We start from the raw sequence: 123,001 nt of genomic DNA, 5'->3' as shown, positions 1-123,001 counted from the left end.
AACTTATTTGTACTCCACAGTTATGGCATACTATTGCAATTGACTCTTCCAAAGGCCTTTACTTTTTACTTTTATTCCCTTTATCCCTATTCTTATTTCACCTACACTGCAACTTTTCCAGTGTATTTAATGTCTGTGCATTTTAAATGTATTCCTGTAAAAAATATTGTTTTATATGTATTTTTGATTTACATAAATGATATTATTACAGATCTCATTGTGTTTCTTACATTTTTTTACTGAACGGTTTTTAAGTACTGTTCATCTTGCCAGTCTGTTTCTTCTGATTGCTACATAGTACTCCTTGTTGTACATCCAGCACTTTTTACCTATCTACTCCTCTGGATAATGGACTCTGTGAATGTTTTATACCTAAGCCTCTAGACAAGGCCAGCACTGGATCTTTTCCTAACAGCAGTTCTCAATCCTAACAGACTCAACAATTCCCTTCATTATTCTGAAGTGAAATGCACAGATAGTGTAATTTACTCTGGTAGGTAACCTCTTAGACCAGAGGTTCTCAACCTTCCTAATGCCGTGACCCTTTAATACAGTTCCTCATGTTGTGGCCACCCCCAACCATAAAATTATTTTTGTTGCTACTTCATAACTGTAATTTTGCTACTGTTATGAATCGTGATGTAAATATCTGATATGCAGGATGTATTTAGGCAACCCCTGTGAAAGGGTCGTTCAACCCCCAAAGGTGTCGCAACCCAGATTGAGAACCGCTATTCAGACTCTGATGATCTCCTTGTCATAATATTCTCATCCTTATGTAATCCCCTCTCTTTCAGTGTGGGATGCCCTTACTGACTCACTTACAGTGAAAAGAATAGGGCAGAAATGATAGGATGTCATTTTCCAAATTAGGCTACAGAAAAACTGTGACTTCTGTCTTTTGGATTTTCTCATTTGTCTGCTCTGGAGGAAGGCAACTGCTATGTTGTGGGATGCCCTATGGAGAAGAAAAGGATGATGTGGCAAGGAACTGAGAGAGCCATCTGCACCACAGTAAGAACTGAGAGGCTTAGTCCAACATACTGAATCCTGCTAACACTGCATGAATGATGATTCTGGGAATGATTCTGGAAATGGATCCTCCACCATCATCACTTCAGATGTGACTGCAGCTCCTGCCAACATCCTGACTAGAACACAAGGGACCTTGAGCCAGAGGTACCCAACTAAACCATACCCAGATAGCCAACACACAGAAACTGTGTGATAAATGTTTGTTTGGAATCATTAAGTTCAGGGATAATATGTTACATAGCAATAAATATGTAACATACCTGTCTACTCACATAATTTTAAAATATATAATGCTCTAACTGTAACATAAAGGTAAAAGAAGACAATAACCTATATTTTAATATGTACATACTCAAGCATGATTACACAAGGGGTATAGTTCGGATGCTTGTACCTACATGTAGACTCACCTTGAATGCAGGAGCTATGGATGCAGACTTATTGGGGTTGAGTACTGAGTGATGATGTTGCCCTTGGTGACATCATTTCCTGAAATGGTCCAAAAGCTCTTAGAGTCCCAAACAAAGTACAATATACCAACCACTTTGGGGGTAATAATGTTCCTAGAAAATTCAGCATACGTTAAAAGCCCGGGAACATGCTTTGTGTTTGTGTGTTAATAAAGACAGGTTCAAGCGTCAGGTAATTAACCTTTTCACTCAGTTTTCAGCAAGACATTGAGAAATCGGCTGAGCGCAGTGGCTCACGCCTGTAATCCTAGCACTCTGGGAGGTCGAGAGGGATGGGTTGCTGGAGGTCAGGAGTCTAAGCAAAAATCATACTCTGTCTCTAAAAACTATCCTGCATTGTGGTAGGCGCCTGTAGTCCCAGCTACTTCGGAAGACTGACTCAAGAGGCTCACTTGAGCCTTGGAGTTGTTTGCTGTGAGCTATGACGCCATGCGCCCTACCAAAGGCAATAAAGTGAAACTGTTTCAAAAAAAAAAAAAAAATCAGTATGCACGATATGGGATTTTCACTGTGTGGCATAATCTGTTACAGTACAGGACATTTTATATCCTTAGCTCTAGCCTTCTAATGCTCATGGTTTTCCCAGTCATTGCTCTGGCAACAACCTTACCCACAAATATTAAATCTCAGTGTAGGGACACCAGCCCCTTGGAAACTCGTAGTGAAGCACAGTATCCCCCAATAATTAACACGGCGCCTGTAAAAAAGCAGTGTAACCGTAATTCTTTGAAATCATGTAACACCTTCAGTCAGAACGTAGACCACGGGCCAGACCTCCTATGACCCATAGCTTCGCAGTCCCGAATGTGATGAAAGCCAAGATTCAACATCCAAAGCAAATTTAGGGTGACAAGATACACGCCGCTAGACCAAGACTTCCTTTTCTTTGCTAGCTTTAAATCTCTCCTTCGACGATACAGAGCCAAGTTCAACCCTCCCTCCCTCCCTAGGGACAGTGTGGGTGCCGCCCCCTGGGCAGCTGCGCATGCGCGTCTCTGGAAGGCGTGGCTCCACTAGGCCCCGCCCTGGGACGGCAGGTCACCGGAAGTGAGGCAGCGGAAGTAGTGGAGCCCACGGGGAGGGAGCCTGCGGGCGTGTGTAGGCTGGAGGGCTGGTGGGATGGCGGATGAGGAGGAAGACCCCGCTGTGAGTGACTGTATATTTTCTAACCCTTTCTTTTCACTCCCTCCGGCTCAGTGGCGGAGGCCAAGCGCAGAAGGAAATCACTTTTCCTTAGTGAAATCAGCCAGGAGAGTTCGGGGACGTCCGCTGTGCTTGCTTCCCCCCCTCATCCCCCCCCGGATTCATCATTTTTAGTACGTGGAAGCTGTGAAGCCTGGTCTCTTTCCCTTCAGCGTGGTCTCTTATTTGCCACACCCCCTTTGAAATACGTAAAGAGATATCAGGTCAAACCTAATGTTTGTCAGTACTGAGTATGAACCAACAATTCAACTGCTAACAAAACTGTATACTTACTGTGAATGTAGTGTTCGAAAATAATGAGTCAGAAGTCATTGAGCCTGGATTTCAAAATCTCCATTTTCTATGAGCAACTTACTTTGAGCATTGGTTTTCTTGTTATAAAGTAGAGTTAAGGCTTAAAGTGTTCAGCAGTGTATAAGCAGGTGCTTGGTAAATGTTGGTTTTGCTTACTACAGGGACGTAGACCTTCATTCAGTACCAACTCTTTGTGTGTGGGGGGCAGAGTCTCGGTTTGTCTCCCTGGTTAGAGTGTTGTGGCTTACTAGCTCACAGCAACCTCATGCTCTTGGGTTCAAGAGATTCTCTTGCCTAAGCCTCTGGAGTAGCTGGGACTACAGGCACCCGCCCCAAATCCTGGCTTTTTTTTTTTTTTTTTTTTTTTGCATTTTGGCCGGGGCTGGGTTTGAACCTGCTACCCCTGACATATGGGGCCAGCGCCCTACTCCTTGAGCCACAAGCGCTGCACCTTTTTTTTTTTGAGACAAAGTCTCATTATGTCGCCCTCGGTAAAGTGCCATGGCATCACAGCTCACAGTGATCTCAAACTCTCGGTCTCAAGTGATTCTCTTGCCTCAGCCTCCCGAGTAGCTGGGCCCCAAGGCCCAGCTATTTTTGTTGTTGTCATTGTTGTTTAGCAGGCCGGGCCGGGTTCAACCCACCAGCCCCAGTGCGTGTGGCCCTAACCACTAAGCTACGGGCACAGAGCCTTGTTGTTTTTTTTGTTTTGTTCTGTTTTGTTTTTGTGACAGTCTAATTCTGTCACCCTGGGTAGAGTGCTATGGCGTCATAGCTCACAGCAACCTCAAACTCTTGGGCTTAAGTGATCCTTTTGCCTCAGCTTTCCAAGTAGCTGGTACTAAGCACCCGCCACAGCACCGGCTGTTTTTTTTTTTTTGAGACAGAGCCTCAAGCTTTCGCCCTGGGTAGAGTGCTGTGGCATCACAGCTCACACCAACCTCCAACTCCTGGGCTCAAGCCATTCTCCTGCCTCTCCCTCCCAAGTAACTGGGATTACAGGCGTCCGCCACAACGCCCAGCTAATTTTTTTTTGGTTGCAGCCGTCATTGTTGCTTGGCGGGCCTGGGCTGAATTCGAACCCGCCAGCTCCCGTGTATGTGACTGGCGCCTTAGCTGCTTGAGCCACAGGCGCCAAGCCCCCCCCCACACACACACTTTTTTTTTTTTTAATAGACAGTGAGTCTCGTTCTTGCTCAGACTGGTCTCGAACTTGTGAGAGCAATCTCGAGCAGTTCACCCACCTTGGCCTCCCAGAGTGCTAGGGTTACAGGCATGAGCCACCACAACCCGCCTGAATGCCAATTCTTTAGCAGTAATCCTTTCTATCTAGCAATAGACCAACTTAGTTGGTTTAAAAGAAAAAAATATATGATTCATTAGAACTCTTAAATGTAGAGGCAGTAGAATTATTTGTTAGGGACACATAGAAGCCATTTCTGCATGAGTTGGAAATTGGACTAGATAATTATTTAAGGCCCCTTTAATGCTAAGGTTTTATGGTTTTTTGCTGCTTGCTTTAGGCTTTCTGGCTGAATATCATTGTTGCACATGAAAAACAATGGTATTAAATATCACATGCAGTGCGATCAGTTAACATTTCTAAATATACATTTTAACTTCTAGTTTGAGGAAGAAAATGAAGAAATTGGAGGAGGTGCAGAAGGTGGACAGGGTAAAAGAAAGAGACTTTTTTCTAAAGAATGTAAGTTGCATTTGACAATGATTTTATTACAGATAATGAAAACTTGTGGATATGTTCTTTTAAAGTGGACTTATTGTTCTGAATGTTTTCCTGAATGGACAATATTCAAACTTGTCTGCCTAATCCTTTAAAAACAAACAAAACAAAAAAAACCTTACCTATAAAATTCTTGGAGCGGTGCCTGTAGCTCAGTGAGTAGGGAGCTGGCCCCATATACCGAGGGTGATGGGTTCAGATCCGCCCTGGCAGAACTGCAACAAAAAATAGCCAGGTGTTGTGGTGGGCGCCTGTAGTCCCAGCTGCTTGGCAGGCTGAGTCAAGAGAGTCGCCTAAGCCCAAGAGCTGGAGGTTGCTGTGAGCTGTGATGCAACAGCACTCTACCAAGGGCAATAAAGTGATATTCTGTCTTTAAAAAAAAAAAAAAAATTGTTTAACTTTTGAATCAGATAATAATCCTAACCCCCATTTCATATGTATGTAAAAAATTATTATTTTATATATGTATGTATCCATATATATTGTATATATTTTAGTGAGAAAATGTGGTAAGTGTTTTAATTCTGGGCAGAAGAACATACCTCCATTAGTTTTCCTGTCCTTTACCTTTCAGCAGTAGAAGCAGGGACTCATTTGATTCTAAGCAACAGATAACGACAGTTCAGGAACAGGTGCTAAGAGTGGGAACTAAGTTGGGGGTTTGGATTAAGGCAGTGAACAAACCAAGAAGTTGGTGAATAGTGTGAGGCATTAAAATGGTGTGGAGGGGCGGCGCCTGTGGCTCAGTCGGTAAGGCGCCGGCCCCATATACCGAGGGTGGTGGGTTCAAGCCTGGCCCCGGCTGAACTGCAACCAAAAAATAGCCGGGCGTTGTGGCGGGTGCCTGTGGTTCCAGCTACTCGGGAGGCTGAGGCAGGAGAATCGCTGAAGCCCAGGAGTTGGAGGTTGCTGTGAGCTGTGTGATGCCACGGCACTCTACCGAGGGCTATAAAGTGAGCCTCTGTCTCTACAAAAAAAAAAAAAGTAAAATGGTGTGGAGTTTATAATGTATTGGTCCTCTGTCCTTCCCCCTCAGTAGACCGGTTTGACCCTTTTTGGGCAGTGGCAAGAGGAAGTGAGAAGTGCTGCTGCTACTGGTGGGGTTCCAGGCCAACTCCTGAAAGGCACCATGAGAATGTGTTCCATCTCCCAGTCCTATGTCCGTTATATAAAGTTATGGCGGACTATTGAGAGACTAGAAAACACAGATTTATGAATACCTCTGGGTCATCTGTGAGCAGTTCCCAAATGTCCTTGAAACTACATGGTCATTATGGTTTTTTTTTTAACCATCTAAATCTCTTTCCATATCTCAATTCTTCACCTTAAACTACTTATTCCACTTGTCTGATGTCATTTACTCTACTGGTGTATGATCAGCATGAAAAGGGGATCACTATACCAGAGCATCCCCACATGATGCTCATTCAGTTGGTTGACAATAACGACCTTTGTTCCATTTGGAATATTTGTTTCTGTGGTGACAGAAGTTTGGAATCTTCACAATCTTATCTTATCTGAATTTTCATATGTCTTACTGCCCAGAGATCTCCTAAACCTTCTTTTAAAAAATATATATGTTTTTGTTACTGTACCAGAATTTCAAAACATTCACTGGCTTTTGCTTATGCTTTTATAAACTCTTTAAATAGAGATTACATACGTTCATTATAATTTTCCCCTTTGCCAGTGAAATATGTTTTTCTACTGGTTGATTCTACCCATGAAAATGTAGTGACAGGGTTGGTGCCTGTAGCACAGTGGTTACGGTGCCAGCCACAAGCACCGAGGCTGGCGGGTTTGAACCCAACCTGGGCCAGCTAAATAACAATGACAACTGCAACAAAAAAATAGCCTGGTGTTGTGGTGGGCGCCTGTAGTCCCAGCTACTTGGGAGGCTGAGGCAAGAGAATTGCTTAAGCCTAAGAGTTGGCGGTTGCTGTGAGCTGTGACGCCATGTTATTCTACTGAAGGCAACATAATGAGACTCTGTCTCAAAAAAAAAAAGGAAAGAAAATGTTAGTGACAGAATAACTTCCTCAGAATATTTAATAGGAATCTTACAGTGGATAATTCTGGCAGACACTACAGTAACCAATGATCAGTTAGTATCACCAGTAATATACAGTAGTATATTGACATTATGTATCCCCAATGCGATGCATTAAGAGGACAGATTTGGGCGGCGCCTGTGGCTCAGTGAGTAGGGCGCCAGCCCCATATGCCGAGGGTGGCGGGTTCAAACCCAGCCCCAGCCAAACTGCAAACAAAAAATAGCCGGGCGTTGTGGCGGGCGCCTGTAATCTCAGCTGCTTGGGAGGCTGAGGCAAGAGAATCGCGTAAGCCCAAGAGTTAAGAGGTTGCTGTGAGCCGTGTGACGCCACGGCACTCTACCTGAGGGGGGTACAGTGAGACTCTGTCTCTACAAAAAAAAAAAAAAAAGAGGACAGATTTTTTTTTTTCTTTTTGAGACAGAATCTCACTTTGTTACCCTTGGTAGAGTGCTGTGGCATCACAGCTCACGGCAACCTCAAGCTCTTGCGCTTAAGCAATTCTCTTGCCTCAACCTCCAAAGTACCTGAGACTATAGGTGCCCTCCACAACGTCCAGCTATTTTTAGAGATGGCTCAGGCTGGTCTTGAACTTGTGAGCTTAGGCAATCCACCTGCATTGGCCTCCCAGAGTGCTAAGATTACAGATGTGAGCCAGCATGCCTAGCCACATCATCTTATCCTTTCTTCTATAACCAGTCTAGTCATGAGAAAACATCAAACAGACCCAAATTGAGGGACAGTCTCCAAGATAATTGGCTGGTATTCAAAAACATCAAGGTCTTGAAACACTGGGGAAAGCTGCATAACTTTCAGAGACAGGAGGAAACTAAGGAGGTATGCCAACTAATTAGTGTGGGATCCTGAATCAGAAAAATGTCATTGGTGGAAAAACTGGTAAAATTTGAATATGATCTGTGCTTATACCAATGTTAATTTCTTAGTTTTGATAAATGCCTACGGTTATATAAAGATGTTGACATAAGGGAAAGCTAGATATAGGGTATATGGGAGACTGTACTATTTTTGCAACTCATTTGTAAGTCTAAAATTAAAAAGGAAAAAAGGCAAAAACATAATTTTAATATCTAAAAAAGAAGGATAGAAAACACTGGTTCCTGGGCAGCACCTGTGGTTCAGTGGGTAGGATGCCAGCCCCATATACCGAGGGTGATGGGTTCAAACTCAGCCCTGGCCAAACTGCAACAAAAAAATAGCCAGGTGTTGTGGTTGGTGCCTGTAGTCCCAGCTACTCGGGAGGCTGAGGCAAGATAATCGCCTAAGCCCAGGAGTTGGAGGTTGCTGTGAGCTGTGTGATGCCATGGCACTCTACCAAGGGCGATAAAATGAGATCTGTCTCTACAAAAAAAGGAAGGAAAGAAAATACTGGTTCCTGTGTTTGTTTTCTATCTTCTGTTCTGGAACTAAAGGCTCTTCTTGCCTGTGTAAATCCTAGGGATACTTCTATCCCAGACTGGTTTCCAATTCAGCCTTTTTTTTTTTTGGAGACAGAGTCTCTTGGGGTTGAGTGCTATAGCATCATAGCTCACAGCACCTTTAAACTCTTGGGCTCAAGTGATTCTCTTGCCTCAGCCTCCTGAGTAGCTGGTACTACAGGCACCTGACACAGTGCTCGGCTATTTTTTAGAGATGGGGTCTTGCTCTTGCTCAGGCTGGTCTTGAACTCCTGAGCTCAAACAGTCCACCTGCCTCAGCCTCCCAGAGTGCTAGGATTAAAGACATGAGCCACTGTCCTGGCCCCAAGTCACCCTTTTCTTCTGTAAGCTTGGTCTACTTTCTTTTTTCACTTCTACTGGTTTTACCTACCCTAAATAGGAAAAATTTTTTTTTTTTTGGCCGGCGCTGGATTTGAACTCACCACCTCTGGCATATGGGGCCAGCGCCCTACTTACTCCTTCGAGCCACAGGCGCTGCCCTAAGAATTACTCTTAATGTACTCATTCCTTTTAGAGGTGTTCTAAGAATTTCTTTTTTAAAAAATATAAAACAATAAATTATACAAGTCTCTTATTTTTTTATTTCTTTTTCTTAGAGTTTCACTTTGTCGCCCTCAGTAGAGTGCTGTGGCGTCACACGGCTCACAGCAACCTCCAGCTCTTGGGCTTAGGTGGTTCTCTTGCCTCAGCCTCCTGAGTAGCTGGAACTACAGGCGCCCACCACAACACCCGGCTATTTTTTTGTTGCAGTTTGGCCGGGGCCAGGTTTGAACCCACCACCCTCCATATATGGGGCTGGTGCTCTACTCACTGAACCACAGGCGCCACCCAATTATACAAGTCTTAAGTGAACAGCTTGCTGAATTTTATATACTGTAAGCAGTTGGCCCTCATTATCCATGGGTTCTACATATGTGGATTTAATCAAACTCAGAAAGAAAGTATTCGGGAAGAAAATTGCATCTGTACTGAAGCATTTATATTAGATGAGTAATGTAGAGATTATTTAAAATAGGAGGTGCATATAATCTATCCAAATACTATGCCATTATGTATCAGGGACTTGAGCATCTATCTGCAGGTTTTGCCATCTACAGGAGGCCCTAGGAACAAACTGTCATGGTTATCAAGGTACATGTGTATATGCATATCTACACACACACTTGTAACCCCACAAAGATGAAGATAAAACATTTCCAGCATTTGACAGCATTTCTTGACATTTGCATACACTTTTGAGAATCTGATAAAAATTATAACTCTTCTTCCCAGAAAAATAAACACCTACAGATAAAGTATAAAATTTTTCTGTGTAATTTCAGGAGAGACTCCAGGACTTCTCTAAGCTTGTCTGTGGACAAAATAGGAATTTATAGACTATAGAATAAGAATCCATAAGGATCCTCTCTGGCCTAGCCTACCATGTGAAATATGGTTGTGGGTAGGAGTAAAGATGCTAGAACCAAATCAGCTGGGTTCACATTCAGGTTCTATCATTTAACTCAGTGCCACAATTTTCTCATCTATAGAATGGGGATAATAATAGTGTCTACCTCAAAGGATTATTGTGAGGATTAAATGAGTTATATACATAAAGGACTTAAAATAGTAACTGGTATATAAGGGCTATATAAGTTTTTTTTTTTTTTTTGTAGAGACAGAGTCTCACTTTATGGCCCTTGGGTAGAGTGCCGTGGCCTCACACAGCTCACAGCAACCTCCAACTCCTGGGCTTAGGCGATTCTCCTGCCTCAGCCTCCCGAGTAGCTGGGACTACAGGCACCCACCACAACGCCCGGCTATTTTTTGGTTGCAGTTTGGCCGGGGCCGGGTTTGAACCCGCCACCCTCGGCATATGGGGCCGGCGCCTTACTGACTGAGCCACAGGCGCCGCCCAGGGCTATATAAGTTTTAGCTATTACTTTAGTTATAGCTATTACTCTGTATTAGACTTTTCTTCCTTTTTGCATTTTCTGTGGTTCCTTCAGATGACACCTGAAAGAGCTTTGATGACTGTTGCATTGATCTATGAAATCAAATGTCAGAATTCTTTGTGGTAGGGCGGCGCCTGTGGCTCAGTGAGTAGGGCGCCGGCCCCATATGCCGAGGGTGGCGTGTTCAAACCCAGCCCCGGCCAAACTGCAACAACAAAAAAAAATAGCCGGGCGTTGTGGCGGGCGCCTGTAGTCCCAGCTACTCGGGAGGCTGAGGCAGGAGAATCGCCTAAGCCCAGGAGTTGGAGGTTGCTGTGAGCTGTGTGACGCCACGGCATTCTACCCGAGGGCGGTACAGTGAGACTCTGTCTCTATAAAAAAAAAAAAAAAAAAAAGAATTCTTTGTGGTAACTCTTTTGCTTTTTCCTTTTAATTACCCTGATTTTTCTATAAGAAGGTAATTGGAACACTTTTTCTCTTGTCCCTTTCCCTATGATAATATCAAAAACGATTCTGCCTTCTCATTTCCACTACCCCTCTGCCATGCCCACATGCAAAAAGCACTTCCCATAAAAGGCTAGGCCACTACTACCCATCTTGTCCCTGCTACAGATAGTCTTTTACTTAAGTGTATTCTGGATTTACTGGTGAGTAGGTAACAGAGCATTAGGAAAAAAGTGTTGACGTTAGGGTTCATTAGCTGGAAAAGGGAAGTTTTGTTGGACTAGGTCATCATAAAACTGTAGTAAACCTTGTATGCCAAAATTCATACTTGGAGACAACAAATGCAATGTAAATATGGGGCCTGGGTGCTGCGGCTCACACCTGTAATCCTAGCACTCTGGAAGGTCAAGGCAAATGGATTGCTTGAACTCAGGCGTTCAAGACCAGCCTGAGCAAGAGTGAGACCCTGTCTCTAAAAGTAGCAGGGCATTGTGATGGGTGCATATAGTCCCAGCTACTCAGGAGGCTGAGACAAGAGGATCACTTGAGCCCCATAGTTTGAGGTTTCTGTGAGCTCTGAAGCCAAGGCATTCTACAGAGGGCAACAAAGTTAGACTATGTCTCAAAAACAAAACAAAACAAAACAAAAACAATGTAAATACAGGTTTTTTTTGTTTGTTTTTGTTTTTTTTTTCTGTTTGTTTAGAGACAGTCTCCATGCCTTAGGTAGAGTGCCATGGTGTCCATGTAGCTTATAGTAACCTCAAACTCTTGAGTTTGAGCAGACCGCTTGCCTCAGCCTCACAAGTAGCTGGAACTACAGGTGCCTGCCAAGACACTTCGCTATTTTTTCTTACTAGAGACAAGGTCTCACCAAGACACTTCGCTATTTTTTCTTAGTTTTTCTTAGTAGAGACGAGGTCTCAGTCTGCTCAGGCTGATCTCCCAATGTCTGAGCTCAAGCAATCTACCTGTCTTGGCCTCCCAGAGCCCTAGGATTACAGGTATGTGCCACCACCATGCCTGGCCACACATTTATTGGTATAAATATATTTTTATACCAATATAATAACTTGGTTCATTTCTAGTTTATTTTTTTAAAGTATTAGTCAAATTGTTAAATCTGTTCAAGTGAACTTTTTTTTTTACAGTGAGATGTATGATGTATGGTTTTGGAGATGACCAGAATCCTTATACTGAGTCAGTAGATATTCTTGAAGACCTTGTCATAGAATTCATTACTGAAATGGTAAGATTCTTTTATAATTGTTTGTAGTTAATTGAAGAATAGAATTTAAATTCTAGGCTTCAGATAAGACTAAAACTTAAGACATCTTTTTTTTTTTTTTTTGGTAGAGACGGAGTCTCACTTTATGGCCCTCCGTAGAGTGCCGTGGCCTCACACAGCTCACAGCAACCTCCAACTCCTGGGCTTAAGTGATTCTCTTGCCTCAGCCTCCAGAGTAGCTGGGACTACAGGCGCCTGCCACAACGCCCGGCTATTTTTTGGTTGCAGTTTGGCCGGGGCCGGGTTTGAACCCGTCACCCTCAGTATATGGGGCCTGCGCCCTACTGACTGAGCCACAGGCGCCGCCCAAGACATCTTTTTGAGGATACATTTGAGTGCTTGTTTGTGGAAGTTACTGGTTACTATTTATGAGTAGGGATGGATGTGCGTATATATATTCTATGCCCTCCCCCTAGATTTCATTTATGAAGACATAAAATCTTTGAATAAAATAAAAATATAACCCATAATGCCATTATCTGATGTAGTTTTTCCCCTCCTTTTCCAGTATTTACTTAAAGATATATAATGTTTTCATAGAAGTAATCACAGTAACATTCTTTGTACTCAAAGTTTTATAATAGAAATATCTTGTGTTCTCACCGTAATTATTTTAGTAGCTACCTAAAATTCACTGAAGTTGTTTTCTAATTTACTTCACTATTTTCTTATTAAGTTATTTACAGGTTGTTTTATTTTTATCAGAATAGTTAATGCTGAATAACCATATTCATGAAATTTCCCCTCTATTGGATATATTCTCAAGGACAGGATTACAGAGTTTGGTTATGTTTAGTTCTTACAATTTTTATCCTGTGTTTTGGATTATTTATTTCCTTACTACAGAATAGAAGTGAAATTACCAGATCAGAGAATATGATGTGTTTTTATGTATGTATTTATTATTATTTTTGTGAGACAGAGCTAACTGTGTCACCCTTGGTAGAGTACTGTGGCATCACAGCTCACAGCAACCTCCAACTCTTGGGTTTAAGTGATTCTTGCCTCAGCCTTCCAAGTAGCTGGGACTACAGGCACCTGCCATAACACCCAGCTATTTTTTGTTGCAGTTGTCATTGTTGTTTAGCTGGCCTGGGCCAGGTTCAAACCCGCCAGCCTTGGTGTTATGTGGCTAGCGCCGTAACCACTGTGCTACAGGCACCAGGCCAATATGATGTATTCAAAAAATTTTTTTCTATTTATAAAAGTATTTGAAATTAATTAATATAATCTAGAAAGTAGAAGAAACTATAGCAAGGAAAGTAAAAATCTGTGATCCTTTCAATTAGAGATAACTAACATTTTGGTGAATATCATTTTGGTTTTTTGAACATTTTAAACTCTTTTTTTTTGGTTTTTGGCCAGGGCTGGGTTTGAACTTGCCACCTCTGGCATATGGGACCGGTGCCCTACTCCTTGAGCCACAGGTGCCGCCCACATTTTAAACTCTTTATAAAATTGAAATCAGGTGGCGCCTGTGGCTCAGTGAGTAGGGCGCCGGCCCCATATACCGAGGGTGGCGGGTTCAAACCCAGCTCCGGCTGAACTGCAACCAAAAAATAGCCAGGCATTGTGGCGGGTGCCTGTAGTCCCAGCTGCTTGGGAGGCTGAGGCAGGAGAATTGCTGAAGCCCAAGAGCTAGAGGTTGCTGTGAGTCCTGTGACATCATGGCACTCTACTGAAGGTGGTAAAGTGAGACTCTGTCTCTACAAAATAAACAAATAAATAAAAATAAAATAAAATTGAAATCAAATAGTCTTAGAACCTGCTTTTTCCCTTAGGAAAGTATAGAACAGTGGTTCTCAACCTTCCTAAAGCCTCAGCCCTTTAATACAGTTCCTGAGGGTCACAACCCACAGGTTGAGAACCCCTGGTCTAGAACATTTCTTCCATGTCATTGTGTAATATTCTATAATATTTTTAATGGGTTATAATATTGATTGAATAGGTTTACTCAAAGCCTTATTATTAAATATTCAGTTTCCATTTTTTGACATTAGAAATAATGCTATGGTAAATCTTGGCTTTTGCATGGAATAAGTATCTATAATGAATGAGGATTATTATTTGATTTTAAGAAAATTTGCTAATTTTTTATTGGCTATTTAGATGGAGGAGGACTCAAAGAATAAATGAAATAGGCGGCTACAAAGAAATTTTTAAATTCTTTTATACAAAGGAAGACAAAAACTATATATATCAAAACCAAAAAAGGAACATCAGTATATTTGATGGTTTTACTGGCCTTAATTTTTTTTTTTTTTTTTGAGATGAGTCTCACTTTGTCACCCTCTGTAGAGTACTGTTGTGTCATAGCTCACAGCAGCCTCAAACTCTGGGACTTAAGTGATTCTTTTGCCTCAGCCTCCCAAGTAGCTGGGACACCTGCCACAATGCCTGGCTATTTTTTTTTAGAGATGAGGTCTTGCTCTGGCTCAGGCTGGTCTCGAACCTGTGAGCTTAGGCAGTCCACTGCCTCGGCTTCCCAGAGTGCTAGGATTACAGATGTGAGCCATTGCACTTGGCCATTAGTATTTTTTTAAGTGCTTATGAAGCATAAAGAGTAGCATTGCTAATAACCAGTAAAAAATGGTCAAAGGCCATGAATAGAAAGTTCACAAATAGCTATAATAATTAGAGAGAAATTCATCCTTATCTAGCAATTATTAAATGCAGATTAAAACAGTAAAATCTTTTGTTTTTTAAAGTTGAATTTAATATGTTTCTTTGTAATAGACTCACAAGGCAATGTCAATTGGAAGACAAGGTCGAGTACAAGTTGAAGATATCGTCTTCTTGATTCGAAAGGACCCCAGGAAGTTTGCTAGGGTTAAAGACTTGCTTACTATGAATGAAGAATTGAAACGGGCTAGAAAAGCATTTGATGAAGCCAACTATGGATCTTGACATCTTTTGTAGTTCCTGAAACTCCATTATATTCTAGTGAAACCATATGTAATAATTGTTATATTTTCTGCAGTGAGGTTCTGATATTTACCTAGGTGAATGAAAGATAGAGAAACAGTTTTTTTGTCTTTATTTTCATGCCTTTGGTTTTATAGTGATGTTGGATTAATTGCCTGCCTTTATATGACCATGCTTGAATTACTTACTGAGTTTTAATGACCACACATAAGTTAAAGTATCTTTCCAACCAGGCAATTCTTTCTATTAACAAAGGTTGAAATATTAATAGTTGGGTTAGATGTATTTGTGCTATTTAAGCTATATTGTAGCTGTTTAATATGTGAAATCTAAATGGCATCTTTGACTATGATAGGTGAAATGTGCTTTATGTATTCTGAAGTTTTTATATAAAACTAGTCTGAGATTATTGTAGTGAACTTTTTTATCTTTTGTTTATATTTGTATCTTTATGTTTATTTTTATTTTTTTGAGACAGAGCTTCACTTTGTTGCCCTGGCATCGTAGCTCTCAGAACCTTAGACTCCAGGGCTCAAGTGATTTTCTTGCCTCAGCCTCCACAGTAGCTGTGACTACAGGCACCTGCCACAAGGCCCTGCTATTTTTAGAGGCGGGGTCTTGCTCTGGCTCAGGCTGGTCTCGAACCTGTGAGTTCTGTGGGATTATAAGCATGAACCACTGCACCTGGCCTATCTTTATTTTAAAGAGATGATATAGAAAAATACTGGGTTTTTGTTAAAGATGTTTATCTGTTTTAAAAGCTAATTTCTTTTAACATTATTTTCTTCAGATAACAAGATTTTTTTTTTTTTTTTTTTTTTGGAGAAACAAAGTTTCATGTGAATGCTCCTATGTTGGAAGGCTTTTTTGATTTAAAACCTTTTGGGGATTATAATATACCATTTGTTAAGTTTGCAAGAACTCATTTTCTCAGATCAGATTAAAGCTTCTAAAAATAAATGTTTTCAGTAGCAAGAATGGCGTTGCTTAAAAATTGAAGGGCATCGGGCGGCGCCTGTAGCTCAGTGAGTAGGGCGCCGGTCCCACATGCCGGAGGTGGCAGGTTCAAAGCCAGCCCCGGCCAAAAACCACAAAAAAAAAAAAAAATTGAAGGGCATCGATGGTAAGATAAGCATTTAGGGTAGTTTTTTATTCACATATTTGTAAGTACTTGTTCATTGTGGAAACAAAACCTTGTATGTCTATGGAAATCACCTTTTTTTTTTAGTTGCACAAAGTTTATTTTTATGTCTATATTATAGTTGCATTCAATATAAATCAAAATGAAACAAAACGTAGGTTTAATTGGCTCAGAAAATGACAATGAAAAGAAAAACACTGGCTAAAATTTTACCAATAGAGAATTACCATTTAGAGGGTCGGATTTGAGTTACAGTACCATGGAAAGTGCTTTTGTATTTCAGGATATATGGGTTTTGTGTGTATATACCTTATCAAGTTATTATTACATTTAGCTTAAAGTGACGATTACAATTGCATTTAAATCACTGAGTGTTAATTCTTTGCAAAACTGAACTTTTGTGCCACTTATAAATGTTACCTATAAATCAGTATTTGGGAAATTTTACTTTCTTAACCTATTAATACAAGGAATAAAGTACGAAATATTAAACAGGTTACTGCTTGAACTTAACAGTGATTTATAACCTTTTTTATCCCAGAATGTTATGCCCAGTAGTGGTAATATGATAATTCTAGCTGCTTAATCTCACCATAAGCTTTTTTCTTACTCTTTTTTTTTTTTTTTTTTTGAGACAGAATCTCACTATTTTGCTCTCAGTAGGTACTGTGGCGTAACAGCTCACAGCAACCTCCAACTCTTGGGCTTAAGCGATTCTCTTGTCTCAGCCTCCCAGGTAGCTAGGACTACAGGCACCTGCCACAACACCTGGCTATTTTTTGTTGCAGTTGTCATTGTTGTTTAGCAGGCCTGGGCCGGGTTTGAATCCACCAGCATTGGTGCCATACTACTGTGCTATGGGCACTGAGCTTTCTTTCTTTCTTTTTTTTTTTTTTGAGACAGAGTCTCACTTTGTTGCCCTGGGTAGAGTGCTATGGCATCATCATAGCTCACAGCAACCTCAAACTCTTGGGCTCAAGTGATCCTCCTGTGTCAGCTGGGACTATAGGCGATGGCCACAAAGCATCGCTATTTTTGAAGATGGGGGTCTCACTCTTGCTCAGACTCTTGCCTAGTCTCAAACTTCTGAGCTCAAGCAATCTACCTGCCTCAGCCTCCCAGAGTGCTAGGATTACAGGCTGAGCCACCACCTGCTCTTCTTTCTTATTCTTGTAAAGCATCTGAATTGATAATGAGATTCAGTGCATAATCTATGTTAATCTCTTTGTTATTTAAAGAAGCAACTGCCAATTGAAAATCCACCCCAGTCTAAAAATCAAGAAATAGGCTCAGCACCTGTAGCTTAGCGGCTAGGGTACCAGCCACATACACACTGGCCACTTACACCAGAGCTGGTGGTTTCCAATCCAGCCTGGGCCTGCCAAACAATAGTGACAACTACAATCAAAAAATAGCCAGGCCCCAGCTGCTTGGGAGGCTGAGGCAAGAGAATTGCCTAAGCCCAAGAACTGGAGGTTGTTGTGAGCTGTGATGTCATAGTACTCTACAGAGGGCAACATAGTGAGACTCTGTCTCCAAAAAAAATCAAGAATAAGAGTAGAATAATAGACTGGATATAGCAGTATTTTTGCTTATTGGGGCCTGCTTCATTCTAAAAAAGGAAGTAGTAGAACTGGCAGTAGGGGAGTTACACTGGGTGCCATCCATCTGTATTTACCCCGTGTAGAGGGGTGCTGTAAATACACGGACTAACTTGAGTCATGTCTCAGTCACTTTGAGTGTCTTAGTATTCTACAGATGACCCTTGAATGTAAAAAAGTTTTTTACAGAATTTTGTATGAAGACGTACTGGGGGCCGGGCATGGTGGCTCACTCCTGTAATCCTAGCACTCTGGGAGGCTGAGGCAGGTGGATTGCCTGAGATCAGGAGTTCGAGACCAGCCTGAGATAGAGTGAGACCCCCATCTCTAAAAGTAGCTTGGTGGGGTGGCAGGCCCCTGTAGTCCCAGCTACTTGGGAGGCTGAGGCAAGAAAATGGCTTCAGCTGAAGAGTTTGAGGTTGCTGTAAGCTATGATGCCACAGCACTCTACCTAGGGCACCAAAGTGAGACTCTTAAAAAAAAAAAAAAACGACTAGGTTGCAAGTGATAGAACTTGCCTGAAAACTAGCATAAGCAAAAGAATTTGTTGGCTTATCCAACTGGAACATGGGAAAGAAGGGATGGAGCTGAGCTGGATCTCAGTACTTGAGAAAAATCAAGATTCTTTGTCACGCCATCTTTTATCCTAATTTTGGTTTTTCTTTCTCAGTATGGCAAAGGAGCATGATGGCCAGTTCTAGGAGTCCATCCTTACAATTCCAGACAGAAGAAGCTGCTTTACTAACTGATACAGAAAATTTCAAATGGAGGTTATCATTTTCCTGGCTCTGGTCATTTTCTTCTTGGACCCATCACTGTGTCCAGGAGGAACTTGTACAGTGGCCTGGATCTCATGCCCTACCGCAGTAGTAAAGAAGAGCTTGGGTGCAGCGCCCATGGCTCAAAGGAGTAGGGTGCTGGCCCCATATGCTAGAGGTGGCAGGTTCAAACCTAGCCCCAGCCATAAACTGCAAAAAAAAAGAACTTGGAGTGGGGTTGAGAGAAGAAAGCTGGATACTGCTACATAGCAAAAAGGAGAAAGGGAGACTGGGAAGACCGATTTGATTCATGAACTTAACTAACTGAAATCTGATAGAAAGGCAGCATGGCTATCTTCTGATACCTAGAGCTACACTATGTCATATGGTAGCCAATAGTCACATGTGGCTATTTAAGCTATTTAAGTTTTTTTTTGTTTTTTTTAGAGACACAGTCTCACTTTATTGCCCTTGATGTGGTGTCACAATTTACAGCAACCTCCAACTCCCGGGCTTAGGCGATTGCTTTGCCTCAGCCTATCGAGTAGCTGGGACTACAGGAGACCGCCACAACGCCTAGCTATTTTTTGATTGCACTTCGGCCGGAGCTGGGTTTGAACCCGCCACCCTTGGTATATGGGGCCAGCACGTTACCAGCTAAGCCACAGGCCCCGCCCCTTAAGTTTAATTAAAATTAAATTAAAAATTCAGGCTGGGCTCAGTGGCTCATGATTGTAATCCCAGGCTAAGGTGGGAGGATCGCTTGAGGTCAGAGTTTGAAGACCAACCTGAGCCAGATCAAGACCCTAACTCTACTAAAAATAGAAAAATTGTTGGGATTTGTGGTGGGCACCTGTAGTCTCAGCTACTTGAGAGGCTGGAGCAGAGGATGGCTTCATCCCAGGAATAGTTGGAGATTGCTGTGAGCTAAGCTGATACTCCAGTACTCTAGCCTAGGGCAACAAAGTGGACTCTTGTCTCAAAAAAAAAAAAATTAAAAATTCAATTCCTAAGTTGTACTTGCTGTGTGTGTGTGTATGTATGTATATATGTGTACACATGTATTCATTAGTTGTGACTTCTTGGACTCCAGTGATCCTCTAGCCTCAGCCTTCTGAGTAGTTAGGGCTATAGACCACTATGCCCAACAAATTTTTCTTACCTTTGTAGAGATGAGGTCTTGCTGTGTTGCCTAGGCTGGTTCTAAGCTCCTGGCCTCAAGTGATCCTCCTGCCTCGGCCTCTCAAACACTTGCTATATTTTAAGTGCTCAGTATCCCTATGGCTGGTGGCTACAGCATTGGACAGTGTTGACAGAGAACATTTCAATATCACAGAAAATTCTTTGGGACAGTGCTGATCTGGAGTGTATAGGTACTCTCTCCTAAGTTAATTCATTTTTTCTAACTTTTTTTTTTCTTTTTTGGGGGACAGATTCTCACTTTGTTGCCCTGGGTAGAGTGCTGTGGCATCACAGCACACAGCAACCTAAAACTCTTGGGCTTAAACGATTCTCTTGCCTCAGCCTCCCAAGTAGCTGGGACTACAGGCACCCGCCACAACGCCCAGTTATTTTTTTTTTGTTCTTGTTTTGGCAGGCCCAGGCTTGGTTCACACACGCCAGCTCAGGTTATGTGGTGAGCTACAGGTGCTGAGCCTATTTTTTTTTTTTTTAACTTTTCTCTTGAAAATCTCAAGCATAAATAAAAAATAGAATAGTGTGGTGAATGAGCGCTCAGCTTTAACAAAACCAACTTTTGCCTATTTGTCTTAATGATGTCCCTATTTTTTTGTAGGGGGAAGCAATATTATTATTATTTTTTGAGAGAGAGTCTCACTATTTGAGATAGAGTCTATAAATATGTAAGTATGTTTTTTTTGTTTTTTTTTGAGACAGAGTCTCACTGTCGCCCTTGGTAGAGTGCTCTGGCATCACAGCTCACAGCAACCTCAAACTCCTCAAACCTCAAGCAATTCTCTTGCCTCAGCCTCCCAAGTAGCTGGGATTATAGGCGCCTGCCACAACACCCAACTATTGCTGTTATCATTTAGCTGGCCCAGGTTGGGTTCGAACTCACAAGTCTGGGTGTATATGGCCAGCGACCTACCTGCTGAGCTATGGGCACCACTAATAAGTATGTATTTTTTTTTTTTTTTTTTGAGATAGGGTCTCACTATGTCGCCCTTGGTAGAGTGCTGTGGTGTCACAGCTCACAGCAATCTCCAACTCCTGGGCTTAAGCAATTCTCTTGGTTCTGCTTCCCAAGTAGCTGGGACTACAGGTGCCCACCACAACACCCAGCTATTTTTTGGTTGGAGTTGTCATTGTTGGCAGGCCTGGGCCGGTTTCAAACCCGCTAGCTTTGGTGTATGTGGCTGGCGCTGTAACCACTGTGCTACAAACACCGAGCCATAAGTATGTATTTTTAAAAACAAAATATTTTTAAATGGTAATCCAGATACCATTATATCCTATCAAAAATTAGTACTAATTCCTCAATATTCCATCTAACACTTAATTCCTGTTTAAATCTTGGTTTCTCAACATACCTATTTTGAGTTTGTGTTATTAGTTTTCTCTTGCTGTGTAACAAATTACTGCTCATTTGATGACAACTCAAACTTATTATCTAACCAGTTCTGTAGGTAAGAAGTCTGACCCTAGCTTCACTGGGCTAAACCCAAGGTGCTGACACGTTCCTTCTTGAATGTTCCAGAAGAGAACTTGTATACTTGTCTTTTCCAGCTCTAGAGGCTACATTTCTTGGCTCATGGTCCCTTTCTTCAAAGCTAGCAATGTTGCATCTTCCTAACTTTTCTGTAGTCTCATATACCTTTGACCCCAACTGGGAATTTTCTACGGTTATATTGTACCCACCAGGAGAACCCAGGATACTCTTTGCCTGTCAAGGTTTTTTAACTTAATCACACTTGGAAAGACTTTTTTTTTTTTTTTGCAGTTTTTGGCCGGGGCTGGGTTTGAACCCGCCACCTCCAGCATATGAGGCTGGCACCCTACTCCGTTGAGCCACAGGCACTGCCCTGGAAAGTCTCTTACTGCATCAAGTAACATTCACAGATTCTGGGGATTAGGGAATGGTTATCTTTTTTTTAATTATTATTATTATTATTATTATTATTGTAGAGACAGAGTGTCACTTTATGGCCCTCGGTAGAGTGCCGTGGCCTCACACAGCTCACAGCAACCTCCAATTCCTGGGCCTAAGCGATTCTCTTGCCTCAGCCTCCCGAGCAGCTGGGACTACAGGTGCCCGCCACAATGCCCGGCTATTTTTTGGTTGCAGTTTGGCCGGGGCCGGGTTTGAACCTGCCACCCTTGGCACATGGGGCCGGCGCCCTACCAACTGAGCCACAGGCGCCTCCCCGGAATGGTTATCTTTAAGGGGCTATTATTCTGCCTCCCATAGTTTGTTTGAAGTAGGATCTTGGTGACTCTTACCTGTAATCCTAGGGCTCTGGGAGGCTGAGGAGGGAGGATAACTTGAAGTCAGGAATTTGAAACCAGCCTGAACAAGAGCAAAACCTAGTCTCTATGAGGAAGATAGTAAGCTGGGTGTGGTGACTTGTACCTGTAAAGGAGCTACCCTGGAGGCTGAGGTAGAAGGATTGCTTGAGCCCAGAAGTTTGAAGCTACAGTGAGCTATGATGACATCACTGCACTCCAGCCTGAGCCATGGAGTAAGATTCTGTCTCAAAAAATAAAAAAAAGAAAATAAGAAAGAAAGAAAGAAAAGAAAAAAGAAAGGATGGCTAGACTAGGTGACTCACCCCTATAATCCTAGCACTTTGGGAGGCGGAGGCAGGTGGATTACTTGAGCTCAGGAGTTTGAGTCCAGCCTGAGCAAGAGCAAGACCCCATTTCTACTAAAAATAGAAAAAAAAATGGCCAGGTGTTGTGGCAAGTGCTTGTAATCTCAGCTACTCTTGTGAAGCAAGAGGATTGCTTGAGCCCAAGACTTTGAGGTTGCAGTGAGCTATGACACCATGGCACTCTACTGAGGGCAACAGAGTGAGACTGTCTCAATAAAAAGGAAAAAAAAATGTGGCCACCATGTTTGTTAGATGCTTAGGTGGAGTATACAATAAAAATCTGTGTTGCAGTTGGAATTATTGGTTTTACTGTATTTAAATTGGTGTTCTTGAGTAAAAACTGTAATATTTTTGTAAGTGTAGAAATTTTTAAATAGAAGAAATAGCTTACTTGGCCTGTCATCAGTGGAGAGGGGTGATGCCTGCCCAGTTATTGGGTATTTTCTAAGAGGCCTCAGGAGGTTGCCATTACTTGGGTGAATCTGCTACGTCCAGACTTTGATTTGCAGCATTGCAGGCTGAGAAACTAACTTCATCAGCAAATGGAGAGCATATCCATCTCTCAGGTGGACCTACAGAAACCAAGCTCCTAAGACTGGTGTATAAACATGGATACAGACATGGCGTCTGTAGCTCAGCAGCTAGGGCGCCAGCCACATACACCGGAGCTGGCGGGTTCAAATCCAGCCTGGGCCTGCCAAATAACAATGATAACTATAACCAAAAAGTAAATGAGTGTTGTGGTGGGCACCTGTAGCCCCAGCTACTCGGGAGGCTGAGGCAAGAGATTTGCTTAAACCCAAAAGTTTGAGTTTGCTGTGAGCTGTGATACCAGGACACTGTACTGAGGGTGACCTAATGAGACTCTGTCAAAAAAAGATAAAAAATAGGGCAGTGCCTGTGCCTCAAAGGAGTAGGGCGCTGGCTCCATATGCCAGAGATGGTGGGTTCAAACCCAGCCCAGCCAAAAACTGCAAAAATAAGTAAATAAAAATAAAAAATAAAAATGGATATACATGTAAGTAAAAATTGCACCTGTATGACCACCACATTCTTCCTTTTCTAGGTAGACCATATGTAGGAAACAGAATTGTGAGGGTGAATCATAGTGAGGGCAGTTACATAAGTGCATTTTCTAGATAAAATCCTTGTCAGTCAGGTAAAATAGGACGGAAATCTTACAAAATTAGAAAAATGGCTCATCAGGACTGAAGGAATGCAGAGGGTTCAGGATTGTTTCGTTACTGACACTGGATATTTAGCTTGAGTGTTCACTTTCATTGACAATACCCATCCAAGCATTGTCTGTGGTTTTCACTTTAAGGTGACTTTGCATATTTCTAATTCATTTAGATGTTGATCTTGGATGCAATTCAAAAAGGGTAATTTTTCTTCCCTTTTTTTGACAGAATCTCACTGGATAGAGTACAGTGACATCGTAGCTTACAGCGACTTCAAACTCTTAGACTTAAGCAGTCCTGTTGCCTCAGCCTCCCGAGTAGCTGTGACTACAAGTGCCTGCCATAAGAGTCTCACTTTGTCACCCTCAGTAGAGTGCTATAGTGTCACAGCTCATAGAAACCTCCAGCTCTTGGGCTTAGGCAATTCTCTTGCCAAATAGCTGGGACTACAGGCGCCTGCCACAACACTCGGCTATTTTGTTGTTGTTGTTGCAGTTTGGCCCCAGGCGGGTTCGAACCTGCCACCCTCGGTATATGGCGGGTTTGAACCCGCCACCCTTGGTATATGGGGCTGGCGCCCTACTCACTGAGCCACACGCACCGCCCGATTTTCTGTTTTTTTAGTAGAGATGGGGGTCTCACTCTTGCTCAGGCTGGTCTTGAACTACTGAGCTCAGGCAATCCATCTGCCTTGGTTTCCCAGAGTGCTAGGATTACATAGGATCGCAGGCGGGAGCCACCATCACCATCTCCTCCAGCACCACCTCCCTGCCCCCGCCTTTTTAAAAATTAAAGACAGGGTCTTGCTCTGTATCCCTCAAGGTGGCGTGATCATAGCTCTCTTCAGCCTTGAACTGGGTGCCAGAGATGCTGACTCCCACGTAGCTAGGGCTACAGATTTGTACCACCATACCCCTAATTTTTAATTTTTTTTTTGTAAAGACAGGGTCTCATTATGTTGCCCAGCCTGGTTTTGAACTCCTGGCCTCAAGTAATTGTCAGCTTCGCAAAGTGCTGAGATTGTAGGCATGAGCCACTGTGCACAAATTCTTCAGGGAAGCCTTATAGTTGCTCATAAGAGTTGACAATACTGAGTATTATGTCTTCTTAAATGTCTGCCTGCATTCCAGAACATTCCCAATTCTCTAGGTCTGATTGTCTTAGGGTCCCCATGTTTTCTTTCTTGCCACAAATAGAGATTGGAGATGTAGATGATCAGTGAAGAAGGTGTTACACGTGTTGTTGAAGGCTGTTGCTTTTCCAGGGTCTAAGTAAGTGACTACCTGAGCTATTCACATTATTAAATTCTTGCACAGGATCAAGGAAAAAATTTTGATACATCAGACAAGTATTTATTAAATACCTGTTGTATTCGAGCCATAGCACAAATAGGCCATAGCACAGATACCATTTTCTATGTGATACCTGGATGAATAGAATTCTAACATTATAAAGTAAGAAGCAAATGATATGTTATCTATAGATTGATGTAAGTTCCCATATGTTCTGTGTAGTACTAAGATTTCTATTGTACATACTTTATCTTTTATACTTACGTTGTAGGAAGACAAGGTCCAATAGGGAGAAAGAGCACCCAAACACCATGTTTATAAGAGGAAGGGGTTTATTTCAGCCTGTGGAGCTAATAGCATAGACGAATTCAAAATGGCTGTGCTCCTCAACTAGCTTCGTCTTTTCCTTTTTATCTCCAGTCAAAAAATTCCAACCCACAGGTACCTTTCTGATTGGTCAGTTTGAATCAAATAGGAGAAGCTGTTCCAGCCCCCACAGAACTACAGGATTTCACAGAAGTGGAAATTTCCAGGTCCCAGTCAGTTAAGTCTACAAATTCCTAAGAGCTGAGTCGCCATGGAGAGGACCCTGCAGGTGTATCCTCAGGATCTCCTTGAGAAGACCTCTGTTCTCCTAGACCTCTCCCTTACCGAGTATCCTCTCTCACACAGAAAGCTTGGTAAACTGCCTTGAAGTCCTTGAGTGTATAGGATAGGAAGAACGATTGCTAAAACAAAAATCATTTTGTCATTTGTCTTTGCGCGGCGATTTTAGGTAAATAGCTGAAATTTTGGCTGGGCGCCCATAGCTCAGTGGCTAGGGCACTGGCCACATACACTGGTGCTGGCAGGTTTGAACCTGGCCCGGACCTGCTAAAACAACAATGACAACTACAACCAAAAAATAGACATTGTGGGGGGTGCCTGTAGTCCCCACTACCTGGGAGGCTAAGGCAAGAGAATAGCTTAAGCCCAAGAGTTTGACAGCACTCTACCAAGGGCGACATACTGAAATTCTGTCTCAAAATAAATAAATAAAAACTTTTTTTTTTTTTTTTTGGCCGGGGCTGGGTTTGAACCCACCACCTCCGGCATATGGGACCGGCGCCCTACTCCTTGAGCCACAGGCACCGCCCAATAAATAAAAACTCTTTAAAAATTTAAATAAATAAATAAATATCTGAAATTGTATTGGGAAAGGGCCTATTTAGTTACTGCCCCAACTCTAAAAGATATACTATTACTATACTTGATTTTTCTGATATAGGATAGATTTTAGGAGGCAGTTACAATGAGACACCTATCCAGACTGGTTTTTGTGATTCTCTGTTACATTTCTTCTATCTTTATAGCAAATTCTACTAAATGGTCTCAAGCTTATTATTGGAATCTTTCAAAGCTTATCTCAAAACACCTATCATATTATGATGCTTAATGTATTTTATGTACTGGTAACATTTTCTAACATGTACTTTCCCTTCTTAAAAAATTTGACATGTATCAATGACTCAATCAAAATGGGTATTTATTTTTCCAGAATAAAACATTTTATTTATTTTTGTTTTCAATAACATCAGTTTTTTTTTTTTTTTTTTTTAAATACACAGTCTCACTTTCTCGCCCTTGCTAGAGTGCCGTGGCGTCACACAGCTCACAGCAACCTCCAGCTCCTGGGCTTAGGCGATTCTCTTGCCTCAGTCTTCCTAGTAGCTGGAACTACAGGCACCCGCCACAATGCCTATTTTTTTGTTGCAGTTTTGAGATGGGTGCCAGCAGCCTCATGGGTGCCAGTTGCTTCATCACCCCCATAAGATGGATGCTGGCAGCCTCATGACGGCCTCACACCACCACCACCCCACCCCTGTATAGGAGGAAAGGGAAAAAGAGGTAAATGAAATGATGCCAGGCACCATTACTCTTAGATGGGTCCAGATAGGGCCAGAACAGAACAAGATAAGAACTAATGAGCCAAGTACTGTCATGATGAGTGTTAACAAGTGAAGTGCTGTGACCGATTGTTTTACTTATTCACTAATTGCCAGATCTGCTTTATGTGACCTTTATGGGTATTTATTTTACCTATCTGCTAATCCGCTAAGTTGCTAGGTTCGTACTCGCTTTTTGCTTCTTTTGCCAACTTTCTTTTTGCTTCTAATTGCTAACTTTCAGCCCACCTGTTTGGCCCTTTGCCAACTTTCAGACTAGAAAAACCCCAACTTCAGATCCCTCAATGCTCTCTAACTTAGTCTCCTTTAGACTTTGCTGAGACAGCCCCACGGTTAATAAAAGACTCCTTTTTGAAATTCTAATTTGAGTTGGTGGTCCTTATCTTGCCCCATAATGTTTGGCCAGGGCCTGGGTTTGAACCTGCCACCCTCCATATATGGGGCTGGCGCCCTACCTACTGAGCCACAGGTGCCGTCCAATGCATCAGATATTTAATGTAAACACTTCTTTCTTTCTTCCTTTCTTTCCTTTTCCTTCCTTTTCCTTTTAAATACACAGTCTCACTTTCTCGCCCTTGCTAGAGTGCCGTGGCGTCACACAGCTCACAGCAACCTCCAGCTCCTGGGCTTAGGCGATTCTCTTGCCTCAGTCTTGTCAGAATATGGTCCATTTATTTTATTTTCCTTCCTTCCTTCCTTCCTTCCTTCCTTCCTCCTTTCCTTTCCTTTTTCCTTTCCTCTTTCCTTTCCTTTCCTTTTTCTTTTTCTTTTGCCAGGGATGCTGTGCAGTGGTGTCTTAGCTCACTATGACCTAAAGCTCACTGGAACTTCAAACTTCCAGGCCCTCAGGATCTTCCCTCCTTATCCTCCCAAAGTGTTGACATTATAGGTGTGATGTCTCTTTCCTTTAAGCTTTGTTTAGGGGTCTAGTAGGCTCCTGATAGACCCAAGCTATTCTACCTCCGTAATTCTTTTTTTTTTTTTCTTCCAGACAGCACTTCACTTTGTTGCCCCAGGCTAGAGTGCCGTGGTGTCAGCCTAGCTCACAGCAACCTCAAAGTCCTGGGTTCAAGTGATCTTCCTGTCTAAGTCTCCAGAGAAGCTTGGGACTATAGGCACCAACACAGGGGAATTTTTTTCTATTTTTAGTAGAGATGGAGGTCTTGATCTTGCTTAGGCTGGTCTCAAACTCTGGAGCTCATGAGATCTTCCTGCCTAAGCCTTCCAGAGTGCTGAGATTGCATGTGTGAGCCTTGGTCCTACCTCCACAGGTCTTGATCTATTTGAAGGAAGCAGTGGTGGTGCTTTTTTCTCTCCAAGCCTCACTTAGGTAATAGATTCCTTTTTTTTTTTTCTTTTTTTCTTTTATTTTATTTTGGTAGTAGATTCCTTATCTTGAGTATTGTGCTGCTGACTCTGAAGGACAAAGCTATTTGATTTGTGTATGTATGTGTATTCTAGTAATGAGAGTGGAGCTTCTAAAACAAGTTTCCTTATCCCTACTCAGCTTCCCCCAAACTCCTTGAGGCAAGACATCATAGTTTGAGCCTGTGCTCAGATTCCTCTTTTCTTTCTTTTTTTTATTGAGACAGTTTCAAGCTGTTGCCCTGAGTAGAGTGCTGTGCCAAAATGGCTCATAGCAACATCCAACTCTTGGGCTCAAGTAATCCTCTTGCCTCAGTTTATCTATTATTAGTAGAGATGATGTCTTGCTTTTGCTCAGGTTGGTCTCGAACTCATAAGCTCAAGCTATCCACCTGCCTCAGCCTTCCAAGATTATAGGTGTGAGCTACCTCGGCTTGCCTCAGATTCCTTTCTATTTGGGGAAAACTAGAGGTCCACTAGGCCAGGTGCTGTGGCTCACTCCTATAATTCTAGCACTGTGGGAGGCCAAAGCGGTGGATAGTTTGAGCTCAGGAGTTTGAGACCAGCCTGAACAAGAGTGAGACTAGACTATTTTTCTTTACTAAAAATAGAAAAACTAGCTGGGCATTGTGGTGGGCACCTGTAGTCCCAGCTACTCAGGAGGTTGATGTAAGAGGGTCTCTTGAGCCCAAGAGTTTGAGGTTTCTGTGACCTATGACTCCATGGCACTCTACCCAGTGAGACTGTCTCAAAAAAAAAAAAAAAAAGAGATCCACCTTAGCCTATAGGAATTTAGGTCACAAGGCACCATGAGTCATTTTGTCAAGTTAGAACCTGCATTTCCAAATGGTGCCTAATCCAGCTTCTGACGCAGAGTAGGCATTCAATAAATATTTGGTGAAAGACAAAGGCAGTACCTTGGGATCTAAGGACAGTCTTTCATCTAAGAAGGCCTTGTCCTTTCTGAACAATTCACTGCTATTGCAGCAACTAGAATGAAAGACAAGATCTAATCTTTTTTTTTTCTTTTCACAAGATCGAATCTTAACAAGAGTGGCTGAGTGTAGAAGGAAAGGTGATATCTTAGGCTAACAGCTATTGAGGTTTAGTGTAAAACTGGATGTTACATTAGGAAGCAGATACATAGTTAAAGCATTTGTCAGTGTATAAGTGTATAAGTGATAAGGTAGACCTAGCGAATCAGTGCCTGGTTCCTTTCCTCCTTCCATCCTTTTCCCCAGAAATATAATAATGGTTATGTATTTGCTTCTGACAATGGCAATTACTGTTCATTGAAAATTTATATGCAAGTAACACTGTACCATAGAGTATGGAGGATATAAACGTAAGGAAGACCTCTTATCCTCCCTGCCTTGTCAGAATATGGTCCATTTATTTCAAGCTAAAATTTCTGGATGTTATAGTGAGGTGGAGTGGAAAAAAAATCAGATCTGTTAGAATCCTGGCTTTGCCACATATTAGTTGTGTTAACTTGGACAAGTTATTTCCTTAATCTCTAAAATTAGAATAATTAATAGGTGTTGTGATAATGTGAAGCTTCAATGAGAGTGAAGCAAAGCACTTCATTTTGTGCTTAATGAATGCCAAAACCAATCTAGGACCAGATCAGGTTCTTCTTTTTTTTCTAACACTCTGCCCCTAGTGGGTGCTCAAGTGTTTTTTGGATTGTTCCTGATTAGAAACTTTTTCCAGATCTACTTGAAGATTTAAATATTTAAATAATGCTAGCTCTTTTCATGCACATGCAGAGGAAAGACCATATGAGGACACAGTGAGAAGTCGGCCATCTGCAAGCCAAGAAGAGAGGCCTCACGGAAACCCAACTATGCTAACACCCTGATCTTGGACTTCTAGAAACTACATAGAGTGGAATTCTGATTTCATAAGGAAGAGTACAAGCTTGGTGCCCATAGCTCAGTGGTTACGGCACTACAGGTTTGAACCCGGCCCCGCGCCTACTATACAACAAAAAAATAGCTGGGTGTTGTGGCAGGCGCCTGTAGTCCCAGCTATTTGGGAGGCTGAGGCAAGAGAATCCCTTAAGCCCAAGAGTGTGAGGTTGCTGTGAGCTGTGATGCCATAGCACTCTACCAAGGGTGACACAGAAAGACTCTGTCTCAAAAAAAAAAAAAAGAGTACAAGAGAGCCTCCTTCTCACAAAAGTGAGTAAACTCTGTGAGGTATCTGTGAACACTTCTCAGTGGACTAATTAATGGAAATATGAAGATTTAAAGGAAATAGAAGCAAATAATTTTTTAAAAATTGGGGTTTTTTTGGGGTGGTGCCTGTGGTTCAGAGGAGTAGGGTGCTGGCCCCATATGCCGGAGGTGGTGGGTTCAAACCCAGCCCCGGCCAAAAACTGCAAAAAAAAAAGGGGGGGCGGTTTGAGACAAAAAAACCCTCAGTAGATTGCTATGGCATCATAGCTCATAGCAATGTCAAACTCTTGGGCTCAAAGTGATTCTCTTTCCCTCAGCCTCCCAAGTAGCTGGGACTACAGGTGCCCACCACAACACCCAGCTATTTTTTATAGACGAGGTCTTGCTCTTGCTTAGGCTGGTCTCAAACTCCTGAGCTCAGGCAATCCACTCGCCTCAGTCTCCCAGAGTGTTAGGATTACAGGTGTGAGCCACCGCACCCAGCCAAAAATTTAAAACATTAAAAAAAAAAAAAAAGGGTGGCGCCCCTAGCTTAGTAGGTAGGGGGCCAGCCACTTACACAGAGGCTGGCAGGTTCAAACCCAGCCCAGGCCTGCCAAACAACAATGACAATTACAACAAAAAAAATAGCCAGGCGCTGTGGTGGGCACCTGTAGTCCCAGCTACTTGGGAGGCTGAGGCAAGAGAATCACTTAAACCCAAGAGATTGAGGTTGCTGTGAGCTGTGACATTACAGCACTCGACTCAAGGCAATACCTTGAGACTCTGTCTCAAAAAAATAAATACATAAAATTTTTTTTAAAAAGTAAAAAGTCAATGGAAGCTACATCACTATAAAAATCCATTTATCTCTCTAGTTATAACATCACCAGTATGCAAGTATCTTATAAAGAATTATTTCCAGGATTAAATGAAATCACATATGTAAAAGTGTCATGATAAAAACACAAAATAAGAATTGTAAAAAAAAAAATGATGTTGATTCTTGCTGTTGTTCAATGGTCAAAATTTAGAGGTGGTTTCTAAGATGAACTACACTGACAAAATAATCAAGAGTCTATTTCCAGAATATATCGTATCTGCCCACTCTTTCAATTTAAACATTTGTAAAGTAATTTTTGTTTGCTTGTTTGGTTTTCAACTTCAAGACTCCAAGTAACATTAAATTGTGTTTATATTTATTTGACTTATTGAGAGAGTTTTGTTTTTTTTTTTTTTTTTGAGACAAAGTCTCATTCTGTGCCCTGGGTTAGAGTGCTGTGTCATCATAGCTCACAGCAACTTCAAACTCTTGGACTTCAGCAATCCTCTTGCCTCAGCCTCCTGAGTAGCTGGGACTACAGGTGTGCACCATTATGCCTGGCTGTTTTTTCTATTTTTAGTAGGGATGGGGTCTTGCTTTTGCTCAGGTTGATCTTGAACTCATGAGTTCAAGCAATTGGACAGGAATGAGCCACTGCACCCAGCCTGAGAGAGCTCTTGAAGAAGACTTTCTTTTTTTTTAATTTATTTTTATTTTTTTTTTAATCTTTGTTTTTTTTTTATTTTTTTATTTTTTTGCAGTTTTTTGGCCGGGGCTAGGTTTGAACCCACCACCTCCAGCATATGGGTCCAGCGCCCTACCCCTTTGAGCCACAGGCGCCGCCCTGAAGAAGACTTTCTTGCAGGAGTTAGTCAAGACTAGATAATTAAAGTTTTGCTGTTCAGCTTTTGTGCCTTAATTAATATATTTTTCTTAGAAAGTTTTCTTCAAGCTATTGCTTCTTTTATCTTGAATTGGACAAAATTCTTCCTTTCCAATAGTGTATTTTTTTTTTTTTTTCAGTTTTTGGCCGGGGCTGGGTTTGAACCCGCCACCTCCAGTATATGAGGTCAGCACCCTATTCCTTGAGCCACAGGTGCCGCCCAGTAGTGTATTTTTTATAAAACATTTTATTTTTAATTTTTATGGATACATAATAGTTGTACTTATTTCTGGAATACATGTGTTATTTTGATACAAGCACACAATGTGTTATGATCAAATCTGGGTAATTAGATTAGCCTTCACCTCAAACATTATTGTTTCTTTGTGTTGGAAATATTTCAAATCTTCTAGCTATTTTGAAATATATAATAAATTATTGTTAATTATAGTCACCCAATTGTCCTATCAAACACTAGAACTTATTCCTTCTAACTGTATTTTTTATTATTTTTAATTATTATGGGCACAATAGTTGTATATATTTATAGAGTACCTGTGATATTTTGATACAGGCATATGATTTGTAATAATCAAATTAGGTAATTGGGGTATCCATCACCTCAAGCATTTATCATTTGTGTTAGGAACATTCCAATTCCACTCATTTAGTTGTTTTAAAATACACACAACTTATTGTTAACTATAATCAGCCCATGTGGTATCAACGGGATCTTAACTATATTTTTGTATTCATTAACCAACCCTTCCTCAGCCCCCAACTATCCTTCCCAGCCTGTGGTAACCACCATTCTATTCACTGCCTCCAAGAAATCAATTTTTTTTTTTTAAGCTCTCACGTATGAGTAAGAAGATCAGTTATTTGTCTTTTGGTGCCTGGCTTATTTCACTTAACATATATCTTTCAGTTCCATTCACGTTGCCTCAAATAACAGGACTTTATTCTTTCTAAGTGTGAATAGGATTCCTTCTGTTGTAGGCTCACAGCCTGTAATCCCAATATTTGGGACGCTGAGGTAGAAGGATCACTTGAGGCTAGGAGGTGAAGACCAGCCTGGGCAACAAAGCAAGACCCAGTCTCTACCAAAAAAAAAAATAATAAAGATAATAATAATTTAAAAATTAGCTGAGCGTGGTGGTGCCTATCTGTAGTCTTAGCTATTGGGTAGGCTGAGGTGGGAGGATCCCCTGGAAGTCAGGAGTTGGAGGTTGCAGTGAGCTATTATCGTCCCACTACACTCCAGATTGGGCAACAGAAGGAGACCCTGCCTCTTCAAAAAACATTTCCATTGCGTATACATACACCATATTTTCTTTATTCATTCATTCGTTGGGCACCTAGGTTCATAGCTTATTTTGGCTATTGTGAGTAGTGCTGCAATAAACGTAGGGATCCCAGAAATGTTTTTAATGTTGTCTTTACTAGTCACTTTTACCCAATTTTTCCTTTTGGGGCAATTCAGCTCACTCTGACTTTTAGGCTTTGTGAGGACGAGATTCTCATAGATTTGCATAACTGCATTCTTTCTTAGCTGTATACCCTTTGAATGCTTGAGCTTGGTTAAACATCGCGTATATTTGTGGTGTACCACCGCACTTAGGGTGCGGGACTAAAGGATTTACAACCAAAAAGCTGTAAACACTGAATAGGTTAAAGATTAAGTGACTGAAAAATGCTTCAAGTCAAATCAGGTTTACAAAATGAGAAATCAGGAAAGAGAAAAATAAACTGCAGGAGTTTTCAGGGAGGACGTGGGACCTGGAAAAGCGGCGAGACATGGAGAAAGGGCAAGATTTATTGCATTAGTCCTTATTGACAAGTGACGGGGCGAGTTTTAAGAGTCAATCCTAATGCGCCGACGACTTCTCTTCCTGGAGGGGATGCCACTGTCCGCGTTACTTTGGGACACCAGATCACCGGTCTGTTATTAAGTCTACGTCTTAGTCTACCAGGCCCTCACGCAATTGCTGTGCCCGCCTTTCCCTCTGCTGGGGCTGGCCCCAGAAACGCTGCCCCAGCCTGTGCTTCCCGGCCGGCCCCCGCCCCAGCCTTGGGTCCGCCCCGCCCGGCCCCTCCCGGCCCCGCCCCGCCCGGCCCCTCCCGGCCCCGCCCCACCGACTCTCCCTTCCGCGCAGGCACCTGCCTGGCCGCCCCGCACGGCGGGGTCCTGAGGCGCTTCGGGGACGCGCGGCGATTGGCTGCAGCTTGTGGCTGGAGCTCTGATCCAGCGGCACTTGACAACCGCAGTCTGGAAGAGGCTGAGCTGAGCGGTTGCCCGTCCGGGAGGGGCGGACGTGAGAAGGGCGGACTGACGAACGGATGGACTGACGCGCGAGCGACAGGAGGGAGGACCGACACCAAACCCAGACCGCCGCCCTCGCGCTCCTATCCCCGCCCAGAGCCGGCCGTTTCAGGGCCCCGGCCTCCCAGCTGCGTTGTCCTCCGCTGCTTCTCCGGGCTCGTCCGAAGCCCTCAGGTGAGTGACTCCTGGAGGCGGAGGCGGGGTCAGTCCGCTGTACACCTGGGGTTGCCATGGTCACCCATCGCCTCCTGTCACCACCTGACCAGGCTGCGACCGGGTGGCCCTTGGAAACGGTCTTGAGTGGGCTTGGGGGCTGACTGGGAGGGGACCGGGGTCGTGGGGGAAGCCCCGGCACCTCCAGATGAGGATCTACGAACTGCCGCTTCGCATTCGAGGCCGCGGCTCCTGGACCACACCTTTCGCTCTACCAGCCGCGTTCTCAGGCGCCGCGACACCCCCTCGCCCTGGCACTAGCAGCAAGCGAGCGCAGGGTTCGTGCCCACCTCGGTAATGCTGAGAGGCAGGAGGGAGACTAACTGCGCTGATCCTTCCTCGCCCCTCGGCAGAGCGGGTGAGAACACCGAGGGACGCGCTGTCTACCCTTTTCTTGGAACGCCTTGTCCGGGAGGAGGGCAGGGAGCGGCCGGGCCGGGAGCCGAGCGGCGGCGTGGGGCAGCCCCGCGGGGGCCGGGTTTGGCCTTTCTTGCGTCAGTGGTCCGGAGGAGCAGGCCTTTGGGGGATCTGGGTGGGGTCGGGGAGAGGAGCAGCGACTGGATTTAGGACCGGCGTTGTGACAGGGGGCGCCTGCATAGAAGAACGAGAGGTTATAGAACTCAATAGGGTTAAGCCTCTTTTCTTTATTGGGGAGAAATAGATTGGGACTCCAGCTCTGTGACCAGGCCTTGGGCAAAAGGGGCGGGGGCGAGGCTAGTCAGGGGCGTCGTTTGGCCAGTGGATTTTTTCTTCTCTCTACCCAGACGTGCAGTTAGTATCTGCGCATGGTATCTGAGGGGACTGTTTTTGGCAACTTGGTTCCTTCTGCATAATGAAAGGAGAAGTCTTTGTTCCACCCAGATTCATAGGTTGCAATCCTAATACTTATTTCCCTCCCTTTGTTGTAGGCTTAGTAGAATGCTTGAAAAAGTTAATGACACGAAAATTAACATGTAGATTTTTTTGAATGGTATAAATCAAATTTTCACAGTAAATCCAAGTAGGATTTTTTTTTTTTTGTCTGTAGTGTTGGCATAGGTTGCGTTACCATTTTATTGGAAAGGAGAAACGCCTGACAGCCCATTTTCCTTCATATGGCACGTTCTTGAGGACTCATTTAGGAAGATGTAATAATTACCTTAGGTTTTGGGGATAGGGTAGGTTGTTTCCAACAGGAAAAAGTATACAGTGACTGAAAAGACAAGTAGGTAAGTCATAATAGCATATTGTTATGTAAAAAAAAAAAAAAAAACAAAAATCCCCAAACACTTGAGCTTAGATGCCATTATGAATACATAAATATTTTCCTGAGATTTTTAACCTGTTTATCTCTCACCTACCTACTTCCTGGTTCTTTTCTCCCTTGTCATAAAAGCCAGTATTAGTGGGACTGTATCATAAGAGAACAGAGGTACTATTCTATGTTCCTAGTTACATAATCATGATCAGCCTCCTTTTCTGTTTGTGAAAATGAGTTTACCATTTACTTACTGAATGGAGAGCATGCTTACTATAGGGTGCAATTTGAGAAATGCTTTAAAATAAGAAAATATATGCAGTTTCCCTTAGTAGGTCAGTAAGCTGGAAATCAGAATGCCTGGATTAAGCTTCCCTTTACTACTGATTACATTCTTGGAAGAGTTACTTACCACTGATTCTGATTTCTCATTCTGTAAAATGGGGATAATGCCTGCTACTGTTTTAATCTGGGAATGGACTCTGAAGTTGAATCAAATAACGCATTTGAAAGCACTTTGGATACAATTTAATGCATCAGTGGTGCCTGTGGCTCAAGGAGTAGGGCACCAGCCCCATATGCTGGGGGTGGCGGGTTCAAACCCAGCCCCGGCCAAAAACTGCAAAGAAAAGAAAAAAAAAATTAATGCATCTGTAAATTACCTTTTAATAGAGTGGAACATTGTCAAGGATAGTTTAAAATTTCTGCACAATGAATTTAGTATTTTTGGGAACAAGACCTTATTTCTTACAGTGGTCTTAAAAAGCCCATGAAAACTGTTGAGGTGCATACCTACTTCTTGGCAGAGGTTATTTATTACTGTGGTGACATGGATAAAAGGGTATTTCCTTACTATTTGTGGGTCAGGATTACTTTTTTTTTTTGAGGCAGAGTTTCACTATGTTGCCCTTAGTAGAGTGCTGTAGCGTCACAGCTCACAGCAACCTCAAATTCTTGGGCTGAAGCGATTCCCTTGCCTCAGCCTCCCAGGTAGTTGACTACAGGCACCCACCACAACGCCTGGCTATTTTTTTGATGCAGTTGTCATTGTTGTTTAGCTGGCCCGGGGCTGGGTTCGAACCTACCACCTTCGGTGTATGTGGCTGGTGCGGTAACCATTGTGCTACAGGTGCTGAGCCAGGATTACTTTTTTGCTGTCAGTAGGATGTTCTCATAGAAAATAAGGCTATGGCCAAATCTTACTTGAGTTGTATTTGCTTCTTAATAATGCTTAGTGTGGATCATTGGTTCTTGACAAATGAAAAAAATACCTTTATCCTCTCTGATCTGTGATTTCCACCTTAGAGAATTTGCACTGTTATAGAAATGCTGCAGTAAGTTATGATTTATTTATTTTTGATAAACACTACGAGGGAAACAAGTGAGCCGTGATTTAAATCTGTGATTGTATAACGCAGGGGTCCTCAAACTTTTTAAAAAGGGGGCCAGTTCGCCGGACTATAGACTAAAAAAACAACTATGAACAAATTCCTATGCACACTGCACGTATCTTATTTTGAATTAAAAAAAACGGGAACAAATACAATATTTAAAATGAAGAACAACTAAAGTTAAATCAACAAACTTACTAGTATTTCGATGGGAACTATGAGCCTGCTTTTGGCTAATGAGATGGTCAGTGTCTGGTTCCATATTTGTCGCTGCTAGTCGTAACAAGTGATGCAAGTGTGCATCAGTTAGTCCTGAGACTGAGAGAAGGAGTCAAGAGACAGGAGGGGAGTCGGAGAGTGCCGCACACATTCCACACGCGCACTGTAGCAGGATGGGCAGCGGTGGCAAAAACACCTGGAGGGCCGGATCAATGTCCTTGGCAGCGGGACCGCTTGTAGCCCGCGGGCCCCTAGTTTGAGGACCCCTGGTATAACGAATGTGGCATACATTTATAAAGTTGTCATCAATTTCATTTGAAGACTTGGGTGAGAAATATTGTTGGCTGGGTATGATGGCTCACACCTGTGATCGCAGCACTTTGGGAGTCTGAGACAGGAGGATCACTAGAGGCCAGGGATTAGAGCAAAAAGCATAGTGAGACCTTGTCTCTATAAAAACTAGAAAAATTAGTTGAGTGTTGTAGCAGGCATCCGTAGTCCTAGCTACTTAGGAGGCTGAGAGAGGAAGGTCACTTGAGCCCAGGAATCTGAGCTTGCAGTGAGCTATGATCACTCCGCTTTAGCCTGGGCAACAGGGCAAGACCCTGTCTCAGAAAAAAAAAGTTTTTATATTAAAACATAGAGAATGCAATAGTCACACTAATTTTTTTTTTTTTATAGAGTCTCATTTGCTTGCTCCTGGTAGAGTGCCATTCCTCAAACTTTTGGGCTCAAGCAATCCTCTTGCCTCAGCCTCCCAAGTAGCTGGGACCACAGGTCCACTATTTTTTGGTTGTAGTTGTCATTGTTGTTTGGCAGGCCCGGCTGGATTTGAACCCACCAGCTCTGGTGTATGTGGCTGGCACCCTAACCACTGAGCTACAGGTGCCAAGCCGACACCAAACTACTTTTCAGAGACAGGGGTCTTGCTCTTGTTCAGGCTGATTTTGACCTCGTGAGCTCAAGTGATCCACTTAACTGGACTTTATAAAACAACTTTAAGTGTGTCCATTGTAAATGTCTATGTTATGGGAAGTGTTAATTTCATTGTATGCAGTTGCTGACAAAATCATAACCTCAGGTATTGTATTCTATTTTGGGTGCTTTGAAAGGGAGGCTAATAAATATTCAGAGAAGGTGGACCAGAATGGTAGGGGATCTGAAAGTTATGTTTTGCAAGGATGGTGTTTGTAAAGGCGAATTAAATAATGTAAGATCCTAGAATATAAACATAGCAGTTAATCCTGTTTTTGAGATTCTACTCAAGTTGGTCCTTTAATATAGATTAGAGCCTTTGAGATCTAATTTTTTAATTTTTTCCTTATTTTTATAATTTTTTCTCTTTAAAATTAAAAATGGAGTCAGGGCCCTGGTGCAATGGCTTATGCCTGTAATCCTAGCATTCTGAGAGGCCAAGGCAGGAGGATCCCTTAGGTCAGGAGTTGTAAGATCAGCCTGAGCAAGGGAAAGACCCCATGTTTACTAAAAATAGAAATATTAGTTGGGTGTCATGGTAGGCACTTATGGTCCCAGCTACTTAGGAGGCTGAGTCAGGAGGATTGCTTGAAGCCAGGAGTTTGAGGTTGCTGAGCTAGGTGGACACCATGGCACTCTAGCCTGGGGCAACAGATTGAGATTCTGTCAAAAAAAAAAAAAAAAAGGAAAGGATGAAGGGGAAAGGGAGAAAAAAGAAAAGAAAAAGTTGAGCTAGGGGTGGTGGTATCTACTTGTAGTCCTAGCTACTCAGGAGAAAGAGGCAAAAGGCTCATTTGGACCCAGGAGTTTGAGGCCATAGTGCACTAGGATCATGCCCATGAATAGCTGCTGTATTCCAGCTTGGGAAAAAAGCAAGACCCTGTCTCTTAAAAAATAAATAGTTGTATTCAAATTAGAAGTGCATGTATTAACATACATGAAGTGCATGAATATATGTTGTATGTAAACTATTCAGATAATGTAGAGAGTAAAGATCTCTCCCTTCAACCCCTATCCGCTCCTAAAACCCAACCTCCATCACAATCCTCTCTTTAGGGTAACCACAGTGAAGTTTGATATGCAGCCTTCTAGATCTTTTTTGTGTGTATTTATTTAGATACAGAGATATCATGCTCTCCCCTTTTTCATATAAACGAGTATATTTATACTTATTCATGCAACAAATATTTATTGATAGCTATATTATCCTATGATACACTTTTCCATTTTAAGATGTATAGAACTACACCAGTGCATTAATATTCTGTTGTATGAATTTACCATAATTTATTTAACAATTCTGCCATTGATGGGAGTTCAATTTATTTCTAGTTTTGGTTTTTTGTTTTTTTTTGGCCGGGGCTAGGTTTGAACCCGCCACCTCCGGCATATGGGACGGGCGCCCTACTCCTTGAGCCACAGGCACCACCCAATTTATTTCTAGTTTTTCTCTATTAGAAACAAATCTTCAAGGAACTTCTTTGTATGTTTATCTTTGTGTAGATTTCCAAGTATTTTTGTAGATTAGGTTCCTACAAGTAGAAATTAGAATTGATGAGTCAAAGGGTAGATACATGTAAAATTTTCATAGGTGTGGGCAGTGCCTGTGGCTCAGTGAGTAGGGTGCTTGCCCCATATACTGAGGGTGGCCGGTTCGAACCCGGCCCCGGCCAAACTGTAACAAAAAATAGCCAGACGTTGTGATGGGCACCTGTAGTCCCAGCTACTCAGGAGGCTGAGGCAAGAGAATCGCCTAAGCCCAAGAGCTGGTGGTTGCTGTGAGTTGTGATGCCATGGCACTCTACCAGGGGTGACAAAGTGAGACTCTGTTTCTAAAAAAAAAAAAATAAAAAAAAATTCATAGGTGCTGGTGCAGTGACTCGTGTCTGTAATCCTAGTACTCTGAGAGGCTGAGGTGGGTGGATTTTTACTTGAGCTCAGGAGTTGGAGACCAGCCTGAGCAAGAGTGAGACACCACCATCTCTAAAAATAGCCAGGCGTTGTGGTGGGTACTTTTAGTTCCAACTACTTGGGAGGCTGAGGAAAGAGGATCTCTTGAGCCCGAGAGTTTGAGGTTGCATAGGTTGACACCGCTGTACTCTACCAAGAGCCACAAAGTGAAACTCTGTCTCAAAAAACAACAACAACAACAAAAAAAACAATTCATAGGTAAAAACTTCATGCTGTCAAATTCTCTCTCAAAGTCTATCCCAGTTTACATTCTTTTTTTTTTTTTGATCCATCAATTCCATGTTTTTACAGTGATTACATACACAGCCTTATGTAAGATAATTCATTAGCAACTTTATCTGTAACAGCCAAAAAACAGAAAAGGCCCAGTTTCCCCTCAATATCCACCTGTACTACGCTCATACTAAGTAACAAAGTAATTACATATACATGGGCGAATCTCAATTATTGAAAGACTTACATGAAAGACTTACACAGACTCCATACATTGTGACATAATTTGATTTTCTACCACAGGCAAAATTATGAAACTAAAGAAAAAAAGCAATTTTGAAGGATGAGTAGGAATCATCTGGGAAGGGCCACATGGTTAACTTTCTGAGGTGAGGGCTAAATTCTCTAGCTTGACAGAATACATGCACTTATCACAGTTCATGGAATGAATGGTACAATACTTGAACATTTCAGCATTTAAATTATACCTTAAAAACCCATACTGACCTAATTATCCACATGTAAGTTGAAAATACTTTTCAGGTAAATATATTGATGTGTGCAATTTATAAAGAATTAGGGGGCTATATAGATATTCTGCGGAGCTGAGGCAACGGTACAAAATGACACTACTTAGGGCTTTCCCTGCAATATTGATGTCCAGTTACATTCCTTTTCCATGTGATCAAGTTCTGTTCAACTGGCTATATACCCCAAATGCAATGTCCTGTTCTCCTGTTCAAGGTGCAAATGAGCACCAATTAGTCAGTTTACATTCTTCTTCTTCTTTTTTTTTTTTTTTTTGTTGCAGTTTTTGGCTGGGGCTGGGTTGGAACCTACCACCTTCAGCATGTGGGGCCGGCGCCCTGCTCCTTGAGCCACAGGCACCGCCCTTCCAGTTTACATTCTTAATGACAGTGTATGTATATATATATGAAAGGGCATTTACTCATACTATTTTCAGATCATTTTATTTTATGTTTTTTTTTTAATGTATTTAATTTTTTTTTTTTTTGAGACAGAGTCTCACTATGTACAGTGCCGTGGTGTCACAGCTCACAGCAACCTCAAACTCCTGGGCTTAAGCGATTCTCTTGCCTCAGCCTCCCAAGTAGCTGGGACTACAGGCGCCTGCCACAACACCCAGCTATTTTTTGTTGCAGTTGTCATTGTTCTTTAGCTGGCCCAGGCCAGGTTCGAACCTGCCAGCCTCAGTGTATGTGCTGGCACCGTAACCCCTGTGCTACGGGCGCTGAAGCTGTTATTTTATTTTTTGAGATAAAGTCTCACTCTGTTGCCCTGGGTAGAGTGCTTTGGCATCGTAGCTCACAGCGACCTCAAACTTTGGGGTTGAGGAATCCTCTTGCCTCAGCCTCTGAGTAGCTGGGATTACAGGTGTACACCACCACTCTGGCTAGTTTTTCTCAGATTAGTAGAGACAGGGTCTTGCTCTTGGTCAGGCTTGTTTAGACCTCCTGAGCTCAAGCAATCTACCTGCCTCAGCCTCCTAGAGTGCTAAATAGGCATGAGCCACTGGCTAGATCTTTTTATTTTTTCAAAACTGGTAGGCTCTAAATGGTGGTACCTTGTGTCAGTGTATGTGCTGTCAACATGAGCATGCTGGTGCCTTGTTATAAAACTACTGTTGAGGTTGAACATCTTTTCATACATTTATTGGTTATTTGTAGTTCTGTGAATTGTCTATATTCTTCACTCATTTTTTTTCTTTTTTTTTTTTTTTTAGAGACAGAGTCTCACTTTATTGACCTTCGTAGAATGCTGTGGTGTCACAGCTCACAGCAACCTCCAACTCCTGGGCTTAGGTGATTCTCTTGCCTCAGCCTCCTGAGTAGCTGAGACTAACAGGTGCCCACCACAACACCTGGCTATTTTTTGTTGCAGTTTGGCCGGGGCCAGGTTCGAACCCACCACCCTCGGTACATGGGGCCAGCGCCCTACCCACTGAGCCACAGGTGCTGCCCATTCTTCGCTCATTTTTCAACTGGAATTTTTTTGAGGATATTGATTTGAAGATGCTCTTTGTATATTCTAGGTGATAAACATTTAACTTTATGTGTATTGTATTTAATCCATTTTGTTCCCTATCTTTTAACTTTGTGGGCAAGTTCTATTGAATGGAAGACTTAGTTTTATGTTTTTAGTGTCAAACTTGACAGTTATTTTCCTTTATCTTTTCTGGATTATGTGACTTAATTGAGCCTGTGGCTCAAAGGAGTGGGGCACTGGCCCCATATGCCGGAGGTGGTGGGTTCAAACCCAGCCCTGACCAAAAAAAAAAAACTGCAAAAAACAAAATTTTTTTTTTATCTTATAAATTTTTAGTAGTTCCGTAATTTTAACATACTTGTTTTAAAAATATTTGTAGGTTTGGGGAGGCGCCTGAGGCTCAGTGAGCAAGGCGCCAGCCCCATATACCGAGGGTGGTGGGTTCAAACCCAGCCCCGGCCAAACTGCAACAAAAAAATAGCCGGGCGTTGTGGCAGGTGCCTGTGGTCCCAGCTACTTGGGAGGCTGAGGCAGGAGAATCGCCTAAGCCCAGGAGTTGGAGGTTGCTGTGAGCTGTGTGACGCCACAGCACTCTACCGAGGGCGATAAAGTGAGACTCTGTCTCTACAAAAAAAAAAAAAATATATATTTGTAGGTTTGAACAGAAAGAACACATACTTTAATCTCAAAGAAATTGAAATACTTTTCTTTTTTTTGGCCAGGGCTGGGTTTGAACCTGCCACCCCTGGCATATGGGGCCGGTGCCCTACTCCTTTGAGCCACAGGCACTGCCCTGAAATACTTATTTTTTAAAATTTATTTTTGTGAGATACTGTTGTGAAAAATTATCTTATAAAAATGAGACTCTGTTGTGAAAATTGTCTCACAAAAATGAATTTTTTTCTGCCTAGGGGTTGAGTGTTGTGGTCATAACTCACAGTAACCTCAGACTCCTAGGCCCAAGAGATCCTCTGGCCTTAAGGCCTCCCGAGTACCTGGGACTACACGCACCCACCACAATGTACAAGAGTGGTGGAGTCTCACTCTTGCTCAGGCTGGTCTCAAACTTTTGTGCTCAAGAGATTCACCTGTCTCAGCCTCTCAAAGTGCTAGGATTATAGGAATGAGCCACCTCACATGGCTGAAATAATATTTAAATCAGATCTGAGAAGTTTTGGGTTATGGGAAAAAATGCAAATCCTCCTTCATTAATACATTAGTTTACTAGTAATTTGCAAGTGATTTGCAATTGGAAATTAGTTACATGTTTTATGTTTCATTTACAGTCTTTTTGAATAGGTAATACTTAAACATGGATTTTATACTATGTGCAAAAGGGTATAGAATGAAAAGTTGCCTTCCTATTCTTTGGTTATCTACTTTTTACTTTTTGGACACAACCATTATTTCAATTTCTTTTGTCTTTTTCCAGGGCTATTTTATGCACATACATAACATATAGTTTATATTCATTTGATTCTTTTCTTTTTATATTTATATAAAGGTATACCTGCTTTAAACATAATTTGTTTCTTTAGGCCAAAAATCATTCACAGTTCTGGAAGGTAAATTAAAATAACTGATAAATAGAGAGCAGCTGTCAACTGCTGCAGGAGCACATGCTGCACCCATGTTACACATGTTAGATATTAGCAGACATGACAGCTTTGCAGTTAGAAGGACTTTTGTTTTGTTTAAATGAGGTAGAGCAAATCTATTTTCTTTCTTCTTAGTAAACTGATCTTATACACTAGAGACTTCTGATTATCCCAATCTTGATATTTCCCATATCTTCCAACATATACTTCTTATTAGTGAAATGTAAGTTAAAGCAAATTATATAACTTGGGAAATCATAGACAAACTGTGAAGTTCAATGGTGTTATGGTTAGCACTCTGGACTCCGAAATGAAACAAACTAACCCTCTTACTTTATGTGTGAAGAAATTGAGGTCCATAGAGGTTAAGTGATTTGTAACATCAAATGTATATTCCTAAAGGACCAGACATTTAAAATTAAGTGAGCTGCCAACCACATAAGTTTATGGAATGCCACATTATTTTTTATATTTATTTATTTATTTTTGAGATAGAGTCTCACTATGTTGCCCTGGGTAGAGTGCCGTGGTGTCATAGCTCATAGCAACCTCAAACTCTTGGTCTTAAGCGATTCTCTTGTCTCAGCTTCCCAGGTAGCTGTGACTACAGGCACCTGCCACAACACCTGACTATTTTTGTTGTTGTTGCAGTTGACCTTGTTGTTTAGCATGCCTGGGCTGGGCTTGAACCCTCCAGCCTCAGTGCATGTGACCAGTGCCTTACTCACTGAGCTTCGGGCGCTGAGCCCCAGCTATTTTTTTGTTGCAGTTGTCATTGTTATTTATCAGGGCTGGGCCGGATTTGAGCCCACCTGCCTCAGAATATGTGGCCAGTGTCCTAACTGCTGAGCTATGGGCACCAAGGCTGGAATGCCACGTTATTAAAAACACAGCTAGCAAGTTTGATTGATTGATTGAGACACAGTCTTATTCTGTTGCCCAGACTGGTATGGAGTGATGTGATGGCAATGTGATGGCACTTCTCTGCAACCCCCAACTCCTGGGCTTAAGCCATCCTCCTTCCTCAGCTTCCAGACTAGCTGAGACAGCAGGCACGTACCATCATGCCCAGATAATTTTTCTGTTTTTTGTAAAGACAAGGTCTCACCCATGCTGCTTTCAAATTCCTGACCCCAAGTGATTCTTTCAACTCCCAAAGAGCTGGGATTATAGGCATGAGCCACTATGCCTACCTTTTCACTTTCTTTCTTTTTTTTTGAGATAATAGTCTCACTCTGTTACCCAGGGTAGAGTGCCCATGGCCTCACCCTAGCTTATAGCAACCTCAAACTCCTAGACTCAAGCAGTCCTCTTGCCTCAGCCTCCCAAGGAGGTGGGACTACAGGAGTGTGCCACCATATCCAGCTAATTGTTCTATTTTTAGTAGATATGGGGCCTCATTTTGCTCAGGCTGATCTAGAACTCCTGACCTCAAGGGATCTTCTGCCTCAGCCTCCCAGAGTGCTGGGATTACAGGTGTGAGCCACTACACCTGTTTTAGCTCTTCGCATTTTAAAGAAAAATTTTTTCTTTTTTTTTATTTTATATTAATATGAGAGTACAGATTTTTAGGTTACATTGTTATTGATTCTAAGGTAAAGTTCAGGTTTTCACAATTTTTAAGAAGGAAAAGGTTCAGTAGTGCTATCTTGCAGTTTGATATTTTATTTAAAAGCCTCAAAGCACTTCATTTTCTTATCTGCACTTTTGCCTGTAAACTTCACTGGTAACGCACTATTATTCAGTGTTAGCCACTCTCTAATACTTGGAAGATGAAAGAGAACGTATTTTATTGTGTGTGTGGGATGGACTTGGAAATTAATGGAACCCTTCTTTTTTTTTTTTTTTTTTGTGGAGACAGAGTCTCATTTTATGGCCCTCTGTAGAGTGCTGTGGCCTCACACAGCTCACAGCAACCTCCAACTCCTGGGCTTAAGCGATTCTCTTGCCTCAGCCTCCCAAGTAGCTGGGACTACAGGCGCCCGCCACAACGCCCGGCTATTTTTTGGTTGCAGTTTGGCCGGGGCCGGGTTTGAACCCGCCACCCTCGGTATATGGGGCCGGCGCCCTACCCACTGAGCCACAGGCGCCGCCCAATGGAACCTTTCTTAAGTACTTCTTTCATGACTATAAAATTTAAAATGACTCGGGTGGCGCCTGTGGCTCAGTCAGTAAGGCGCCGGCCCCATATACCGAGGGTGGCGGGTTCAAACCCGGCCCCGGCCAAACTGCAACCAAAAAATAGCCGGGCGTTGTGGCGGGCGCCTGTAGTCCCAGCTGCTCGGGAGGCTGAGGCAAGAGAATCGCTTAAGCCCAGGAGTTGGAGGTTGCTGTGAGCTGTGTGAGGCCATGGCACTCTACTGAGGGCCATAAAGTGAGACTCTGTCTCTACAAAAAAAAAAAAAAAAAAAAAAAAATTTAAAATGACTCTTCTTTTAAAGTTTCAAGATAAAAATATTTGACTGTGCCCTCCTTCTCTTACTCTTAAGTTTATATTTATTCTCAGACACGTGTAATTTTCTTTCTTCCTCCTTTAAGTGAGCATGTAAATTATTATCTGTTTGCATTTGGTTAGAAAGCTGCTGTGATCTTTTTTTCATGAAAATTTTTCCATATCTATGTATGGAACTATACATAGAGTCAGTATATTTTTATTACCTTTATTTATTATTTAGTTTTTATTTCTTTCTTTCTGTCCTTTTTTCTTCCTTCCCTTCCCTTCCCTTTTTCCTTTCTTTTCTTTCTTTGCTTTGCTTTCATTGCTTTCTTTCCTTTATCTTACTCTGTCTCCCAGGCTGGAGTACATCAGTACAGTAGAACTCCTGGCCTCAAGGGATCTTTGTGCCTTGGCCTCCTGAATAGCTAGGACTATAGGAAACTGCCATTACAGCTACTTTTTTTTTTTTGAGACAAAGTCTCACTATGTTGCCCTCAGTAGAGTGTTGTAGCATCACAGCTCACAGCAACCTCCAACTCCTGGGCTTTGGCAATTCTTTTGCCTCAGCCTCCCAAGTAGCTGGGACTACAGGCGCCTGCCGCAACGCCCAGCCATTTTTTGTTGCAGTTGTCCTTTAGCTGGCCCGGACCAGGTTCAAACCAACCAACTTGCAGGGATCCTCAAACTATGGTCTGAGGGCCACATGAGGCAGTGTGATTGTATTTTTTTCCGTTTTGTTTTTTTACTTCAAAATAAGATATGTGCAGTGTACATAGGAATTTGTTCATAGTTCTTTTTTTTTAACTATAGTCCAGCCCTCCAACAATCGGAGGGACAGTGAACTGGCCCCCTGTTTAAAAAGTTTGAGGACCTCTGTGACAGGCTGGCTCCATAACCACTGTGTTACAGGTGCTGAGCACATCACAGCTACTTTTAAATTATTATTATTTTTTTAAGAAACTGGGTCTTGGGGCTGCACCTGTGGCTCAGTGAGTAGGGCGCCAGCCCCATATACAGAGGGTGGCGGGTTCAAACCCCGGCCAAACTGCAACCAAAAAATAGCCGGGCGTTGTGGCGGGTGCCTGTAGTCCCAGTTACTCGGGAGGCTGAGGCAAGAGAATTGCCTGCGCCCAGGAGTTGGAGGTTGCTGTGAGCCGTGTGATGCGATGGCACTCTACCAAGCACAACAAAGTGAGACTCTGTTTCTACAAAAAAAAAAATAAAATAAAAAGAAACTGGGTCTTGCTATGCTGTCTAGCCTCATCTTGAACTCCTGGCTTCCAGCAATCTTTTCCTAGCCTCCCAAAGTGCTAAGATTACAGTTATGAGCCACAGTACCTAGCTTATTTATTGTTAACATTTTACCTTTAATCTTAGATTTCTAAAAATAATTTTATTTCTTCCCCTTATAATATATTTTTCTAATCTTGTTTCACTAAGATAATAATAAATAGGAGTCCATGTAAAGACCCCCATCTGGAATTTATTTTCAGTAGATGTTACTTCCATCTGAGGACTAAAACACTACTTTCCAACTGGTTTCCAGACATTGTTTTTAAATAAACTTTTATTTCTTTATTTCACCTCATCCAGATAATAGATATAAGTGAAATTTACTTCTTCAAGAAAAATCCATAGTTATATTTTTGTGATAAGATCTGTCATTTCCCCCTTTCTCTCGCTCTTCTCCATTGTGGTGAGTGTGAGTAGTCTCGTTTGTCGCCATGTCCTCTCATAAGACTTTCAGAATCAAGCGGTTTTTGGCCAAGAAACAAAAACAAAATCGTCCCATTCCCCAGTGGATTCGAATGAAAACCGGTAATAAAATCAGGTACAACTCGAAGAGACACTGGAGAAGAACCAAGCTGGGTCTATAAGAAATTGCACATGAGACGGCATGTACTTATGCTGTATTACGGTCACTATCATCATCTTACCATATCAAGCTGAAAATGTCATCAGTTGAACATTTGCCACACTTCATTGGGAAAATGAGTTTTCTCTTCATTTATGTGCTATTCCCTAATAAGGTGGTACAGTAATAAATATGTGAGACCTTGTGTTTGAAGTACTGAGTTGCCCCTCCCCCAGAAGACCTAACACAACACTGTCCTGTAGAACTTTCTGCAATGATAAAAATGCCCCTAGCTACCAAGTTCTTGACATGCTTAATATAGTTTCACTTTTTCAGTTTATTATAATTAAATTTAAAGTTTTTTTTTGTTTTGTTTTTTGAGACAGAATCTAATCTCTGTTGCCCATTGACCCAGGCTAGAGTGATGTGGTGTCAGCTGAGCTCACAACAACCTCAAATTCCTGGGCTCACCCCAGTAGCTGGGACTATAGTCTCCTGCCATGACACCTGGCCAGTTTTTTTTCTATTTTTAGTAGAGATGAGGTCACTTGCTCAGGCTGGTCTTAAAAGCTCAGGCAATCCTCCCACCTCTGGCCTCCCAGAGTGCTAGGATTACAGGTATGAGCCACATTCTTCCTTAAACATCTGCATAAAGCTGTTCTATACCAGTTCTTTTTATTTATTTTTTTGAGACAGTCTCAAGCTGTTGCCTTAGGTAGAGTGCTTCTGGCATCATGGCTCACAGCCACCTCAAACTCTTGAACTTAAGCGATTCTCTTGCCTCAGCCTCCCAAGTAGCTGGGACTACAGGCGCCCGCCACAAGGCCCGGCTATTTTTTGGTTGTAGTTGTCATTGGCAGCCCTGGGCTGGATTCGAACCCACCAGCTCTGGTGTATATGGCTGGCGCCGTAGCCACTGAGCTGTAGGCGCCAAGCGTATACCAATTTTTTTTTAATAAATCATAGCTGTGTACATTGATACAATTATGGGATACAATGTACTGCTTTTGTATACAATTTGACATTTTCATCACACTAGTTAACATAGCCTTCCTGGCATTTTCTTAGTTATTGTGTTAAGACATTTATATTCTACACCTAGTAAATTTCACATGTACCCTTATAAGATGCACCCTAGGTGTGGTCCCACCATTTACCCTCCCTCCACTCATCCCCTCCCTCTACCAATTTTTTTTTTTTTTATTAAATCATAGCTGTGTACAGTAATGTAATCATGGGTACAATGTGCTGGTTTTATATGCAATTGAAATGTTTTCATCAAACTTGTTAACAGTCTTCACGGCATTTTCTTAGTTATTGTGTTAAGACATGCTACACCTAGTAAATTTCACGTGTATCCTTGTAAGATGCATCCTAGATGTGGTCCCACCAAGTACCCTCCCTCTACCCATTTTTTTCTTCAATTAGGTCATAGCTGTGTACATTAATGTAATCGTGGGGTACAATGTGCTGGTTTTATATACAATTTGAAATGTTTTCATCAAACAAGTTAACATAGTCTTCACGGCATTTTCTTAGTTATTGTATTAAGACATTTATATTCTACACCTAGTAAATTTCACATGTACCCTTGTAAGATGCACCATAGGTGTGGTCCCACCAGTTACCCTCCCTCTACGCATCCTCCCCTCCCTCTACGCATCCTCCCCTCCCTCTATACCAATTCTTTTTTTTTTTTTTAATTAAATCAGTGGTGTACATTAATGTAATCATGGGGTGCAATGTGCTGGTTTTATATACAATTTGAAATGTTTTCATCAAACTGGTTAACATAGTCTTCACGGCATTTTCTTAGATATTGTGTTAAGACATTTATATTCTATACCTAGTAAATTTCACATGTACCCTTGTAAGATACACACTAGGTGTGGTCCCACCAGTTACCCTCCCTCCACCCATCCTCCCCTCCCTCTATACCAATTCTTTTTTTTTTTTTTAATTATAGCTGTGTACATTAATGTAATCATGGGGTGCGATGTGCTGGTTTTATATACAATTTGAAATATTTTCATCAAACTGATTAACATAGTCTTCACAGCATATTCTTAGTTACTGTGTTAAGACATTTATATTCTACACCTAGTAAATTTCACATGTACCCTTATAAGATGCACCCTAGGTGTGGTCCCACCAGTTACCCTCCCTCCACCCATCCTCCCCTCTCTCTATACCAATTCTTTTTTTTTAAATTAAATCAAAGCCGTGTACATTAATGTAATCATGGGGTACAATGTGCTGGTTTATATACAATTTGAAATGTTTTCATCAAACTGGTTAACAGTCTTCACAGCATTTTCTTAGTTATTGTGTTAAGACATTTATATTCTACACCTAATAAATTTCACATGTACCCTTGTAAGGTAACACGCTAGGTGTGGTCCCACCAGTTACCCTCCCTCCACCTATCCTCCCCTCCCTTTATAGCAATTCTTTTTTTTTTTAATTAAATCATAGCCGCGTACATTAATGTAATCATTGGGTGCAATGTGCTGGTTTTATATACAATTTGAAATGTTTTCATCAAACTGATTAACATAGTCTTCACAGCATATTCTTAGTTACTGTGTTAAGACATTTATATTCTACACCTAGTAAATTTCACATGTACCCTTGTAAGATGCACCATAGGTGTGGTCCCACCAGTTACCCTCCCTCCACCTATCCTCCCCTCCCTCTATACCAATTCTTTTTAATTAAATCATAGCTGTGTACATTAATGTAATCATGGGTTGCAATGTGCTGGTTTTATGTACAATTTGAAATGTTTTCATCAAACTTGTTAACATAGTCTTCGCGGCATTTTCTTAGTTATTGTGTTAAGACATTTATATTCTACACCTAGTAAATTTCATATGTTGTACCCTTGTAAGATGCACTGTAGGTGTGGTCTCACCAGGTACCCTCTCTCTATACCAATTTGTTTTTATTAAATCATAGCTGTGTACATTAATATAATCATGGGGTACAATGTGCTGGTTTTATATACAATTGAAATGTTTATATCAAACTTGTTAACATAGTCTTCACGGCATTTTCTTAGTTATTGTGTTAAGACATTTATATTCTACACTTAGTAAATTTCACATGTACCCTTGTAAGATGCACCATAGGTGTGGTCCCACCAATTACTCTCCACCCATCCTCCCCCCTCCCCTCCCCTCCATCTCCCCTTTCCCCTTCTTCTTGGGCTGTAATTGGGTTATAGCTTTCATAATAAAGCTGTAAATTGGTTTCATAGTAAAAAAAAAAAAAGATCTGTCATTTAATTTGGAAATATTGAGAAACTTAGATTTTTCTCCATTTTATTTTCCATTTTCAGTGAAATACACCCTACTATCTACCCTATGTAAATTCTTCTTCTTCTTTTTTTTTTTTTGTAGAGACAGAGTCTCACTTTATGGCCCTCAGTAGAGTGCCGTGGCCTCACACAGCTCACAGCAACCTCCAATCGCTTAACCTCCTGGGCTTAAGCGATTCTCTTGCCTCAGCCTCCCGAGTAGCTGGGACTACAGGCACCCGCCACAATGCCCGGCTATTTTTGGTTGCAGTTTGGTCAGGGCCGGGTTTGAACCCGCCACCCTCGGTATATGGGGCCTGCGCCTTACCGACTTAGCCACAGGCGCCGCCCCTCTTTTTTTTTTTTTTTGAGACAGAGTCTCACTATGTCACCCTCAGTAGAGTGCTGTGGCGTCACAGCTCACAGCAACCTCCAACTCTTGGGTTTAATCAATTTTCTTGCCTTAGCCTCTCAAGTAGCTACAGGTGCCCACCACAATGCCTGGCTATTTTTTTTTTAAGATAGTCACACACTGTTGCCTGGGTTACAGCGCCATGGTCTCAGCTTAGCTTACAACAACCTCAAACTCCTGAACTCATGTAGTTCTCCTGCCTCAGCCTCCCAAGTAGCTGAGACTGTAGGTGTATGGCACCATGTCCAGTTAATTTTCTGGCTAATTTTTCTATTTTTATTAGACACAGTATCTGGCTCTTGCTCAGGTTGGTCTCTAACTCCTGACTTCAAGCAATCCTCACACCTTAGACTCCCAGACTGCTAGGATTGTAAGGGTGAGCTACTGTACCAGGCCTGTATCTCAAATTAATTCAGCTAACATTTATTGACTATATTATGTGTATATTTCATTTTAAAAGATAATTTTAATAATTCATGAACTAGTTACATGTTAGACTTAGCTCCCCCGAGGAAAGGGGAAGAAACACATATTATTGAATTTTGTTCCTCTGCATTAGAGAAAAATTCTAACTTTGTAATGATGAATACTTTAAGGAGATTAAAGAATGTTCATGAATTATATGGTTTTTGGTTTTTATTGAGATGGGGTCTTGCTGCTGTGTTGCCCAAGTTGGTCTAAAATCTCTGGGATTAAGCAGTCATCCTGCCTCAACCTTCCACGTAGCTGAGATTATAGGAAATGTATGTTTAAAATGTGAATTGTTTCTAAATTATATAGCTAGGATTTGGGGAGCCTTTATAAATGTTCCAGTAACACAAAGGGGTTAGAAAAGAGTAATTCTGAGGTATAGTCATCAAATGTATGCCTATGTTTATTGTATCCAGCAACAGTGAAGCTTATAAGAATTAAGATTCTGGGTTGAGTGATTAAAATGTCATGCTTTTCTGCTGGGAATTTCATAGTATAGAATTAAAACTTGTCTTTTTTTAATTAGTTAAAAAAAAAAAAACCCTGAACCAATTCTAGGTTAATCAGGATACATTTTCTTTTACCTTCAAAAGTCAATATAAAATATGTGCGTGTAAAAATATTTCTTCTTCTCATAGGCTTTATTGACTAGAAATGACTGCAATATTAAATTTGTAGTTATAAAGAAAAAAAGAAACTTGTAGTTATGATTTAAAGTGGGACTGTTGTCATAAATTTCACTCTAGAGTAACTTCATATTTTAACTAATAGTTATATTGAATGTTGAATATGAGGCCTATAAAATGTTTAATGTTATTAGGTATATTTAACTACCTTAGAAAACTGCAGTCTGTTCTGCAATAAGTTGGTACGTGGCAATGTAAGTAAAGTGACCTCTAAGAACCTGGAAAGGAGGGGGAACAATATTATTTTTCTAGGAGTTCAATTAGTGAATACCATTCTTTGGCTTGTAAGAATTATCTTCTGGGGTGGCGCCTATGGCTGAAGGAGTAGGGTGCCGGTCCCATATGCCGGAGGTGGCGGGTTCAAACCCAGCCCCGGCCAAAAACCAAAAAAAAAATAATAAATTAAAAAAAAAAAAAAAAAGAATTATCTTCTAATTTGGAGAATACTAAAGTTGCTAATCAGTGTTCTTCTAAGAGTAATGTCGGGACAAAGTTTTGAAATGGGACCAGAATTTAGTGAGTGGAAATCTTATTAATTGTATTGTGTTCTCTTTTGTACAATAGTCTATGAGCAAGAGGATGGTGATCAGCTCAGAAGGTAGCAAAAGGAAACCCAAAAAAGGAGGAGTCAGGTAGCTCGTGTGTTGGGAGAGAGGTTTGTGGTTAATGTGTTTCCTGGGGCAGGTGTATTCTTTTTTTTTGGAGACAGAGTCTCATTTGTTGCCCTTGGTAGAGTGCTGTGGCATCACAGCTCACAGCAACCTCAGACTGTTGGGCTCAAGTGATTGATTCTCTTGTCTCAGCCTCCTGAGTAGCTGGGACTATAGCTGCCTGCCACAATGCCTGGCTTTTTTTTGCAGTTTTTGGCTGGGGCTGGGTTTGAACCCACCACTGCTGGCATATGGGGCTGGCACCCTACTCCATTGAGCCACAGGCACCGCCCAATGCCTGGCTATTTTTTAGAGATGGAGTCTCGCTCTTGCTCAGAATGGTCTCCAGCTATTGAGCTCAGGCAATCCACCCACCTCGGCCTCCCAGAGTGCTAGGATTATAGGCATGAGCCACCTCACCAGGCCCTATGTGTAGTCTTATTGAGGAGATGGATTAGCTTAGTCTGATGCCGTATAATTATCTTCCCATGGTCCATCCCTTCTTTACCCTAGCACCTTCTCTATCTGTGGATGAGAGAATTTTTATATTTCTCATTCTGAAGAAATAAATTGAAAAAGAATCAAATTGAAAAAACTAACCACCTGTATGCCTGTATATGTGTGGGGGTTTTTTGTTCTTTTTTTTTTTTTCAGCTTTTTGGCTGGAGCTGGGTTTGAACCCACCACCTCTGGCATATGGGGTCGGCGCCCTACTCCTCTGAGCCACAGGCGCCACCCTGCATATATGTGTTTTTGTTTCTTTTCCTTTCTTTTTTTTAGAGACAGACTCTCACTTTGTCACCCTCAGTAGAGTGCTACTACTGTGGCGCCACAGCTCACAGTAACCTCCTGCTCTTGGGCTTAGGTGATTCTCTTGCCTCAGCCTCCCTAGTAGCTGGGACCACAGGCACCTGCCACAACGCCCAGCTATTTTTTCTTGCAGTTTGGCCGGGGTTGGGTTTGAACCTGCCACTCTTGTTATATGGGACCGGTGCCCTATTCACTGAGCCACAGGCACCACCCCTGTTTATGTTTCTGTGAGCTTGGTTAAAATAAGTTGGGCCTGTGGAAAAGATATTCTTTTTTTTTTTTTTTTTTTTTGCCCCAGTAGAGTGTCATGGCATCATAGCTCACAGAAACCTCAAACTCTTGGGTTTAAGCAATTCTCTTGCCTTAGCCTCCCAAGTAGCTGGAACTACAGGTGCCTGCCACAACACCTGACTATTTTTTAGGGACTGGGTCTAGCTTTTGCTTAGGCTGGAGCTTAGGCAATCCACCCACCTCAGCCTCCCAGAGGGCTAGGATTACAGGTGTGAACCACCAAGCCTGGCCAAGGGAAATATATTCTTATAGCCTATTTCTTATGATTAGAATTTTTTTGCAGCTTGTCCACTGGTATGGTATGGTAGTCTTTTTACATTGCTTTAAGTCTTAACATTTGAAAACTCCAACGATTTAGGTCATTTATTAACTTGTGTGGCCTCATATATAAAATGAGAATGTTGAACTAATGATCTTCATAGTTCTTCCAGTTCTAAATCTTTATGATTCCACAAACTATATGCTCATTTATATCACTGTGGACTTAACAGGTGAGAATCAGAAGGAATTTATTTATTCATCTATTTACTTATTTACTTATTGTGAGACAAGTGTCTCACTCTGTTGCCCTAGGGTTGAGCACCATGGCGTCATCATAGCTCACAGCAACCTCAAACACTTGGGCTCAAGCAGTCCTCTTGAGGACTACAGGTGCTTGCCACAACATTTGACTAGTGTTTCTGTTTTTAGTAGAGACGAGGTCTTGCTTTTGCTTAGGCTGGTCTCTCAAACTCCTGAGCTCAAGCAATCCACCTGCCTCAGCCTTCCAGAATGCTAGGATTACAGGCAAGAACCACTGTGTCTGGCTTAGAAGGAATTTTATTATTATTATTATTTTTTTTTTTTTTGTAGAGACAGAGTCTCACTTTACTGCCTTCAGTAGAGTGCCATGATGTCACAGGACTCACAGCAACCTCTAGCTCTTGGGCTTCCGCAATTCTCCTGCCTCAGCCTCCCGAGCAGCTGGGACTACAGGTGCCCGCCACAACACCTGGCTATTTTTTGGTTGCAGTTCAGCCGGGGCTGGGTTTGAACCCGCCACCCTCGGTATATGGGGCCAGCGCCCTACTCAGTGAGCCACAGGTGCCGCCCCCGGAATTTTATTATTATTATTGTTATTATTTTAAAGGTTGATTAATGCATAAGCTCTTTATTCCATTGTGTCTTTTTTTTTTTTTTTTCTGAGACTGAGTCTTACTCTGGCACCCTGACTAGAGTGCCATGGCATTATAGCTTACAGGAACCTCAAGTTCTTTGGTTCAAGCCATCCTCTTGCCACAGTTTTCCTGTTTTTAGAAGAAACAGGATCTCACTGTTGCTCAGGCTGGTCTCAAATTCCTCTGAGCTCAAGCAATCTACCCTTCTTGGCCTCCAAGAGTGCTAGGATTATAGGCGTGAGCTGCTGCGCCCAGCCTTAGAAGGAATTTTAAAAAGCGTTGAAATATCATTGATATTATAATAGTCTGACTAAAGTTTAACATTTTAACTAGACTTGTTTGGCTCCAATCATCATTTAGATATTGCATTAAGCCTGGCTATTTTTGTTGTTGTTGTTGTCGTCGTTGTTTAGCAAGCTGGGGCCGGGTTCAAACCCACTAGCCCTGGTGTATGTGGCTGGTGCTCTAACCACTGAGCTATGGGTACCCACCCATGTATTAAGTTTCTTAAGGGCAAGACCAATGTCTCTTGAGTATGGGACGTGTTGTATCTTATATTAAAGGCATTAAATGCTTATTGAATAAACGTATTAAAATATAACTTGGGACAATGTATTTAACATAGCAGAGGATGGTTATTAACAACTTTTTAAAATAATCTTTATTATGGAAAGTTTTAAGTGTGTAAGAGTTCACAAAATGAATCCTTATTTACCCTGCTTCAGTACTCATGATCATCATCATTATTTATTTATTTATTTTGAGACAGTCTTGCTCTTGTTGTCTTGTATGGAGTTCAGTGGCATCATCATAGCTCACTGCAATCTCAAATTCTTGTGCTGAAGTGATCCTCTTGCCTCAACCTCCTGAGTAGCTGGGACTACAGGGTGTTCTACCACATAGCTAATTTTTCTGGCTAATTTTTTCTATTTCTGGTAGAGATGGGGCCTCACTCCTGGCTCAGGCTGGTCTTGAACTCCTGATCTCAAACGATACTCCTGCCTCGGTCTCCCAGAGTTCTAGGTCATGATCATTCTTATTTCTTTTCTTTTCTTTTTTTTTTTTTTGAGACAGAGCCTCACTATGTTGCCCTTGGTAGAGTGCTATGGTGTCACAGCTCACAGCAACCTCAAACTCTTTGGGCTTAAGCGATTCTCGTGCCTCAGCCTCACTAGTAGCTGGGACTACAGGTGCTTGCCACAATGCCTAGCTATTTTTTTGTTGCAGTTGTCCTTGATGTTTAGCTAGCCCGGGCTGGGTTTGAACCCTCCACCCTCGGTGCATGTGGTTGGTGCCATAACCACTGTGCTCCCCCGATTGTTCTTATTTCATCTTTATCTTTTCCCACTCCCCTCTTCTTGTATTACTTTGAGGCAGTCACATTTAATCTGTAACTCTTCCAGTGTGTATCCCTCAAAGGTAAGAGCTTTATAAAAAAATTGTAGTCATACCATTATCATACATTGAAGAATGATGTAGTTTTGATAAGTATCAAATTATTTTCACTTCAAAATACCTATACTAAAAATTTTCAAGAAACCTATTAAGTGTAATTTCCAGGCAATTAAATGCAAAACAGTAGGACTAACTTTCGTTTTTGTTGTTCTGTTTCATATTTAGGCTATCAATATGACGGCTGAAGAAACAGTGAATGTAAAAGAGGTTGAAATCATTAAGCTAATTTTGGACTTCCTGAATTCAAAGAAGCTTCATATTAGTATGCTGGCCCTTGAGAAGGAAAGTGGAGTAATAAATGGCCTATTTTCAGATGATATGCTGTTCCTGAGGTATGATCTCATTAGTACTGTGAGGTTTGTAGCTCCTTCAAAGAAATATAAAATATTGGTAAGACAGTATCTAATACATATAGAACTTTATAACCATGAAAAAGCTAAGTTTTTATAATGGAACATTTACAAAATAATGTTTTCTGTAGAATGTTTTCAGTAGTAAGATCTAGAGGTCTATTAATAGTATAAGAGTCACAACTCTATTGTGGTTGAGGCATCTTCCTAAAAGATATTTGACTTCAGAAAAGAAACAGAGATTCTGGAAGAATAAAGAAAATATTTCTAAAATATTATTTTGATATTAGAAATTAAATATATTATAGAAAACAGAAAAATCACCCCATCACCAGACACACTATTGCTAATTTCTGTGCGTATTAAAAAATAACATCAGTTCTATTGTATTTATAATTTAGAATCTTATTTTGTCCATTAATAGCACAAGGATTCTCTACATGATTACAAATTTATACTTTAAAATTTTCAGTTTACCTAATTTTCTTTCTTTCTTTCTTTTTTTTTTTTGCAGTTTTTGGCCAGATCTGGGTTTGAACCCACCACCTCCGGCATATGGGGCCAGTGCCCTACTCCTTTGAGCCAAAGGCACCGCCCACCTAATTTTCTCTTTCTCTTTCTTTCTCTCTCTCTCTCTCTCTCTCTCTCTTTCTTTCTTTCTTGACAGAGTCTATGTCTTTCTTTTCTTTTCTTTCTTTCTTTCTTGACAGTCTAACTATGTCTTTCTTTTCTTTCTTTCTTTCTTTCCTTCCTTCCTTTCCTTCCTTCCTTTCTTTCTTGACAGAGTCTCACTATGTCGCCCTCGGTATATCACAGCTCACAGCAACCTCAAACTCTTGGGCTTAAGTGATTCTCTTTTTTTTTTTTTTTTTGTGGTTTTTGACTGGGGCTGGGTTTGAACCCGCCACCTCCGGCATATGGGACCAGCGCCCTACCCCTTTGAGCCACAGGCGCTGCCCTTAAGTGATTCTCTTGTCTCAGCCTCCTGAGTAGCTGGGATTACAGGCGCCCGCCACAGCGCCTGCCTATTTTTTTGTTGTAATTGTCATTGTTGTTTGGCAGGCCCCAGGTTGGTTCCAACCCACCAGCTCCGCTATATGTGGCTGGCGCCCTAGTTGTTGAGCTATAGGTGCCAAGCCAGTTTACCAAATTTTCTAATGGTTTTCTTTTTTTTTTTTAATTTTATTTTTATTTTTATTTATTTATTTATTTATTTTTGGCTGGGGCTGGGTTTGAACCCACCACCTCCAGCATATGGGGCCGGTGCCCTACCCCTTTGAGCCACAGGCACTGCCCTAATGGTTTTCTTTTTATTTCTTTATTTTATTTTTATTTATTTTGAGAAAGAGTTTCACTTTGTCACCCTTGGTAGAGTGCCATGGAATAGTAGCACACAGCAACGTCAAACTCTTGGGTGTAAGTGATCCTCTTCCCTCACCCTCCCAAGTAGCTGGGGCTACAGGCACCCACTACACCGTCTGGCTATTTTGAGAGATGGAGTCTTGCTCTTGCTCAGTCTGGTCTTAAACTCCTAAGCTCAAGAAATCCACCTGCCTTGGCCTCCCAGCATGAGCCACCATGCCCGGTCAGCATTTTCTTAGTTTTAGACAATTGGTTCCAATTTTTCTTAAATAATTGCTTTACAGAGCATCTTTTATACATGAGATTTTTTCTATATCTTGGATTATTTCCTTAGGATAGGATTTGTAGAGGTGAAATTGCAAGGCAAAGGAAATTAACATTTGCCAGAATGGAAAGCTAAATATATCCTAGTTTAAATTGGATGGAAAAAGAAAATATCAAATTCCCAGGCATAAATGTAGTCTGTTTTTATATGATACCAAATATCCTTGACAAGGAATGTAGATTCTTGGACCTGTAGCAAGGAATATAGATTTTTGGACATGTGTCTTAGAAAGCCTTAAGAAATTAAGTGTTCCTAACCCATGAAAAAGGAACTTTTAAAAAAACCCAAAACCAAACATTTATTATATTAGAGAGGTTTAAATGTTTTGCACTTCCCTAGATTTTATGTGATGACTGTCATCCAATGAAAGGGAGCTTGTATAGCTAGGAACCAGGACTGAGGCTGTATTCTTTTGGCCTTGTCTTTCAAGCCTTTGCTACTCCTGGAATTTAGCAGTGGTTCCTGGGTACCTTCCAGGAGCCTTTTGGTTTGTGATGAAGTTTTACTGGTCTAAGGTGAAATTCAAGGAATTATAGACTAGTAAGTTCCTCAGGCTAGGTGTGATTGCTTATGCCTGTCATCCTAGTACCTGGGAGGCTGAGGCAGGAAGATTGCTTCAGGCCAGGAGTTCAAGATCAGCTTGAGCAAGAGTGAGACCCTGTCTCTACTAAGAATAGAAAAATTACCCAGGTATCCTAGTGCATGCCTATAGTCCCAGCTCGTTGGGGGGCTGAGATAGGAGGATTGGTTAAGCCCAGGAGTTTCAGGTTGTGATGAGATATGATGATACACCACTGCATTCTAGCCTGGGTGATAAAGTAAAACCCTGTCTCCAAAAAAAAAAAAAGAAAGGAAAAAAATAGTAAGTTTTTCATTAAACCATTAAACTCACCTTAAAGAGCTAGACTTCAAAATTATGTCCTTTCTACTTTTTAAATATATTAAAGTATCCTTGATTATAATCATAATCCTAAATGATTATGATACATATTGTGATTGCTTTTATTAATATTCCTTCTTTGCAAAGTAAAAAAATTGGTAATCCTTTCTAGGTCTTCCTACCCATCCCTCCCTTTTAAAAAAAATCTTTAAAAAGGGACATTGTAAAAAAAAGAGAGATAAGAATGCCTTGTAACTTCTGGAAATTCCCATCGACTACTTAAAGTAGGATGTTCTTATTCCTTGCTATTTTCATATCAAATTTCTCAAAACTGGGCTCGGGTAGGGCAGTGGTTATGGCGCCGACTACATACACTGGGGCTGGTAGGTTCAAACCCAGCTGGGGCCTGCTAAAACAATAATGACAACTACAACAACAACAACAAAATAGCCAGGTGTGGCAGGCATTTGCAGTCCCAGCTACTTGGGAGGCTGAGGCAAGAGAATCACTTAAGCCCAAGAGTTTGAGGTTGCTGTGAGTTGTGATGCCACGGCATTGTGCCAAGGGCAAAATAGTGAGACACTGTCTCAAAAAAAAATTTTTTTTAATTCTCAAAACTGTATAATTCACACTTTCGGGCAATATTTTTAACCTTGGCACTATTAACATTTGGGTCTGATAATTCTTTGTTGTGTAGGGTTCTCCTGTGTATTGTAAGATGTTTAGCGCATCCCTGACCTCTACCCATTAGATGCCAGTAGTACCCTTACTTAAGACAACCAAAAATGTCTCTAGATATTGCCAAACACTCCAGGGGATGGTGCAATATCACCCTCAGGTGATTTAGTGAGAATAGAAGACATATACACAGTTTCTTAAATAATACATAATAGCTTAAAACTGTAAGATGAATAGGGAAATAAAGGAACTTTCAGCCTTAGTTCAATGTTGTTACATAGGTCAAAACCACATATACATTGTATGAGTGGTTGTACTCATAGTAATGAAAAATGAAATAAATTGTGAAAAAAATTGTTTTAGTTTTGAAGAACCAAATGTAAATATCATGTGCTTTGTATCCTGTTTTTAATCAGTGCAAGCTGAATTTGGTAATATGCTGGGTTTTTCTTTATTTAGACAGCTAATCCTTGATGGTCAGTGGGATGAAGTTCTTCAGTTCATTCAGCCTCTAGAATGTATGGAAAAATTTGACAAAAAAAGGTATAATTTTATCTGAAGTTTTTACTGTCTTTTAATTGGTAGAAACTTAGCAAAGTGAAACAACAAAAATTTAAAAACAAGACTCTTAGATGTTTTCTAGAAAACAGTATACTCAATCTGATTGGGTTGCAGCATTTGTAAATGACAAGTTGCATGTACTACAATTACTTAAAAATCTTCAGGCCTTGGGGCGGCGCCTGTGGTTCAAGGAGTAGGGCGCTGGTCCCATATGCTGGAGGTGGCGGGTTCAAACCCAGCCCTGGCCAAAAACCACACACACACAAAAAAAATCTTCAGGCCTTGGGGCGGCGCCTGTGGCTCAGTGAGTAGGGCGCTGGCCCCATATGCCGAGGGTGGCGGGTTCGGACCCAGCCCTGGCCAAACCGCAACAGAAAAATAGCCGGGCGTTGTGGCGCGCGCCTGTAGTCCCAGCTGCTCGGGAGGTTGAGGCAAGAGAATCGTGTAAGCCCAAGAGTTAGAGGTTGCTGTGAGCCGTGTGACGCCATGGCACTCTACCCGAGGGCAGTACAGTGAGACTCTGTCTCTACAAAAAAAAAAAAAAAAAAAATCTTCAGGCCTACTAAATCATTAATGTCCATATACACCAAAGTCACAAGAGCTGTTTCTTAATAACAGTATGAAGACTTTAAAGATACTGTTTCACTGTATCCTGGCCTCAATTGTTTCTGATGAACAGTCAGCTATAACTGCACCCTTGTTTTCTTTTCTGGCTGCCTTCAAGAATTTTCTCTTTATCATTGGTTTTAAGCAGTTTGTTTATGATGAGCTTAAATGTGTTTGTGTTTTTCCTGCTTAAGATTTGTTGAGCCATTTGTATTTATAAATTTATGAGTGAGTGTATGTGTGTGTTTAATCAAATTTTGGAAGTTTTTGGCCTTTCTTCAAATTTTTTCTACCCCTTTCTCTTTTCCTTCTGGAACATAAAAATTTTTTAATTCTTAGACTGGTTAAGTAGACTCTTTGTTCTTCCTTTCCCTCCTTGAAAAACTCTGTTAAAAAGTTTTAAGTCTGTAGTTATTTTGTGACTTTAGAAATGATGTTCATTTGTTCCTATCCTTTTAGCTTTATTTTTATTAGGTTTTTCTCATGTTTAGGAAGGAAAAACAGGCTCAGCGCTCGTAGCTCAGTGAGTAGGGTGCCAGCTATATGCACCAAGGCTGGTGTGTTCAAACCTGGCCCAGGCCTACTAAACAACAATGACAACTTCAACCAAAAAAGTAGCTGGGCATTGTGGCGGGCACCTATAGTCCCAGCTACTCGGGAAGCTGAGGCAAAAGAATCACTTAAGCCCAAGAGTTGGAGGTTGCTGTGAACTGTGATGCCAGGGCACTCTACTGAGGGCTACATAATGAGATTCTGGTCTCAAAATGAATAAATAAATAAAATAAAAACTAAAAAGGAAAAACAGCTTGATTTAATCTTTCTACAGTGTATACATATATCAAAACATAACATTGTACTCCATAAAAATATATAATCATTTGTCAGTTAAAAATTAAAAAAAATTAAAACAGGATATATTTCAGGAAAACAAAACATAAATATAAAGAACTTTGATTTCATATTAAGTAACATTTGATATCTTCCATAGAAACTAGATTTTTGTTTAGAATTAATGTTGGAAATAGAAATCCTTCCTCTTAGTGTTACTTGTGACTGAAATTGCTTCAGTTATGGCCTCAATGTGGTAAGAAGCTCAGTAAAATATTTTAAGAATTTTCTGAAAGCAAAGATACTTATAGTAACTTGTAAATATGTTTGACTTATCAGATACTGGATAATTAATTTAAAAAAATTTTTTTTCAGAAGTGATTGGCCCTGGCTTGGTGCCCGTAGCTCAGTGATTAGGGCACTGGCCACATACACCAGGGCTGGAAGGTTCAAACCTGGCCAGGGCCTGCTAAACAATAATGACAAAAAACTATAACAAAAAATAACTGGGTGTTGTGGCGGGCACCTGTAGTTCCAGCTACTTGGGAGGCTGAGGCAAGATAATCACTTAAGCCCAAGAGTTTGAGGTGGCTGTGAGCTGTGATGCTATGGCACTCTACTGAGGGTGACATAGTGAGATTCTGTCTCAAAAAAAAAAAGAAAGAAAGGAAAAGAAATAATTGGCCCTTTAAAATAAACTTGGCTTGTTTTGTTTCAGAAACTTGAGTTTCATTTCCAGTCTTTGACATTGCTGTTATTCAGCTTTTTTTTTTGTAGAGACAGAGTCTCACTGTACCGCCCTCGGGTAGAGTGCCGTGGTGTCACACGGCTCACAGCAACCTCTAACTCTTGGGCTTACGTGATTCTCCTGCCTCAGCCTCCCGAGCAGCTGGGACTACAGGCGCCCGCCACAATGCCGGGCTATTTTTTTGTTGCAGTTTGGCCGGGGCTGGGTTTGAACCCGCCGCTGGGTTTGAACCCGCCACCCTCGGCATATGGGGCCGGCGCCCTACTCACTGAGCCACAGGCACTGCCCATGTTATTCAGCTTTTAATCATGTTAATATTATTCAGCTTTTAATCATGTTAATATTTTATGTTTTCTCTTCACAGATTTCGTTATATTATCCTGAAGCAGAAGTTTTTAGAAGCTTTGTGTGTTAACAATGCAATGTCAGCAGAAGATGAGCCCCAGCATGTAAGATTTTTATTCCTAAAGGTTTGCGCCATAGTCTTGTTTTCAGTCATAAGCATTTTATTCACTAAAAGAAAAGAGTAATAACGTGAGTTTTCAAAGTTTTTTTTTTTTTTTTTGTAGAGACAGAGTCTCACTGTACCGCCCTCGGGTAGAGTGCCGTGGTGTCACACGGCTCACAGCAACCTCTAACTCTTGGGCTTACGCGATTCTCTTGCCTCAGCCTCCCAAGCAGCTGGGACTACAGGCGCCCGCCACAACGCCCGGCTATTTTTTTGTTGCAGTTTGGCCAGGGCTGGGTTTGAACCCGCCACCCTCGGCATATGGGGCCGGCGCCCTACTCACTGAGCCACAGGCGCCGCCCAGAGTTTTCAAAGTTTTTATAAGCTGGGCTGGGGCAAGGTGTGGTGTTTTCCAGATGTACTATTTTCTTCAGTCTATAGTGCTTCTAAACTTGCGGTTTAAGTCAAAGTGATACGTGAACAGCTAGACAGTGGATGAGTGTGTGCTCTTCTCTTGTTTAAGGTAAGGTAGACAGCTGTAGATGTTTGACTCGATGAATATTGATTCTTTTCTTATCCCGGAGGTGAGTTGGTCATGTTTACCTCCTTTTTCTTTACCTCTTTTTTGTATAGTCTTTGATCCAGAGATAGGTTATCCTGAAATGTTTGTCATCATGACTGTTTAAATTTAATAATTTTAAATTCATTTTGATTAGAAAATTACTTTTGAAATTTCAATCTTAGCATTGTCACATCCAAAACTAAGAAAACTTTTATTGAGTTCTAGTAAATGTTCACTGACATAAACTCCCTTAGTTCAGTAAGGCTGCTATACCAAAATATCATAAACTGGGTAGCTTATAAACAACAGAAGTGTATTTCTCACAGTTCTTGGAAGCTAGCAAGTCCAAAATGCTAGCAGATTTTTCACAGTGCTAGCAGATTTAATTTCTGTTGAGTGCTTACTCCAGTTCATAGATGGTGCCCTCTAGCTGTGTCCTCATAGGATGAAAGAGGCTAGCTGGCTCTCTAGACTCTATGAATTATAAGGCACTAATCTCATTCATGAGGGCTGAACTGTTGTGACCTAATCACCCCCAAAGGCTCCACTCTTCTACTATTACCTGGGGGGTTAGGATTACAATATATGAATTTGGAGGGAACACGGACATCCAAACCATAGCCCAAACGAAAGTATAGGACACTGAGGTCTTTGATTTATAAAAGAAAAAAAATCTGAACTCTGGAATGGAAGGCCAAGATGGGTGGATTGCCTGAGACCAGCCTGTGCAAGAGTGAGACCTCATCTCTAAAAAAAATGGCTGGGTGTTGTGGTAGGCACCTGTAGTCCCAGCTATTTAGGAGGCTGAGGCAAGACAATCTCTTAAACCCAAGTGTTTGAGGTTGCTGTGAGCTGTGACGTCACAGCACTTTACTGAGGTAGAGGACGACAAAGTGAGACTGTCTGAAAAAAAAAATGAAAATAATGGTCTTTTCTTCTTTTTTTTTTTTGAGACAGAGTCTCACTTTGTCACCCTTGGTAGAGTTCCTTGGCCTCATAGCTCACAGCAACTGTAGACTCATGGGCTCAAGTGATTCTCTTGCCTTAGCCTCCCAAGTAGCTGGGATTAGAGGTGCCAGCCACAATGCCTGGCTATTTTTAGACATGGGGTCTTGTTCTGTCTCAGGCTGGTCTCTAACTTGTGAGCTCAGGCGATTTGCCTGCGTTGGCCTCCCAGAATGTTGGGATTACAGGTGTGAGCCACCACACTCTGCCAAAAATAATAATTAGAACAGGTTTTTTTTGTGTTTTTTTTCTTTTTTGAGACAGAGTCTTGTTGCTGTCCACTAGCCCAATCAACAACACAGAGATATCACTGCAGACGGAATGAATTATTTATTAAGAGAAGACTGTGGGCTCACTCAGGCTCACGGCGATTGTTCATCTTTATTCACTGTATTATATATCCAAACTCTTCAGATAAGAATAAGTAAGAATAAAGAACAAAAGCATTAGTTGAAACTGCCGTAAATATTTTCTCCTCAGCATAAATGTTACAAAGCACATACATGTCATTTCTAAGTCCAGAGTGTATAACTTAAAGGTAAACTACAAGGACACCAGGCTGTCTGTTCTGTTTGCCCACCTCCCTAAAGGTTAAATGAAACTTTCGTGTAATTTGAAGTTAGGGAATGAAGAGCAACAGTTCAGCCTCAGACAGGTGCTAAATCTCCAGCTACGACTTGGCAGGGACCTCAGGGATTCCTTTCTCAAGGCCTTTTCAGTAAGCAGGGAAGAATTAACTCCTGTGTCTCTGCTGTTTTAGCAAGCGGGGAGGAATTAACCCCCCAAGTCTCACTTATAGCCGAGAATGGAATTTTCCCATCCTAGGTTTTCGTACCACAAGGAGCACATATGAGACAGAGCCACCTTTCTGGGGTGCTGAAAACCGTGCACCTTCAGAGTCTCACTTTTGTCACTGGGGCTAGAGTGCAGCAGAATCATCATAGCTCACTGCAGTCTCAAATTCCTGGGCTCAAGTGATCCTCCTGCTTCACCCTATCAAGTAGCTGGGACTATAGGCGTGCAAAACCACCCCAGCTACATTTTTCTATTTTTAGTTGAGATGGGATTTCACTGTTGTTCAAGCTGGTCTCAAACTCTTGAGTTCATGCAATCCTCTTGCCTTGGCCTCCCAAAGTGTTACAGGTGTGAGCCATTGTGCCCAGCTTAGAACACTGTCCTTATATGCAAAATTTTAATGTGCTACTTAACCAAATTTTTTATTGTTTTTATTTGGTTTTGAAAACATTTTGATTCCTAACTTGAAAGTGGTTACCATATTCTGAAAATTATATGAGTATTTTGTAGCACTAGAATTTACCCTTTATACTTCTATTGTTTTCAAATCTCACAGCACCTTTTTTTATGGTAATCATTTATATTTTCTTGCAGCTGGAATTTACCATGCAAGAAGCGGTGCAATGTTTACATGCTCTAGAAGAGTATTGTCCTTCTAAAGATGACTATAGCAAGCTCTGTTTGCTTTTGACTTTGCCTCGTCTGACCAATCATGCCGAATTTAAGGACTGGAATCCCAGCACTGCACGAGTTCACTGTTTTGAAGAGGCTTGTGTCATGGTTGCAGAATTCATCCCTGCTGATAGGAAGCTGAGTGAGGCTGGTTTTAAAGCAAGTAACAATCGTTTATTTCAGCTTGTAATGAAAGGCTTACTTTATGAATGCTGTGTAGAATTTTGTCAAAGTAAAGCAACTGGAGAAGAAATTACAGAAAGTGAAGTACTTCTTGGTATCGACCTCTTATGTGGTAATGGTTGTGATGATTTGGATCTGAGCTTATTGTCATGGCTTCAGAATCTCCCATCTTCTGTCTTCTCTTGTGCTTTTGAACAGAAAATGCTTAATATTCATGTTGACAAACTTCTGAAACCTACAAAAGCTGCATATGCTGATCTTTTGACTCCTCTTATCAGCAAACTTTCTCCCTATCCATCATCCCCAATGAGAAGACCTCAATCAGCTGATGCCTACATGACCCGCTCTCTGAATCCTGCTTTAGATGGCCTGACTTGTGGACTAACTAGTCATGATAAAAGAATTTCAGACCTTGGAAACAAAACTTCTCCAATGTCACACTCCTTCGCTAACTTCCATTATCCAGGGGTACAAAACCTCAGCAGAAGTCTCATGCTTGAGAATACAGAATGTCACAGTATTTATGAAGAATCCCCTGAACGGTAAGCATTTGCTCATAAAGATTAGGAAATCTTTCTATATCTGAAACAATCTCATTGTATTATGTATGTGTTTTCTTAATGTTCAAGTTCCTTTGTCTGAAAGTCTTTAAAACTTTAGAAAGTTTTTAAATTTTGATAATTAAAATAAAAATTAGGGCGGTGCCTGTGGCTCAGTGAGTAGGGTGCAAGCCCCATATACTGAGGGTGGCAGGTTCAAACCTGGCCCTGGCCAAACTGCAAGAAAAAACAGCCGGGCCTTGTGGTGAGCACCTGTGGTCCCAGCTATTCAGGAGGCTGAGGCAAGAGAATCGCCCAAGCCCAGGAGCTGGAGGTTGCTCTTGTGATGCCACAGCACTCTACCAAGGGCGACAAGTGAGACTCTGTCTCTAAAAAAATAAATAATAAAATAAAAATTATGTATTTATTGAATTATTTAATGTTTTTCTTTTTTAAATAGAGACAGAGTTTTGCTCTGTTGCCCAGGCTAGAGTACAGTAACATGACCATAGCTTACTGCAGCCTCAAATTCCTGAATCTAAGCAATCCTCCTGCTTCAGCCTCCTGAATAGCTGAAACTATAGGTTCATGCCACCACATCTGGCTAATTTTTAAGTTTTTTGTAGATGTAGGGGCACAGTATGTGACCATTGTATCTGGCTAATTTTTCATATTCTTAAACATTTTTTGAGATCAATGGTTAATGGTAAGTGTGCAGTTTTTAATTGTCTGACTATATGATAAACTTAACCAATTCCTTATTGTAGAATACCAGGTTGTTTCTACTTTTTTCTCTTATACATAGTAATGTAGTAGACAACTGTGTGTATTTAAGACTTTCTGATTATTTCCACTTATCTTTCTTTATATATATGTGAAAGAAATAATTGTTAAATACACTACTCATTATTTCCTTCAAACCTGGCATGAAATAATAATTTCTTTTTTTTTTTTTTTTAATTTGGCCGGGGCTGGGTTTAAACCCACCACCTCCGGCATATGGGACCGGCGCCCTACCCGCTGAGCCACAGGCGCCGCCCATAATAATTTCTTGATTAGTAATTCTTTATTTTGGGGGATAGGAAGCTTTCTCCTTTGCTTTTCTGGTAAACACATTAGGACATATGAATGGTTTCCTATAACTGATACTTGGTACTATAAAGTATTAATATTAAGTGGAATGAATTTATTTCATGAGGCCTGGTGTTGTGACTCATGCCTGTAAGATTGCTTGAGCTCAGGAGTTAAAGACAAGGCTGAGCAAGAGCGAGACCCCACCCCTATTAAAAATAGAAAAACTACCAGGCATTGTGGCAGGTGCCTGTAGTCCCAGCTACTTGGGAGGCTGAGATAAGAGGATATCTTGAGTCCAAGAGTTAGAGTTTGCTGTGAGCTATGATGCCACAGCACTCTACCCAGGGAAACAGAGTGAGACTCTGTCTCAAAAAATAATAATCATTTCATGAAAGCACAAAAACTAAACCATTTTGTATTACATAGGATACTTGGAAGCATTCTTTGCAAAGGAAGATGCATTGGATTCAGAATTTCTGTTTCTAATTAGAGCAAGTGGAGATCTTTAGTTAAGGCAGAAGAAATATAGGGTAAATGTATAGGGAATCATTATGTTAAGTTACAATGAGATTGTAGAGGAGGGAAGTTGTGATATTTTCTTTAATGTTCTTTGAAGAGAGGGACCACTAACAAGGATCAGTTAAGTGAGGGACTTATTGAAGTGTAGGGTGACTTTTTAAGATCACCATAATCTGTTCCTCCATATTTCATCTTTGAAAGATAAAGATGACATCTCATGATGAAAATGGATGATAATAATTTCATGTAGGAGCGTCCAATTTAACTCCCAAAGGATAGGAAGTCTTGAGCATTGGTAGAGACTGTTTTAAATTTTTGCTGGATTTTCTAGCCCCTTTAGAAAAATTCTCACTGTCTGGGATTCTGGGCTTCAATTTTGGGGGAGCTGCTGATATTCTTCTATATATGTAAGATGACAGAAGTTTCTTAGTCAGAATTTGAATAGGATGGCTGGACTTGTGTATCGATAAAATTGTCTTTATACAGAGATAATATGCATAAAAATCCAACCATTTATGATTGTATCTATGCTATAAATCCTACATAAAGAAAATAGTAGAAGTTGAGAAATATCTAGATAAAGATGGAAGGGAGGCTGGGCGTGGTGGCTCATGCCTGAATCCTAGCACTCTGGGAGGCCAAGGCAGGTGGATTGCTTGAGCTCATGAGTTCAACACCACTCTGAGCAAGCAAGACCCCATCTCTACTAAAAATAGAAAATCTGAGGCAAGAGGATCACTTGAGCCCAAGAGTTTGAAGTTGCTGTGAGCTGTGATAACAAGGCACTCTACCTAGGGCCATAGCTTGAGACTCTGTCTCAAAAGAAAAAAAAAAGGAAAGGAGTGGAGTTATTAGACCATTATAGAAAAAGCAGAGAGGCAAGGTGGCGCCCGTGGCTCAGTGAGTAGGGCGCCGGCCCCATATACCAAGGGTGGCGGGTTCAAACCCAGCCTCGGCTGAACTGCAACCAAAAAAAAAATAGCCGGGCGTTGTGGCGGGCGCCTGTAGTCCCAGCTGCTCGGGAAGCTGAGGCAGGAGAATCACGGAAGCCCAAGAGCTAGAGGTTGCTGTGAGTCCTGTGACGTCATGGCACTCTACCAAAGGCAGTAAAGTGAGACTCTGTCTCTACAAAACAAAAAAAAAAGAAAAAGCAGAGAGGCAAAAAAATTAAGTAGTACATTGTGTTACCAGATGAGTAGTAGCAGTAATCCAGAAAATATTTGTCATGCCTCTGAAATTAGAATTATGAGGCAAAGCAGTGGAGTAGGACATAGTCTTTTAAGTCAGACGTAGGTCTGAACAGTAGCTTTGCCATTTACTACCTGTTACCTTGAGAAAATTACTTAATCTCTCTGAGCCTCAATTATCTCCTCTGTGAATTAGGGAGTTGACTTGCAAAATAAGATAAAGCTCCTTGCAGAGTGGCAAGCATGGGATTAGTGCTCAATAAATGTAAATTTCTTTCCTTCAGAGTTCATAGCCTTGATAACGACAATGTGTCAAAACGACTGCTAATGAAATACTGCAGGAGAGCTACTGTGCTATGGATGAAGTACGTGTATAAAAATTTACTTTGGGCCAAGTGTGGTGGCTCACAGCTATAGTCCCAGCACTCCAGGAGGCCAAGGTGGGAGGATTACTTGAAGTCAGGAGTTTGAAACCAGCCTGAGTAATATATCGAGGCCCCATCTCTACCAAAAAAAAAAAAATTAGGCAGGTGTGGTAATGGTGTACCTGTAGTCCCAGTTACTTGGAAGGCTGAGGCAGGAGGATCTCTTGAGCCCAGTAGGTCAAGGTTGCAGTGAGCTACAAAGACACCACTGCACTGTAGCCTGGGTGACAGAGTCAGACACTGTCTTAAAAAAAATTTTTTTTTAAATATTTTAGGCCGGGTGTGATAGTTCACACCTGTAATCCTAATACTTTGGAAGGTCCGGGCAGGTGGATTGCTTAAGCTCAGGAGTTCAAGACAAACCTGAGCAAGAGGGAGACCCCATCTCTACTAAAAATAGAAAAACCAGCGAGGTGTGGTGGTGGGTGCCTATAGTCCCAGCTACTTGGGAGGCTGAGGCTGGAGGATTGCTCGAACCCAGAAATTTGAGGTTGCTGTTAGCTGTACACCTCTCCCAGGGTGACTGAGTGAGACTATCTCAAAAAACAAACAAAAAATTTTAGGTGTTGTTAAAAAATATTGGTAAGCACAGTTAGATCAATCACGTTAAAGATGCCATATGAGGAAAACTCCTACTTGTGGTAATATTTGTTTGAAGTCAGTCTCCATTTAAAAAATATTTGAGTGGGCCAGGCAGGGTGGCTTATGCCTGTCTAGTACTCTGGGAGGCCAAGGCAGGTGGATTGCTTGAGCTCAGGAGTTCAAGACCAGCCTGAGCAAGATAGCAAGACCCTGTCTCTTCTAAAAATAGAAAAATTGAGGCTAGAGGATCACTTGAGCCCAAGAGCTTGTAGTTGCTGTGAGCTAGGATACTATGGCACTCTACTTAGGGCACCAGAGTGAGACTATGTCTCAAAAAAAATTTTTTTGAGTATTTATTATGTGTTAACATCTTAATTGAGATCCAATGATTGAGCTAATGTGATGAACAAAGAAACATGAAAGAAAGGTTTATATAGGGTGTGTGATATTTTGTAAGGATATCTTTTCATTTGAACAGAAACAAATTCAAAACAAAGAAAAATCAGTTGAAATATGTAAGCTTGTAATGATCTCAAGATTGAAGTATCTGAGGTGTGGCCAACTTTGGATTCAGAGTTTGAAGACCAGATTCAAGTTTTAACTCCATTTTCCAGCTATGCCATTTTAGGAAAATCACTTGTTTTTTGAGTCTGTTTCTTCTTCTGTGAAATGGGGGTTAAAATTTATTTCACAGATTATCGTACAAGTTAAATGAGATAATGCATATGGAAGTTCTGTATAAATTGTACAATTAAATGTTACTTTCTGAAGATCATTTTATTCTATCTCTTACAGTTAATAACTCTTACAGATTCTATTTTATGGGCATAATATAAGGCTTCTTTTGGTCATTAGTAATTTACAGTCTGGTAGCTAAAACATCTTCGTGGGCCTTTCTATTTCCTCTTCTGGATGTGTTCATTTAGATATGTTTCAGTACTCAGGAGTCTGACTCCTAACTAATGGTCACTTTGTGAAGATGCCTATCTAGCTCTGTTTTCCTACCCCTGTATTTTGATATGTCTTACATATTTCTGCCTGGTGAGGTCATTATGAGACCACCACATAATCAAATTCCTTGAAGGCAGAGATTGTTTTACTCTTGTATTGTTCACCATGTGAACAAGTTGTACTAATAGGTAATCTGTATAAATGTCTCTAAGATTTAAAAAAATTTTTGAGACAGTCTCACTTTTTCTCCTTGGGCAGAGTGCTGTGGCATCATAGCTCATAGCAACCTCAAACTGTTGGGCTTAAGTGATCCTCTTGCCTCAGCCTTCCAAGTAGCTGGGACTACAGGTGCCTGCGACAACACCTGGCTAGTTTTACTGCTTTTAGTAGAGATGGGGTTTCCCTCTTGCTCAGACTGGTCTTTAACTCCTAAGCTCAAGAAGTCCATCTGCCTTAGGCTCTGAGAGTGCTAGAATTATAGGATGCGCCACCGCGCCTGGTCTAAAATTTTTGAACAGAGTAGCAAGACACTTAGAAATCTTTAGTATTTTAGAAGAACATAAGGAACAGCCTGATATAAGAGCTGAAGTTTATAGTTAGTATACATTACAAATATTGAGGCCAGGCACAGCAAATGGCTCATGCCTATAATCCTAGCATTATGGAATTCCAAGGCAGAAGGGTCACTTGAGGTCAGGAATTCAAGAGCAGCTTGAGTAAGAGTAAGATTCCCATCTCTAATAAAAATAGAAAAAATTAGCTAGTCATGGTGGTGTGCGCCTAAAGTCCTAACTACTTGGGAGGCTAAGTCAAGAGAATCACTTGAGCCCAGGAATTTGAGGTTGCTGTGAGCTATGATGATGCCACTGAACTGGAGCCAGGGCAACAGAGGGAGACTCTGTCTCAAGAAAAAAAGAAAGAAAATTCTGGGTAGCTTTTAAGTGCAAATAGACCAAGGGAAGTCTTTTAATAACATCTCAAAAATTCTTAAAATTCTGTAGAGACATATCAGAGTGGAAAAATGTTTCGATTTTATAAAGAGAATTTAGGCTTTAGATCATCTATAATAATAAGATGATCCAACACTTAAATTATTATTATAAGATGATTATTATCATATTATTATTACTTATTATTCATATTCACCAGCCTATTAATAGATGAAGTTCAGTCACAAGGAATGTTACTGACTGTCCCAAGGCTGTACATCTAAGTTTAGATTAGAAATCCTACCTCCCTCTATTAAAAGCACAAAAGTGCATTCTATTTTTAAGTGCACTTATGAAAGGTAAATTTAAAGTTCATTTTTGGTCAGTTGATAAACACTTAGGCCAAATAATCTGTTTTTTAAATTAAAATTACTCTAACTTAAACATATTTTTTTATACCCACCTCTGCCTTTTTGATTTTCTGTACCTTTCTGTAAGAAGTGATACACCTGTTGAGGCACAGCGGCCTATTGGCAGTGAAATCTTGGGCCAGAATTCAGTTTCAGAAAAAGAGCCTGCAAATGGAACACAGAATCCAGGACCAGCTAAGCAAGAAAAAAATGAGGTAATATTTACTATACCTGGTATCTTTTAGAGTTGTTCTCTTTGTAATAAGTAATAATATTTTCTTGGATTTAAGCTAAGAAGAATTTTCTGATATTTGGGAATAGCAAAGAGAATGAGGACGTCTAGATTTTATTATTACTAGCTCATTTTCTCTTATTTCTCCAAAGAAAATATATGGTATATTTACTTGCCGTGGTACGTTTTAGAGCAATTTTAACAGGCTAATTTATTAACAATCTAAAATACCACAATCTGACATATTTAAAGACTCAAAAAATTGAAGTTACATTACATATAGCTATTATGCATTTTTAAAATATATGCCTTATAATATACTAATTAGATTTAATGAATAGGAAATTAGAGCTGAGTGTGGTGGCTCACACCTGTAATTCTAGCCCCCAGGAGGCCTGTATGGGAGGAAAGCTTGGGCTTAGGAGTTTGAGAACAGCCTGAGTAAGAGTAAAACCTGTCTCTACTAAAAAGAGAAAAATTAGCTAAGCATCATGGCAGGTGCCTGTAGTCCTAGCTACTCAGGAGGCTGAGGCAAGAAGATTGCTTGAGTCCGGGAATTGGAGGTTGCTATGAGAGCTGTATTGAAACCATGGCACTCTACCTTCAGCAACAGAGTGAGACCCTATTTCAAAAACAAAAATTAGGTATTTATAATATAAAATTAAACTTTTATCTAAGTCTAGGGTTTTAGGTTACTTTTCTTTTTTTCTTTTTTTGAGACAGTTTCGCTGTGTTGCCCTGGGTAGAGTGCCATGGTGTCACAGCTCACAGCAACCTCAAACACTTGGGCTGAAGCGATTCTCTTGCCTCAGCCTCCCAAGTAGGGAAGACTACAGGTGCCCACCACCACAATGCCTGGCTATTTTTTGGTTGTTGTTGTCATTGTTATTCGGCAGGCCCAGGCTGGACTGGAACCCGCCAGCTCCAGTGTGTGACTGACGCCCTAGCCGCTGAGCTACAGGCACCAAGCCAAGGTTATTTTTCTTTTGTAGTTTTGAGAGGAAATTATGTTATGAAGTAAAGTAGGGTATGAATTTTATAAAGGAGCTGTTAAGCAATTTTAATAAGTTGAATAATTTTTTTTTTGTTTTCAACTTAACATTAAGAATTTTTCAACTTAACATTAAGAATTTTAACAGGCTAATTTATTAACCTGTTTAATAAATTATCAGGCGTGGGCAGCACCTGTGGCTCAAAGGAGTGAGGCACTGGCCCCATATGCCAGAGGTGGCGGGTTCAAACCCGGCCCCGGCCAAAAACTGCAAAAAAAAAAAAATAATAATAAATTATCAGGCGAGATGGCTCATACCTATAATCCTAGAACTCTGGGAGGCTAAGGTGGGTGGATTGCTTGAGCTCACGAGTTTGAGATCAGCCTGAGCAAAAGTGAAATCCCGTCTCTACTAAAAATAGAAAAACTGGCAAGAGGATTGCTTGAGCCCAAGTTGGAGGTGCTGTGAGCTGTGACACCACAGTACTCTAACCAGGGCCACACCTTGAGACTATATTTCAATAAAAAAAGAATCAAGTAGAACAGCGGTTCTCAAGCTGTGGGTCTTAACCCACAGGAACTGTATTGCCATGACATTAGGAAGGTTGAGAACCTGACGTAGAAAAGTTACTGTTAAAAGTACATATGGATATGTTCCAAATAACAGGTCCCCAAAATATGATACTAACATTGACAGAATTGAAGGGAGAAACAGTTCTGCAATAATAGTCGTAGACTTCATCATCCCACTTATAATAATGAATAGAACATCTAAATAGAAGATCAATAACAGTATGGAAGACTTAAATAATTCTATAAACCAACTAGACATATATACAAGAATCTACTGAACAACAACAGAATATGTATCCGTCTTAAATACACATGGAACATTATTTAGTCCCATATGTTGAGGCACAAAACAAGTCTCAGTAAATTTTAAAAGATTGAAATTACGTAAGGTATCTTTTCTGACCACAATGGAAGGAAGCTAGAAATTAATACCAGAAGGAAAACTGGAAATTCATACATTTGTGAAAATTCAAACAATACACGTTTAACCAGTTGAGGAAGAAAGAAGAAACTACAAGGAAATTAGAAAACACTTAAGAGACTAATGAAAATGAAAATACAGCATGCTGGGTCGGCGCCTGTGGCTCAGTGGGTAGGGCGCCGGCCCCATATGCCAAGGGTGGCGGGTTCAAACCTGGCCCCTGCCAAACTGCAATAAAAAAATAACCAGGTGTTGTGGCGGGTGCCTGTAGTCCTAGCTACTCAGGAGACTGAGGCAAGAGAATCTCCTAAGCCCAGGAGTTAGAGGTTGCTGTGAGCTGTGTGACGCCACAGCACTCTACCGAGGGCAATAAAGTGAGACTCTGTCTCTACGAAAAAAAAAAAAAAGAAAATACAGCATGTTAAAATGTATGGGATGTAGTGAAGGCAGCTGCTTAAGGGAAATTTACAGCTGTGAATGCCTATGGTAAGAAATAAGTATGATCTAAAATAAGTAACCTAGCTTTATGACTAAATAAAATAGAAAAAGAAGAGCAAATTAAACGCAAAGCTAGCAGAAGGAAGGGAATAATAAAGAAAGGAGGAAAGGAAAACAAAATAGCAAAACAATAGAGAGAATCAATAAAACCAAAAATTGGCTCTGACAATATTAATAAAGTTAACAAACTTTTAGCAAAGCTGATAAAGAAGACAAATAATTAAAATCTGAAATGAAAGTGAGGACATTACTATTGACCTTAAAAAAATACAAGGGAGGGCGGCGCCTGTGGCTCAGTCGGTAAGGCGCCAGCCCCATATACCGAGGGTGGCGGGTTCAAACCCAGCCCCGGCTGAACTGCAACCAAAAAATAGTTGGGCGTTGTGGCGGGCGCCTGTAGTCCCAGCTACTCGGGAGGCTGAGGCAAGAGAATCGCTTAAGCCCAGGAGTTGGAGGTTGCTGTGAGCTGTGTGATGCCATGGCACTCTACCGAGGGCCATAAAGTAAGACTCTGTCTCTACCAAAAAAAAAAAAAAAAAAATACAAGGGATTGGGCGGCGCCTGTGGCTCAAGGAGTAGGGCGCCGGTCCCATATGCCGGAGGTGGCGGGTTCAAACCCAGCCCCGGCCAAAAAAAAAACAACAATAAAGATTTATTTAAAAAAAAAAATACAAGGGATTATAAAAATACTGTGACCAGTTGTCAGCCAACAAATTAATAACCTAAATGAAATGGACAAATTCTAAGAAACATGTGAATTACCTAAACTGGTTCAAGAAGAAATAGAAAATCCCAACATAGCTATAACAAGTAAAGAGAATGATCAGTAACTAGGAAAAGTCCAGGATCTGATGTCTTACTAGTGAATTATATGAAACATTTTTAAAAAAAGTAACACCAATCCTTCTCAAACTCTTTCATAAAACAGAAGAAGAGGGATTACTCTCTAACTCATTCTATGAGGCTAGCATTATCCTGAGATCAAAGCCAAATAAGGTACAAGAAAAGTACAGACCAGTAACTTTTATGAAAATAGAAGCCAAAATCCTCAGCAAAATATTAGCAAGGCAAATCCAACATCATATTAAAAGGATTATGCTCTGTGATCATGTGGGATTTATGCCAAGATTCAAGGGTGGTTGAAAGAAATCAATTACTGTAATATATCACATTAACAGAATGAAGGGGAAAAAACCCATACGATCATCTCAATTGATGCAGAAAAGCATTTGACAAAATCTAACATCCTCTCATGATAAAAATTCTAAGAAAACTAGGAATAGAAGGGAACTTCCTCAACATGGTTAGGGCATTTATGAAAACTCCCCAGCTAACACGCACAATGGTGAAAGACTGAGGGCTTTCCCCCTGCGATGAGGAACAAAGACAATAATGCCGACTTTACCACTGGTACTGAATATTTTACTAAAAATTATAGCCAAAGCAGTTAGACAAGAAAAAGAAATAAAAGATATCCAATTTGGAAAAGAAGAGGTAAAACTATCACTATTCACAGTTGACATGAGCCTATATATAGAAAATACTAAAGAATTCACAAGAGAAGCCAAGTGCAGTGACACTAGCTGATGGTCCAAGCTATTTAGGAGGCTAACATGAGGGAATCACTTGAGCCCAGAAGTTAAAGGCCAGAATGGGCAACATAGTAAGACCCTGTCACTCCCCCACAATTCCCAAGAAAGCTACTAGAATTAATAAATTCAGCAAAGTTGATGTTGAAGAATATATCAACAAGCAAAAATCAGTTGTACTTCTATCTATCAGCAATGAATAATCAGAAAAGGAAACTAAGAAAGGTCCATTTATAAAATAATAAAATGTCTAGATGTGAAAGACATGCACATTAAAAACTACAAAACAGGCTCGGCGCCTGTGGCTCAAATGGCTAAGGCGCCAGCCACATACACCTGAGCTGACGGGTTTGAATCCAGCCCAGGCCTGCCAAATAATGACAGCTGCAACCAAAAAAAATAGCCGGGCATTGTAGCAGGTGCCTGTAGTCCCAGCTACTTGGGAGGCGGAGGCAGGAGAATCGCTTGAGCCCAGGAGTTGGAGATTGCTGTGAACTGTGATGCCACGGCACTCTACCCAGGGTGACAGCTTGAGGCTTTGTCTTAAAAATTAATTAATTAATTAATTAATGTAAAAAAAATAAAAACCACAAAACAGGCCAGGCATAGTGGCTCATGCCTGTAATCATAGCACTCTGGGAGGCCGAGGTAGGTGGATTGCTTGAGCTCGTAGGTTCAAGACCAGCCTGAGCCAAAGCAAGACCTCATCTCTTAAAAAAAAAAAAAAAATAGCTGGCATTGTGTCAGGCACCTATAGTCTCAACTACTCAGGAGTCTGAGACAAGAGAATTGCTTGAGCCTAAGAGTTTGACGTTGCTGTGAGCTATAATGCCACAGCACTCTACGGAAGGTGACAAAGTGAAACTCTGTCTCAAAAAACAAAACAAAACAAACAAACAAAAAGCTACAAAACACTACTGGGTGTGGTAGCTCATGCCTGAAATCTTAGTACTCAGGGAGGCCAAGGTGGGTGGATTGCCTGAACTCAGAAGTTCAAGACCAGCCTGAGCAAGTGTTAAGACCTTATCTTGAAAAAAATAGCCAGGTGTTGTGGCAGGAGCTTATAGTCCCAGCTACTTGGGAGGCTGAGATAAAAGAATCCTTTGAACCCAAGAGTTTGAGATTGTTGTGAGCTATCATGCCATGGCACTCTAGTGGGGTAACAAAGTGAGACTCTCAAAAAAAAAGGAAAAGAAAACTATAAAACACTGCTGAAAGAAATTAAAGACGACCCAAATAAAGACAAGACATCCCGTGTTCATGGATAGGAAGATTTTATAATGTTAAGGTGTCAGTACTACCCAATTCAGTTTACAGATTCAGTATAATCCCTATAAAAATTCCATAGCCTCTTTTGTAGCAACAGAAAAGCCAGTCCTTAAATTCATAAGGAATTAAGGGGGCCCCAAATAGCCAAAACAATCTTGAAAAAGAACAAAGTTCTAGGTCCTTCATGGTTTTTAAAACTTACTGCATTAGAAGATAATGGCATTTCCAGTAAAAATAAATAAAACGCCTACAATAATCAAAACAGTGTGGTACTTGCATGAAGATGGACATACAGACCAGTGGAATAAATTGAGAGACCAGAAGTAATCCCATACATCTGGAATGTATGTCCATCCTTATGAACGTACCAAGTGTCCATCCACAGAGGAGTGGGTAAACAAAATGTACATATGAGTACATGCAAGTGGACCATCATTCAGCTATAAAAAGAAATGAAGTTCTGATAACATCCATCTACAACATGGATGAACCTTGAAAACCTCATGCTAAATGAATTTAGCAGGACAAATGCTGTATGATTCCTCTTATATGAAATATCTGGAGTGGGCATAGAGACAGAAGGTAGAGTAGAGGTAACCAAGGGATGAGGGGAACAGAGAATAGGGAGTTACTGCTTAATGGTTACATAATTTCTATTTGGGGAGGTAAAGTTTTGGAACTAGATAGTGGTGATGGTTACACAATATTGTGAGTGTAATTAGTATACTGAATTATACCCCTTAAAATGATTAAAAAGAGCTGGGTGCAATAGTACCCTCCCTGTAGTCTGGCTCCTTGGGAAGCTGAGGGGGATTGTTTGAACCCAGTAATGTGAGGCCAGCCTGGGCAGCATAATAAGACCCTGTCTCTTAAAAAAATACTAAAATAACAATTTTTACGTTATATTTATTTTACCATAACAAAAATAATTTTTAAAAAGTACATATGGACAGCAATAGCTATAAGAGGGACTCTACCTAACAAATTCAAATATTGTGATTTGGTTGTTTTTATCCTCTCATTAACCTGAAAAAAAAAAGTACATATGGATAATTTTGTTTGAGTTATTGCTATAAGTTATGGAAAAGAAGAATTATTTCTATTTTCTGGAAAAGGGAGATAGTTTTAGCTTTAGATAACTGTACAAGACTCTTGGTTAAGCTTTTTTTCTATGTCGGTCAGTATCAGAGATGACTGATTTGTTCCAGAGTAAAGCCAGCACATATGATGCATGCAATGTAAGTAGACTCAGGATTGGTCAAGCAGTTTTTCTTTGTCAGTATTTTAATTCACTAAATATCTAGTTCTTATAGAAGACGTTATCAAGGGATGAATGTTGACACTGCAAAATTTAATGCACATTTATTCTTTCTTGTGAAAGAACATTTGAAGCCTGTTTTTGAGGAAACTCACATTTCTCTCAATGGAAATCTATTAGTGGCCAGGCATAGTGGCTCAAATATATTGTTTTTTCTAACATATATGTAGAAAGTTAAGTTTTTTGAGACAGAGTCTCCCTCTGTTACACAGGCTAGAGTTCTGGCATTGGCCTCGTTCACAGCAACCTCCAACTCTTTGGTTCAAGTGATACTCCTACCTGAGTCTCCTGAGTAGCTGGGAGTATAGGCATCTGTTACAATGCCTGGATAATTTTTAGTAGAGATGGGATCTTGCTCTTGCTCAGGCTGGTCTCAAACTCCTGAGCTCAAGAGATCCTCCAGCTTTGGCCTTCCGAAGCACAGGAATGAGCACCACATCTGGCCTATTGTTTTCTAATATTTTAAAACTCACGCCTGTAGTCCTAGCAGTCTGAGAGACTGACAAGTATCACTAGAGGCCAGGAATTTGAGACCAGTCTCTACCAAAATAATAATAATAGTAAGAAGGAGGAGGAGGAGGAGGAGCCAGGTGTGGTGGTTCATACCTATAGTTCCAGCTACTTATAACACTGTGGCAAGAGAATCACTTGAGCCTGCAAATTTGAGGTTGCAGTGAGCTATAATTATTCCACTGCACATTAGCCCAGGCAAGAGAGTGAGACCCTGTCTCAAAAATAAACAAAACAGGGTGGTGCCTGTAGCTTAGTGAGTAGAGCACAAGCCACATACTCTGAGGCTGGTGGGTTTAAACCCGGCCCGGGCCAGCTAAAACAGCAATGACAACTGCACCAAAGGAAAAAAAAAAGCAGGGTGTCATGGCAGGTGTCTATAGTCCCAGCTACTTGGGAGGCTGAGGCAAGAGAATCGCTTGAGCCCAAGAGTTTGAGGTTACTGTGAGCTGTGACACCACAGCATTCTACTCAGGGCAACAGCTTGAGACTCTGTCTGAAAAACTAATACTACTACTAATAAAAATAAATAAAACAAACCTATAAGGCTATTTATATGCTTAAATTAAGTATTTTTGACAAAGTTAATATTATATTTATTAAATATTAATGCAGTACATTAGCCTATGTTTTTTTTAAAATGGCAAATATTTTTATCTATGTTCATACTCTTTGACATATCCTCTTATAACCACTATTTTTTTTTTTTTGATTAGTCAAAGAACCAATGATCATTCATTTTGGTCAGTCTCTTGCTATGGAATAAATCAAATTAACCGATCAACTTGAGTATTTAGACTTACAGATATGATGTTACTTTTCAAAGAGTGATATATTAAGTATTTTGTAATTGTTAAATATAGTTGTATATTTTTTTCAGCATTTATAAAAGAGCCCATTGAGTGAAAACATATTCAGTGATAATCTGCTCAAATACATTGCTTTTTCTAATATTTTTAAGCTTCGAGATTCAACAGAACAATTTCAAGAATATTATAGGCAAAGATTACGCTATCAGCAGCATTTAGAACAGAAGGAGCAGCAGCGACAGATATACCAACAGATGTTGCTTGAAGGAGGTGTGAATCAGGAGGATGGTCCTGATCAGCAGCAGAACCTTACGGAACAATTCCTTAATAGGTGGGTCATTAAGTCACTTTTTAAAATATAAGGAATTATTTGAAAGCTATTTAAAGCATGCAATAACTGCTATTTTCCATGTATAGCTTGAAAATTTAAGTGTTTTAAGTAACAAGGAGTTACATGCTGTCTTCCAGTCATAGCATTCTGGGGCTCATCTAATTTTGTCCTTCTGCCTTGAGCAACTAGAGCTGAAGAGTGGTGGTCATTCCCCAGGCTGCCAAGTAGATCCAGCTCTGTACAAGGGTAGCTGCGGACCTCAGGGAAGTTACTTAATTTCTTTTTGCCTGTTTCCTTATCTATTTCACAAGGTTACCAAGATTAACTGAGTTACTCGGTTTAAAGTGCTTAGAATAGTACCTGGCACATTGTAAGTCCTGTGTTGTTATTGTTATTACGAATGCTTAAACCTACAGATTCTTTGGGATTCAATAATTAAAATGATTCTTACAATTTCTGCCTAAATAACATGAACTATATTGTTTTTAGTTATAGGAGATATATACATATATGTGTGTGTATTTTAAAAAATCAATAAAACAGAATATATGTATTTTTATTTTATTTTAGACAGATGGAATGAAAACAGCTTATTTGGGGGCTGGGCACAGTGGCTCACGCCTATAATCCCAGCACTTTGGGAGGCCAAGGCTGAGGCCGATGGATCACCTGAGCTCACGAGTTTGAGACCAGCCTGAGCTAGAGCGAGACTCCATCTCTAAAACTAGCCAGGCATTCTGTCGGGTGCCTGTAATCCCAGCTACTTGAGAGGCTGAGGCAAGAGAATTGCTTGAGCCCAAGAGTCTGAGGTTGCTGTGAGCTATGACGCCACAGTACTGTATCAGGGGTGACAAAGCGAGGAGACTCTGTCTTCAAAAAAAAAAGAAAGAAAATGGCTTATTTTGTTTTGTTTTATTGGTGAGAAATTTTGATAATGGTGATATTGTTATTAACTATTTTTGAGAATTAAATTTCAAATTGAAAATTAAGCCAAAGTTTATACTGAGGAAGAAATAGATTTTTTTTTCCTGTTTTTATCATAAAAGGTATCCTTAAAAAATCTGTGATACACATTATGCCTATCTTCTTTACAGTGTTACACTATGGGAAAATTCAGATCTTTCACTATCTTGGTTACATCTTAAGCTGATGATAGTAATTTTTAATGCTAAGTTTGCCATAATTATACATTATTGTGCATATATTTATGTTCTCAAGCTTTTAATCTTCTATACATTAAAAATATCATGATTTTTTATTTTAAAATAATTGCATTGTTTAATTTTATAGGTCCATTCAAAAGCTTGGTGAATTAAATATTGGAATGGATAACCTTGGTAACGAGGTATCGGTGCTCAGCCAGCAATGTAATGGGAGCAAAGGCAATGGATCTAATAGTTCTATGTCTAATTTTGCCACACCACCCCAAGACTCTAGTCAGAAATCAACACATGACTCATCAGATATCCACACGAGCACTCCTCGTAATCCTGGATCAACAAATCACATACCTTTTCTGGAGGAACCACCTTGTGGAAGCCAAATGTAAGTTCTTAACTTTGAAAATGCTGGAAATACTTTTCTTTTATCTTTCTTTGTTTGTTTTTTGTGCTTCTTTACCACCAACAAGAAAATTCTGTTGTTGTTTTTTTTGTTATTTGTTTTATTGAGTCAGAGTCTCACTGTGTTGCCCTTGGTAGAGTGCTGTGGCATCACAGCTCACAGCAACCTCAAACTCTTGAGCTTAAACGATTCTCTTGCCTCAGCCTCCCAAGTAGCTGGGACGACAGGTGCCCAGCTAGTTTTTTTCTTGTAGTTGTCATTGTTATTTGGCAGACCCGGGCTGGGTTCGAACCCACCAGCCCCCGTGTATGTGGCTGGTACCCTAGCTGCTGAGCGCTGAGCTGGAAATTCTGTTTTTATAAGCCATCAGAGAACTTATAGTTTTGGGGTCTCTAAATCTTCCAGATTTTCTTATTTTGTGCCCGTGGCATCTTTCAACAAATAACCTAAAAACTCACGGATTTTTCATAACATAGGAAGATGTTTTACAATATGATGGAGTGATTGCAGCAAGACAGTGTTGGCAGTTCTGGCAATTACAGTAGTTGAAGACCGTGTATATTTGTGTTTTCACTAGTAGTGTTAATTTATGCCATGGGAATAGTTGAGCCTTTTCTTCATCTGTTGTTAAAGTAAAACATTTTTTCAGGGTGATTCATTTAAAGAATTCAATTCTCAGCCTGTTGGCTAAGATCAAGTATAAAAATGCATAACCTGGCTCAGCACCTGTGGCTAAGGTGCCAGCCACATTTACCTAAGCTGGCAGGTTCGAATCCAGCCTGGGCCCACCAAACAACAATGATGGCTACAACAACGACAAAAAAATAGCCAGGTGTTGTGGTGGGTGCCTGTAGTCCCAGCTACTTGGGAGGCAGAGGCAGGAGAATTGCTTGAGCCCAGAAATTGGAGGTTGCTGTGAGCTGTGATGTCACATCACTCTACACTGGGCGACAGCTTGAGGTTCTATCTCAAAACAAAAATGCATAACCTGCTTTTAGCTCTTAGATTCTTATAGGAATTTAAATATTTATAAATAATTAGTGTCAAAAAACTCAGTTTTACCTTTGCTTCTTCATTATAGCTCTATAATACTGGTTTGGGATACTCCCAAAACTAGAACTCAAAATTTAAAATTTAATTTTTATTTTATCCTTATACATATGTGGTTTAAAAAGACGAATAGTGCTTTAAGGCTGAAAATAAAACCCATCTTTGTTCTTGATTTTTATTTCCTCTAGGTGGCCAATTTCAACCCATTTGGCTGTTTCTTTTCTTTTCTTTCTTTCTTTTTTTTTTTTTGAGACAGAGTCTCACTCTTACACCCTGGAGAGAGTACTGTGGCATCATAGCTCACAGCAACTCAAACTCTTGGGCTGAAGCCATCCTCTTCCCTCAACCTCCCAAGTAGATGGGACCACAGGTACTTGCTACAGCCAGCTGGTTTTTCTATTTTTAGTAGAGATAGGGTCTCACCATTGCTCAGGCCAGTCTCAAACTCCTGAGCTCAAATAGTTCACCTGCCTCAGCCTCCCAAAGTTCTAGGATTATAGGCATGAGCTACCATTCCCAGTTTGTTTCTTTTGTTATGTATTTCCACATTTCTGAATAACATGCTTCTATTACTTTTTTACAGTATTAACTATTACCGTATGGGACCAGAAAGGAGGATAGGGGCCCAGTTGTAGCTTACTGTAAGTAACCTCGAACTCCTGAGCTCAAGTGATCTTCCCACCTTAGCCTTCTAAATAGCTGAGACTACAGGCATCTGCCATGCTTGGCTAATTTTTTTTAGGCCGGGAGTGGTGGCTCATGCCTATAATCCTAGCACTCTGGGAGACCGAGGCGGGCAGATTGTCTGAGCTCCAGGCTTAAGACCAGCCTGAGCCAGAGCAAGACCTCGTCTCTAAAAAAAAAAATAGCCAGGCATTGTGGCAGGTGCCTGTAGTTCCAGTTACTTGGAAGGCTGAGGCAAGAGAATCACTTGAGCCCAAGAATTGGAGGTTGCTGTGAGCTATGATGCTACGGCATTCTACCAAGAGGCAAGAAAGTGAGACCCTGTCTCACTGTTGTTTTTTTTTTGTTTGTTTGTTTGTTTTTCAGAGACTCAGGGTCTCATTATGTTGCCCAGAGTGGTCTCGAACTGCTGGGCTCTGGTGATGCTCCCACCTCAGTCCTATGCCTAGCCGTATACTTTTTTTTATTCATTAATTCTCTTTCTTACTTCTTACCTACAGTACCCTCACTTTGTCTACCCCTTCTTTCCAATATATATCAATTTGTTTAAATAAGTATTCAGTGTTAACATTATTTTTTTACTTTTTTATATTTTTTGAGATAGAATCTTACTCTGTCATCCTGGGTAGAGTGCCATGGCATCATCATAGCTCACAGCAATCTTGGGCCTGCCTGAGCAATCCTCCTGCCTCAGCCTTCTGAGTAGCTGGGACTACAGGCACTGCCATGATGCCTGGCTAGTGTTAATATTCTTATGATCATGTAAATATTATTTATGACTGGGTCGTTTAGTTTAATAAGTAACATTTCTTTTTCAAACAACTTCTCCTTTTTCTTGGGGATAATAATTGCTTCAATTTGGTGTGTGTGTGTGTTCGCATGCTTAGTTTTCTTAGTATCTGTCACTGAACTATCTGCAAATGCTTTGACAGCACTATAAAATCATAAAACTTCTCTCCTTAGAGTAAGAAATATTAGATAATTTCTCTATTCCATTTATTTTTTCTTGGTAGATATCCCTCCAGGTTCACTCTTGCTTCACTTCAGATATATTGCTTCAAGGTCATTTTATACAGGTCTAGAGGATCCTAGCGCTTTCTTCACTATCCTGGGATTTCCTTTGCCTCTTGCCTTTCTTGGATCCTCTGTTTTCAGGATCTCAGGTAGTTTCCTTAGAAGGGTACATCAGAAGTGAAGTTTCTGAGACCTTGCATATCTAAAAATGTGTTTAATTAACATTTGATTTGTAAGTATAGCTGGGTATAGAATTCTAGGATGGAAATCATTCTTTACCATTTCAAACTCATTGCTATGTGATTTTCCAATTTCATTTTTCTTATTAAGGCATCTGATGCCATTTTGATTCCACATTTCTTTGTATTAGGCCTGTTGCTTTTTACGCTATGGAATTTTTCAGGACCTTCTCTACCCTCTTCGTGATGGTATATGTCAGATGGCTCTGTTTTCCTTAATGCTGCTGAGGATTTCATGGAAATCAATACTGTTAAGTTCTGGGAAATCGACGGGGCCTGTAGCTCAGTGGGTAGGGCGTTGGCCACAGACACTGATGCTGGTGGGTTTGAACCCGGCCTGGGCCAGCTAAACAATGACAACTGCAACAACAAAAAAATAGCCTAGTGTTGTGGCGGGTGCCTGTAGTCCCAGCTGCTTGGGAGGCTGAGACAAGAGAATTGCTTAAGCCCAAGAGTTTGAGGTTGCTGTGAGGTGTGATGCCACGGAACTCTACCAAGGGCAACATAGTAAGACTGTCTCAAAAAAACAAAGTTCTGGGAAATTGAAAATTTATTATTTATTTAGCAGTTTTCTTATCTCTAATTTCTCTCATATTTTAATTTTTATGGCATCTTTTTTTTTTTTTGAGACAGAGTCTCACTTTATCACCCTCGGTAGAGTGCCATGACATCACAGCTCACAGCAACCTCCCACTCCTGGGTTTAAGGGATTCTCTTGCTTCAGCTTCCCCAGTAGCTGGGACTACAGGCACCTGCTACAAGGCCTGGCTATTTTTTGTTGCAGTTTGGCCGGGGCTGGGTTTGAACCCACCACCATCAGTATATGGGGCTGGCACCCCTGCTCACTGAGCCACAGGTGCCACCCTATGAGGTCTTTCTTATTCTCTAATTTCTTCTTCTTTTTTTAAACATATCTTGTTTCTTGGATTCATTATTTCCTCTTATATGTTTAATTATAGATTTTAATTATATTTTGGGGCTTTTGTTCATTAAATCACCTTTCTTCTCCCAAGTTCCTTTTTCTGTTTGTTTTAGTTTTTTTCTTCTAGGAGGTTTTCTTCAAGTGTCTCATAATCTTTGTCTGCAAAGAGTGAGGCATAAAAAATATCTGATTGGAAGGAAAGACTACATATATAGGTAGATCTGTCTACTCATTAGCCTACTTAACAGTGATTAAGTGGAAACATTATTTATTTATTTATTGGGACCGTCTCACTATGTTGCCCATGGTAGAGTGCTGTGGCTTCACAGCTCACAGCAACCTCAGACTCTTGGGCTTAAGCGATTCTCTTGCCTCAGCCTCCCAAGTAGCTGAGACTACAGGTGCCCCCACACCACCTGGCTATTTTTTTGTTGCAATTGTCATTGTTGGTTAGCAGGCCCAGGCTGGGTTCGAACCCTGAAGCCTTGGTGTGTGTGGCCGGCACCCTAACCACTGAGCTACAGGCGCCAAGCCTGGAAAGATTATTTTAATAAAGAACCCTCAATTGTCATGTTCTGTTAGTTTTTTCCTAAATAAAACAGCAATCTTCAGGCTCCTGCCTGGAGAACGATTTAAGTATAGGAAACAGGATTCCAGAACAAGCAGAGGAAGGGGACTTGACATTTCACTAGGAAATATGTGGACTTTGACTTAACCTTCTCTCCAGAATGGCTTTTCTCCTACTCCTTGCTTGGTTTTTGGTGTCACTGAATCCAGGGCATTTTAATAAATGTCTCTGAAGAATAATTTTAACTGGGCTCAGAGAGGGTCATTTGCTAAAAAGGAAAATTAGTGATTGAAAGGTAAAATTAATTTACTTTCTGTTTTGATATTCAATGTAAACTTTATCTGAATTTTTACCCAACAGCTCATCAGAACTTTCAGTCATTAAGCCACCTCCTGGAGATTCTTCAGGGAATCTGTCCAGGTCAAGAGGGGAAGAGGTAATATTTTGAGAAAGGAGTTTGATTGTTTTTGTATGTACCTGCAAATTTTGCTAAAAAATTCTCAATTAAAAAAACAAAAAACCCATGATTGTCAGGTGTGGTAGCACACAGTACCTGGGAGGTTCAACACAGGAAGATCACTTGAGCCTGGGTGTTCAAGACTATAGAAGCATCGTGAATAGCTGCTGAACTCCAGTCTGAGCAACATGGCAACATCTCTGAAAAAAGAACCACTTTTCTTGTGTGATCTCCCTGATGGATTGAAAAAAAATGCACAGATAAGAAAGCAAAAAGAGAAACTAATTTTAAGATCAAAATAAAACACATGAAATGAAAATAAATACAATTTTTAAAAAATGAACCATTTTTAGAAGTAATCTATTTTTTTTTTTTTTTGAGCCAGAGTCTCACTTTGTCACCCTGGGTAGAGTGCTGTGGTGTCATAGCTCATAGCAAACTCAAACTTTTGGGCTTACGTGATCCTCCTGCCTCAGCCTCCCAAGTAGCTGGGACCACAGGTGCCAGCCACAATGCCCAGCTAGTTTGTCTATTTTTTAGTAGAGATGGAGTCTTGCTCTTGCTCAGGCTGGTCTCGAACTCCTGAGCTCAAGCAATTCCCCTGCCTCAGCCTCCCAAAGTGCTGGGATTATAGTCATGAGCCACCACGCCTAGCTTTAGAAGTAATCATTATTGGCTAGGTGTAGTAGGTACAAAAATGTAAAAATTAGTCAGGCATGGTGGTGCATGCCTATAGCCTTATCTACTCAGCAGAGTGAGGTTTCAGTGAGCTTTGATTATGCCATTGCACTCCAGCCTGGGCGACAAAGTAAGACCCCTATTTCTAAAAAAAAAAAATAGTTGTAGTCATTATTGTTTTATTGTTTTTTTTTTTGGTTTTTGGCTGGGGCTGGGTTTGAACCCACCACCTCCAGCATATGGGATCGGCGCCCTACTCCTTGAGCCACAGGCGCCACCCAAGTCATTATTGTTAATGTTAGTATTTATCTCAAGATAGTTGAGCTCTCTGGGCTTAGTGAAGCAGTTGCAGTGAGGCATTTGCCTTAGAAAGCACATTCGGACATCTGGGAATACTCATATTAGTAGCCTTGGCACATGAATTGGGTCTCTAGGCTACTGTATACACTCTGTGGTTAATTTCAGGTATTATTAGTATCTCCTTTGGGCTTCTCATCAGTACACCTGTGTTTTTACTTTGGAACAAGACATCCTTTCCTAACTAGTATACAGCTTCACTCTATCTTATTTTCCATAGTTCACATTTTAGCCCTGTTAAAGAAAGGTGTTATTTCAGATGTTTTTAGATGTCACCAGTTAACATAAATGAATAAAGTCATCATTTTCATGATAAGCTTGTCTCTTGCAAAATAAATAAGCCCAGATTTTCCAGTTCTTTTGATTCTTGAAGAAAAGCTAGAAATCTAGATTTGTTTTATGTGAAATAGCCTATTTTTTAAATGGCAACAAATTAAAAACATTTATAAACACTCTGGAGGAGGGCAAATAAAAGCAATAAAGGAAACTGCTATAAAGGAAACTTCAGTAATTATTAATATTCTGTAGACCATTTAATCAATTAGTCATTTTCCTCCCTTTTATCTACTCCATGCTGTTCATTTGGCAAATAGTCACATTCCTTGTATATGGATTAATGGAAAATGTAGCATTTCTACTCAAATAAATTCATATCAATAACATAATAATTCGATTCAATTACATAAAACAAACATAATGTGACACTTCAGATTTGCCTCCTCCTCCTGAAGAGAGGATGTATCACATGAATTATAAAAGTTTAGGAAGGGAGAAGTATAGTCTTTTCATTCATATAGTTATCATGGGTCCTGGAGCTCTCAAGAAACAAAGAACTGAAGCGATTTGCTTTTGTGTGTGTACATGACATTCATACTTCCCAAAGACGGGATTTGGTTTAGTCTGTTGACCACAATCAATCTGGAGATCCATGTTCCAGGTCCATTCAGTCCTAGTCAGGGTAACAGGATGGTTTCAAATGATACCAATAGTAGGACTCTCCAAACCTGTATAAAACTACTTCAAATTTGTCTCTTCAGAAGAGAACTGTGGACAGATAAGTTGACAATTTAAAGTAAAAATGAAGCTCAACTGTTCTGTTTAAAATTATTTTTACAGGCCAGGCGCAGTGGTTCATGCCTATAATTCTAGCACTCTGGGAGGCTGAGGTGGGTGGATTGCTTAGAGTTGGAGACCAATCTGAGCAGGAGTGAGACCCCATCTCTAAAAATAGCCAGGCCAGGCATTGTGGTGGACGCCTCTAATCCCAGCTACTTAGGAGGCTGAGGCAAGAGAATTACTTGAGCCCAAGAGTTTGAGGTTACTGTAAGCTGTGACGCCATGGCACTCTACCAGAGCATTCAAAATGAGAGACTCTGTCTCAAAAAAAAAGATAAACAAAATAAAGGTAAAATTATTTGTACCATTTTAAAAGGGTATTTTATTATAATTTCAGTCTTAAGTACTGAACTGCTGGAGGTAAGAGTAAACTTTTCTTTTTTTCTTAAGTGGACTAAATAATAGTCCTTATAATTTCTACTTTTAGAAACACAAATGATGCTCTGTTATTTTGATGCTCTGTTAGAACATATATGATGTACATTTTTTCTTTTCTTTCTTTTTTTTTTTTTTTTTTGAGGCAGAGTCTCATTTTTTTACCCTCAGTATAGTGTGCTGTGGTGTTGTAGCTCACAGCAACCTCAAACTCTTGGGCTCAAGTGATCCTCTTACCTCAGTTTTTAATTTTTAGTAGAGATGGAGGGTCTCACTTTTGCCCAGACTGGTCTTGAACTTGTGAGCTCAAGTGATCTGCCCGCCTTGGCCTCCCAGAGTGCTAGGATTACAGGCCTGAGCCATTGCGCCCAGCCCAAGTTGTGTTTTTTCCTTAATGATTAAAGACAACTTAAATATGGAAATAAATGTTTTTTTCTTATGTTTCATGTTAATAAGTGAAGAAAAACTTAATATTTATGAACTATCTGAGGTTAGTTTAGCAGTGAGTAGTGAAAAATAGAAAAATTAGGTTTAATTTGGATTTGCCACTTAAGACTATATGAATAGAAGTATTAGGAATCATAAAATGATCAAACAGGAATAATACGGTTCAAATAGATTTAAAATGAGATAAAGAATTCTTCAAATTCAGTTTTTGATAAGATGATTTTTACATTTATTCTTTCTATAGGATGACAAATCAAAAAAGCAGTTTGTTTGTATTAATACCTTAGAAGACACACAAGCTGTTAGAGCAGTGGCTTTTCATCCAGGTGGTGGTTTATATGCTGTTGGTTCAAATTCAAAAACTCTGAGAGTATGTGCTTATCCAGAAGTCATTGATCCAAGGTAAGGATATATGGTTTGTATTGCCTTTCTTGCCTTAGTTTTTAATTTTGCTGTGTAGGTTCTTTTTTCAGAATTAACAGTCAGTAGTGTTTTAGTTCTTACTTCGTTTTCTTCTGTTAAGCTTTATTTCTATTTTCAGTGCTTAGGAAATATGCTCAAGTCATTGATTAACTTTGTAATATTTCATAAAATGTTATTAAGCCATTGTTCATTCATTAATCTAGTCTTCCTTCTTTCTTTCTTTTTTTTGAGACAGAGTCTCACTGTGTCACCCTCAGTAGAGTGCTGTGGTGTCACAGCTCATAGCAACCTCAAACTCTTAGACTTAAGCGATTCTCTTGCCTCAGCCTCCCAAGTAGCTGGGACTACAGGCACCCACCACAATGCCCAGCTATTTTTTTGTTGCAGTTGTTTAGCTGGCCCAGGCCAGGTTCAAACCCACCACCCTCGGTATATGTAGCTGGTGCCATATGTACCACTGTGCTACAGGGGCTGAGCCTAGTCTTCCTTATTTCTGTGGCTTTTATATTTTGTTTTTTATCTGAAAAGTCTTTATATGGTAATCCCCCTTTATCTGGAGGTAATATGTTCCAAGACCCCTAGTAAAGATGCCTGAAACCTTAAATAGTACTAAACTTAATATATGCTATGTTTTTTCTGTGCATACACCCCTATAATAAAGTTTAATTTATAAATTAGCATAGTAAGAGATTAACAACAATTATAATAAAATAGAACAATTACAACATTATAATAAATGTTATGTGTATGTGTTTTCTCTTTCTCAAAATATCTTCTTTTTGGACAGAGTCTCACTTTGTTGCCCCCAGTAGAGTGCTGTGGTGTCACAGCTCACAGCAACCTCAAACTCTTGGGCTCAAGTGATTCTCTTGCCTCAGCCTTCCGAGTAGCTCAGACTACAGGTTCCCACCACAACACCTGATTATTTTTAGAGGCAGGGTCTTGCTGTAGCTCAGGCTGGTCTCAAACCAGCCATGAGCTCAGACAGTCTCCTCTCCTCAGCCTCCCAGGGTGCTAGGATTGCAAGCATGAGCCACCTTGCCCAGCTTTATAAAATATCTTGCTGTTCTGTACTAACCTATTTTTGGACTGTAGTTGACCCAGTAACTGAAACTGAGGAAAGCCAAACAGCAGATAAGGGGGAGCTACTGTATCCCAGTTAAATTACATAAGATAATGACAAAGTAATGGTAGTTATAGGCTTTGACAAAACATAGATTTCTTATAATAGCTTCAAAAAAGCATTAGGTTGAACTATATGAAATTGCTGATATTTGACCATATTTAAACCTACAAAAATATAAATTTCATTTCATTAACCTAACAATGATTTTACCCCCTTGTTTTGAACATGGAATTTGAAAATAAGGCATGTCTTTAGAGACATATGTCATTAAAATGGAATCCTTTAAAGTTACTGGGAAAGCAAGTAGTTCAGATGTATCCTCACATAAAACTGCATTTGAACTCTACACTTTGATTAGGTAGTCTTTTTGTTAATTTATTTGTTAAAACTTTTACCATCAAATACTACGCAGGAAGCTGAGGTAGGAGGATTGCTTGAGCCCATGAGTTTGAGGCTACAGTAGGCTGAGGTCATGTCACTACACTCCAGCCTGAGTGAAAGCTCATCTCTAAACAAATAAAAAATAAAAACAAATTAGCATGACAAAGATCACGAGCTATTTGGTAGGTTTTGTAACATACCAACAAACAAAAACCACCAAACAATACAAGGTACAGGTCTTTGAAAGTTTTAATTATAAAAAGTAGTTCATGTCATGGTATGTTTTAGACATTTTTTTTTTTTCAACTTTTAAGACCTTTTTACTATAACCCTAGTTTGGGCAGGGCCAACAAGGGTGGATTGCTTGAGCCTAAACGTTCAAGACCAGCCTCAGCAAGAGTGAGACCGCATTTCTATGAAAAAACTAGTTGGGTGTTGTGGTATTTGCCTGTAATCCCAGCTACTTAAAAGGCTGAGGCAAGAGAATCACTTAAGCCCAAGAGTTTGAGGTTGCTGTGAGCTATGACATCACTGAATTCTACCCAGGGCATGGAATGAGACTCTGCCTCTCTAAAGAAAACCTAGTTTAGGAAACAGGGGTAGGATTTTTCACTTATTTGCATTTTTGCTATCTCTATGTTGAAAGCCAATAATTTTGGCTTTTGGACTACAGTAACATTTAAAGATTGAGAAAGGGGCACAGCGCCTATTGCTCAGCGGCTAGGGCAATGGCTGCATACACCAGAGCTGGCGGATTTGAATTCAGCCCCAGCCTACTAATCAACAATGACAACTACGCCAAAAAAAAAGCCGGGCATTGTGGCAGGTGCTTATAGTCCCAGCTCCTTGCGAAGCTGAGGCAAGAGAATCGCTTAAGCCCAAGAGTTTGAGGTTGCTGTGAGCTGTGACACCACGGCACTCTACTAAGGGCAAAATAGTGAGACTGTGTCTCAAACAAACAAAAATAAAAAAGTAAAATAAAGATTGGGAAAGGGATTCATAGGGTCTGTGTTAGATGATGGTATTATGATTTCTTGGTGCTCATTGTATTATTTAAATAGAAATACATGAAGAGAAAATGGCAGAATTCTAGATCAGGGAGTGAAAATAGCAATAATTATGGAGCTAGTGCCAAAGACTTGTATGTTTAGGGTTAAACTTCACTGTTTCTCTTCTTTTATATTTCATATGGTGGTAAAGATGTTTCATAGACTGTGAAGAAAATGACATTTATTAAGATAAATGCATTTATTTAGCAAATATATTTTGAGCTCCTATGTGCTAGGTATCAAGCTAGGCTTTGGGGATCATGGTGTGTAAAATATGCAAGGCTTTAGGGATCAGTGTGTGTAAAACAAGTATGTTTACTGACTTCATGGAACTTCTAGTTTAGTGGGGAAGGTGATATTATGCAAATTAAACAAATAAATGTAAGTATCCATCATGGCAGGTGTTATGAAGAAAAATTACAGGGTGTTGTAGGAGAATAAAATGGGGGAGAGGTGAGATGCAGACTGGTAAGTCAGAGAAAGGTCTCTGCACAAGAGGCATTAAAGCAGAGATCTGAGGGTTAGTGGAGCCTAACCATGTGAAGAGAAGGGAGAAGAGATGAGAAAGAGCTTAGCTTCTGGAGGGACTGAAATAAATTCAGATTGGTTGGAGTATTGTGAGCTGAGGTGGAATAGGGCACAGAGACGATATGAACTAAATTATGCAGTTTTTTTAGTCATTTGGGATTTTATGCTGAGTGCAGTGGAAACCACTTAAAAGTAGCAAATCAAGTGCAATCTAAGTCTATTTTGAGATGATTACTATGGCCGTGGATTGGATGGCAAGAAGAGTAAACACTAAGAAAGGTAGGAGGCTGTTGTATTTGATGGCTAGTGTGACGGCAATAGATAGGGAGCAGAGTGGGTAGATTTGAGGTAAAATCCATTTAAAGAAAGAATCAGAAGGACTTGGTGATCATTGTGCAGCTGAAAAGAGACTCTTGATCTGATCTGTTCTCTAGATCAATATTAAACACTTTCTAGATATTGAAGATGTATCAGTCTTCTTTGTTTTTTTTTTTTTGTAGAGACAGAGTCTCACTTTACTGCCTTCAGTAGAGTGCCATGATGTCACAGGACTCACGGCAACCTCTAGCTCTTGGGCTTCCGCGATTGTCCTGCCTCAGCCTCCCGAGCAGCTTGGACTACAGGCGCCCGCCACAATGCCTGGCTATTTTTTGGTTGCAGTTCAGCTGGGGCTGGGTTTGAACCTACCACGCTCGGTATATGGGGCCGGCACCCTACTCACTGAGCCACAGGCGCCACCCTTCTTTGTTGTTTTTTAAAAATCCTTTTCTCAAGTATGACAATCCTCAAATACCTAAAAGTAGAGAGACAAGTACACTGAAATGCAATAGTTGTCAAGATTTTTGTCACAGGCCAGGTACAGTGGCTCACGCTTGTAATCTTAACACTTTTTGGGAGGCTGAGAAGGGAAGACTGCTTGAGGCCCAGAGTTCAAGACCAATCTAAGCAATATAGTGAGATCTCCATTGCTAAAAAAAATTAAGAAGAAAAATTAGCTGGGCACGATGTCACACACCTGTAGTTCAAGCTTCTTGGGGGCTGAGGCAGGAGGATCGCTTGAGCCCAGTAGTTTGAGATTGGAGTAAATATATATATATTTTTTTTTTGTAGAGACAGAGTCTCACTGTACCGTCCTCGGGTAGAGTGCCGTGGCGTCACACGGCTCACAGCAACCTCTAACTCTTGGGCTTACACGATTCTCTTACCTCAGCCTCCCGAGCAGCTGGGACTACAGGTGCCTTCCACAACGCCCGGCTATTTTTTTGTTGCAGTTTGGCCGGGGCTGCGTTTGAACCCGCCACCCTCAGCATATGGGCCCTACTCACTGAGCCACAGGCGCCGCCCGATTGGAGTAAACTATTATGATATTGCCATAGTATTGCCACAGTATTCTAGCCCAGGCAACAGAGTAAGACTTTGTCTTTAAAAAAAAAAAAGAAGAATTTTTGTCATTTCCTTCATTCATCCTCTTTATTTGCTAAAGTATTTTAAAGTAAATCCTAGATATCAGGATTAATATCCAGAAGCATATATATTTTCTTATAAAAGCTTGATTTTATCATTGTACCTAATTTGAAATTCTTTTTTTTTTGAGACAGAGCCTTAAGCTGTTGCCCTGGGTAGAGTGCTGTGGCATCACAGCTCACAGCCTGGCTATTTTTTGGTTGCAGTTGTCATTGTTGTTTGTCAGGCCCGGGCTGGATTTGAACCCGCCAGCTGTGGTGTATGTGGATGGCGCCTTAGTCACTTGAGCTACAGGTGCAGAGCCCTAATTTGAAAATCTTTAATATCATATTAGCCTGCATTTTAAAGTGCAGATGAGATGCTGTTACTCCACAAAGGTACTACTACTCCACTAAACCAATGTTTGACTGCCATTAAAAGCCAAACTCAAGGAGTGTGGCACTTAGAAACCTTCACAGCTGAACCTCTGGCACATCACCCACCATATCCATCCCAGTCAATCTGCTGAATACCTCATGTTTATCATCTTCAATTCCATAGACTTGTTCCCAGGCTGCTACCAGCCAGTACTTTCCCTACTCTATTTTATTTTCACTAAACTTGTTCTCCTGCCTTTTATCTTTTTTAATAAAAATTCTGCTTATCTTTTATGGCCCCATACTTTATACTGGACTATAACATCAATTTATATTTGCCTTACTGTATATGTGTAGACATGACATATCTACTTGTAAACTCCGGACAGAGATATTGCCTCCTGCCTTTTTTATCCATTCTACACCTCCCCTCAATCCTAGGCATACTGTTTCTTTTTTTTGAGACAGTCTCACTCCATCACCTTCGGGGTGAGTGCTAGGGTGTCATAGCTCACAGCAAGCTCAAACTCTTGGGCTTAAGCGATTCTCTTGCCTCAGCCTCCCAAGTAGCTGGGACTACAGGCACCTGCCACAACGCCCGGCTATTTGTTGTTGTTGTTGTTACAGTTGTCATTGTTTAAGCAGGCCTGGGCGAGATTCAAACCTGTTAGCCTCGGTGTATGGGATCTTGCTCTTGCTCAGCCTGGTCTCAAGCTCCTGGGCTAAAACAGTCCACTGGCTTGGCCCCAAGGGTGCTGGGATTACAGACGTGAGCCACTATTCCTGGCTAGAAATGGAGATTTTTTTTTTTTTTTTTAAGGCAAAGTCTTAAACTGTCGCCCTGGGTAGAGTGCTTTGGTGTCACAGCTCACAGCAATCTCAAACTCTTGAGCTTAAATGATTCTCTTGCCTCAGCTTCCTAAGTAGCAGGGACTGCAGGCACTGCCACAATGCCTGGCTATTTTTTGTTACAGTTGTCATTGTTGTTTAGCTGGCGCAGGCCGGGTTCAAACCCACCAGACTCAGTCTATGTGGCCAGCGCTATAACCACTGTTCTATGGGCGCTGAACCTGCTTCTATGATTTGAAAACTGTTAATAACCTGTTGTCTGATACCATTTTTGTTCCCTCCCTCAAGAACAGTCGTACTATAGAACTTCGTATTAACTAATTTTAGCAAGCAAGAAATTGAAATATCTTTCTGTAATTTTTCTTTCAGTACACATGATACTCCTAAGCAGCCAGTAGTACGTTTTAAAAGGAATAAACATCATAAAGGATCCATTTACTGTGTGGCCTGGAGTCCTTGTGGACAGTTATTAGCAACAGGATCAAATGACAAATATGTCAAAGTGCTGCCCTTCAACGCAGAGACTTGTAATGCAACAGGTAGGGCTTATGTTGTAAGCAGCAGTTAGCTTACCAGTGTACACTTTGTTTCCCCATGTTGTGTCTTCGTATTGTTTTTAATGAAATGTAAGAATCTTAAAGAATTTTTCTTTACATTATAATTGTTTAGTTGCATTCATGAGGCATTATTCTTTTTTTTTTTTTTTTTTGTGGAGACAGAGTCTCACTGTACTGCCCTCGGTAGAGTGCCGTGGCGTCACACGGCTCACAGCAACCTCTAACTCTTGAGCTTACGTGATTCTCTTGCCTCAGCCTCCAGAGCAGCTGGGACTACAGGCGCCCGCCACAACGCCCGGCTATTTTTTTTTTGTTGTTGTTGTTGTTGTTGTTGCAGTTTGGCCGGGGCTGGGTTTGAACCCGCCACCCTCGGCATGTGGGGCCGGCGCCCTACTCACTGAGCCACAGGCACCGCCCAAGGCATTATTCTTTTTTAGTAAATTCTTATAGATGGCCAGGTAGTGTCTGAGCTACTGTTATTTTCTATTATTTTTAGAAAAATAACAAATAACTAGCAAAATTGTATTAATGGATATTTTTCAGTCATCATCTGTCTTTTTCTCTGGGATAAAAGATAAGAAGGTAACTAAATTTATTTTAGATGGTAATAACTATTTTGATTTCTTGCAGTCCTTTGACCAGGAACGTGAAATTGCTTATAATATCATTCTCTAAATGAAAATATAAACCGTACTACTATACCATTATTCTTCACTAGCTTTGAGGCAGTTTAGTAATCTCAAATTATCACAGTAAGTTGAGCAGAATTTTTTTTTTTTTTAATTCTTATTGCTGTTTCAGGACCAGACCTGGAGTTTAGTATGCACGATGGGACAATTAGAGACTTGGCCTTTATGGAAGGCCCAGAAAGTGGTGGAGCTATTTTAATAAGTGCTGGAGCAGGGGATTGTAACATTTATACAACAGATTGTCAAAGAGGACAAGGCCTTCATGCTTTGAGTGGACATACTGGTATGTAATAGTATTCTTAACTGCTGCTTTTCTTTTGTTCAACCTGTACTTTCTTTTCCTCTCTGTATTTTCATTTGTGGAGTATATTTCATCAAAATGTATCTTTTCAAGACAGGACATTTTATTTCAAAAATTGAAATTATGAGACAGAGCATGGTGGCTCATGTCTGTAATCTTAGCACTTTGGGAGGCCAAGGCAAGAGGATTGCTTGAGGCCAGGCGGTTAAGACCAACATGAGCAAACATAGTGAGACCTCCCCACCCCTGTCTCTACAAAAAAATTAAAAAATAAAAAATGAGCCAGGCCTGGTGGCACATGCCTGTAGTCCTAGCTGTTAGGTCATTAAATATGAAATGTCCAATTTTGAATCAAAAGTTTATTTATATCCATTTACCATAAGAATAGTTGCACTAGACTGTTTATCATAGCTCAATTTACAATCGCCAAAACATGGAAACAGCCTAAATGCCCACCAACCCAGGAATGGATTAACAAGCTGTGATATATGTATACCATGGAATACTATTCAGCCATTAAAAAAGATGGGGACATGAAATCAATGTCCACAAGTCAGTAGCCTTTGTATACGCCAGTAATAGTCAAGATGAGAGGCTAATTAAGAACACAACTCCCTTCACCATAGCTTCAAAGAAAATGAAATACCTAGGAATATACCTACAAAGGAGGTGAAAGACTTCTATAAAGAAAATTATGAAGTCCTAAGAAAGCAAATAGCAGAGGATATTAACAAATGGAAGAGCATACCATGCTCATGGCTGGGAAGAATGAACATTGTTAAAATGTCTATGCTTCCCAAAGCAATCTACCGATTCAATGCCATTCCTATTAAAATACCAACATCGTACTTCCAAGATTTGGAAAAAATGATTCTGCGTTTTGTATGGAACCAGAAAAAAACCCATAGTTAAGGCAGTTCTTAGTAATAAAAATAAAGCTGGGGGCATCACCACACCAGATTTTAGGCTGTACTACAAAGTCATAGTGATCAAGACAGCATGGTACTGGCACAAAAATAGAGACATAGACACTTGGAATTGAATAGAAAACCAGGAAATGAAACTAACATCTTACAACCACCTAATCTTTGATAAACCAAACAAGAACATACCTTGGGGGAAAGACTCCCTATTCAATAAATGGTGTTGGGAGAACTGGATGTCTACATGTAAAAGACTGAAACTGGACCCACACTTTTCCCCACTCACAAAAATTGATTCAAGATGGATAAAGAACTTGAATTTAAGGCATGAAACAATAAAAATCCTCCAAGAAAGCATAGGAAAAACACTGGAAGATATTGGCCTGGGGAAAAACTTCATGAAGAAGACTGCCATGGCAATTGCAACAACAACAAAAATAAACAAATGGGACTTCATTAAACTGAAAAGCTTCTGTACAGCTAAGGAGACAACAACCAAAGCAAATAGACAACCTACACAATGGGAAAGGATATTTGCACATTTTCAATCACACAAAAGCTTGATAACTAGGATCTATAGAGAACTCAAATTAATCCACATGAAAAAAGCCAACAATCCCATATATCAATGGGCAAGAGACATGAATAGAACCTTCTCTAAAGAAGACAGACGAATGGCTAACAAACATGAAAAATGCTCATCATCCCTAATTATTAGAGAAATGCAAATCAAAACCACCCTGAGATACCATCTAACCCCAGCGAGAATGGCCCAAATCACAAAATCTCAAAACTGCAGATGCTGGCATGGATATGAAGAGAAGAGAACACTTTTACACTGCTGGTGGGACTGCAAACTAGTACAACCTTTCTGGAAGGAAGTATGGAGAAACCTCAAAGCACTCAAGCTAGACCTCCCATTTGATCCTGCAATCCCATTACTGGGCATCTACCCAGAAGGAAAAAAGTCCTTTTATCATAGGGACACTTGTACTAGACTGTTTATTGCAGCTCAATTTATAATTGCCAAAATTTGGAAACAACCTAAATGCCCACCAACCCAGGAGTGGATTAACAAGCTGTGTTATATGTACACCATGGAATACTATTCAGCCATTTAAAAAAAAATGGAGACTTTACATCCTTTGTATTAACCTGGATGGAAGTCGAACACATTATTCTTAGTAAAGCATCACAAGAATGGAGAAGCATGAATCCTATGTACTCAATTTTGATAGGAGGACAATTCATGACAATTAAGAACACAGTGGGGTTGGGGGAAGTGGAGAGCAGAGAGAGAAAGAAGGAGGGAGGGGTGGGGAAAGGAAGAGCAGAGAGAGGGAAGGAAGGGAGGGGGGTGGGGTCTTGGTGTGTGCCACACCTTTTGGGGGCAAGGTACGATTGTAAGAGGGACTTTACGTAACAAATGCAATCAGGATAACCTGGTTTCTTGTACCCTCAATGAATCCCCAACAACAAAAAAAAAAAGATGGAGACTTTACATCCTTTGTATTAACCTGGATGGAAGTGGAACACATTATTCTTAGTAAAGCATCACAAGAATGGAGAAGCATGAATCCTATGTACTCAATTCTGATATGAGGACAATCAATGACCTAGTACACAGTGGGAGGTGGGGGAAGAGGGAGAGCAGAGAAAGGGAAGGAGGGAGGGAAAGGAAAGAGAAGACCAGAAAGAGGGAAGGAGAGAGAGGGTGGGAAAAGGGAAGAGCAGAGAGAGGAAAGGGGGGAGGGAGTGGGGAGTTATGGTGTGTGACACACCTTTTGGGGGTGGGACACAATTATAAGAGGGACTTAACAAATGCAATCAATGTAACCTGGTTCTTTGTACCCTCAATGAATCCCCACCAATAAAAAATATATATATATTGGTTCCGGGCCCATAGCACAGTAGTTACGGCACCAGCCACAACCTGGTCCAGGCCAGCTAAAACAACAACGATAACTATAACAAAAAAAAATTAGCCTGGCTCAGAGCCTGTAGCACAGTGGTTACAGCACCAGTTACATACACCAAGGCTGATGGGTTTGAAACCCACCGGGGCCAGCTAAACAATGACAACTGCACCAAAAAATAGCCGGGCATTGTGGCAGGCACCTATAGTCCCAGCTACTTGGGAGGCTGAAGCAAGAGAATCACTTAAGCCCAAGAGTTTGAGGTTGCTGTGAGCTGTGACACCACGCACTCTACCAAGGGCGACATAGACTCTGTCTCAAAAAAAAAAGAAAAGAATAGAGAAAAAAATATTTATTTATTAAAGCTCAAACAAAAAGCAGTAGAATTAAAGTATATGACTAAACTATCAACACAGTTTTACCATCTTGTTTCTGCCAGCAACAAAGGAGCCTGGAGAGCAAGCAATGATGAAATTGCAAAAGGCATTTTCCATAGTTTGATGAGAATGGAGTATCTTTCCTTGCAAGAAGTGGTCTAAAGTCTGGAAGAAATGGTAGTCAGTTAGTGCAGGGTCTGGTAAATACAGTGGATGACCGAGTTTCAAACCTCTATGGTTTGAGTCACATTTTTCATGCAATATGTGGTCAAGCATTGTTTTACAAGAGAATTGGCCTGTTTCTATTGACCAGTTTCACTGCTTAATCACAATCATCCTCATCATTTCTTCCAATTGGTTGCAGTAGACATCCACTGTAATTGACTGACCAGGTTTCATGATACTGTAGTAGATAACACCAGCCCTGGACCACCAGACACCATTAGCTTTATCTGATTTTTGGTTTTGAACTGTGTTGCAGCACTTCATCTTTATCCAACCATTGTGCCAAATGCTCATGTTTGCCAAAATCATTTTTCTTTTTTTTTTTTTTATTATTTTTTTTTTTTTGTAGAGACAGAGTCTCACTTTATGGCCCTCGGTAGAGTGCCGTGGCCTCACACAGCTCACAGCAACCTCCAACTCCTGGGCTTAAGCGATTCTCTTGCCTCAGCCTCCTGAGTAGCTGGGACTACAGGCGCCCGCCACAGCGCCCGGCTATTTTTGGTTGCAGTTTGGCTGGGGCCGGGTTTGAACCCGCCACCCTCGGTATATGGGGCCAGCGCCCTACCGACTGAGCCACAGGCGCCGCCCTGCCAAAATCATTTTTCATCACACATAACAATACAGTGTAGAAAAGGTTTGCCTTTATGTGGTGACTGCAAAGAAGGGCAAGGTCTCAGATGTCTTTTCTTATGCTTGATTAATTCATGTGGTACCCATCTACCCAGTTTCTTTTTTTTTTTTTCGCATTTTTTTTTTTTTATTAAATCATAGCTGTGTACATTAATGCGATCATGGGGCACCATACACTGGTTCTATAGACTGTTTGACACATTTTCATCACACTGGTTAACATAGCCTTCCTGGCATTTTTCTTAGTTATTGTGTTAAGCATCTACCCAGTTTCTTTACCTTGCTGATTTGTTTCACAGGGTTTAATATTGTTGGAATAATACCATCAAACCTTGCTGCTGCTAATTCGTGCATAGGTTGAGATGGATTCAGCTCATCATTATCTCAGGTAGCCCATGTGGCTCCTTTTCAAGTTTAAAATCACTAGAAGAGAACTTCTCAAATCATCAGTGTACTCTCTGTTCGTTAGCCACATCCTTTTGAACACCTCATTGATATTTTGAGCCGTCTGCACTGCATTGGTTCCATGATGGAACTCATATTTGAAAATAGTACAAATTTTTTTGGGTGGCGCCTGTGGCTCAGTGAGTAGGACGCCAGCCCCATATACCGAGGGTGGCGGGTTCAAACCCAGCCCCGGCCAAACTGCAACAACAAAAAAATAGCCAGGTGTTGTGGCGGGCGCCTGTAGTCCCAGCTGCTCGGGAGGCTGAGGCAGAAGAATCGCAGAAGCCCAGGAGCTGGAGGTTGCTGTGAGTCCTGTGATGTCATGGCATTCTACCGAGGGCAATAAAGTGAGACTCTGTCTCTACAAAAAAAAAAAAAAGAAAATAGTACAAATTTTTGATTTATCCATGGTTTTACAAGATTTGTTCTAAAAAAAATTTGAAAGGTAATCATAAGCCAAAATGTGCATTTGAAAGAATGAGGATGTACCTTTCACAATGCAAATAAAACAAGAAGTGTCAAAGTAAAATGTTCCTGATATCAACTATCAAACTTAGTACTTTAAGGAAATTGGACATTTCATACTTAACCTACTCCTTAGAAGGCTAGGTCAGGAGGATTGCGTGAGCCCAGGAGTTTGAGGCTGCAGTGAGCTATGATCAGGCCACTGCACTCTAGCCGGGGTGACAGGGTGACACCCTGTTTCTTTTTTTAAAAAAATTATGAACTTTGGATAACACCATTATAATGATAGCTAACGTTGATATTCCCCTATGTGCTAAATTCTTTACTTATACACATAATTCCTTTTAATTCTCACAATCACTTTACAAGATAGGAAGTTTTATCCCCATTTTATAGGATGAAAGGATAAAATGATTTGTCCAGTATCATAGGGCTAATCAGTGACTGAACTAATATATAACCCCAAGTTTGCCTTTTTCAAAGCTGGTAATCTAATCCCACAGTCCTATGCTTCCTCCATGGAAAAGCTACCATAATTTTAGATGATAATTTTTTTCAGGGCTAATCATGATGTCCTGAAATACTGAAAGAGCCTACTGTACTAAACAGAATCATTAAAGAAAGATTGAGTGTAGTTTTGATGTTATGTATTTTACTGAATTTTCATTTTTTGAAAATGGTTAATCTATTTGTTATATATAGAAAATCTTTATCACATAGTAAATTTGATTAAGGAGACCATTACTTGCCTAGTAATAAGAAATACGTAGCTTTGAATGTGTTAGGGGAAGATATTCTACAGTAGTAACTGAGTATATGATCTCTTATAGGGCATATTTTAGCACTTTATACCTGGAGTGGCTGGATGATTGCATCTGGTTCCCAAGATAAGACTGTTAGATTCTGGGATCTTCGAGTACCAAGCTGTGTTCGTGTTGTTGGCACAACATTTCATGGAACAGGTAGGTTTTCATTAAATGAATTTATGTGACCAGAATTATACTAGCCTATTTCCTCTCCCCTGCAATAAAAAAAAAAAAAAGAAAAAAGAATGAAATAAAGACTTGGTATTTTACTGATTACTTTTAGTTTTTTCAAAATGCTTTCATCTGTTACTTTTTTTTCATCTATTTATCTCTAAAAATAATGTTCAGCTTAGGAAACCAAGGCCCCAAGAAATTAAATATGATGTTCCAAATTTTCTGTTAGCAGGGCCATTTTACTTTTTTTTCCTGAGGCAGGAGTTTCACTTTGTTTTCTTTTTTTTTTTTTAATTTATTTATTTTTATTGTTAAATCATAGCTGTGTACATTAGTGCAATCAAGGGGTACAATGTGTGGGATTCATATACAATCTGAAATATTCTCATCAAACTGTTCAACGTAGCCTTTATGGCATTTTTTTAGTTATTGTATGTAGACATTTGTATTCTGCCTTTAGTAAGTTTCGCCTGTACCCATTCTAAGATGCACCATAGATGTGGCCCCACCCATTACCCTCCTTCCAACAAAACCTCCCCCCTCCCTTCCCCTTCCTTGGCCCTTTCCCCATAGTCTTGTGCTATAGTTGGGTTATAGCCTTCATGTGAAAGCTATAATTTATAATTCATAGTAGAGCTGAGTACACTGGATATTTTTCTTCCATTCCTGAGATACTTTACTAAGAACAATATGTTCCAGCTCCATCCATGTAAACATGAAAGAGGTAAAGTCTCCATCTATCTTTAAGGCTGCATAATATTCCATGGTATACATGTACCACAATTTGCTAGTCTATTCGCGGGTCGATGGGCATTGGGCTTCTTCCATGACTTAGCAATTATGAATTGGGCTGCAATAAACATTCTGGTACAGATGTCTTTGTTATATTGTGACTTTTGGTCTTCTGGGTATAAACCTAGTAAAGGAATTATAGGATCGAATGGCAGGTCTATTTTTAGGTCTCTAAGTATTCTCCAAACATCCTTCCAGAAGGAACGTATTGGTGTGCATTCCCACCAGCAGTGTAGAAGTGTGCCCTTTTCTCCACATCCACGCCAACATCTCTGGTTTTGGGATTTTGTTATGTGGGCTACTCTTACTGGGGTTAGGTGATATCTCAGAGTAGTTTTGATTTGCATTTCTCTGATGATTAAGGATGATGAGCTTTTTTTCATGTGTTTGTAGATCATGCGTCTGTCTTCTTTAGAGAAGTTTCTCTTCAAGTCCCTTGCCCACCCTGAGATGGGATCACGTTTTCTTTTCTGGCTAACATGTTTGCGTTCTCTGTGGATTCTGGTTATTAGACCTTTATTGGAGACATAACCTGCAAATATTTTCTCCCATTCTGAGGGCTGTTTGCTTGCTTTACTTACTATGTTCTTGGCTGTGCACAAGCTTTTTAGTTTGATCAGGTCCCAGTAGTGTATCTTTTTTTTTTTTATTGTTAAATCATAGCTGTGTACATTAGTGCAATCGCCTGTACCCATTCTAAGATGCACCATAGATGTGGCCCCACCCATTGCCCTCCCCTCCACCAAAACCTCCCCCTCCCTTCCCTTTCCTTGGCCCTTTCCCCATAGTCTTGTGCTATAGTTGGGTTATAGTCTTCATGTGGAAGCTATAATTTAGCTTCATAGTAGGGCTGAGTACATTGGATACTTTTTCTTCCATTCCTGAGATACTTTGCTAAGAAGAATATGTTCCAGCTCCATCCATGTAAACATGAAAGAGGTAAAGTCTCCATCTTTCTTTAAGGCTCCATAGTATTCCACAGTATACATGTACCACAATTTGCTAGTCCATTCGTGGGTCAATGGGCATTGGGCTTCTTCCATGACTTAGCAATTATGAATTGGGCTGCAATAAACATTCTGGTATAGATGTCTTTATTATATTGTGAATTTTGGTCTTCTGGGTATAAACCTAGTAAAGGAATTATAGGATCGAATGGCAGGTCTATTTTTAGGTCTCTAATTATTCTCCAAATATCCTTCCAGAAGGAACGTATTGGTGTGCATTCCCACCAGCAGTGTAGAAGTGTGCCCTTTCCTCCACATCCACGCCAACATCTCTGGTTTTGGGATTTTATTATGTGGGCTACTCTTACTGGGGGTAGGTGATATCTCAGAGTAGTTTTGATTTGCATTTCTCTGATGATTAAGGATGATGAGCTTTTTTTCATGTGTTTGTAGAGTTTGCGTCAGTCTTCTTTAGAGAAGTTTCTCTTCAAGTACCTTGCCCACCCTGAGATGGGGTCACTTGTTCTTTTCTTGTTAATACGTTTGAGTTTTCTGTGGATTCTGGTTATTAGACCTTTATCGGAGGTATAACCTGCAAATATTTTCTCCCATTCTGAGGGCTGTCTGCTTGCTTTACTCACTATGTTCTTGGCTGTGCAGAAGCTTTTTAGTTTGATCAGGTCCCAGTAGTGTATTTTTGATACTGCTTCAATTGCCTGAGGAGTCCTCCTCATAAAATATTCACCCAGGCCAATTCCTTCAAGAGTTTTCCCTGCACTTTCTTCAAGTATTTTTATGGTTTCATGTCTTAAGTTTAAATCTTTTATCCAGTGAGAGTCTATCTTAGTTAATGGTGAAAGGTGTGGGTCCAGTTTCAATCTTCTACAGGTTGCCAGCCAGTTTACCCAGCACCATTTGTTAAATAGGGAATCTTTTCCCCACTGAATGTTTTTAATTGGCTTGTCAAAGATCAAATAACGGTAAGTAGCTGGTTTCATCTCTTGGTTCTCTATTCTGTTCCAGACATCTACTTCTCTGCTTTTCTGCCAGTACCATGCTGTTTTGATCACTATGGATTTATAGTACAGTCTCAGGTCTGGTAGTGTGATTCCTCCTGCTGTGTTTTTATTGCTGAGTAATGTTTTGGCTATTCGAGGTTTTTTCTGATTCCATATAAAACGAAGTATTATTTTTTCAAGATCTTTAAAATATGACAATGGAGCTTTAATAGGAATTGCATTAAAATTATATATTGCTTTGGGTAGTATGGACATTTTAACAATGTTGATTCTTCCCAGCCATGAGCATGGTATGTTTTTCCATCTGTTAACATCTTCAGCTAATTTCTTTTCTTAAAGTTTCATAGTTCTCTTTTTAGAGATCTTTCACATCCTTTGTTAGGTATACTCCCAAATATTTCATCTTCTTTGGCACTACTGTGAAAGGAATAGAGTCCTTGAGTGTTTTTTTGGCTTGGTTATTGTTGGTATATATAAAGGCTATAGATTTATGGGTGTTGATTTTGTAGCCTGAGACATTGATGTATTCCTTGATCACTTCTAAAAATTTTGTAGTAGAATCCCTAGTGTTTTCCAGATATACGATCATATCATCTGTGAAGAGTGAAAGTTTGATCTCTTTTGACCTTATGTGGATATCCTTGATCGCCTTTTCTTCCCTAATTGCAATGGCTAAAACTTCCATTACAATGTTAAAGAGCAATGGAGACAATGGGCAACCTTGCCTGGTTCCTGATCTAAGTGGAAATGATTTCAATTTAACTCCATTCAATACAATATTGGCTGTGGGTTTGCTATAGATGGCCTCTATTAGTTTATGAAATGTCTCTTCTATACCAATTTTCTTTCTTTTTTTTTTTTTTTTTTTGTGATTTTTGGCCGGGGCTGGGTTTGAACCCACCACCTCCGGCATATGGGACCGGCACCCTACTCCTTGAGCCACACGCGCCACCCTATACCAATTTTCTTAAGTGTTCTGATCATGAAGCGATGCTGGATACTATTGAAAGCTTTTTCTGCATCAATTGAAAGAATAATATGGTCCTTATTTTTTAGCTTGTTTATGTGCTGAATTACATTTATAGATTTACGTATATTGAACCAGCTTGAGACCCTGGGATAAATCCCACTTGGTCATGGTGAATAATTTTTTTGATGTGTTGTTGGATTCTGTTTGTTAGGATCTTATTGAGTATTTTAGCATCAATATTCATTAGTGATATTGGTCTATAATTTTCTTTTCTTGTTGGGTCTTTCCCTGGTTTGGGGATCAAGGTGATGTTTGCTTCGTAGAATGTGTTGGGTAATATTCCTTCTTTTTCTATATTTTGGAAGAGGTTTAGTAGTGTAGGTACTAGTTCTTCTTTAAAGGTTTGGTAGAATTCTGATGTAAAGCCATCTGGTCCTGGGGTTTTCTTTTTAGGGAGATTTTGTATAGTTGATGCTATTTCAGAACTTGATATGGGCCTGTTCAACATTTCCACTTCATTCTGGCTAAGTCTTGGTAGGTGGCGTACTTCCAGGTATTGGTCGATTTCTTTCAGATTTTCATATTTCTGAGAATAGAGTTTCTTGTAGTATTCATTAAGAATTTTTTGAATTTCTGAGGGGTCTGTTGTTATTTCATCGTTACCATTTCTGATTGATGAAATTAGAGATTTTACTCTTTTTTTCCTGGTTAGGTTGGCCAAAGGTTTATCTATTTTATTGATCTTTTCAAAAAACCAGCTTTTGGATTTATTGATCTGTTGTATAATTCTTTTGTTTTCAATTTCATTTAGTTCTGCTCTGATTTTGTTTATTTCTTTTCTTCTGCTGGGTTTGGGGTTGGAGTGTTCTTCCTTCTCCAGTTGCTTAAGATGTCCCATTAAATTATTAACTTCCTCTCTTTCCATTTTCTTGAGGAAGGCTTGCAGTGCTATAAATTTGAACCCACCACCTCCGGCATATGGGGCTGGCATTCTACTCCTTTGAGCCACATGCGCTGCCCCATCGTGTCTCATTTTTTGAGATAGGGTCTCACTTTGTTGCCCCAACTAGAGTGCAGTAGTGTCACTGTTTCTTACAGCAACCTTAAACTCCTGGGCTCACGCAATCGTCCTGCCTCATCCTCACAAAGAGCTAGGGCTACAGACATGTGCTGCCACACTCCACTAATTTTTCTATTTTTTGTACAGACATAGTCTATGTTGCTCAGGCTAGTCTCAAACTCCTGGCTCAGGTGATGCCCCTGCTTGCCTTGGCCTCCCACCTGCCTTTGTAATTTTTACTAGCAATTCAATGGCACTATTCCAAGTGAAAAGGCCTACATTATATTGTGTTTTTTTTTGTTTTTGTTTTTGTTTTTGAGGCAATCTCACTATGTTGCCCTCAGTAGAGTACCGTAGCATCACAGCTCACATTTACCTTCAACTCTTGGGCTTAAGTGATTCTCTTGCCTCAGCTCCCAAGTAGCTGGGACTACAGGCACCCACCACAACATCCGGCTATTTTTTGGTTACAGTCGTCATTGTTGTTTATCTGGCCCAGGCGGACTGGAACCTGACAGCCTCAGTGTATGTGGCCAGTGCCCTAATCACGGTTACGGGTACCACTCCGCGTTATATTCTTAATTTTGTGTATATATTTTTTACCGCTCTATACATTCTTTTTCCTTTCATGAACCGTTTTCTACACTTTGATTCAAACCAGATAGCAAATTTGAGTCTCTGATGATTGATTTGTTAAAGTTTAGTTTTTATCATTATCAAAATTAATGTATAATGTAATTTAAAGAACCAGATGGTTCAACGAGACTTTTAAATAAAATCAGCATTGGCTTGGCTCCCATAGCTCAGTGGTTAGGGTGCCAGCCACATACACCGGGCTAGGTGAATTTGAACCTGGCCTGGCCTGCTAAACGACAACTACAACAAAAAAATAGCTGGGCATTGTGGTGGGCGCCTGTAGTCCCAGCTACTCAGGAGGCTGAGGGAAGAGAATCGCCTAAACCCAGGAGTTGGAGGTTGCTGTGAGCTGTGACGCCCTGGCACTCTACCGAGAGTGATAAAGTGAGACTCTGTCTCTAAAAAATAAATAAATAAATAATAAAATTATGTATTTGTTTACTTGTAAAATCTCCCCCTATAGATTTTAAGTTTCACTAAGTCAGCAATCATAGTTATTTTCCAGTGTAAATTTAGCACCTACCATAGTGCCTAACCCTAAGGGACTAGTAATTTAATAACTGTCAAATAAACAAACCTGGATTTTTCTCGGCACCATAAACTTTGTATGTGTAAAACTAAAGTCATTGTATTTCTCCTATGAATCAATTCTTTTCCCATCTTCCTTATTTTTGATAATACTTCTTTTATTTGCTTATGCAAAATTTGAAACCTTGGTCTCATTTTTACTACTTCCTTTTTTGGTCCCTACTTAGGCAGGTAGTTGCCAAGACTATTGATTATTTATTCAGTTTTTCTTTTCCTGAAATCTGTCTTGTTTTCCAGAGTCCTCTCTGTTCTATAGTATCTCCATTTTAATTTGATATGCATTTTCACATAATCTACCCAAAATACTGCTGGATCATGTAATTAATTCTCTTGCAGAAAACTGAAGTGATGCTTCACTGTCTATAGGAGCAAGTTCAAACTCTATAGTTTGAGATGTAAGGTGCTTGGTGGTGTGGCCCTAACCTGACTTATAAGTCTTAACTTCAAGTTGCCTTTTATATTAACTTTCTTTTGTTAAACTCAGTAGCTCAGCTTGATGCCTATAGCTCAGTGGTTAGGGTGCCAGCCACATACACCAGGGTTGGCAGGTTCAAACCCAGCCAGGGCCCACTAAACAATAATGACAACTGCAACAAAAAAATAGTCAGGAGTTCTGGTGGGTGCCTATAGTCCCAGCTACTTGGGAGGCTGAAGCAAGAGAATCGCCTGAGCCCAAGAGTTTGAGCAGGGATGCCAGAGCTTTCTACCGAGGGCGACATAATAAAACTCTATCTCAAAATAAATAAATAAATAAAATAAAATAAAATAAGTAGCTCCAGTCAGACTGACCCCCTTAAGCTGTTTTATACTTTTCCTCTAAACTCTTTGTTTGTCAAAATTTAATGACACGTGTGTGTTTATGTGTGTATATACCCATTCTCTTATCCTATTTACTGTTTTTCAGGATCTAATGTATGTCCCTTTTCTTTCTTTCTTTTTTTTTTTTTGAGACAAGAGTCTCACTTTGATGCCCTTGGTAGAGTGCCGTAATGTCATAGTTCATAACAATCTCAGACTCTTGGGCTCAAGCATTTCCCTTGCCTCAGCCTCCCAAGTAGCTGGGACTACAGGCACCCACTACAATGCCCAGCTATTTTTAGAGACTGGGTCTCACTCTTGCTCAGGCTGGTCTTGGAACTCCTGAGCTCAGGCCATCCACCCGCTGAGGCCTCCCAGAGTGCTAGGATTATAGCACTGCGCCTGGCACTGTCCCGTATTTTTTTTTTTTTTTTTGTAGAGACAGAGTCTCACTCTATGGCCCTGGGTAGAGTGCCGTGGCCTCACACAGCTCACAGCAACCTCCAACTCCTGGGCCTAAGCGATTCTCTTGCCTCAGCCTCCCGAGTAGCTGGGACTACAGGCGCCCGCCACAATGCCCGGCTATTTTTTTTTTGGTTGCAGTTTGGCCGGGGCCGGGTTTGAACCCGCCACCCTCGGTATATGGGGCCGGCGCCCCACCAACTGAGCCACAGGCGCCGCCCACTGTCCCGTATTTTTGTTAAGTCTTCCCATACTGCTTTGGTGTACAGCAATGTTAATCAACCTAATTCTCATAATTGTGCCCTCCCTTAAGGAGAAAAATTAAAATTTTTGCTAATAAGAGAAACTAAATACTAAGGAATAAGATTTAGTTGAATAGGGTTGAGTGTTGGAGGGCCCACAAACCTTTGTTAATGTTAAAGGATTTTTCACCTGTAAGAACCATTTTGTGTCTCATTAGGGGTATAATTGCCCCATTGATACTATACATGATTGAAGCAATTTATTACCCTCGTTGAGAATAAATGATCTAGAGTTGGACTTTAACTTTTGGACTAATAACTTATTTTTTTATCCTATTGGTAGTAATCATATGTGGCTTTAGGACGTTTCTTACACTGTTGTTTTAAAATACATTTGGCGGAACTACATTCTCTTTTATAGAATAAATTGCTGCCTAATTTGAAAAGGTGGGGTAGGGCGGCACCTGTGGCTCAAAGGGGTAGGGTGCCGGCCCCATATACCGGAGGTGGTGGTTCAAACCCAGCCCTGGCCAAAACTGCAAAAAAAAAAAGAAAGAAAAGAAAAGGTGGGGTAAAGAAGGAATAAAATTTTTTTAAATATATATATTATTATTGTATTTCTTATTCTCCAACTAGACTCTAGCTGGGTATAGGAGTATTTTTGGACATTTACTTAACAGTCAAAACGCTGGATTAGGAAAAGTGGTTTCTCTAGCCTGGCTCATTTATTATAGTACTATAGATGATGCTGTTATAGGGGGTTCTCTCAGATGACAAAGGATGGACTTTCCCATTCCTTACAGAATCTTGCTTCATGCCTTGCCCCTAAAAAAAGGGACATATTTTCAAAAATAAATAACAGGAAAAAGGAAACAAAAAGGACACAAGAGTTTATTGGTTGATTATTAATTTGGATTTTCTATAACTGAACAGTATTGATAAGCTACATTAAATCATTAGTATAGTGTTCAGTGAACACAGTTATGTTGCAATTTGGGTATATTGATTTTTTACATTTATATTCTCATTCCGCCCACTACAGGCAGTGCAGTGGCATCTGTAGCTGTGGATCCCAGCGGCCGTCTTTTAGCCACAGGTCAAGAAGATTCTAGCTGTATGTTGTATGACATAAGAGGAGGAAGAATGGTACAAAGTTATCACCCTCATTCCAGTGATGTTCGCTCTGTCCGCTTCTCCCCTGGAGCTCACTATTTGCTAACGGGCTCTTATGATATGAAAATAAAAGTGACAGACCTGCAAGGTGATTAAGACTGACTTTTCTCTTTGTTTTTACTGTCCTGTTATTTGAGACCTTTATATTTGTTAATCTTGTGTAATTGACTGTATAGTATTTCCAAATCTTAATTTTTTATTATTTACTGAGATTATATTAAAATGAATTATAGCAAATTATTAAACAAATAGTGGATAGTCTTATTGTTGTTGTTAACATTTAAAAAAACTTATTACAGTTCTTTCATACTCTGTTGTGAGATAAATGATGGATTTATGTACTCTTACTAAGTGTGCTACTTTAAAATAATCATTAGTAATTATCTGTGTAATTCGGTTTTTACTAGTTTTATTTTTAAACATTCACTAATCAAATATTTACTGGGTTCCAAGTAGGACAAATGAATAAGAAAGTTAAATCCCTCCTTGATGGAGGTTATATTTTAATCAATAAAATGTAAATCAATAAATAATATACTTTAGGTATTGGTAAGTGCTATTTCAAAAATTAGCTTGATAAGAGATAGTGACTAGGTGGGTAGGGGAAGGTTATTTTCGATAGGATAGAGTAGGTCTCTTCAAGGAAATGCTATTTGCATTGAAATCTGAATGAAAAGAAGGAACAAGCCAGGCCAAGACCCTAAGAGAAGAGTATAACAAATATAAAGATGCTGAGGTAGGAATACACTTGGCATGTTCATGACCCTGGAAGAAGCCAATATGGCTAGAAGTTAATGAACCAGGGGAAAGAGAGAAGAATAAATCAGTAGGGTTTTATAGGCTTTTTTTTTTAATAGGCTCTGTTTTAGGTTAACAACAAAAATGAGAAGAACATATAGAGAATTGGCATATACCCTCTGTTTCACACGTATATTAGCCTCCGTCATTATCAATATGCCTTTCAAGAATGGTATATTTGTTATAATTGACGAGTTGCAGGCATTTAAAAAAGTATAACAGGATCCTTGGGACAATTTTAAGCAGGGAATGAAATGGTCTGAATTATATCTTTAAATAATTTTGAGTTCTGTAGGGGGATTGGAGGAGTCTATTGGAATAGTTTGGGTGAAAGATGATGGTGGCTTGGTCTTGATGTAGTATAGGTGAAGGTAGTAAGAAATGTCTCAATCAGGGTATAATTTAATTTTGATTAGATTTCAGGAATGACGGAAAAAGGAAGCACTGATGATTCCTAGATTTTTGGCATGAACAACTAGATGGTGCCCTTAGTTGAGAGATAGGGAAGATAGGTAAGGGGAGGAACAGGTTTAGGCAAGAAAATCAAGAGTTTGGTTTTAGACAAGCTAAATTTAAGATGACTATCAGGTAATCAAGTGAGAGGCCACATGACTGGATACTAGTGGACAACTCAGGTAAAAAGTCAAGGTTGGGGTGGTACCTGTGGCTCAGTGGGTAGGGCGCCAGCCCCGAATTTCAAGGGTGGCGGGTTCGAACCTTGCCTGGGCCAGCTAAAAAACAGCAGGGACAACTGCAACAAAAAAGTCGGGTATTGTGGCGGGCGCCCGTAGTCCCAGCTACTCGGGAGGCGAAGGCAAGAGAACTGCTTAAGCCCAAGAGTTGAAGGTTGCTGTGAACTGTGACGCCACAGCACTCTACCAAAGGGCAACAAAGTGAGACTCTGTCTCAAAAAAAAAAAAAGTGAAGTTTGAAGATGATGTGTGTGAATCATAAGTATATAACTCACAGTACTAGATGAAATTTCGTAGGAAGTTAGATTCAGAGGAAACAGAAGAAATCTAAATGCTGACTCATTGGATTCACCAAACTTTAAGTCAGGAAGAGAAGAGAAACCAGCAAAGGAGACCAAGATTAAGTCGCATTGAAATCAGGGAGAAATCAGCTGAGTCAAGGAGTGGCAGCTGTGTCAAATGTTGCTTTGTGTATGTATGTAGGTGTTCAGTAATTTGTCCCAGTGTAAACCTTTCAATGTATTGTATCAATGTAGTTTAGGATATTTTATGCTATAATGTCTTAAAGTAACAGGAAGTCTGTTATATCTATATGTGGACTTGTTTTATAAATCAACATCTGTTTTCTTTTTTAATTTAGGGGACCTCACTAAGCAGCTTCCTATCATGGTGGTGGGGGAGCACAAGGACAAAGTGATTCAGTGCAGATGGCACACCCAGGATCTTTCCTTCCTGTCGTCCTCTGCAGATAGAACTGTAACCCTCTGGACTTACAACGGATAGAGTATACCCCATGTCAGTCTATGCACTGAAAGCACAGAGACTTAAGACTACTGAATTGTAAAAATTACAAATCTGAAGAACATACACTGTCCAGGAAAGTGGTTTAGCATGAGAAGGCCCCTTCTTACCATGTGTGCTGTTGATAGGAAGTGTTGGGTGGTGTTATTCCGCAGTGCTTTCAGTCTTCCACGTGAGCTCATGCTGCTGTGACCTGCTATATGTAGTCTCATTGCCAAAGTCTGCGCAAGAGCTCTTATGTCATTGGTGTGCACTCCAAGTCAAGGTGGACGATGTGTTTACGGTTTAGTATTGAATGCATTCCTTGATGTCTGCCTAAAAAACTGTTTTCTATAAATATTGAACTTCAACTATATTATTACATGCAATGCAACCAGGTTCTACCCAAATTAAACATAGGTATTCAGAAATTACTTTCGCTCTTCTCACAATCCCATATTGTATCACTTGTCTTCTAGAAGTCAGAATTTTCTATATCACTCAAAAGTTATATGGTTATTTTTCACCTGAGGATCATTATGGAGTTTAAAGATGAATGGAAAATTGCTTCTTAGTTCATTAAGGGTATGGGCCTTTTCTTTTTTCTTAAATCCAGGGATATGATTACTATTTTGTCAAATAATTTTGTTTCAGGCTAAAAGGTAAATGTGTTTGCTTCAGAAACTTGTTTTTCAATTTTTTGAATGCAACAAGATACCTCCCTTCCAAACTGTACTGTAGAAGCAGAGCTGCAGCCGTATGTGACACAACATTTGATGGTACAGTAAATTTATTGGCTAGCATCTTTCCTCTCGAAAATTAAAAACTTTGTCATGGCTTGAAATGCTATGTCTGCATGATCATTTAAAATGGAAAATTTAAACGTTGCACTCCGAAAGCTTATTTGGATTGTTTTTCTTGCACTGTTTTGTGTAATGCAGAGTAATGATTTTATTTCTACAGCATTATAGATTCTAACGTTTATGTATCTTTATTTTCATATTGTACAGTAATTTTACTTTAAATTATTAAATAGGCTATTTTATTTATTTCAAATGCAGTTGTTTTGGTTCTAATTATTGAACTGTCTGTGCACTGTATGTAGCAAGCATTTTTAATCTATTGTAAACAAGTAGAAAGGATATTAGAAGTGTAACTGTGCTATTATTTCAATAAAGACCTCTTGACACTTAAAACGATTTCTTTCTCAGACTCGTTGGTTTTTCAATTTAGTATGCTATTTTTCCAGTTTAATTGGAGGAAGTGTGGTCCAGTGGAAGAACCTCATAATTAGTTTCTTAAATTTCTCTCTTTTTTTCTTTTTTTGAGACAGGGTCTTGCTCTGTTGCCCAGCCTAGAAAGCAGTGGCTTCGTTTTAGTTCACTGTAACCTCAAAGTCCGGGCTCAAGTGATCCTCCTGTCTCAGATTCCCAAGTAGCTGGGAGTAGTATGCACCACAACACTTAGCTAATTTTTTAATTTTTTTTTTTTTTTCGTAGAGACAGAGTCTCACTGTACTGCCCTCGGGTAGAGTGCCGTGGCGTCACGCGGCTCACAGCAACCTCTAACTCTTGGGCTTACGCGATTCTCTTGCCTCAGCCTCCCGAGCAGCTGGGACTACAGGCGCCGGCCACAACGCCCGGCTATTTTTTTGTTGCAGTTTGGCCGGGGCTGGGTTTGAACCCGCCACCCTCGGCATATGGGGCCGGTGCCCTACTCACTGTGTCACAGGCGCTGCCCCTTTAATTTTTTGTAGAATGGGTCTCAGACCTTGAACTCCTGGCCTTAAGCAGTCCTTCTTTCCCCAAAGTGCTAGGATTATAGGCATAGACCACCACACCTGGCCTCTTATATTCCTTTCTAAAGTTCTTCTGCTAATTTGCTTTTTTTTTTTTTGAGACAGAGCCTCAAGCTGTCACCCTGGGTAGAGTGCCATGGCATCACAGCTCACAAAAACCTCCAACTCCTGGGCTCAAGCGATTGTCCTGCCTCAGCCTCCCAAGTAGCTGGGACTACAGGCACCCGCCACAATGCCCGGTTATTTTTTTCTTTGGTTGCAGCCGTCATTGTTGTTTGGCAGGCTCAGGCTGGATTCGAACCCACCAGCTCAGGTGTATGTGGCTGGCGCCTTAACTGCTTGAGCCACAGGCGCCGAGCCATGGTAATTTGCTTTTTAACTCTTCTTTGTGTGTCTTCTCTTTTACTCAAGATTTAGAGAGATTTATTTCTATCCTGAATATATTGTGAAAGTTGATTAATAAAAGCCTAGCAACATGTATAAATTCTAACTCAGACTACAGATATGTTGATTGGGTGCTTCAACATAGAAGAAATAAAATCTAGTTAGCTTGTGGGTTTTCAATAAGTACATAGTTTTCCTACCTCTCAGGCAGGAGAGGGGAATTCTGCTAAAAATAGGCCACCACTCACCTCTAGTTTACTTGCGTGCTGAATTTCACACATTTTAGATATTATAACAGATCATTTATATTAAGTTTAAGCATTGGACAGATCATCTAGACATACAATCAACAAAAACTTTGGACTTAATCTGCATTATAGACCAGATGGGCCTTACAGATATTTACAGAACATTTCATCCAACAGCTGCACAATACATGTTCTTCTTAGCTCATGGGTCATTTTCAAGGATAGACTACATGCTAGGCCACAAAAAAAAAGTCTTAAGATTTTCAAAAAACATGAAATTAAGTGTTTTCTCTGACCACAATGGAATAAAACTAGAAATCAATACCAAATGGAACACTGGAAACTGTACAAAAACATGGAAATTAAGCAATATGGTCTTGAATGACCAGTCAATGAAGAGATTAAAAAGGAAAGACTACCTGTAATCCTAGTACTCTGGGAGGCTGGGAGGTGGGTAGATTGCTTGAGCTTAATAGTTCGAGACAGGCCTGAACCAGAGCGAGACACTGTCTCTAAAAACAGCCGGGTGTTGTGGTGGTTGCCTGGAGTTCCAGCTACTCAGGAGGCTGAGGCAAGAGGATGCTGTGAGCTATGACAGCACAGCACTCTAACAAGGGTAACAAAGGAAGACTGTCTCAAAAAAAAAGGAAAGGCCAGATGTGGTGGCTGGCTCAAACCTGTAAAGCCAGCACTGAGGCCAAGAGTTTGAGACCACCCAAAGCAACACAGCAAGACTTTGTATCTACAAAAAGTAGGGAAACTTTTTCCAGGCATTGTGGTGCATGCTTGTAGTCCTAGTTAGGAGGCTGAGGCAGGAAGATTGCTTGTGCCTAGGAGTATGAGGTCGAAGTGAGCTGTGGTGATGCCAGTGTTATACCTGAAGCGGGTGGAACAGAGAAACGCCAGCACACTGAATCCAAATTAAGCAGGGGTACTTTATTGGCCAGTGGTCAAGAGCAGACTTATACCTCAAAGTTTCTTGACAACCAGAGGCAGGGGTACAAACTTTTTATAAGGTGCTTTCGGTAGGGGAGGGGGTGTCCTTAACACAAGCTGATTTTCATAAAAGCCAATACCTGCAAGGTTAGATCTATAGGGTAAGGGGAGTGCTTACAAGGGAGAGCTGTGATTTCATAGGATTTTGCAGTTTTTGCTAAACTCTGCAGCTTTTAGCAGAGCTTAAAGGGGGAGTATTGAAAGCCCTTAGCAAAGTCCTTAGCAAAATGGAATAAGACTGGCTCTATGTACGAAATGGAGCCAGGGCATTACACCACTGGGCTCTAGTCTGAGTGACAGAGGAAGACCTCTGCCTCAAAAAGAAAAAAAAAAAAAAAGGATATTAAAAATTGTCTCGAGGGCAGCGCCTGTGGCTCAGTGAGTAGAGCGCTGGCCCCATATACCGAGGGTGGTGTGCCGGGAGCCAAAACATCTCACAAAATGCCCCTTGCTATCTTGATTTTACAGGCAAACTGTTCTCAGGAATTCAACCGTAAACAGCAATGGTACTTTCCCCTTGCGTATCTCCTCAAAAATGTACCCCCCGCCTTAGGGTCCTTCTCCTAGTAATTTTCCAGAAACTAGCCCCCTCCCTGCCCTGTTAGGAATAGCCCTTAGTTACTTCCTCGTTTGTGTGCTTATAAGTCCAGCTGAAAAATAAACTCGACGGAGCTTGATCAGACTCTTGACTTGCTCTCATTCTTTCGTGTCTCTTGTCCCCTCATTCGACTGACCCCTTTGTTTCCCAGGTCCCCATTGAATTCCCCGCGGGCCGGGGCAGTTGGCGCCCGACGTGGGGCAAGGGTACGGGGGTGTCATCGAACGTTGCTGCCAGTAAGGGTACCCTTATCATTGGATTGCCGCAACACCAAGGTTGTGAGTGAAAATCCGCACTGTGATCGCTGCGCCACAAGAAGGACATGAGTGAAGATACGCACTGAGATCGCCGCAGAATTGCCCACCTGCGAATCTGATCCGTCAAGGTAAGAGAAAGCAACGAGTTTATGGGACAAACGTTAAGTAAACATGACTTGTTTATTCAGGGACTCGAGGAATCCCTCAAGACACGAGGAATTCGGGTAAAGAAAAAAGATCTCTATAAATTTTTTGTTTTTATTGGTGATATCTGTCCTTGGTTCCCCCAAGAAGGCACTATTGATGTTCTGAGATGGACTAGAGTCGGTGATTGTCTAAAAGATTATTATAGAACATTCGGCCCCGAAAAAATCCCCGTTCAGGCATTTTCCTACTGGAACTTGATCTATGATATTTTAAAAACTTACAACCAATGGCCTGATATCCAAGAAGTTGTTAAAGAAGGAGAAAAGGCGCTTAAAGAACACTCCAGACCGCCCTCAGCCTGCCCTTCTGTTTCTGTTCCTATGCCTGAGTCTGACACTCCCCCCAGTCCTGAACCTCTCAAACCTCCTATTAATTCCCTATACCCCTCCCTTGAGGAGCCCCCTCCCAACTCCCTCTCGCCCGAAGAAACGACCACCCGGGAAGAGGAGGCCGCTAAGTATCACCATTCTGACTGGCCTCCCTTCCCTTCCGTCCTAAATCATCCCCCTTCCTATGCTTCTGCCCCTCTATTTTGTGCTCCAATTCTAGGTGTAGACACTCCAATTGAAAATGTCAAACACAAATTATGTCAAGAGGTCTCCTCCCTTAAGGACTTACTCCAAACAAGGAAGGAACATTTAAAACTCATGCAAGAGTTACGTGCTTTAGAATTAGAACTAAACCCCCCCCACCCCAACGTTTCATAAACATAGCTCAAAACAAAAACCTTTAAAGGCGCTGCACGACTTTCCTGTAACTAAGATAAAAGGGAATCCCCCTCCCGAATCAGAACCAAAACCCACCTCTGATGGAGACGAACACCCCTCGGCAGATGACGCCTCAGATAATGACCACGAGGCCTCTGATTCAGATGCTGAAAAAGCTGAAACTGCCGATCAGCAGTATCGTCGCTTGAATTTCAAACATGTTAAAGAATTAAAAACTGCTGTGTCCCTCTATGGCCCCACAGCCCCTTTCACTATATCTATAGTTGAATCTCTGAGCGAGCGGTGGCTCACCCCAAATGACTGGTTCTTTATAACCCGTGCCACCCTGCCTAGAGGTGATTATGTCCTCTGGAGAACCGAATATGCTGATAACTGCAAAGAAACAGCAGCCCGTAATCTTGAGAATAAGACCTCCAAGAAATGGACTAGGGATAAACTCATGGGATGTAGTCCCTATGATAGTAACATCATACAAGCTAAATTTTCCCCCAGCCTCCTGGCCCAAATACAGAATGCTGCCCTTAAAGCATGGAGAAAGCTCCCTCCCAAGGGATCGGCAACTACCTCCTTGGTCAACATTCGACAGGGCCCTGACGAGCCTTATAGTAATTTCATCAGCCGCCTTACCGATGCGGCTGAGAGGCTCATCGGCCAACAAGAAAATGAAAGCGAGTTCATCAAACATCTCGTATTTGAAAATGCAAACCCTGCATGTCAAGCAGCCATACGGCCTCACCGCAGCGGCAAGACCATTTCTGATTACGTTAAACTTTGTGCAGGTATCGGCACCGCTCACTCCATGGGACTCGCTATTGGAGCCGCCCTTAAAGAATTCGCTCAGGGAAACAACCCAAAAACTTGTTTTAGTTGTAAACAAGCAGGACACTTTTCTAGAGACTGCACGGTCCCTAAGGCCGAACGACCCATACCCCACCCCCACCCCCCCAACCCCCCCACTCCCCCCCTTTGTCCACGATGCAAGCGAGGCAAACACTGGGTGTCCGAATGCCATTCAAAAACAG

The 123,001-nt window shown here is 40.7% G+C and overlaps 3 protein-coding genes across 5 annotated transcripts; all 3 read left to right on the top strand.

Annotated features, from left to right (window-relative positions):
- The first annotated feature begins 2,556 nt into the window (after positions 1-2,556).
- On the top strand, positions 2,557-16,490 carry TAF13 (TATA-box binding protein associated factor 13). Of its 2 annotated transcripts, XM_053592039.1 has the most exons (4): positions 2,557-2,651; positions 4,629-4,707; positions 11,781-11,878; positions 14,654-16,490. In XM_053592039.1, the coding sequence occupies exons 1-4, from the start codon at positions 2,625-2,627 to the stop codon at positions 14,822-14,824; spliced, it is 375 nt and encodes a 124-aa protein (XP_053448014.1). In that variant the 5' UTR covers positions 2,557-2,624; the 3' UTR covers positions 14,825-16,490. The 2 variants fall into 2 exon arrangements, with proteins under 2 accessions (XP_053448014.1, XP_053448016.1); XM_053592041.1 differs by lacking the exons at positions 2,557-2,651; positions 4,629-4,707 and adding an exon at positions 5,307-5,493.
- A 17,474-nt stretch (positions 16,491-33,964) lies between these two features.
- Positions 33,965-117,959, top strand: WDR47 (WD repeat domain 47). 2 transcript variants are annotated; one of them, XM_053592024.1, is made up of 15 exons: positions 33,965-34,318; positions 57,656-57,822; positions 61,545-61,628; positions 64,193-64,277; positions 67,233-68,035; positions 74,198-74,324; positions 82,472-82,650; positions 83,941-84,195; positions 89,051-89,126; positions 92,365-92,522; positions 98,666-98,835; positions 99,655-99,825; positions 105,657-105,788; positions 114,363-114,581; positions 116,624-117,959. In XM_053592024.1, the coding sequence occupies exons 2-15, from the start codon at positions 57,665-57,667 to the stop codon at positions 116,764-116,766; spliced, it is 2,760 nt and encodes a 919-aa protein (XP_053447999.1). In that variant the 5' UTR covers positions 33,965-34,318; positions 57,656-57,664; the 3' UTR covers positions 116,767-117,959. The 2 variants fall into 2 exon arrangements, with proteins under 2 accessions (XP_053447999.1, XP_053448000.1); XM_053592025.1 differs by having other exon boundaries at positions 33,989-34,318; positions 74,201-74,324.
- LOC128586326 (60S ribosomal protein L39-like) lies at positions 48,080-48,633 on the top strand. Its single transcript, XM_053592044.1, has one exon. The coding sequence runs from the start codon at positions 48,130-48,132 to the stop codon at positions 48,280-48,282; it is 153 nt and encodes a 50-aa protein (XP_053448019.1). The 5' UTR covers positions 48,080-48,129; the 3' UTR covers positions 48,283-48,633.
- Positions 117,960-123,001: the final 5,042 nt, after the last annotated feature.

The sequence above is a fragment of the Nycticebus coucang genome, chromosome 5 (genome assembly GCF_027406575.1).
Source record: "Nycticebus coucang isolate mNycCou1 chromosome 5, mNycCou1.pri, whole genome shotgun sequence".
Lineage (NCBI taxonomy): Eukaryota > Metazoa > Chordata > Mammalia > Primates > Lorisidae > Nycticebus > Nycticebus coucang.
This window is presented reverse-complemented; position numbering and strand designations above follow the sequence as displayed.

Coding starts and splice junctions, on each gene's coding strand:
- TAF13 (XM_053592039.1), top strand. CDS start 2,625: ATGGCGGATGAGGAGGAAGACCCCGCT. Junction 2,652..4,628: donor ATGAGGAGGAAGACCCCGCT/GTGAGTGACTGT, acceptor TTTAACTTCTAG/TTTGAGGAAGAAAATGAAGA. Junction 4,708..11,780: donor GAGACTTTTTTCTAAAGAAT/GTAAGTTGCATT, acceptor TTTTTTTTACAG/TGAGATGTATGATGTATGGT.
- LOC128586326 (XM_053592044.1), top strand. CDS start 48,130: ATGTCCTCTCATAAGACTTTCAGAATCAAGCGGTTTTTGGCCAAGAAA.
- WDR47 (XM_053592024.1), top strand. CDS start 57,665: ATGACGGCTGAAGAAACAGTGAATGTAAAAGAGGTTGAAATCATTAAG. Junction 64,278..67,232: donor CAGAAGATGAGCCCCAGCAT/GTAAGATTTTTA, acceptor ATTTTCTTGCAG/CTGGAATTTACCATGCAAGA. Junction 74,325..82,471: donor CTAAGCAAGAAAAAAATGAG/GTAATATTTACT, acceptor AATATTTTTAAG/CTTCGAGATTCAACAGAACA.